This window comes from Cetorhinus maximus, chromosome 7, assembly GCF_964194155.1.
Source record: "Cetorhinus maximus chromosome 7, sCetMax3.hap1.1, whole genome shotgun sequence".
Lineage (NCBI taxonomy): Eukaryota > Metazoa > Chordata > Chondrichthyes > Lamniformes > Cetorhinidae > Cetorhinus > Cetorhinus maximus.
This window is the reverse complement of record NC_135885.1, coordinates 11,337,313-11,481,491: the sequence shown is the minus strand read 5'-3', so window position 1 is coordinate 11,481,491 and position 144,179 is coordinate 11,337,313. Positions and strand designations below refer to the sequence as shown.

At 45.5% G+C, this 144,179-nt stretch overlaps 1 long non-coding RNA gene across 2 annotated transcripts; it reads left to right on the top strand.

Moving 5' to 3' along the window:
• Nucleotides 1–61,537: 61,537 nt before the first annotated feature.
• Nucleotides 61,538–119,914, top strand: LOC144682396 (uncharacterized). 2 transcript variants are annotated; one of them, XR_013577022.1, is made up of 3 exons: nt 61,538–61,623; nt 85,851–86,085; nt 119,459–119,914. It is a non-coding gene; the product is annotated as an uncharacterized LOC144682396 (long non-coding RNA). The 2 variants fall into 2 exon arrangements; XR_013577021.1 differs by lacking the exon at nt 119,459–119,914 and adding an exon at nt 118,721–118,989.
• The last annotated feature ends 24,265 nt before the right edge of the window (nt 119,915–144,179 follow it).

Here is a 144,179-nt window from a genome sequence, read left to right as displayed (position 1 = left end):
CATTGGAGGCAGCCCAGAGAAGGTTAATTAGGCTGATCCTGGGTATGGAGGGATTTTCTTATGAGAACAGGTTGAGTAGGATGGGCCTGTACTCATTGGAGTTTAGAAGAATGAGAGGTAACCTTATTGAAACATGTAAGATTCTTAGGGGGCTTGACAGGGTAGATGCTGAGAGATTGTTTCCCCTTGTGAGAGAGTCTAGGACCAGAGGGCATAATCTCAGAGTAAGGGGATGTCCATGTAAAACAGAGATGAGATGGAATTTCTTCTCTCAGAGGGTAGTCAATCTGTGGAATTCTTTCTGTAGAGGCTGGGTCATTAAGTATATTTCAGGCAGAGATAGATAGATTTTTAATCAGTAAGGGAATCAAGGGTTATGGGGAAAAGGCAGGAAAGTGGATTTGATGATTATCAGATCAGCCATGATCTCATTGAATGGCGGAGCAGACTGGATGGGCCGAATGGCCTACTTCTGCTCCTACGTCTTATGGTCTTTTGGTCTTATGCTTGATAGCCGACATGGACACGATGGGCTGAAGGGCCTGATTCTGTGCTGTATAAGTCTATGGGCAACATTTTTGCCCCGTTTGGGGGGTGGGGAGGGGGGGGGGGGGAGGTGGTAGTGCGGGAGTGGGCGCCAGTGGGCGGCCTTCCAATCTGCGCCCCTGGTTGGTGGGGTGGGGGCGGGGGGGTCGCAGCCATTTTATGTGGGCAGGCCAATTAGACCCCGCCCAGCGTGACATCTGCCAGGAAGTGCTATGCGCTCCCTGTGCGGACGAGGGGGAGGGGGTGTTTCCCTCAGCCGGGAGTGTGCTCTTTTGGGCATGTGCTCGAAATAGCGCACAGATCTCCCTGAGGCTAAGTGCAGCCTCAGGGAGATCGGCTGCGATTTAAAACTTTTAATAAACATGTTTAAATTTTTTTCCCTGCCATGTCCCCTCATGTGACACTGTCACATGAGGTGGGACATGTCCATAAGTTTTAGTGAAACCTTTTTTAAAAATTTAAAAACCCTCATGAAACCTCATCCCGCCCGTGGATGAGGTTTAATGCTTTTTCCGAGGTATGCCTGGTCTCCCAGCCTGCCCGCCAACCCTAAGGCTGGACGGGCAGATCCATCACTGAGGTTCATTTGTTTTTTAATGGCCGTTGACAGTTCGGCGGATACGCGGCCGAATCGGCTGCGCGATCGCCGAACTGAAAACCTAAATGACGCGGGGTGACGTCGGGACACATGCCCGATGTATCCCCGCGTCATTTTACACGTTGGCGAGCGGGCCCCACGCCCGCTCACAGACTGGGAATAACCTGCCCTGTGACTCTAGGTCAGTTCCACGCTCAATATACCACTTTTTGAGGTTTTTAACTACACGCTCCCACACCTGAACCTGCCTCCCCTCGGCAGTCAAAATTCTGCTCATTAAATCGAATCTTCTCTCTCCGCAGACTCTAGCTGCCAGGCCTTCTGGGAATTTCCAGCGGTTTCTATCCGAATCTCGGATTTCCAGCAGCTGCAGTATTTTCCTGTCGTGGAGGTGGGAAATCAGCTTGCTTTGCCGAAACGACAGATTTCAAGGGGTTGATTTGTGCCTTTTTTTTTATGAGTGGGATTTTCTTTTTTCAGAAATGGGTAAGATAAATACTTGATTTATTTTCGTGAAATTTCAGGCAATCATCATCTCGTTTACCTATTATCACATCAAGCGGCTGACAGTACAAATCCATTAATCATATAAATATACAGCTCACAGAATGATCTGCATTTCACACTACTATTGCAGGGTTCACTGAGCCTCTATTCAATAATTTGGCACGATGTTGTCTCATGATATTTAGGAGGCAGGAGTGATTTTAACATTAAAGAGAAGTTAACCTTCGAAACTTCATGGTCTGGATTTTCCGGCATCCCCACCAAGGAACATTTTCAGCCATGGGTGCACAAAGACCATAAGACGTAGGAGCAGAAATTAGGCCATTCGGCCCATCGAGTCTGCTCCGTCATTCAATCATGGCTGATAAGTTTCTCAACCCCATTCTCCCGCCTTCCCCCCGTAACCTTTGATCCCCATACCAATCAAGAACCTATCTATCTCGGTCTTAAAATCTATCAGGCGCCCGGTCCAACTCCTTCCCACCCGCCCCTGACCTGTTCCGCAAAACACGGGGGGAGAGGTGGGTAAAACACCCACAAAGCCGCCCACCCTCACGCCTTTTGAAACCCTTAGCTGCTCAGTTAAGTGGCCATTAAGGGCCTCAATCCACCTCCACTGGCATAAAACACTGGACAGTGGCAGGGGGCCAGAGTGCAAAGGTGGCTTTGAAACATCTTCTTTGAAAAGGAGGGAAGGATTTGGGGTTGTGGGGGGTCGGAGGGGGTACCTTGTGTGCATCGGAGGCACCACCCCACCAAGATATCACCCCCCCACTCCTCAATTTGTTCCTCCCCATCTGCCCTCCAAAACCCCGGTGCCACCCTCACCCTCCCTCCTCCCTAGTCTCTTCAGTGCCTGTCCGCCCTTAAAAGCCCAGGACTCACCTACCTCCCATCATCATGATCTCCTTCATCCCAGGGGCCTCCTTGCCATCCCAGTAATGTCCACTACTGGGTTGTTGCTGAGACTGCTAGAGCTCCCGACCAATCAGATTGGCCAGAAGCTCTCGAGGGTCAGTCTTCCTGTCCACTGAGGGGAGGAAGTCTGATCCTCTGCCTGTTTAGCCCCTGGCCTAGGGTGTTATTGCTGGGGGGGGGGGGCGCAGCCTTTTCAAAAGTCGGCCGTGACTTTCCCTCCAGGGGAGTGCAAGCAGGTCCACCCCCCTGTGAAATCCAGTCCCAAAGGCAGCTTTAAATCGTAGAATGATCCTTCAAATTGTGTGCAGTTCTGACTAAATATCACCCCTTTCAGCAAGGGTGATGGCTCTGCCAAGAATCATGCTTTCTCTATGTATGATTTATGGGCAGGATCTTTAAGTCGGCGAGCAGGGGAGGGCGGGGCCAGCTCGCCGACGTGTAAAATGACGCCGGATGACGTCGGGCGGAACTCCCGATATCACCCCGCATCATTTCCATTTTCAGGTCAGTGGGGGCGCACCCAAATCAGCTGTGCGCCCGCCAACCTGTCAACGGCCAATTGAGGTCATTTAAAAAGTCATTAACATAATTTAAGGACCTGCCTGTCTAGCCTTAGGGTTGATGGGCAGGCCAGGAGACCTGGCGGGCTTAAGAAAAAGCTTGAAACCTCATCCACAGGCGGGATGATGTTTCATGAGTGTTTTTAAATATGTAATAAAGATTTGAGTTAAAGTGATGGACATGTCCCACCTCATGTGACAATGTCGCATGAGGGACCATGTCAGGGGAATTTTTTACACATTTGTCTTAAAAGTTTTAATTCCGAGCCGATCTCCCTGAGGCAGCACTTAGCCTCGGGGAGATCAGTGTGCTCTGTCACACGCATTCATGAAAGAGCGCACTCCTAGCTGAGGGAGTCCCCACCCGCCCACACAGGGAGCGCATTGCACTTCCTGGCCTTACTTGGCCCACCCAGGTAAAATGGCGGCACACCCGCTCCTGCACTTCCCCCACAATAGGGGGAAACTTTTTCCCTATATGTTGTTTGTATATGAATCCTATATGGGACCAGATCTTCCTATCAGCTGCTCCCGTTTAAGAACTTGAGATCATACAGTCCCCTGCACCATTCAATACAATTGTGGCTGGTCATCTGCCTCTCCTCCACTTGCATACCCGCTCACCATATCCCTTGATTCCCTGAGAGATCAACAATCTATCCCTCCCAGCCTTGAATATACTCAACGATGGAGCATCCACAACCCTCTGGGGTAGAAAGCTCTAAAGATTCACAACTCTCTGACTGAAGAAACACCCCACGGTTCAGTCTGAAATGATTTACCCCTTATCATGAGACAGTACCCCTGTGTTCCAGATTCCCCAGCTAGGGAAACAACCTCTCAGTGTCTACCCTACCAAGACCCTTCAGAATATTGCATATTTCAATGAGATCACCTCTTATTCTTCTAAACTCCATACAGAATAGGCCCAATTTACTCAGCCTCTCAGCATGGGACAACCCTCTCAACCCAGGAATCAATCTAGTGCACCTTTGTTGTACTGCCCCTCCAATGCAACTGTATCCTTTCTTAGATATAGAGACTTAACCTGCACACCGCGTTCATCAAAGCCCCATACAACTGTCGCATTTGCCGCCATGCCTTTGTACAACAGTCGGAAGTTGCTCCGCTCTCCCGTCAAAGTCACTGCACCGGAATGGGACCGGCTCTGTGGAAATTCCCGACCATAATGGGCTTTAGTTTGGTTTTGTTGACAAGCGTCCTTAACGTTTGTTAAAGGCCTGAATCAAAATGAATGTTAACCAAAACAAAATAAATGATATTGAGGGTGTGGTGGGGGTGGGGAAGGTATGATGTTAGCCCAATTTTCTGAGCTGGAATCCCGGGGGATCGATGGGATTTTGGTTTAGGTCAATATCGATCACCATTGAGATTAAAATCAAGGGGAGTGTAAAACTAGCGTTCCAGTCAAGCCCACCTGATTCCCAAAGGACGTGTTAGTATTAGGATTAGGGTGTGGATAAAATCTGCCCCCTATGTTTTATAATTGGTTCCATGAGAGGACCAAAGCCTTTCTCCCGGAACCGTGGGGCTCTCGATCTCATTTTCAACACTTAAAAACACGGGCAGCATTTACAGTTTGTCGGGCGGGCCTGACACAATCGCAGGCGGGCGCGGAGCCAATCGCCGCCAGCGATCAGGGCCGCACCGCCATTTTACGTGGGGGGGGGCCAATTAAGGCCCGCCCAGCGTCACGTCCGGTGGGAAGCGGGCGGGAAAGATTCCCTAAAATCGAGAGTGAGCTCTTTCACACATGTGCACGAAAGAGCGCACATCTCCCTGAGGTTAAGTGCTGCCTCAGGGAGATCGCCTCGACTTTTAAAAATATTAAAAATAGAGAAAAGAAAAATCCCTTACATGTCCCCTTCATGTGACAATGTTACATGAGTTGGGACATGTTCATAATTTACAGAATAACTATTACAATTTTTAAAACCCTACATGAAACTTCGTCCCGCCGCTGGATGAGGTTCCGTGTTTTCTCTATTTGCCGCCGGGGCTCCTGGCCGACCCGCCAACCTTAAGGTTGGATGGGCAGGTCCTTTAATTGGTTAATTGATCCTGTCAATGGCCTCAATTGGCCATTGACAGGTCGGCGGGCCCACAGCTGATTTTACTGCGCCCCCGCCTTCCTGAAAATTTAAATGGGGCAGGGTGATGTTGGGTGTTCCGCCCAATGTCACCCCGCATCATTTTATGCATCAGCGAGCGGGACCCGCCCCCCCCCACTCGCCAACGGCAAAATTCTGCCCCACCAAAACTTGCAAAAATTGATTTCCTACTAAATTCAGTGAGAAATCCTGTTACCAGAGGGTAGTTGGATGTGGAATTGGCCACAGGGAATATTACGGTGAGTAGCATAGATGCATTTAAGTGGAAGCTGGATAAAGATGAGGGAGAAAGGATTGGAAGTTTACGCTGGTAGGGTTAGATGAAGGGGAGTGGGAGGAGGTTCGTGTGGAGCATAAACAGTGGCAGAGACCAGTTGGTCCAAATGGCCTCTTCCTGTGCTGGGAATTCAGTGTAATACTCTGGAATTTGACTGTTGTTTATTTATAGAGGCATTGGGCAAGCAGCCCAACATCAGACGAAAAAGCACGGGAAGCCGGCAGGAAGTAAGCTGCTGCTCCTGGGGTTGCCACGCTGGTCGGGATGGCTTCCTGTCCTCGAGAACTGGCAGCCCAGCAAGAGGGGCAACAGCTCAGGAGACTAGGCAGTGCCACCAGGAACGGTGGTCGCTTCAGAGGCAGGGTGGAGATCTGCTTCATTCTGCTGGTAGGCAGAAAAAATATTAACAAAAGATTTGCATCCAAGTGGTGGAGGGGAAACCCCTTCAGGGAAATCACTGGGGCTATGGCAACTGCCTTTGCTGCCCACAGACCCATCTATGCTTTCAAAATTAACCCCCCCCAAAGACTGCCACTGGAAGGGTGCTTCCATTTAGCTGATAGCCTCCACACACAGTGGGAGGTTGATCCACCATCGGCAAAATACTGGCGGCCAGGTAAAACAATAAGGCCTTTACCAATCCAAATTGGCCTCTTTCTGGTCCAGTCCGATCCCATTCCCACCTTTGGTAAAATTTCCCAACTGCAGGGCATGGCTTTGGGAGCTGATCTTCCATGGCTCCCCACAACTTTACCGGCCCCCACCCACCTCTCCACCTTGTTCCCATCTCATGCAGGCCAGTAAAATTCTGTACCCAGAATCATAGATTAGTTACAGCACAGGAGGAGGCCATTCTGCCCATTTTGTCTGTGCTGTCTCTCTGGAAGAGAAGCTCAGCCAATTCCACTCCCCTGCCCTTTCCCCCTAGCTCTGCAAACTTTCTTTTCCTCTGCAGATAAGTTCCCTTTTGAAAGGAACCTGCTCTCTTAGGCAATGCATATCCAGCTGAGGCATAAAACAAGATTTTACTCATGTCGCCTTTGGCTCTTTTGTCAATCACCTTAAATTGATGTCCTCTGGCTCTCGCCCCTTCCGCCAATGGGGAGCAATTTCTCCCTCTCTACTCTGCCCAGACACCTCGTGATTTTAAAACCTCTATCAGGCCTCCTCTCAAGCATCTAATCTCTAAGGAAAACAGGCTCGACTTCTCCAACCTAACCTCATGACTGAAGTCCCTTACTCCTATTGAAAGAATATATTTGGAAGTCATAAGTCCAATAAAGCAGAGATGATTTTCCTCCTTCCAATATTATGTGACTGGCATTGAAAGAGATGATAAGCTATCTGTTATTTCTCAATCCTCATATTCCCAGTTGCCTGGCTTTTCTTCAAAGTAGAGAGTGGGCTCAACACTTTGAGCACAGCCTCCATCTCATTGAAGACATGCAGTCACGGAACTTTCTCCCAACGCAACAAATCCCCTTGCCGGTGATTTCATTTGCCCCGTGGCAGAGCCTTCAGGCAGTGAAGCATAAAAAACTGCTGCTCAGGACACAGCTGCTCCAGGTATACATCAGACCAACAATTCTCCTTGGTCTTGAGCTGGGCAGGACCAGAGAGGACTTTTGTCAAAACCAGGGCTAACCTGAAGGGAAAATCTCTGCTGGTCACCTTACATTGATGGCATCTTTAAGCATGAAGAAGGGAGAAAAATTGTTTTGTTTCCTCTCACATTGATTCTTGGGGTATGGGCATCAGCAGCAAGGTTGAAACGTTGGTGTTTATTGCGAGGCCAGTCATGTATAAAAGCAGGGAAGTGTTGCTGCAGCTAAACAGGGCCTTAGTTAGACCGCATCTGGAGTACTGTCGTCTCCTCACTTATAAAGGATATAATTGCATTAGAAGTAGTTCAGAGAAGGTTCACATATCTGATTCCTGTGACGAAAGGGTTATCTTACGAGAAAAGGTTGATTAGGTTAGGCCTATACCCATTACAGCTTAGAAGAAGAGGTGGTCGTATTGGAACCTACAAAATTCTGAGGGAACTTGGCAGTGTGGATGCTGAGAGGGTGTATCCCCTTGTGGGGGAATCCAGAACTAGGGGACACAATTTAAAAAGGAGGGATCTCCCTTTGAAGACTGAGGGTGGGATCATCCCAGATTTGCATTAAGTGCGATAGTGGGCGGGAAAAAAGACGCTTTACCCACTGGCCGCAATGGCGGCTTTTCCCGCCATATCACCCCATTCCCACCCCATTAATCACGCATTCCCAGGAAACATGGCATTTCGACAGCGGGCAGCCTCCAATTCGCCCACCACACCATCATCTCACTGCTTCCTCATGCCAGGCGTCATATGTAAAGTGTAGCCACGCACACAACTCTCTGTGCTTCCAGCCCAGGACTGCTGCAAAAAAGACATGGTCCCCAAAGGAAAGATGACTGAAGCCCCCTCTGCCCGCAGTTTATTGACGCATCCAGCCCACCACCCCACCCCGAGTTTAATGACATCTCCTGTGAGCACCTTTTGGATACAGTGGAGGCCCGCCATGATGTCCTCTACCTCTGCTCTGGCCACAGGAGGGGCAGCAACATTACCAATCCAGCATGGGAGGCAATGGCAGCAGTGGTTACCACCAAAGCCCTACAAAAGAGGACAGCCACCCAGTGTCGAAAAATGATGAATGATCTCCACTAATCCACCAGGGTAAGTCACTCTTCTCATCACTCTCAACTCATACACTCACAAACGTCATCACACATCCTCAAGGCCCTCACTCACTGCCGCTTCAAGGGACATCAACGTTCACTCTCTCACACACACCTTCATTGTCCTCATCCCGTCCTCATCCCATCCTTGAGACCACTCAGCACCCACACATATCAGGCATACTTATCATTTGGCCTGGCAGGCATCCTGCTTACACTCTCTCCATCTCTAGCTATGCAGGACAAGGTTTCACACAGCAACAGGGAGAGATCACAGACTGGTAGAGGAATGCCTGGAATCAAGATACTCATGGACTTTGAAAACAGAGTCATCCAGCTAGCCGGCGAGGATCTGGACCGGTCCTGTGCTGACGGTGAGGTCGGCGCTGCTCTACCAAGTGAGGATCCAGCAGTGCAACATCCATCAGACAACCATGCTGTGAGTGATGTGTCCTGTTTCACAGTCCCCTACCATGCACTAATTATCTCTCCTTGCTTCCGCAGGCACATCTGGGAAACAGCCAATGGAATCCAAGACCCAGGGCCTCCAATCAAGCTCCAAGGAAACTTCTGAAGAGGAAGCTGTAGGCAACTTCAACAAAGTCCCATCACAGCGCTCACCCACACCCTCCTCCACCGCAGAGAGACACACCTTGGTGGGACCTACCTTTACAGTAGCCTCGTGATTACAATCTGGTGAGCACATGCACTGTCTCATCCACAGCAGGCAGTGGCAAGGACTTCCCAGGTGTTTGGCACTCGGAGGACCGTTAGAGGCCAGAAATCTGCTGAGCCCAAGTCAAATGAGGAGCTTTTGGACTCAGTCATGTTTCAGTCGCTGCAGTTGCAAAGGCAAGCTCGGGAACATCAGGAAGGAATGTCCGCTGCACTCCTCAGATTGCAAGGCATGATGGAGGAGTCCGTCCACTTTCAGGCTAAGGTGATAGTGCCGGCACGCCAAAGCACTGAGGTCAACACTGGGAAAATGGCGGCCGCCATGGGGACCCTGGACCCGGACATTGCTCCTGCACTGCTGCATGGGCTGAACTCCACCGCCGATGCCATCGTTGACCTCCAACATGAGAGGGGAGGGGGCAGCTTGATCTCACTCCAGCTACCCCTTCTCCTCAAAGAGTCAGCCAGGGGCCCTTGGGTACCTACAGGGAGGCAAATAAGCAGTTGCACCCCCTAAGGTCATCCACCCAGGTGATTCTGGGAGTGTCTGGCCCATCCGAATCCTCTCTGCCTGTGACTCCAGCTCCACAGGCTAAGGAGGCTGCCAATGCCGCACAGCAGAATCCTGAAAGTAGATTGGTGCCCTTCAGGTCTCTGCCCTCCAGGGGACGCCCGTCAAGGTCATCACAGACAGGGCGTTGCAGGCAGCAGGCTGCCTCCACCTCCGCTGTGGATGTCGGGGGAGCACCAAGACATAATGGCAGTGTTAGGAAGATTAAGAAGATGTTGTTGCGCAGCCTGGGCACAGGTGTTAATCACTTGTACATAATATTTACTATTGTAAATAAGATCTCAACAATATCTCCTTGCCAATGCTCCTTGTTCTGATGAGCAGTGTTCATGTCAGTCAGATGTGAAGCTTTGGTTCCTGCACAAGATAAAGGCAGGTGTCTCAGTCCAGGGCCTCTTCCCTGTGCTTTGTGACCAAAGGGATGGTCCGGCCTCACACTCACTAGCCACATTACTGATGCCTGCACCTCGATGGTGCTTGTCATTGCTGCCAGAATGTCGTGGGCAGTTGTCACAGAGTTCCATCATTCTCTCTGTGTGCTCTCAGCGCCTTTGAGGTGGAGCTGGCTCCCATCTCTTCAGCATCGGTGACCGGTGACGATGTGCTCCTGAAGGGGCTGGGTGCTGAAGGCGGACAAAGGGTCAGGTACATTTAAAGTTTCACAGCTGCGTTTCTATGCTATGAACCTGATCACAGAACGCAAACAAGCTTCCCTCAGCCAGACAGGAGTCAGACATTCTCAGAGACTGTGTGAAGATCTATGAGGTGTCCTTACTGCATGTCGTCATCATCCTCCTGGAATCGAGTAACTATTAAGACATCCTCTTCATCTCCATGACAGGATTATTATCACAGAGGGTATTCATGCTGCCATCAGCCAGACTGGAGACCAGGAGGGAAAAAACAGTTCAGACCAGTATTCTTATTTCCCAGTTTTTATTGTTTTTTCCTTCTGGTGATGCAACGTGAGGGTCTATGGGGTCTCCTCACTGCATGTCATCATCATCCTCCAAACATTTAGCAGCTATCAGGGCCTCCCCAGTGTGCCTGCCTCATCTGGCCAGTTTGATGGGCTCATCGCTGTTATCGTCACCTTCATGGACCTCCTCACCCTCATCCCTGTCGACTTCCTGCTCATTGGAGGAGACCTCCAGCTCCTCCATCTCCTCCTCAGCCAGCTCCTCTCTCTGTTGCAGAGCCAGGTTGTAAAGGACGCAGCAGCGATGATGATGAGTGACACCCTCTGTGGACTATATTGCAGGGCTCCACCAGACCGGTCCAGGCACCGGAATCTAATCTTCAGCATCCCGATGGTTTGTTCCACCAAGTTGTAAGTTGCAGCATGAGCCTCATTATACGGTCGCTCCACTGCAGTCTGAGGCCGCTGGATGGGTGCCATCAGCCACATCCCCGGCTAGTAGCCCTTGTCCCCGAGGAGCCATCCCTGCAGCCCCTCTGGACCCTGGAAGATGTCAGGGATCTGTGAGCGACTGAGAATGTAGGAGTCGTGGACAATCTTAGGAACCGTGTGTAGACCTGCAGGATGCGTTTGTGTTGGTAGCACACCAGCTGCACATTCAGTGAGTGGAACCCCTTGCAGTTGACATAGTTGACTGCTTCTTGCCATTGAGATCTGAGCACTGTGAGTGCAGTTGCTGGCACCTGCACCTGTGGGAAACCTGAGATCTGGGCAAATCCAATTGCTCTTGCATCTTGACTTTCCTGGTCCCAAACGAAATGCACAAAGTTGTGTGCCCTCGTGAAGATGGCATCTGTGACCCCATGGATGCATTTGTGGGCGGAGGCTTGTGAGATCCCACATAGGTCACTTGTGCAGCCCAGGCATTAAATTTGAACGCTGCGGTCACTTTCATGGCCACTGGCAGTGAATGCCCTCCATGTCCCTGTGGCACCAATTCCTGTAGTAGCTGGCAGATGTGACTGACCAGTTCCCTAGGCAAGTGCAGTCTTTGGCGACACTGCTTCTTGGTCATCTGCAGGGATGAAAGGCAACATCTCCAGACCCTGGATCTAGCTAGGTGCCGAACAGTGGGGTCTCGCTGTGGCTCTTCAGCAACATGAGCAGGAGCCCCAGCCATCCCTTCTTCCTGAGGGTGCTGCTTCTCCCTCTGCCCAGCCAGGCGCCACCATCGCTCTCTTCTCCTTTGTCTCTGCTCTCTATACACCACGAGGCATACAGCTAGGTCATCAGGCTTCATGCTCCTGATGTACTCCTCCTGCAGGATGAGAGAGAGAGACACATGGGTTAGCTTGGGTGTTCTAAGAACCTGCATTGGTTAAGCCTGAAGGCCCCTTAATGCTTCCCAGAGAGTGCTGGCCACCACTTGGATGGCCAGAGTTTAGTGCGCTGTATGGCTGCCTGAAACCCCACCCACCTCCATCCCACTCCGCCTGACCGATTGGCGGCAGCTTTGCCCACTGGACTACATGCTGTGCTCTCAGCTCAGGCACAGGCATTCTCCTAACCCGCACTGCAAGGCTGCACTGTTAGCCTGAACCATGAGGGAGACTGGTCCAAACTGAGATGCTGACATTACAAGGGGCTGTGAGCGCCTCCACCAGTGACTGCTCCATGGACAAATTTAGCAAGGAGATTGTACAATGTGCCCAGTCGTCCACCTGTTCTGCAGTCCACTAAAACACTCATTAGTTTGCAGTCTGTGTCCGAGGGGTGAAAAGCTCTGGAGCACTTGGTGGTACTTTGATGCCTCTGCGTTGCTCGAGTGGGCAGATAAGCTAAAGGCCCGGCTCCAATCGTATCAATGTGGCTGTACCTGAACTGTCTCAGCTGTGGAGGAATGGTCACTTTACATAAGGTTTTCCTAAGGTGTGGCTGCTTCCCTCACCCGCCCCCTGCATGTGCTTGTCCACTGCCATCAACTGCAGGGCAGCCCTTGCACCCCACCCCCCAACTTGCCTCAACCGCAGTGTAGCCCCGCCCCACGCCCCACAATTCGCCTCAATCACAGTGCAGCCCTTGCCCCCCACCATCCCCACCAAGTCGCCTGAACCACAGGGAAGCCCTTGTGCACACACCACCCCCCCGTCACCTCAGCCACAGTGCAGCTCTTGCTCTCCCCCCAAAGTCACCTCAACCGCAGAGCAGCCTTTGCCCTGGCACCGCACTGTCAGCCAGCCGGGCAATAGCGACTTGCCTGTGCCCTCGTCTGAATGCACGGCGTCTCAACCTTGAAGTCCAGTGGGTGACCCTCGGTAGCGCTTTGCAACGTTACTGTGCACTGACCTCCAAGTTCCCCTCAAAGTTCAGCTCACCAGGTGCACGCCTTTTAAATGCTGTTGTGAAACGTGTTGGTGTGATTCATGCTCAGGTTGGGGGGATGATTCCGGCAAGCTGGGCTCATAATGATGTGCAGATGTATTACAATGAGGTTCCCGAAGTCCAATAGTGGAAAACGCGTGACAGACAGGAAGATAGCAAACTGGTTTCACGACGTCATTTTTTGGCCGATTTTTGGCCTTCTCGCCATATTGCCTGCTCACACCGCCAAACACGCCCGACGCCAATGGGCATGGAAAATTCCGCCCTGTGATGAGGAGATTTCTCCAGAGGGTCCTTAGCTTGTGGAATTATTTTCCCCACAGAGCAGTGGAGGCTGTGTCATTGGATATATTATTCCAGGCCAAGTTAGATTTTTGATCATCGAGCGAGTCAAGGGTCATAGGGGATGGACAGGAAAGTAGAGTTGAGACCACAATCAGATCAGTCATGATATTATCAAATGCCAGAGGCTCAAAGGGCTGAATGGCCTATTCATGCTCCTAATTCTTGTGTTCTTGTGCTTTTGCCCATCCCTAACTGCCCTTGAGAAGGTGGTGGTGAGCTGCCTTCTGGAACTGCTGCAGTCCATGTGGTGTAAGTATACACACAGTGCTGTTAGAAAGGCAGTTCCAGGTGTTTGAACCAGTGACAATGAATGAACAGCAGCTCAGGAGTGTTTCTACATGAACAGATAAACAAGCCCTCGATTTAGCGTCTCATCAGAAAGCGCACCCAAGTTCAACCTGGGTTCTGTATTCAACTTCTGGATAAGACTTGAATGCACAATATTCTGACTAAAAGACAAAAGGTTTTAATTTTCCAAAACTCCCTAGACTCAGGGAAGGTCCCATTAGATTGGAAGATAGCAAATGTAACTCCATTATTCAAACAGTGGGGAGAGACAGAAAGCGGGAAACAACAGGCCAGTTAGCTTAATATCTGTCATAGGGAAAATGTTAGAAGCTATTATTAAAGAAGCAATAGCAGGGGGGCACTTAGTTAAGCTCAAGGTAATCAGGCAGAATCAACATGGTTTTGTGAAGGAGAACTCATGTTTAATCAACCTATGGGAGTTCTTTGAGGAAGCAACATGTGCTGTGGATAAAGGGGAACCGATGGGTGTACTGAGTTAAATTTTGAGAAGGCATTTGATAAAATGTCACATCAAAGGTTATTGCGGCAAATAAAAGCTCATGGTCTAGGGGGTAACATATTGGCACGGATAGAAGATTGGCTAGCTAAAAGGAAGCAGGTAGTAGGGATAAATTGGTCTTTTTCAGGTTGGCAAGATGGAATGCCACAGGGATCAGTGCTGGGATCTCAACTGTTTACAATTTATATAAATGCATTGGATGAAAGGATAGTTGCCAAATTTGCTGATGACACAAAGATAGGTAGGAAAGTAAGTTGTGAAGAGGACATAAGGAAGCTACAAACAGATATAGATAGGTTAAGTGAGTGGGCAAAGATCTGGCAAATGGAATATAATGTGGAAAAATGTGAAATTGCCCTTTTTGGCAGGAAGGATAAAAGAGAAGCATATTATCTAAATGGTGAGAGATTGCAGAGCTCTGAGGTGCAGAGGGATCTGGGTATCCTAGTGCATGATTCACAAAAGCCTAGCAAGGAAGTACAGCTAGTATTTTGGGAAGTTCATAGAATGTTACCATCTATTGCGAGAGGAATTGAATACAAAAGTAGGGAGGTTATGCTTCAGTTGTACAGGGCACTACTGAAACCACATTTGGAGTACTGTGTACAGTATTAGTCACCTTATTTAAGGAATGATGTAAATGCGTTGGAAGCAGTTCAGAGGTTTACCAGACTAATACCTGGAATGGGTGGATTGTCTTATGAGGAAAGGTTAGACAGACTAGGCTTGTATCTGCTGGAGTTTAGAAGAGTAAGAGGCGACTTGATTGAAATATATAAGACCCTGAGGGGTCTTGACAGGGTGGATGTGGAGAGGATGCTCCCTCTTGTGGAGGAACTAGGGGTCACTGTTTAAAAATAAGGGGTTGCCCATTTAAAACAGAGATGAGGCAAAATTGTTTCACTCAGAGGGTTGTGAGTCTTTAGTCCTGAAAAGGTGATGGAAGCAGAGTCTTTCAATACTTGTAAGGCAGAGGTTGATAGATTTTTGGTAAACAAGTGGGTAATAAGTTATCGGGGGTAGGTGGGATGCAGATTTCAGATTACTATCAGATCAGCTGCGATCTTATTAAATGGTGGAGCAGGTTTTACGGGCTGAATGGCCTTACCCTGCTCCTTGTTTGTATGTTCACGAAAGACTGGTACTGGAGCACATGGCCCGGCAAGTTCCAATCTTCAGAACGTCAGCAGACCTGAGCTGTAACTGCAAGACCAGTTTTAAATACCAGGGATCAGTAACCCCCGGGGGAAACCTCCAAGATTCCTACACTGTGTTTAGTCATCCCTGCTGGAAACTGTGCTTTTGGATATCTCAGAAGATCCAATTCCCTTAAGACGCTCAGACCCAAATTTTAATGGAGCCCTTACAGCCACATTAGTGGGGTGGAGGAATAGGGGGTGGAGATAAACACCATGTTCCACTAAATTTAGCCATAGTCTGTGAGGGGCAGCAGGCATCTCTCCCTTTAGAGAGAGACAAGCGGCTTTGGCTTAAAGGCACCACTCTGCCCCGAGCATGGCTGAGCAGGGGTCTCTCCCACACTTACTGCCTGCCATGGGCATGTTGGAAGGAGGGGCAGGTTGATTGTCAATCTGCTTGGCTGCTTGATGAATGCTCCATCTGGTCAAAGGCTAAGGCCAGGGATGGGTGGGTTGTCTCATGAGGAAAGGTTGGACAGGGTAGGCTTGTATCCAATGGAGTTTAGAGGAGTAAGAGGTGACTTGGTCAAAACCTTTAAGATCCTCAGGGGTCTTGACAGAATGGATGTGGAAAGGATGATTCCTCTTATGGGAGAATTTAGAACTAGGGTTATGGTTTAAAAATAAGGGGTCGCTCATTTAAGACAGAGATAAGGAGAATTTTTTTTTTCTTTCAGAGGGTCATGAGTCTTTGAAACTCTCTTCCCCAAAAGGCAGTGGAAGCACGGTATTTGAATATTTTTAAGGCTGAGCTAGTTAGATTAACAAGGTGAAAGGTTACCTGGGGTAGGTGGGAGGTTACAATCAGGTCAGCCCTGATTTTTTTTGAATGGTGGAGCAGGCTTGAAGGGCCAAATGGCCTACTGCTGCTCATAGTTCATCTGTTTGTATGTTTGTCTTTGAAGCTGTAGCTTCTAGTCCAGAGGCAAGGGTGCTACCTACTGAGCTACAAGCCCTCCATGAACCATGTTCCCTCCAGGCCTAAGTCTTCCTTGTGGGGTCTGGAGGGAACAGTTTACTGCCAAGCTTTTTCAAAAATTCAAGCCAGGCAAGTCGACTCTGATTGGGGATTGGCATTGACATGGGGAATGGACCAGGGAATGGCTGTCCCCCAAGCTTTTGTTTAGTTGAAAAAGGCACAATGCATGGATGTGTTCTTTTTGTTTGAAAGGGACAGGGCCTTGTGTTTGGGTGTAGCTTCTAGCACATGCAAGTGAGCCACACTGTGAGCCTGGCTGATAATCTTAAATTGGTTGTTAATGTAATTCTTAGCACAATCGGAATTGTTTAGTAAATGCTGTCCAATTGTGGAACCATGTATAATGTTGAAATGTTTTAAAGATTTAACGGTAAGAAATGTTATGTTTCCAGAGTACTGATCACAGTTGGAAACATTAGGTGATTCAACAAAAAACATCATTGATATAAATAACTTCAAAATAAAGTTTTTGTGCAACTCTAGGTCTTTTTACATTGCGCAGCAAGTCATAGAACCATTAAATAAAACCAAAAACCAAACTGAATTCAATTCAGTAACATCCTGCTCAGAAGAGCCGGTTGCCCTTGGAACCCCGTGGAGAAGGCAGCAGGACCACAAGGGGGTAAGTTGCTGCCCCTCATTTTAACTGTTATCCCACCCCCCCACCCTGCCCATTCTGTACCAGGTACTTGTTGCAGGAGAGGTGCAGTTAAAAGCAGGACATCACTGTCTGGGCTCACACCTGGCGAATGGCCACTTAAACAGGGGACCTGAGGAAGTGTGTGAGTGAGAGTCTTCAGGAGAAGGAGATAAATGAAGGGGGAGAAACAGTTAATGACAACTACACACTATAGCAGTGCTTGGAGCCAATGCTTTATACTCTGGCTCCTGCATAATCAGCAAATTATTTTGCAATCATAGACTCTTCCCAGGCGATGCAACACTAGGGTTCTTCTGCACAGGACTATCAATTGTAACTGATGACAAACCACTTGAAAGTCTGATACTACACTGATTACATCTAGCAGTCAGGAAACCTGTGAAATCACTGATAACAAGAGAGCAAAAATGAGCTCAATCATATGAAAATTGCTATATTGAAATGAACACATCACAGACCCATAAAGTGATGCGCAACACAGGTAACCCATTGTGGGATGCAACTTGCAGTTTAAATTTCCTTCGTGCATCAGCTTGAAAAAGCGTGACTATTCAACTGTGGCAGGCATGAGAATCAATCTGCCCTCACCAACCACTCTCCGTTAGATGCCGCTAGGCAGTACCTAATTAATCCTAATCTAGTTTCCCAGTCACCAGCCTGAGTCGACTAACTCAGCAGAGAGCAAGGATTGAAGACGTCCACTCGGTAAAGGCCAGCATCGCACAGCAGTTACTCACTGAGTCTTTCGGAACTGATTCCACTTAATCTTCTATTGGCCAAAGAGCATGTCAGCTTGACACAACAGTCGCAGTTTGGCCCCATGGGTTCATAGCTCTGCTCCAGAACCTGGATGCATTCCAGTTAAGTACTGCGGGATAAAAGTAAAAATACTGCAGATGCTGGAAATCTGAAATTTAAAAAAAAAAACAGAAAATGCTGGAAAAACTCAGCAGGCCTGGCAGCATCTGTGGAGAGAGAGAAACAGTTAACGTTTTGCGTCTGTATGACTCTTCTTCAGAGCTAAAGGGAAGTAGAAACGTGATGGGTTTTATACCGTTTAAAAGGGGGTGGAGCAAAATGGAAGTAGGCCCCTTACCTTCCAAGTACTGAGGGAGTTCTGCATCTGAACTGCCATAAAATGGATGAACTAGTAAACCAAGGCTCTCTCTGTGTGCTCAAGTGGATGCGAATGATCCTAAAATGCTGTTTGAGAAATAGCTGGAGAGGTCTCCCAGTGTTCTGAACACCATTTACCCTGCCACACAAAAACATCTCAGCTGCTACTTATGGGAACTTGCTCCGCAGCAATTTATTCCCATGCTTATTTGCAAAGCGACACTTCAAAAGTGATCCACTGGCTGTAAAACCCGAGGACAACTCCAGGAAGTTCTTTCTTTAATGAATGAATCACAGCGTGCAGGCTGGGACCAATTTCCTCTTGGTTGCTATGGGATAATTCAAACATACCAGGTAGACTTCCTCTTGCTGATCCATGCTCTTGACAACATGAGTATCGTGTAATTGCATCCATTTACAGTTTGCCTGGCAATAACCTACGCGGGACAGACTGCCACTAGTTTTGGGTTCGATCGAAAGAATCTTTGAGCGAAATTTTCCGGTCTCGCCCACCAGCCAGGATTTTCCGGTCCTGCCAAAAGTCAATGGACCTCTGGCTGCCTTTCTAAGTTTTCCGCTCCTGCCCACGGTGGGTCACGACCGGAAAATCCCAGACTTTGGGCTGAATTTTACGGCAGCGGGATTTTACGTTCCCACTGAAGCCAATGGGGTTTAGAATGTCTCGCCGCATTTTACAGCCCCGTCCCCGCCGAAATGGGGCAGTAAAATTCTGCCCCTTGATTTATAGCTGCTTCTGTGCTGTTACTTACATCCTCTGCAGTGAAAACTGATGCAAAATAGCTGCTCAATTCATCTGCCATCTCCTTGTTTCCCATTATCAATTCTCCAGACTCACTTTCTTTAGGACCAATGCTCACTCTGCTAACCCATTTCTTTTTTAAAATATTTATAAAAACTTTTACTGCCTGTTTTTATGTTTCTGGCTAGCTTTCTTTCATACTCTAATTTTCCCCTCCTTATTAATTTTTTAGACATTCTTTGCTGTTCCTTATGTTTTGTCCAATCTTCTAGCATTCCATCCATCTTTGCACAATTATATGCTTTCTCTTTAAGTTTGACGCTATCTTTAAACTTTCTAGTTAACCACAGATTGTGTGTCGTTCCCTTGGGGGAGAATTTTCTCCCCGTCGGAGGGGGTTGGATGGGAGCAGGCGCGGGCGGGCGTGCAGCCGATCGCTGCCCGCGATTGACTGGGCGCTGCCATTTTATGTGGGCGGGCCAATTAAGGCGAGCGCTCCCTGTGCGGGCGGTGGGGGGGTAGTAGAGCTGCCTCAGGGAGATGAGTTTGATTTTTAAAAATTTTAATAAAGAAAAAAAAATGTAAGACACGTCCCCTCATGAGACAGTGTCACATGAGCTGGGACATGTCAATGAACTTTAATAAAAACTTTCATTCAATTTATAAACACTCCATGAAACCTCATCCCGCCTGTGGATGAGGTTCCATGAAAAATGCGAAGGCCGCCTGGGCTCTTCGCCTGCCCCACCGCCAACCTTAAGGTTGGACGGGCAACTCTGTTAATTAGTTTAATTGATATTTAACTGGCCTTAATAGGAGTTAGCCGACGCCCGTGTCCGCCCGCCGAACTGAAGACCTGAATGACACGCGGTGACATCAGGATGCGCACCCAATGTCACCGCGCGTCATTTTACACATCGGCAAGCGGGCCCTGCCCCCCTCTCGCCGACCCGAAGATTCTGGCCCTGGAGTTTTTCTTATTTGTTGGAATGTATCTATTCTGTGCATTCTGAAATATCCCCTTAAATAGTAGCCACTGCATCCCTATTGACCTATCCCTTAATCTAATTTGCCAATTTACTTTAGCCTTCACTCCTACTGACACTGTCATGGACAGATGCAATTGCGGCAAGCAGGTTGGTGAGGATGAGGTCAAGTATGTTTTTTCCTCTTGTTGGTTCCCTCACCGCCTGCTGCAGACGCAGTCTAGCAGCTATGCCCTTTAGGACTCAGCCAGCTTGGTCAGTAGTGGTGTGAGGCACTCTTGGTGATGGACATTGAAATTCCCCACCCAGAATAAGTTCAGTGCCCTTGTCACCCTCAGTGCTTCCTCCAAGTGGTGTTCAATGTGGAGGAATATTTCTTCCTCAGCTGAGGGGGGACGGTACGTGGTAATCAGCAGGGGGTTTCTTTTCCCATATTTCCCAGAGATGGTATTGAGGACTCCCAGGGAAACTCTCTCCCAACTGTATACCACTGTGCCACTACCTCTGCTGGGTCTGTCCTGCTGGTGGTGTCTTGGACATTATCTGTAAGGTATGATTCCATGAGGATGACTATATCAGGCTGTTGCTTGACTAGTCTGTGAGACAGCACTCCCAATTTTGGCACAAACGCCCAGATGTTAGTGAAGAGGACTTTGCAGGGTCAACAGGGCTCAGATAGCCATAGTCATTTCCGGTGCTTAAGTTGATCCTGAGTGACCCATCCGGTTTCACTCCTGATAGGCTTTGTAGCAGTTTGATACAACTGAGTAACATGCTAGTCAACCACGTTTCTGTGGGCCTGGAGTCACTAATGACCCCAGAGGGGCATAAGTGAACCAGATGGGGTTTTTTGACAATGGCTTCATGGTTATCATCAGACTTTAAATTCGAGGTTTTTACTGGGTTCAAATTCCACCATTTGCCATGATGGGGTTCAAATTTGGGTCCCTAGACCATTACCCTGGGTCTCTGGATTACTAGTCCAGTGACAACATCACTGCACCACCGCCTGCCCATTGCTTAACATTTGAAAGATCACTGATATTTTTCATTGAGGCAGTTTGTTTGCATGTCTTTGCAAAGATCTATTTGTTGCATTATGATGCCATTGCACTCTCTGTGAAATCATTTTAGTTTTATTGTCTTGAAGAAAGAAAACAACAAAGAATGTACTTGCACTTATGTTTCATTCCCTAGGGCATTCTGATGTACTTCACAGCCAATGAATTGCTTTTGAAGTGAAGTTAGAATCATAGAATGAAACACACAGGCCATTCAGCCCATCAAAACCCCTTAGACAGCATCTTCCAAACCCACAACCGCTACCATCTAGAAGGACAAGGGCAGAAAACATATGGGAACTCCACCTCCTGGAAGTTCCCCTCCAAGCCACTCACCATCCTGACTTGGAAATATATCGCCGTTCCTTCACTGTCCCTGGGTCAAAATCCTGGAACTCCCTCCCTAACAGCACCGTGGGTGTACCTACACCACGTGGACTGCAGCGGCTCAAGCAGGCAGCTCACCACCACCTTCTCAAGGGCAACTAGGGGATGGGCAATAAATGCTGGCCCAGCCAGCGAAGCCCACGTCCCGTGAATGAATTTTTAAAAATGCTTGTCTTGGCACTTTGAAAGAATTATCCATTTAGCCCCTACAAGTTTCTTTCTTTTCATATATTTATCCAATTCCCTTTGGTATTGAATCTGTTTCCACCATTCTTTCAGGCAGTGCCTTCCAGCTGGTAACGACTTGCTGTGGGGAAAGATTACTCCTCATCCCACCTTTGGTTGTTTTGTCAGTTATTTGAATTCTATATTCTCCCGTTCAACTCTTCAAAAGCAGTCATCATTTTGAGCACTTCCATTAATGCCCTCTTAACTATCCCTTCTTGAAGAAGAACAATCCCAGCTTCTCTGGTCACGTTCTTTTATAGGAAATTGTGACATTGTGACATATACACGGCAGTTTTCCACAGACAGCAGTGATATGAATGATCAGTTAATCCGATGATGTTTATTGAGGGGCGAATGTTGACCAGTAATCCTTGATCTTTGAATAACTTGAACGATCTTTTCCAGCCACAGCACCTTAACTTAGCATTACATCCCAAAGCTGGTAGCATAGATCGGTGGGCAATCACTTGTCAGCTATGCCAGTTTTATACTTGCCGCAAGTTAAAAAATCAAACCTGCCTCAGCCATTGCTAATGGGTAGCACACTCACCTCTGAGTCAGAAAGCTGTGGGTTCAAGTTCCGCTCCCAAGACTTGAGTGCAAAATCGAGGCTGGCACCACATTGCAGTACAGCGGGTATGCTACACTGGTGGGGGTCCTGCCTTTTGGATGAGACATGCTATGATCGGGATTAGAGGAGTGCGTGAATTATCAAGCCCCACAACTCCGCAGGCCATACCATTAATTTACCTGTTTAATTTTCACCAAAATTGTCAGTTGTGTACCTTTACCTCTAGTACCCAGAAGAAAAGGGACTCTTTTGACCAGGCTTCTTTCAGAAACTCAGGGTGATTAATTTATTTTAAAACAAAACTTCTTTTAACAAGTTGAATGCACTGGTTAACTGTAGTATTTATAGTTTTGATAAACGTAGGACTGTAGCTTTTAGAATAATTCTGTGTTGTCAGATCACATGATCTGTGTAAACCAATCAGTTAGTAGCATGGGGAGCCTCTTGGAGAGAGCTATTCTTTAGCTATAGAGCTTGATGCACACATGTAATTTATGCTGCTGTCTTGTATATAAAGTTCAATGTTTCCACCAAGAAAAGTTGCCTGGAAAATCAACTCTATAACAAACTGGCAACAAGGATGGGATCAGATCCAGTTCTGTCCCTCGCCCAGCGATTGTGAGTATAAGACCATATGATGTAAGAGCAGAAGTAGGCCATTCGGCCCATCGAGTCTGCTCTGCCATTCAATGAGATCGTGGCTGATCTGATAATTGTCAACTCCATTTTCCTGCCTTTTCCCCATAACCCTTGATTCCCTTACTGATTAAAAATCTGTCTATCTCAGCCCTGAATATACTTAATGACCCACCTACAACCCTCTGCGGTAAAGAAGTCCACAGATTCACTACGCTCTGAGAGAAGAAATTCCTCCTTAGCTCTGTCTTAAATGGACGACCCCTTACTCTGAGATTATGCCCTCTGGCCCTAGACTCTCCCAGAAGGTGAAACACCCTCTCAGCACCTACCCTATCAAGCCCTCTAAAAATCTTAAATGTTGCAATAATGTCACCTCTCATTCTTCTAAATTCCAAATTAAGCAAAAAGGAAAATACATCCACCAGGTATTCTGCACAGCTCAAAATGGAAGAAACAGAAGTGCTGTCGTTTTATGTTTTAAAAAAAGGACCCCGATCCAAAGGACTGAGAAATCTCCCGGAGGTACTCCCGACATTAAAAATACACGAGAAGTGCAGAGGCAAAAAAAAAAGATAATCTGTACTTATGTTGAAAAATAGGTGGCAACCCTACAGGCTCAGTAGGTTAGAGAAGCTGACACACACTAAGCGAGTAAGGGAAAAAAAAGCCTGAAGTGTTAGAAATAAAAAAAATGATTTCTGCAGAGTTGGCAGCTTGCAAGTTAAAAATAAAACTGCCCCGATCGGATCACAATGGGTCTCCCAAAGTGCGAGGTGTCCAACATCAAAATAACCGGCGGAGTTAAAAAAAAAGGGAAAGAACCTGCAGAATCACCCAGAAAAGGGAAAAGAAATCACTGCTGTGTTTTTTTTTTCCCCGAACAAGAACAAAGTTTTACAAAGTTTAAAAAAAAGGAAGGGCCACGATCACAGGGGACCTTGCCAAAACTCAAAAAGCACGGGAAGCGCAACACAGAAAAGCCAACAGCTGCAGAGTTAAAAGGTGATGACTGCCCTTAAAGCAGCAATGCATTGAAAGTGGTAAATACAAGAAAAATGGCTATGGACAGAAAATTAGAAGAGACCCCAGAGAGGGGAACAGCTCTGCTGAAGGCAACAGGGGACCCCAGAGAGAGGGCTTCTCTGCCAAAGTGAACAAGAGACCCCAGAGAGAGGGTAACTCCGCTAAGGGCAACAGGAGGCCCCAGAGGGAGGGCTTCCAGAGAGTAAACAGCTGAAAGAATAGTTGATTGTCCTTCAAGATCAAATGTAAAAGGAATGTGTAACCATTCAGCAACATGAAGGAATAAAGACCGTCTTAAACAGCGGAATGGAAGTACAGCGGAAGAAGCTTGAAGAGGGCTCAGGGGAAGCCCTGGTTATTGGAGAGGGCTCACAGGAAGCTATCGGAGTTGTATATAGCTGGATACAGCCAGGAGACAGGGGTTTGGAGAAACTCCAAGACAGGGCCAGCGCAGTGATGTCTAGCAAAGAGCTGCAGAATCAGCTGAATGAAGCTAAAGAGGCTTTGAAAGGAAGAGTCGTAGAACTTTCCAAGATGCGAGTGGATGAGTCATGAGTAGCTCAACTGTTGAACTAAGATCAGTTGAGATTTCACCTGAGAGAAGTCTGGTCAACAATGAAGTCAAAGTGAAGGCCGAGACTAAATTCTGTGCTAGAAAGAAGAAGACACGTAGGAAGAGGATGCAGATTTACTGATGAGGCATCATATTCGAACAAGACTAAGCCTGATACTTCCCAATTTGGAGGGGAAGGTGGAGAGAAAAGTCAAGGGAGCCAAAAAGTGATTCATGGTTTGCATTACCGTGAGGGTGAGAATTTACTGTTGGTGAAGCGATATATGTAAAGAATTTTGGTGGAGGGCCGAAGTGGTTTACCAGGTAAAGTAAGTTCTGTGACCGAACCATTGTTGTACCATGTAGAAGTGGAGAGCCGAATCACCCATAAGCACGTGAATCATTTAGGAAGAAGGGAGATACCCCAACAAAATGATGTTCCACCTATAACCATTGTTGAACCTGTGGTTCCTGTTGAAGTTGTCTCTCTCGGAGTGGACGACACTGAACTGCCTGTGCCTTATGAGATACCTGATGTTGATGCGGTTCCAGAGAATGTGGTTCCTGCAAAAGTTTCGGGAATCATGCAGCTACGATGTTCCACATAGATCAGGAAACCACCTGAAAGACTGAACTTATAATTTCATGTCCTGTGTAAAAAAGACCAATAGTTGCATTTGAAGTCAAGTTACAAAAAAAAAAATGAGCAAGTCAACAGATTTGCGTGTTCCTTCTTCTGCCTGTACAATAATCAATGTGCTTGTGGATGCCAAGAAACAGTCTACAAAATTGTGCATTTTAGAAGGTGCACGAGAGTTCTGTAAGCAACGGCAGCAGTATCACTCAAAGATCGATGATTTGATTGAAGAAACCTTCAAAAAGTGATTTCCTTCCTGGTTTCAAAGTTTGTGTTTGTACTGGAAGGTCTACTATCCAAATTGGCAAGATATGATGAAGGGACCTTCTTCTCCTCAATCCAGTCATTGCTGCGAAAGCTGCTGCAAAGTGCGTTGATGTACCGCAACCTGGAATGGACCCAGCAGACACCTACATCCCATTTGTACAGCAGAACCAGGACATACTTCAGAACAAGGTCAATGAGGAAATGTACATAGAAAATCTGCTTGATGTAAGAATCTGCCCTTGCAAGGCATACTAAGAAAGAGCACAAGGAATATTTTCTTGAGAGGGATTTGCACGGTGTTAAATGTTAACCTGGATTTCTGTACTGACCCCCTTCTGTCATATGTGCGGGGAAGCTCTCCGGTGACCTGTTTCCAGAACTGAGACCGTGTTCCATGAGTTAATGTTTTGGGTTTTGTATTTTTTCATGATGGTTTTCTGCAGACATTGAGCAGCCAGGAGCAAACTTGTGTGCAGCTGTCCTCACACGACTCCACAACAAAATGTACAGAAAAGTTAAAGGGGGAGAAATGTAATAATTATAGTTTTGATAAACATAGGACTCTAGCTTTAAGAATAATTCTGTGTTGTAAGATCATATGATCTGTTTAAACCAATCAGTTTGTAGCATGGGGAACCTCTTGGAGAGAGTTCTTTAGTTATAGAACTTGATGCACACATGTAGTTGCTGCTGCTGCCTTGTAAATAAAGTTCAATGTTTCCACCAAGAAAAGTTGCCTAGAAAATCAACTCTATAACATTAACACACAATTGTAATTGGGAAGCATAACTATCTATCTCTTCCTAAAGAATTCCCCCAACACACACACACACACACACTGAAAAACAAAGGACAAATAGAGTCTCTCTGCAGAGATAGGCTTTGGAGGGTGGGCATTATAAAATAAAGGATAAAGTCCGCAGGGTCTCAACGCTGTTGACCTGGAGTTCTTTCGTGTGAAGATGGGTCCTGGTGGATGCCTGGATGCCAATACTGGTCTCAGCTTTGCAGGTCCAAATGCAGACTAGTTACACTCAGATGAGGGTTCTCTAGCTACAGGTTGATAGCCACACACAATTTTAGGCAAGGTAGAGAGAGGGAGCCCGTCAAGGTAGCCTTCTTTCCTCAGCTTCTTCTCCAACAAGACTGCCTTCCAAACAAGCAGGTTCACAACTTTTTGTCTCTTTCCCATATGATTTCCAGCAAGCTATCAACCTTCCTTTTCCATTTTGTTCTCCGTCAATTAAAATGATTGCAGTTTAAAACAAACAGCTAGATCTTCCTCAAGTACCATGAAGGTCAGGTGATTTTTTTGAAGAGGCCTGCTTGTTGACAGATTCAAGGTGAAATGATGACCTTCCTTTCAAACAAAATCCCAGGTTAGCATCCAAGTGTCCAGATCATGCCAGGTCCTTCCATTTTGTAAAGAAAAACTCAGACTTAAGAGATATGATTCTAACAGACATTAAATCAAAGTAGGGTATTTGTTCTCAGGTGAACATAAATGATGGCAATATTTTGGAAAAGAACAATACCATTTTTCTCCCTGGTGACCTGACCAACATTTATCCCTCAACAAAAATCAGTAAAGCAGATAATCTGGTCATTATTGCATTGCTGTTTGTGGGAGCTTGCTGTGCGCCACTTGGCTGCCAGATTTCCTACATAAACAGTGACTACACTTCAAAAATGTACTTAATTGGCAGTAAATGCTTTTGGGCATCCAGAGGTTATGAAAGACACTATAAAAATGCAAATTCTCTCTTTTGAGTAGAAACACAACCGATCCTAAGAAATACCATACATTGTGCCTTCTTCCCATAGTTGCTTTACACTCACTCTTTCTCTCTCTCTCTTCCTCAGATAGACACAAAGGTCAACCAGCATAATTAAAATAACTTTAATTAGCCCAAGGAAGTGATTTCATTGAGTCAATCTTCTAGAAAGTGGGCGATGTATCAACCTGAAGAGTGAGTTTTTAGTAGTGAGAATGATAGCCAAACATTAGTAAATATTTAATTATCTTACCACTTTACATCTTAACATTACAACAGTGTGGTTTTACCTATTAGCAAAGAGGCCACATTTCCATCTGCCACATTAAAAAGGCAGAAAAACACAGCATAGAAATGTTAGCTCCTCTCTTGCCTCACAGTTACCAATTCACCTATTTAATTTAAAAGATTTTATAAAACTGGACCAACAAATGAAGACCTTGGTTATGAACAAAATACAATCCAGATCTCAGCCTTTCTTATGAATGACCCGATTCACACAACAAGTAAATTATGTAACATTTTGAAAAGTAGGCACGCGTTTTCAGTCAAGTACTGTAAGAAGATTTGTTGAAGGTTTCTGGTTGAAGGTTATGGCAGTTGATCATATTAATCCTACCACCAGCTGTAAAGCATTCTAACTGAATAGAAGAAAGGCATATTGGATCACTGAATTAAAAACAGAGAAAGGCTTGCATTTATATAGCATCTTTCATGACTACAGAACATCCTTGGTGCTGTACAGCCAATGAAGTAATTGTGGAGTGAAACAGTACAGAAGGAGACCACTTGGTCCATTGTGCCTGGGGAGGAACTACCCCATTAATCCCGTTCCTCTGTTTCTTCCTCATAGTCCTGTAATATATTTCCCTTCACGTATTTATGCAATTCTGTTTTGTATAATACTGTTGAATCAGCTTCTACTATTCTTTGAGGTGTTGAATTTCAAAACACAGCAAGAGTTTGACTCACTGATTATCAGAAGAGCACAGATTCTATAGCAGCATAACTAGGCTTTGTTGTGTCTGTTTTACAAGCGGAAACATGAGGTATGGAATCCAATTAAGGGTATCAATGTCCCAGGTCCAAACAGTATGAAAACAACTTCCAATGCCGTATTGGTTTAGCGCTTTGAGAGGTAAGCCCAACAGCAGCCTAAACCAATCAAAGTCCCTCTGGAAAGGCTATTAAGGGGTTTAAGCCTTCTTTCAAGACCTCCCATATTTGTCAAGAATTAGGCAGAGCCTAATTTTCCAGCTGTACAATGGGCCTAACCTGAAGCCTCTAAACTGGACATCATTGGTCAGGTAAGTGGCGCCATGGATAGCTGGCTCTTGTCCAGTCACCTTCAGGCTGCCTCCATCCTCCCAGGACCCATCAAAGGGTAGCTGCCACCCCTTCAACAGCCCAAAATTCATCTCCACTTCTCAAGGAGTGATTGGCACCTGCAGACTGCTAGACTTATTAAAATGAGGTCTGAGGCCCAATATTGATCGGGCCTAGGGCCTACCTGTTCTGATGCAGCAATCATTCACTGCACCCAGTTCAGAGGCCTAAGAATTTCTACCCACGTAACTCAACTGCAGAATCTTCTATGTTTGCAAATTCCAAATCCTTTATTCTTTCATGGGATATGGGCACCCGCTGGCCAGGCCAGCATTTGTTGGCCTTACCCTAATTGCCCTTAAATTGACTGGCTTGCTAGGCTATTTCAGAGGGCAGTTAAGAGCCAACCTACTGCTGTGGGTCTGGAGCCACATAGTAGGGATGGCGGATTCTGGATTTGAGCCAGATGGGTTTTTACAACAATCACCAATAGTTGTCATGGTCAAAATTATACTGAGACTAGCTTTATATTCCAGATTTATTAATTGAATTTAAATTCCACCAGCTGCTAAGGTGGGATTTAAACCTAGGCCATTAAAGCATTGAGCTGAATTACTAACTCAGCAACATTACCACTATGCCACCGCCTCACCCAGGCCTAAACAAACAGATGAGAGATTTAATAGAGGTTTTTAAAATTATGAGAACATTTAATAGAGCAAATAAGATTACATTGTTTCTGCTGGCTGTTGGGTCAGTAACTATAGGACACAGATTTAAGATTTTTGGAGGAAAGAGTCGGTGAATATGAGGAAAAGGGTTTTTTTTATGCAATGAGTTGTTATGATTTGGATTGTGCTGCCTGAAAAAGATAGATGGCAGCGAATTCATGAGACTATAAGATGTAGGAGCAGAAGTAGGCCATTTGGCCCATCGAGTCTGCTCCGCCATTCAATGAGATCATGGTTGATCTGATAACCCTCAACTCCACTTTCCTGCCTTTTCCCCATAACCCTTGATTCCCTTACTGATTAAAAATCTATCTATCTCAGCCTTGAATATACTTAACGACCCAGCCTCTACAGCCCTCTGCGGTAGAGAATTCCACAAATTTGCTACCCTCTGAGAGAAGAAATCCCTCCTCATCTCTGTTTTAAATGGGTGATCCCTTACTCTGAGACTATGCCCTCTGGTCCTAGACTCTCCCACAAGGGGAAACAACCTCTCAGCACCTACCCTGTCAAGCCTCCGAAAAATCTCACATGGTGCAATAAGGTCGCTTCTCATTCTTCTAAACTCCAATGAGCACAGGCCCAACCTACTCAACCTCTCCTCATAAAAAAATCCCTCCATTACCGAGATCAACCTAGTGAACCTTCTCTGGACTGCCTCCAATGCCAGTATATCTTTCCTTAGATAAGGGGACCAAAACTGTTCTGAGTATTCTAGGTGTGGTGGCACGACTCATGGGTAATGCGCGTTTATATCAAGCCCCACTCTTCCCCGAGCTGTGACAAATGTGAAAAAGTTTGATTAAACCACCAGATTGCCCCAATTCTACCTAACTGTTTAATTTAGGTTAACAGAATACGAGCACCATGTTTGTAAACTTAATGACCAGGATTTTCCCCTCGGCGATTTGGGGTGGGGCCCACTCGCTGAGGGGAAAATGACACAGGATGATGTCGGGAGGAACCCCCGACATCATCCCGGTCCATTTAAATCTTCAGGAAGGTGGGCGGACAGTGAAATCAGCTGTTCCCCCACCGACCTGTGAATGGCCAATTGAGGCCATTGACAGGCTAGTTAAAGTACTTAAAGACCTGCCTGTCCAAGCTTAAGGCTGGCGGGCAGGCCAGGAGCCCCAGCGGGCTCCAGATTATTCATGAAACTTCATCCACTGGCGGGATGAAGTTTCATGCCCGGTTTTTAGAAATTTAATAAACTTTATGTGTTTCTTATTAACATGTCCCATCATCTGGTGTGACATTGTCACATGAGGGGGACATGTTAATCATTTTAATATTTCTCTATTTTTTGACTTTTCTTACCTGTCAGTAATCTCCCTGAGACAGGACTTAGTCTCAGGGAGCAGCGCGCACTTTGACAGATGGGGATTCCCTCCACCCCCCGCACAGGAAGCACATAGCGCTTCCTGTCGGGCAGGCCGCTGGGCGGGCCTTAATTAGGCCGCCCACTGAAAATGGTAGCCGGCCCCATTTCGGTGGCAGAGTTCGGCAGCCTGCCCGCCACCGAGCCGGTGGGGCCTACCCGCCATCCGAGGGCAAAATTCTGCCCAATTAGTAAATAATTGTTTATTGAACAAACTGTCATTAACCTGTGGCAAAAGAAAGAAATATGAACTGTTCATTTCTAACTCTATAACCTAAACTTTACCCCTTCTTAAATCCCTGTCCACTCACGTACAAGACACAAAAGACACAGAAGGACATGGGCCAGGATTTTCCCATCGGCGAGCGAGGGGGGCGGGGCCCACTTGCAGGCACGTAAAATGACGCACGGTGACACGGGCGGAACTTCCGATGTCATCGCGCCCCATTTAAATTTTCAGGTAGGCGGGGGCTCAGCAAAGTCTGTGACCAGTTGAGGCCATTGACAGAGTCATTAAACTAATTAATGGACCTGCCTGTCCAACCTTAAAGTTGGCGGGCAGGCCGGGAGCCCCGGCGGGCATTAGAAAAAGCATAAAACCTCATCCACGGGCAGGATGAGGGTTCATGTAGGTTTTTAAAAATTTAATTAAAGTGTTTTTAAAAGTTAACAACATGTACCAACTCATGTGACAGTGTCACATGAGGGGACATGTAAGGGAATTTTTTTTTTCTCTGTTTTTAATATTTTTCAATGTGCAGCCGACCTCCCTGAGGCAGCATTTGGCCTCAGAGAGATGAGCGCGTTGTTTTGTGCGCATGCACGAAAGAGCACACTCCCAAGTTTAGGGATTTGCTGCCGCCCGCACAGGGAGCGCATAGCAGTTCCGTGTGGACGTCATGCTGGGTGGGCCTTAATTGGCCGGCCCACGTAAAATGGCGGCACACCCCCAATCGGATGTGCGCCTCCGCCCGATCGCTCTTCAACATCCCCCCCAATTCTGCCCGTGGATTTTAAGGGTGGGATAAAACAGTTCGATAGCACCAATTCCGGACTGCAGGATTTGATGGGTTGATTTTGATCGATGTCTTCCAAATTCCTTTCAGTTCTTGTTGATGACATGAAATGGTCCTCCAGCACTATCAGCATTTAGTTCATTGTTTGAGCACTTGCCTTTCAATGTCTCCAACAGTGATTTTCCCCTTTGCCATTTGACAAGGGCTTTCAGAGAGAGAGAGAGAGAGAGAGCAGGTAATAAAGTTATGAGAAGGAAAGCCAGCTGGCTATTATTGTGGAATTATTGGAATCTTCCACACACAGGAGAAAGAGGTTTTAGGTCTTGTTCCTTTCAGGCTAGGAACTATTCAACTGCCCTTCTCACACACAAAACCTGGTCACCTGGTCAGGAACCAATTAAAATGCTGTTGTTAAGCAGCTCCCTTGGTTCAGGACTCCTTTCTGGCACCATCCTGACTTTCGTGCCACACTCTGTCCCAGGAATGTAACATTGTATATATCTCTCATCCTGTTCCAGTGAACCTGCAGCCATTGTAATTTTAATCCACAGTATAACAGAAAATGAAAGGATATGTTCTTTACAACAGTCCAACAGAAATAAAAATATATGTTCCTTACCGTGGTCGAACAAATGCCTTGTATTGTTTTAGCAAGGCTTCTCTATTTTTATACACCAGTCCCTTTGAAATAAAGGCCAGCATTCCATTTGCCTTCCCTATTACCTGCTGAACTTATATGCTAGCTTTTTGTGATTCATGCACGAGGACCCCCTCTGCACTGCAACTTTCTGCAGTCTTTCTCCATTTACATAATATTCAACTCCTCTACTCTTCTTGCCAAAGTGCCTAGCCTCACATTTTCCCACCTTATATTCCATCTGCCAAGTTTTTGTCCACTCACGTAGCCTGTCTATATCCCTCTGTAGACACTTTGTGTCTTCCTCACCACTTGCCCTCCCACCTATTTTTGTGTCATCTGCAAACTTTGTGACAGTACATTCACTTCCCTCATCCAAGTCATTAATATATATTGTAAATAATTTGGCCCCAGCACTGATCCCTGTGGCAACCATTAGTTACAGGTTGCCATCCTGAAAATGCCCCCCATATCCCAACTCTCTATCTTCTATTTGTTAGCCAATCCTCTAACCATGCTAATATACTATCCCCAACACCATGGGCCCTTACATCATTAAGTAGCCTTATGTGCGGTACCTTATCGAAGGCCTTTTAGAAATCCAAATATATTACATTTACTGGTTCCCCTTTATCTATCCTGCTTGATACCTGCTCAAAGAATTCTAATAAATTTGTCAGGCATGATTTCCCCTTCATGAAGCCATGCTGACTCTGCTTGATTATATTACGCATTTCTAAATGCTCTGCTATTACATCCTTTATAATAGACTCTAACATTTTCCCAATGCAGATGTTAAGCCAACTGGCCTAGAGTTACTTGTTTTTTTGTCTCCCTTTTGGAATAAAGGTGTTAAATTGACAGTTTTCCAATCTTCTGGGGCTTATCCAGAATCTAAGGACTCTCGGAAGATTACGACCAGTGCATCCACTATTTCTGTAGCTACTTCCTTTAATATCCTAGGATACAAGCCATCAGGTCCAGGGGACTTTTTGGCCTTTAGCCCCATTAGTTTCCCTAGCACTTTTTCGCTAGCGATAGTTATTGTATTTATTTCCTCCAGCCCTTTTGCCCCTTGATTGTTTAGTATTTTTGGAATATCATTAGCATCTTTTACCATGAAGACTATGCAAGGTATTTATTCAACTCTTCTGCAATTTCCTGGTTCCCCATTATTATTTCCCCAGCCTCATTCTCTCAGGGGCCTATGTTCGCTTCAGCCTCTCTCTTCCTTTTTATATATTTAAAGAAGCTCTTGCTGTCCACTTTTATATTACTTGCTAGTTTACCCTCAAAGTTTATTTTCTTCCTCTTTATTATTTCTTTTGGTCATCTTTTGTTGGTTTTTAAAACTACTCCAATCCTCTGGCTTACCACTAATCTTTGCCATATTGTATGTTTTTTGTTCCAATTTGATACTATCCTTAACTCCCTTGGTTAACCATGGTTGGTTTATCCCCTTCCTATAATCGTTCTTGCTCACTGGGATATATCTTTGTTGTGAGTTATGAACTATTTTCTTAAACGTCTGCCATTGTTCATCAACCGTATTTTCTGCTAAACTCCTGTCCCAGCCCAGTCCAGCCAACTCTGCCCTCATTCCTTTGTAATTACCCTTATTTAAGTCTAGCACAGTTGTTTACGTCCCAAGTTTCTCACTCCCAAACTGAATACTAAATTCTACCATATCATGATCACTGTTTCATAGAGGATCTTTTACTCTGAGATCATTTATTAAACCTGCCTCATTACACATTACCAGATCCAAAATAGCTTGAACCCTGGTTAGACCCACAACATATTGTACAAGGAAACTGTCCCAAATTCAGTCTATGAATTCTTGCTCATGGCTAACTCTGCCAATTTGATTTTCCCAATCTACATGAAGATTAAAGTCACCGATGATTAGTGTATTGCCTTTTTTACATGCCCTCATTATCTCCTGAATTATCTCTGTCCAACAGTATAGCTACTGATAGGGGGCCTATAGACTACTCCCACCAATGTCTTCTTCCCCTTGTTATGTTTTACCTCCATCCATATGGATTCTACATCTTCCAACCCAAGATCATTTCTTGCTATCATACATATTCCATCTCTTACTAACAAAGCTACCTCACCACCCTTTTCTTCCTGCCTGTCCTTTCGAAATGTCACATACCCCTGAATATTTAGTTCCCAGCTTTAATCATCTTGTAACCATGTCTTCATCCTGGCTATAAGGTCATAACCATTAACCTCTATTTGTCCTGCTAATGCATTTATTTTGTTCCGAATACTACGTACGTTTAAGTAAAGAGCCATTAATTTTGCCTTTTTACCATATTTCCCCCTTTGACCCTATTTGCTGCTTTTCTTTATGTTTATACATTCTGCCCTTCCTATCCCACTCTGGATAACATTACCTAAATAGCTGCCCTGCAAAGCTGCCATATCCTCTTGCTTTGTAAGCGTACGTATCTCCTCTCCAGAAACCTCAGCCTCTCTATTTAGTTTAAAGCCCTCTCTACAGCCCTAGTTTTTCAATTCATAAGAACATAAGAAATAGGATCAGGAGTAGTCCATTCGGCCCCTCGAGCCTGCTTCACCATTCAATAAGATCTTGGCTGATCTGTTTGTGTTTCGAGTTCCACATTCCCATCTAACCCCGATAACCTTTGATTCCCTTGCCTAACAAGAATCTATCTACCTCTGCCTTAAAAATATTCAATGACCCCCACCTCCACCACCTTCTGAGGCAGAGAGTTCCAAAGTCACACATCCCTCTGAGAGAAAAAATGCTCCTTATTTCGATCCTAAAAGAATGACCCCTGATTTTAAGACAGTGTCCCCGAGCTCTGGACTCACCCACAAGAGGAAACATCCTTCCAACATCCACCTTGTCAAGGCCATTCAGGATCTTATATACTTCAATCAAATCACCCCTCACTCTTCTAAACTCCAGTGGAAATAAGCCCCGTCTGTCCAACCTTTCCTCATAAGACAACCCACTCATTCCAGGTATCAATCTAGTAAACCTCCTCTGACCCGCCTCCAATGCATTTTAATCATTCCTTAAATAAGGAGACCAAAACTACACATAGTATTCAAGGTGCAGTCTCACCAATGCCCTGTATAACTGAAGCATAACATCCTTACTTTTATGTTTAATCCCTTTCGTAATAAAGGATAGCATTCCATTAGCCTTCTTAATTACTTGCTGTACCTGCATAGTAACTTTTTATGACTCATGCACTAAAACAGCCAGATCCTTCTGCACCTCAGAATTATGCAGCCATTCTTCATTTAAGTAATGCTGCGCTTTTTTGTTCTTTCTGCCAAAGTAAACAACTTCACATTTTCCCGTCTTAAACTCCATTTTCCAGATGTTTTCCCACTCACTCAACCTATCCGTATCCATCTGCAACCTCCTCCTGTCCTCTTCACAACATACTTTCCTACCCATCTTTGTGTCATCTGAAAATTTAGCTAACATGTCTTCACTCCCCTCATCTAAGTCATTGATGTAAGTCGTAAAAAGTTGAGGCCCCAGCACAGACCCCTGTGGGACTCCACTCCATCCTGCCAATCTGAAAAAGACCCATTTATGCATACTCTCTGCTTTCTGCCAGCCAGTCAATCTTCTATCCCTGCTAATATGTTGCCCCTTACACCATTCACTTTTATTTTCCATAATAACCTTTGATACGGCACCTTATCAAATGCCTTCTGGGAATCCAAGTACAGCATGTCTACAGGCTTCCCTTTATCCACCACACAAGTTACTCCTTCAAATAAGCTCCAATAAACTGGTTAAGACAATTTGCCTTTCACAAAATCATGCTGACTCTTCCCGATTGCCTTGAGCTCTTCTAAGTGCCCAGTTATAACATCCCATAAACTTCCCCACAACAGAGGTCAAGCTAATTGGCCTATAGTTTCCTATTTTCTGCCTCCCTCTCTTCTTGAATAGAGGGGTTGATACTTTCCAGTCTGCTGGAACCTTTCCAGAATCTAGCGAATTTTGGAAAATTAACACCACCATTAACTACCTCATTGGCAATCTCTTTTAAGGCCCTAGGATGTAGTCCATTGGGACCCGGAGACTTGCCAGCCTGCAGCTCCATCAATTTGCTCAGTACCGTTTCCCTAGTGATTTCAGTTTCACCAAGTTCCTTTCTCCCGTTCACCTCCTGATTTGCAGCTATTACTGGAATGTTTTTTTGTATCCTCTATAGTGAACACAGAAGCAAAGTATTTGTTCATTTCTTCCACCATTTCATTATTATCTATTAATAACTCCCCGCTGTCACTCTCTAGAGGACCAACACTCACTTTACTTACTCTTTTCCTTTTTGACTACATGTAGAAACTCTTGTTATCCATTGTTACATTCCTAGCTAGTTTCCTTTCATACTCTAATTTCTTTCTCCTGGTTAACCTTTTAGTCATTCTCTGCCGTTCTTTATATTCTGCCCAATCACCTGTCCTGCCGCTCTTTTTTGCGGAGTTGTGTGCTTTTTCCTGAAGTTTGATACTTTCCTTAACATCTTTAGTTAACCACGGATGGTGGATCCTCCGCTTAGAATTTTTCTTTATAGTAGGAATATACTTACTCTGAAATATCCCCTTAAATGTCTGCCACTGATTCTCTATTGATCTATCCTCTAGCCTAGTTTCCCAGGACACTGATCCTAGCACGGTTCATGTGAAGCCCATCCTACCGGAGCGGTTCCCTTCTACCCCAGTACTGGTGCCAGTGCCCCATGAACTGAAGCCCATTCCTCCTACACCAATCTTTGAGCCACATATTTAGTTCCTTGAATTTATGTACCCTATGCCAGTTTGCCCATGGTTCAGGTAGTTTTCCTGAGATTACTACTTTGGAGGTTCTGTATTTTAATTTAGCTCTCAACTGTTAAAATTCTTTCAGAAGAACCTCCTTTCTAGTCCTATCAATGTCATTAGTACAAACATGGACAGTGACAACTGGAGCCCTTCCCTTCCACTCCAAGTTCTTCTCCAGCCCTGAGAAGATGCCCTTAACCCTGGCACCGGGCAGGCAACACAGCCTTCGGTACTCACACTCACAGCTGCAGAGAAGAGTATCTATCCCCCTTATTATACTGCCCTGTACCACTACTACATTCCTATTTCTTTTACTTTCCCCCACTTGAATGGCTCCCTGTACCGCGATGCAAACGTCAGTTCGCTCAATCTCCCTGCAGTCCCCGCTCTTGTCCACACAGCTTGCAAGAATCTCATAACTGTTGGGCAGTTACAGGGGCCGAGGCTCCTCGAATGCTACCCCCTGGGTCCCCATACCTGCCTTACCTGCAGTCACACCCTCCTGTCCCTGATCATAGACCAAATTTGAATGACCTAATCTGAGAGGTGTGGCTGCCTCCTGGAGCAAAGTGTCCAGGTAACTTTCCCCGTCCCTGATGTGGCGCAATGTCTGCAGCTCAGACTCCAGGTCCTTAACTCAGATCCGAATTTCCTCGAGCTGCAAACATTTACTACAGATGCGTTTGCTCTGGATCACCTTGGTGTCTAGCAGCACCCAAATGCTGCAGCAGCAACACATCACCCACCCTGTCATGTTATAGAACATAAGAACATAAGAACTAGGAGCAGGAGTAGGCAATTCAGCCCCTCTAGCCTGCCCCGCCATTCATTGCGACCATGGCTGATCTAATTTCGGCCTCAACTCCAATTTCCCGCCCTCTCCCCATAACCTTTCAACCCGTTACTAATTAACAATCTGACTGTCTCCTCCTTAAATTTATTCAGCGTCCCGGCATCCACTGCATTCTGAGGTAGTGAATTCCACAGATTCACAACCCTTTGAGAAAAGTAATTCCTCCTCATCTCTGATTTAAATCTACCACCCCTTAGCCCAAAACTATGGCCTCTTGTTCTAGAATGCCCCATAAGGGGAAACATCCTCTCCACGTCTACTTTGTCTATCCCCTTTAGCATCTTATATATCTCAATTAGATCTCCTCTCATCCTTCTAAACTCTAGCGAGTATAGGCCTAACCTGCTCAATCTCTCCTCATAAGACAAGCCCTGCATCTCTGGAATCAATCTAGTGAACCTCTTCTGAAACGCCTCCAGTGCAATTACATCATTCCTCAAGTAAGGGGACCAAAACTGTGCACAGTACTCCAGGTTCAATCTCACCAATGCCTTGTACAGTTGCAAGAACACTTCCCTATTTTTATACCCTATTCCTTTAGTAATAAATGCCAAAATTCCATTTGCCTTCCTTATTACCTGCTGTACCTGCATACTAGCTTTCAGCGATTCATGCACGAGGACACCCAGGTCCCTCTGCACTGAAGCACTCTGAAGTTTCTCTCCATTTAAATAATAAGTCGCCTTTTTATTCTTCTGACCAAAATGGATAACCTCACACTTATCCACGTTAAACTCCATCTGCCAAATTATGGCCCATTAACCTAGCCTGCCCGTATCCATTTGTAAATTTCTTATTTCTTCATTGCAACTTACTTTCAATTTATTTAATTTATTATTTAATTTATTAATTAATTACTCTCGTATCCCTGCTCTTTACACTTGAAGAATCCCCTACTCATTACACTTTATCGTAATTAATTTTTTTACACCAGTATCAGGCTTATACTTAATAAGAGAAAAAAAGACGAGAGACCTAAACACAAATTAAAGGCCTCACTTCCACTTTTACTTTAAAGGCTAGAAACATTCACCAATCCTGCTCACCAATCGGCTGTTTTCCCTGCACTTGCGTCACGTTGTGGTTTGTGATGTCACTCTGCCGCTGGTCCCACTGCGGGTAGGCCACTCGATCCACGCCTTTTATCCACTCCTGCTCACCTCTCGAATAGATTAAGCCTTAATCACTCACCAGATTCTCACCAATTAACCAGCTTCTTCTCCTGTAGCAGAGTAAGTATCAATCCCGGGAGGCTGAAAAAGTTTAAAGTTGAAAAATCAACCAAACACCTCTTTCCCTTCCTCCGCTTAACTCCCTGATGCGATCAGCTCCAGCACTCCATTGCAAGTTGCACTAAATTGGCTACTTATATATGCTCCAAATACAAAAGGCCTATCTGAATCATTTAATGAGGATCCACTTGCAGCTGATTCTTTATTCAGCTGCTCTTTCACTGGAACCCTTGAAAAAACCCTGCTAAAGGCTGGCAACGACATCATTTAAACTGCAGCTTTCAGTTTTAATGCCAACTGCAAACTACAAACTAAATTAGATTTGTACGAAATAAAAATAAAAAATTTATATTTCTTACCCAACAATGCACCCACGCGGTCCGAAGTTAAACTTATTTTGCTGGGTGGTAACGTTCAAAAGGAAACGGCTACAGACCTGAAGAGTAAAAAGTTGCCAGACTATGGGGATGGAGCATAGGTTAGGGAGAGCGGTTGTGAGGGAGAGGGATGAATGACTCTGATGAGATAGCTCTTTCAAGGATCCAATGAGCCAAATGTCCTCCTTCTGTAAGAAAAAGAGAAAAGTGACAATTGACAATATTACTTTGCTTGGGGTGCTGCTAATAAATGGAAGTCGGATGAAACCTTTAGCCACAAATTAGAGCTTTGTGTTCTATGAACAGATAATAGAACAGCATCTTCAGTTGTCAGAAGTAGTTGTCCATTTGGACTGGCCTATTCCTTTAGCTGGACACATCTTGATAGAAACAAGATACATCTCCATGGGGAGGTAGGAAAATAAACAGTTAATTCGAGAGCGGGCACAAGTATATTACTTTGAAAGGTTTACCCACGGGGTTATTTAGCGCTGTTTAGCTAAGTTGGGCAACAAAGTTTCTATATCTTAGCAATCGCGCCTTGTTTGTTTTATTTCTGCCCACTAATTTATGGCTATTTTTTTTTAACACCACTGGGAAGTTTTACAGCTTCAGTGCCTTTTAAAAGGCACTTTCTATCTAGAATCAATCCCCCACACCCTTTAAGAGTAAACAGTGTTTATTAACAGCTCATCACCTGTAAGTGGAAGTGAAGTGTGGTGCAAGGTTGGATGAACGGGACTGATTGCTCGCAGGTATGTGTAGGCCAGAGGTCAGCAAGGCGAGTATTAAACTGGACACCAATAAGATTAACCAAGGTTGGTTAACTGATTAAAACTGAAAGATTTTTTTTTCCCATTCTGCAGCTTGTGGTGGAATTGGACACTTGAACGCCTCAGTGTGAAACCACTTTCGAATGATTATGATTAGCTGCAGTCATCAAGCCATGTGAAAACTATTTACCACAAGAAAATGGAGCCAATTCCTTTACAATTAACTGTGAGTAGCTTCTTGATGACTTAGTGGCTAAGTGCATCTTCTGTGATGGTGCTTGAGCTGTACAAACCAGGAAACTCCCTGGATTCATAGAAAGGTGCAGCGCATCAGGAGGCCACTCGGCCCATCTTACCTGAGCTGAGTGCAGAACTAGCATTAGTATTTTACTGATATGGAAATTTCACTGCTATGGGAGGGCATCTTCCCTGCCACCCACCTCATTTCCCTGTGGATATGTCAGTCGGACACCCCAACGTTGGGGCGCCTAAAGAGCTTTGGCTCAAGGGTTTGCCCCCAGGGTCACTGATTAGTTGGCTAGTCTCAGTTGGGGTGGAAGTGTGGTCAGCATCAGTGACCCCGGGCAATTGAGGGCTAAAGTCATCTCGAGCTCCTGCTCCCGATCAGTACTGAGTGCTCTTCTCTGGGCAAGAATTGTATGTGTTGATGTTCATGGGAAGAGAATTGGGCTTGATTATGATGGCCCTGTGTGAAAGCATCCTGTTAAATGCTTTATGTCCCGGCTCATATTGTGAAGAACGGTCATTGCCATGGAATGCCAATTTGAGTTGCAATCTTCAGCAGAAAAAGAAAACAACTTCTCTCACCGGACTCCTTGCTAACTTCTCTCCACTCCACACGTGTCCTCAGGGTGTAGATTCTTTGTTGGACTATAATCTCCTGGGCGTTACTCAACTAGGGGGTGAATTTTAAGGGGCCAGTAGAAAAGTCGGCTGGCAGCTTGCCAACTTTAGAAAGGGCCGCCCTGCAGAGATAATACGCTGGGGGCAGCCTTATCAAAGTGAGAGTGGGACTTCTGCCCCTCAGGGACAGGGAGTCCCACCCTGGAGAGCTGGTGCACCAGGGGCACAATACCGACAGCTGCTGGGGCTGCAAGGGAATCCCGAGAAGCTATCCATGGATAGGGACTGAAAGGTAAGACTAGGGCTCTTGATAGGAGGCAGATCCTATCAAGGGAGGGAGGGGGCAGTGAGCTTGTTTGAGAGGCACAAAGGGGAAGGGATACCATCTTGGGTGTGGAGGCGGGGTTGCAGGGGCACTGGGGATCCAACCCCAAAGGAGACATCCCTGAGCTGGGCAAGTAGCAGTCTGACCACTTTCCTTCCGCCTTCCCTAGCCCATTGCATTATGGCAGAGGAAGCGGAAAGAGACCCTTAAGTGGCCTTTAATTGGCCTCAATAGGCCTAAGGGTGGGTAGGCTGGCTGACACCTAACCTGCCAACCACAATATGGAGGACAGCTTGGAGAAAGGCAGTGGGCTGGCCACACAGTTTATTTTATGTGCCCCTCTGCCTTCAAATAGGGCAGCAGGTGGGGGAGGGATGGCACAACATTCCACCCCTCACCCCCCCAGGCCTCTGCTGTGGCTTAGTGGGTAATACACTCAGCTCTGACTCACAGTGGGCTAGGTTCAAGTCCCAGCCCAGGGATTTGGGCATAAACATTAGGCCAGCTGTGGGAGCTACTGCCTTTCAGACAAGACCTTAAACCAAGGCCCTGCCTGATCTCTCAGGTAAAAGACCCCATGGTTTCCAGGTGCCTGATGCGAGTCTTATTTTAAATTCTTTTCATGAGGTGTAGACATCGCTGGTTAGGCCAACATTTTTATTGTCCATCCCTAATTGCCCTTGAGAAGGTGGTGGTGAGCTGCCTTCTTAGAAACATAGAAACATAGAAACTAGGAGCAGGAGTAGGCCATTCGGCCCTTCGAACCTGCTCCACCATTCATTATGATCATGGCTGATCACCCAACTCAATAGCCTGCTCCTGCTTTCTCCCCATACCCTTTGATCTCTTTCACCCCAAGAGCTATATCTAACTCCTCCTTGAAAGCATACAATGTTTTGGTCTCAACTATTTTCTGTGATAACAAATTCCACAGGCTCACCGTTCTCTGGGTGAAGAAATTTCTCCTCATCTCAGTCCTAAATGGTTTACCCCATATCCTCAGACTGTGACCCCTGGCTCTGGACTCCCCCACCATCGGGAACATCCTCCCTGCATCTACCCCATCTAGTCCTGTTAGAATTTTATAGGTTTCTATGAGATCCCCCCTCATTCTTCTGAACTCCAGTGAATATAATCCTAATTGACTCAATCCCTCCTCATATGTCAGTCCTGTCATCCCAGGAATCAGTCTGATAAACCTTTGCTGCACCCCCTCTAAAGCAAGTACATCCTTCCTCAGATAAGGAGACCAAAACTGCACACAATATTCCAGGTGTGGTCTCACCAAGGCCCTCTATATTGCAACAAGACATCCCTGTTCCTGCACTCGAATCCTCTGGCTATTAAGGCCAACATACCATTTGCCTTCTTTACCGCCTGCTGCACCTGCATGCTTACCTTCAGCGACTGGTGTACAAGGACACCCAGGTCTCGTTGCACATTCCCCTCTCTCAATTTATAGCCATTCAGGTAATAATCTGCCTTCCTGTTTTTGCTACCAAAATGGATAACCTCACATATATCTACATTATACTGCATCTGCCATGCATTTGCCCACTCACTCAGCTTGTCCAAATCATACTGAAGCATCTCTGCATCCTCCTCACAGCTCACCCTCCCACCCAGCTTTGTGTCATCTGCTTGAACCGCTGCAGTCCATGTGGTGTAGATACACCCACAGTGCTGTTAGGAAGGGAGTTCCAGGATTTTGACCCAGCAACAGTGAAGGAACGGCGATATGTTTCCAAGTCAGGATGGTGAATGACTTGGAGGGGAACTTCCCGGTGGTGGTGTTTCCAGGCTTCTGCTGCCCTTGTGGTGGTATCTAGGTGGTATCTAAGTGATGTATCGGTGGCAGAAGGTGCTATCGAAGGAGCCTTGGTGAGTTGCTCCAGTGCTTATAGAAGGTGGTGCACACTGCTGCCACTGTGAGCAGAATCATCCCAGATTTGCACTAAGTGCGGTAGCGGGCAGGTTAAACGACGTTTTACCCGTCGGCTGCAATGGCATTTTTTCATGCTGTATCATCTCAAACCCACCGCATTAGTTATGCATTCCCAGAAAACACGCTGTTTCCACGGTGGGAGGGCTCTCATTTGCCTATCATGCCATCACCTCACCATGTCGTCATGCCGAGCACCATATTTAAACTCCAGCCGCACACACACATTTCATTGCTTCCAGCCCAGGGTCGCTGCAGGGAAGATGTCCATGAAAGGCAAAAAGACTGCAACCCCCGGGTTTAGTGCCAGGTCATTGGAATGCCTTTTGGATGCCATGGAGGCCCATTGGGATGTCCTCCACCCCCAGTCTGACCACAGGATGGACAGCAATGTGAACGACCAGGCTTGGGAGGTGGTGGCAGTGGTGGTCAGTGCCAATGCTGCACTGAAGAGGTTAGTGATCCAATGCAGATAGAGGACAACCAATTTCATTTGTGCTGCCAGGGTAAGGCAACCATCTCATCACTCTAAGATCATCTCACTCACTGCCAGCTCAAGGTACATCACCACCCATTCTCACACACATCTCCACCTGGCCTCATCTCCTCTGGAGACTGCCTCCTCAGCCCTCACCATCTTGAGGCCACTTACACGGATCATCGGCATGTGCCCCCCACACATACCCTGGGGTACCCCCCTTCTCCAGTACAGCCCTCGCCCTGCAGTCTCTTCCCTTGCCTGAGGCCACTTCTTCCCCTTCCCCAAGCAAGGCCTAGCCCTGTAGCCATTGAAAAGCCACCCGCGTATGGCTGATCTGGTAGGTAGTGCCCCCCCCTAAAAGTGAAGTGGTGCTGTCTGTGAAGCCTGGCGCTGATGACTGCGAGTGCTGACCGAAGCAAGGTAGGTAAACAAACCTTGAAGTCCTGAGCTAAATGCAGCCATGTGCTGTTGTGAAACACGTCAGCATGTTTTCCCAACAATCCAGCAGGGTGGGGGACAATTCTGGTGGGCTGGCCTAATAATAATGCGCAGATGTATTCCAATGAGGCTCCCGATGCCCAATGACGGAAACACGACCCGCAATCGCCAGGCTGAGCGGGCGATCGCAAACTGGTTTCATGCAGTCGTGAAACCGATCACGCCCCATTGTGCGTTCACGCCACCGGGCACGCCCAACGCCATTGGGCACGGAAAATCCCGGTCCGTGTGTCGGCGGTGGAGGGCGTGAATGCTCGTGGGATGGGGTGCCAATCGAGTGAGCTGCCTTGTCCTGGATGGTGTTGAGCTTTTTGAGGGTTGTTGGAGATGCACTCATCCAGGCCATTGGGTTTGCTGCACCTTTCTCACTGATCCAGCACAGACCCAGGACCAAAGCATGCATCTTCTAAGCAGAATGGCCTTGTGGATCAGTCTGATGGATTGCCAGGAAAGCTTGCTTTCTGTGCCACATTTTCGCTCCACAGTAGGGCACTTTAAAATGGCTGCTGCAGGGCTTCCCGCCCTTTCCCCCATTTTGGCAGGCTTTTGGATTGGCAGGGATACTGCATTTGGGTCTTCCCAACTAACATTTCTATAAATGTGCCCGATATGTACTTGCTTAGTGTAGAATATGGATTATGAGATAGTGTTATGTGCTATGATGTAACATTGACATCAGCAGTCGTGTGCTAGAGACTGAGAAGATAAGATAGAATAGTTTGTGCAAGAGGGGGATATACTTCCCTAGAAGCTTAGAATCTACTATAGTGTAAATAAAGGAGTCTTTGAAGAAATCTACTGGAGTTCGACCGAAGTCACTCATAGTTAGTGGGAAACCTTCCCAACCCAGAACAGGTCACAAATTACCTGAAGAGAGATTCGCATACTATTCAAAGTGGAAACCAACACACAAATCATGGCACAACAGTGGCGGTGACACCAATCGAACAACAATTTGGTGCCACTGACAAAACACCCAGAGGGAGAAATCGAAAGAAGATTTCTATAAAGGAAGAATAAGAAGACTTGCCTTGGTGTGAGGCAAACTGACAAGTGGCAGTGTTGTCATTGCCCCTTCTTCAGCCATTTGCAAACCTTGAAGGTCCACAGGGAGGCCAGCATTGGGAATTGTGGAAAAAGTCATTCCTGAGGTATCGAGCAGCATTGGGTTTACATGCCAAAGATCTGAAGCACCAGGTTAGTACGTTCCTGTATGCAGTGGGGCCCATTGCTGACAATGTCTCCTGAGGCAGAGGTTGAAAAGACATGCGCACGCTTTGAAACCTCCATGAAAGCATTCGGTGCATACTTCAGCCCAAAACTGAACCTCATAATCAAGGCCAGGGGAATCCATTGAATTGTTCCTTGCAAACCTGTATAGGCTAGCCAGTTTATGTGGGTACGGTGCATTGAAAGATAAACTTATTCACAACTGCATTGTTGTCTGAGTCCAGGATGATAAGCTGTCAGATATATTGTAGACAAAAGATGACCTAACGCTCAAACAAGCTGTTCATTATGCTGTACAGGCTGAACTTATGGAGCAAAATCAGGCCTTAATCTGTGGAAATACGGAGTCTTCGGATGAGCCTGTTAGTTGGGTGCCCTAAAGCCAGCAGGCCCAGACACTCAAAAACCCGCCAAGGGTAAGAGTGGGAAACCCTGTGGCAGCCAATGCAATTTGCCCATGTTGTGGAGCAGCACAGAAGGTAAGACTGCGCGGCAGGAGGCACAGGGTGTTTCCAATGAGGAAAGACAGGATACTTCAAGCAGTTCTGTAAAAATAAATATGCAATTAAAGGAAGAAAGTAAGAGAATGTTTCTGAAAAGCAGGCAATTCAGGAAAGTGGGACTGAAGGAAGAATTGGGAATGCAGATTTCCCAGGAGAAGTAAAGGATCAAGAGCAGAAATCTTGGTCAGTTACTTTAGAAGTTAAAGGCTTTAAAACTTGATGCTGGAGCCAGTGTTACCGCTCTGGCCGGCCATTTGGAATGGCTCAAAGCAGCGGCCATCCAGTCATCGAGAATTGCAAGGCTCAGGTGGTAGAGGTTCTTCAAGTAAAAGATTAGATAACCGCCATCCTTAGCCAGAAAGGGCTAGAGATTCCAGAGACCCTCTACATCTTGCACAATCAAACCACACATTTACTGAGTAGAAAAACATGCATACAACTGGGTCTCCTGGCAATTGTAGACAACCTCCTGCAGCAGAATAGTCAGGTACCATCCAAGGAGGAATTTCCTAGGCTGGGTGATGGACTGATGGATTTCGATTGAGCAGCTGCCGTTGATGCTTATTCATTGAGTGGTGACTCATTATTTATTACAGAAGCACTATCCATTGGACCTAGGAGGAGATTGTAGATATCTCCATGCTTTTCGCAGACTGGCTAGGAGGCACAGAACTAGAAGGCACTGTTAACCATCTGCTAGAGAAGCTTCTAGACCTTTGTTGGCTTTTTCTTAGCAAAGGTTATGAGAAAAAGGCCATTGTAGCAACAGTTAATCCATTGGAAGATGAGGTCCTAGAGATTGGTCTACTCTTTGAATCTACTGTCAAAGTATATGAAGTCTCTGTTTCTGTTGTCTTTTTTGAGGATTCAGCTGTGTTTGATGTTGAAGAGCAGAATTCCTAACTTTGTCCCACTGAACTCACCATTGAGATGCATTGTCTATCGTTGGCTGACCTTACTGAACTGTCCAGGGGGAACAGAATTCTTAATTCCAAGTTGGATCAAACCACTAGAGCGAAGGTAGAGCCTATTAGTTTGTGTGAAAGTATATTGATGCCCACACTTAAATCTCATCAGCAAGTCATCCTTCCAAGTCACCCTTCAATGCGAAGCAATGGTCAAGTGTACAGAGCTTCTACAGCTGAAGAGTCCTAGACAGAAATTTCACCTACATCCTGCCCTAGAGTTTCATCCCATTGTTGAAGATACTATTGTCTTACCTTCTTATGCTGACACTGTCATCCCATTGCCTACAAGGGAGCAGCCTCATGCTGAAGCAAGTGTACAGTGTTACCACTACCTACAGAAAATGCAAATAGTTTCCTAAGTGTAATGGGGGAGTTGTATTTTCTTCATCTCCTGCAATGTCTGCATGATTTTTGTCATTCTTCTTCTCGTCTTCCAGGTTTATTCAAATCTCAGATACTAAATACTTATTTCGTCATCCATGCAGCAGTGAACAATACAGCTGTGAAATTCTTCATCAAAGTTGAAAATACTTCATCTTCCCAGGTGCTTTCCCAGTGTGCTAAGAGGATGGAGAAGATTCCAGAGAGAGTGCTAGTTTGTCTTCTTCCTGTTCAAGACAGTGTGATTGTCCAAGTCCTGCAGTCTTCTCTCTTGAGTCAATCTTTTATTGGAATGGATGTAAGTGCATTGGAGGTGGTTCAGAGGAGGTTTACTAGACTGATCGCTGGAATGAGCAAGTGGTCTTATGAGGATAGGTTGGACTGGCTGATCTTGTTTCTGGAAGGGGAAAGAAGGAGTTTAGAAGGGTGAGGAGTGACTTGATTGAAATATGTAAGATCCTAAATGACCTAGACAAGGTGGACTTGGAAAGGGTGTTTCCTCTTGAGGATGAATCCAGAACTAGCGGTCGCCCTTGTAGGACAGAGATGTGGAGAAATGTTTTCTCTCAGAGGATTGCGCGACTTTGGAACTCTCTACCTCAGAAGGTGGTGGAGGTGGGGGTCATTGAATATTTTGAAAGAAGAGGTAGATAGAATCTTGTTAGCCAAGGGAATCAAAGGTAGATGGGAATGTGGAATTCGAAACACAAACAGCTCAGCTACAATCTTATTGAATGGCGGAGCAGGCTCTCAAGGGGCCGAATGGCCTATTTCTGCTTCTATATCGCACGCCTGGATTTCCCTATGTAAAAAGTTTCATGATCCTTGCAGAGCAGTCGCTGCAGAGATCAGAGCCAAGTTACCAGTGGTCCTGGAAAGCTGCTATCCAGCTCCACTGAAGTCTTTGTCTTCCAGAGTAAAGACGAGCAACCACATACATCAGAATATTTTCCCAGAGAGCCGAGAACACTGAGGGAGATTGAAGCCCTTTATGACAGTAACTTGGAATGGCGGGTGGGGAGGGTTGATGGGTGGGAAGGGTTAGGAGGAGGATAAAACCTGTAACAGTACAGGAGGTTTACAGGAGTTCAAAGTATGTAAATAGTTTAAGAAAATACTTTAAGATCTTTATTAATTGGTTGAGATTATACTTGGGAGGAGATGTAGAATAATCGGTTAATAGTTATGGTAATGAGATAATGATGTGTACCATCTGCAACAGTGACATTATCAGTCATGTGCAAGAGATTGAGTAGAGAAGGTGTACTTACCTAGAAGCTTAGAATCTAGCAGCTCAACAGCATCTGTGGAGAGAAAAAAACAAAGTTAACGTGGACTCGAAATGTTAACTCAGTGTTTTTTCTCCCCACAGATGCCGTCAGACCTGCTGAGTTTTTCCAGCATTTTCTGTTTTTGTTTCAGATTTCCAGCATCCACTGCTTTTAGCTTAGAATCTATTATAGTCTAAATAAAGGAATTTTTTGATGAAACTCACTGGAGATAGACCTAAGTCACTCAGAAATTGTGGGAAACGTTCCCAATCCAGAACAAGCAACAAGTTACCAGAAGAGAGACACAAATATATTCAAAGTGGAAACCAAACTACAAACCACATAGAAACTGTTAACTTTCTTAACTTAAAAAATAAGGAAGAAGGAGTAGGGCATTCTGCCCTTCGAGCTTGCTCCATCATTCAACAGGATCATGACTGATCTTCAACCTCAACTTTTCCTTCTTGCACTATCTCCATATTCCTTGGTTCCCTTAATATCTGGACTGGGGCACCCCCATAAATAAGTCACTGAAAGCTCACATGCAGGTGCAGCAGGCAATTAGAAAGGCTAATATGTTAGCCTTTATCGCAAGAGGTTTTGAGTACAGAGGTAGCAAGGTTTTGCTTCAATTGTACGGATCATTGGTTAGAACTCACCTGGAGTACTGTGAGCAGTTTTGGTCCTCTTACCTCTGAGACTATATTATTATCATAGTGGGAGTGCAACAAAGGTTCACCAGGATGTTCCCAGGATGGCGGGACTGTCCTATGAAGAGAGATTGGGGAAAATGTGCCTGTATTCTCTACAGTTTCGAAGAATGAGAGGTGATCTCATTGAAACCTACAAAATACTTAAAGGGATAGACAGGGTAGATGCAGGTAAGATGTTTCCCCTGGTAGAGGGTTCTAGGATCAGGGGACACAATTTCAAAATATGGGGGGAAGGCACTTAGGACCAAGATGAGGAGAAATATTTTTACTCAGAGGGTTGTGAATCTTTGGAACTCTCAACCTCCATGGAAGCTCAGTCATTGAGTATGTTACAGCAGAGATTGACAGATTTCAAAATATTAATGACATAAAGGGATATGGGGGTAATGTGGCGAAAAAGGCACTGAAGTGGATGATCAATCATGGTCGTATTGAATGGGGGAGCATTTTCGATGGGCTGAATAGCCTACTCCTGCTTCTATGTTCCTATCCAAAAACTTGCAAGCTCTGTCTTGAATGTATGTAATGACTGAACATCCACAGATTAATGGGATAAAGGTTCACAGCCCTTTGAGTGAAGAACTTTGTTCTCATCTCAGTCCTAAATGGCCGACCCCTTATCCAGAGTCTGAGAATCCCCTAATTCTAGATTCCCCAGCCAGTGGAAACATACTTCCAGCATCTATCCTCTCAAGCCCCTTAGGAATTGCATATGTTTCAATTAGATCACCTCTCAGTCTTTTAAACTCCAGGGAATATAAGCCCAGTCTACTCAATCTTTCCTGATAGGACAATCCTCTTATCCCAGGAGCCGAGTGAACTTCCGTTGTACCCCATCTCAGGTAAGTACCTTCAGGTAAGGAGCCCAAAACTGTACACTGTACTCCAGGTGTGGCCTCACCAAGAGCCTATACAATTGTACTAAGACTTTACTCTAATCTCTTTGAAACAAAAACTAACATTTCATTTGTTTTTCTAATTGCTTTCTGTACCTGCATGTTAATGTTTCATGATTTGTGTACAGGGGCATCCAAATGCCTTTGAATTGCTATTATACAGTAAATGGCATAATCAACGGGCAGAGGGATCTGGGTGTACAGGTCCACAGGTCACTGAAAGTGGCAACGCGGGTGGATAAGGTAGTCAGGAAGGCATATGGCATGTTTGCCTTCATTGGCAGAGGTATTGAGTATAAAAGCTGGGAAGTCATGCTGCAGCTTATAGAACCTTGGTGAGGCCACACTTGGAATATTGCGTGCAAATCTGGTCGCCTCATTACCAGAAGACATATGGAGGCATTGGAGAGGGTGCAGAGGAGGCTTACCAGGATGCTGCCTGATCTGGAGGTTATTAGCTATGAGGAGAGGTTGGAGAAACTCGGATTGTTCTCACTAGAGCGACGGAGATTGAGGGGCGACTTTATAGAAGTTTACAAAATTATGAGTGGCATGGACAGAGTAGATAGTCAGAAGCTTTTTCCAAGGGTGGAAGAATCAATTACTAGGGGACATAGATTTAAGGTGAGAGGAGAAAACTTTAGAGGAGATTTGCGGGGCAAGTTATTTTACGCAGAGGGTAGTGAGTGTTTGGAATTCGCTGCCAGAGTTGCTGGTGGAAACAGGTACGATAGTGGTGTTTAAGAGGCAGCTTGACAAATACATGAATAGGATGGGAATAGAGGGATATGGACCCCGGAAGTGCAAAATGTTTTAGTTTGACAGGCAATATGATCGGCGCAGACTTGGAGGGCCGAAGGGCCTGTTCCTGTGCTGTACTTTTCTTTGTTCTTTGTTCTTTGTTCTTTGTACTTCTTCCAGATCAGATGGACGGTCACGGACCTGATCCATTAACTCTATTTCTCTCCCTCTCAGATGCTGTCTGACCTGCTGACCATTTCCAGCATTTCCTACCTTGTTTCAGATGCCCAGCAGGTGCAATATTTTGTTTTCATTCCCAATGGCTCGGACCTATGACCTTCAAGCTTTGGTCACTGCTGCTCTTAAGGACTGGAGATCTAGAAGCTGCTTCCAATCTGCCTAGCAACAGCAGTTAACCCTTAGTTAGCTCAGGATGCATCATTTAGACTTCACGGTCTGATAGGCAACTTCAAGGGGTGTCAGCTGTGGTTCAGTTCATAGCACCCTTGCCTTTGAATCAGAGGGTTGTGGGTTCACGTCCCACTCCTGAAAACCAAGAACTGTGGTTGTACTCGAAAGAGTTGCAATCTGTGACTGTTGATAACTCAAAAGAGTTTCAAGGTTGGTCCACCTACTCAGACTAATGCATTTGCATTAAATACTATTGTATACCTTTTGCTAAATATCACTATTTCCCTTGAGTCATAGGAGATTCTTCAGAATAACATTAATATCTGTCCTCAATCAATTGTAATTCACTGGCCATTGTTACATTCTCAAGGATCTTTACCTTTTTACAAAGTACTTACAACACAGAAACAGATTATTTGGCCCAAGTCGCCCATTCTGGTGTTTATACCCCACACGAGGCTCCTCCCAACTATCAGGCTTGCAGACGACAGGGTCGGGGTGGGGGATGGGAGGAGGGCGGATGGCCTGCCCTCTCTGGAAACAAAGCCTGCACGGGGCTGACTCGCTCGACGCCAGCCCATCCCACGGCCATAACGCGCTGCGGGTGGGCTAAATTGCCTGTCAGTGGGATAGGCAGTCCCGCCCTCGGGAGGTGCTGGCCAATCGGATTGGCCGGCAGCTCCAGCAGCACCAAGAGTGCAATAACGGGTGCTACCGGCACTGAGTGCAGGCCCAAGAAGAAGGCCCAATGGATCCCAGAGCAAGGTAAGTCCGGGGTATTGTCCCCACCCCTACTGAAAACACGTCCACCAGGGCAAATAAAATCCAGGCCATCTTCATCTAAACCCATTCGCATATCCTTTTATTTCTTTTTCCCTCATATACTCACCTAACTTCCTCTTAAGTGCAATACTGCCAATCGCTTCAACTAGGCCTTGTGGGAGCGAGATCCGCTTTCTCACCACTCTCCACGCTTAGAGGTTTCTCCTGGATCCCCCATTGAATTTACCGTCTTATTGAATATCTTATATTCATGGGCGTGAGCTCTGATCTCAACCAGAAGTGGAGCCACCCGCCCTACATCCCCAATTAAATATTGGGAAGACCGAAGCCATTGTTTTCAGGCCCTGCTCCAAGCTCCCATTCCCGAGCACAAATACAAAAGCAAAATGCTGCAGATGCTGGAAACCTGAAATAAAAGGAAAGTGCTGGGAATATCAGTCCCGGTGAAGGGCTGGGTGTAATCTTCTGCTCCCGGTGGTGGTGGTGAGCTTTGAGGTGGGTAGGTCACTGATTTAGGCAGGGGGTGGCATTTCCAAATCTCATCGCCTTCCTGCCTCCGCCAGAGTTAAGATCTGCGCGGGAAAGCCCCCTGGTCAACCTTCCCTCCCCGCTGCCAATTGAGGCCCTTAAGTGGCCAATTAATGACAAGTTGAGGGCCTAATCCCATCACCGCTGGTATTAACCCAGCTGCAGGTGGGCCTGTTGCCATGCAGCGGGCATTCTAGCTGGCAACCTATGGGCGGCTTGATCATAGGCAATTCGTGTCCACCGGGCTTCCAATTCCTGCCCTTGCTTCCAACCCCCTGCTCCCCTCTCCCTGTGACCCCCAACCCGAGAACACCACCCCCCCACCCCACTTGAACTGGGTCCTCTGCAATCCTGGATTCCAGGGGTGTTCTTCCAACTGCAGCCTCTGAGCATAAGAGTTGCCGGGCTCTGATTGGCCAACAGCTCTGTCCGGGTGTGACTTCTGCCGCCGCGGTCTTGATTCCTGGGGAAGGCCCACCGCTGACCTCGCCGCACTGCCTGATTGGCGTGCGGTTCGCTGGACGTTCCCTGGAGGAGACAGCGCAGGTTTCTCACTGGCTCTCGTCGGCAAGTGAGACCCTGACGGTCTCAACAAGATTCTGCCCATTAACTCTATCTCTCCACAGTTCCTACCTGACCTGCTGAGCAGCATGTTCTGCTTTTATTTATGTTCCCTAGCTACCGACTCCAGCCCTCTCCCTAGCAACAGTCTTGGGATTAAGCCAACGTAACCTTGGTATCACATTTGACCCCGAGATGAGCTTCTGACCTCATATTCATGCCATCATGAAGAATGCCTATTTCCACCTCTGTAACATCGCCCGGCTTCAACCTTGCCTCAGCTCCGCTGCTGCTGAAACCCTCTTGTCTTTGTGACCTCAAGACTCGACTGTTCCAATGCACTCCAGGCTAGTCTCTTGCATTCTACTCTCTGTAGACTTGAGGTCATCCAAAACTCTGCTTCCCCGTTTTAACCTGCAGCAAGTCATGTTCCCCTATCATCCCTGTGCTCGCTGTCCTACCCCGGCTCTGGCTCAAGCAGTGTCTTATTTTCAAATCCCTCCATAGCCTCACCCCTCCCTATCCCTGTTAACTCCCCCAGCCCCACAACCCTCTGAGATATCTGCACTCATTTAATTCTGGTCTCTTGTGCATTCCGATTATAATTATTATAATAAAATTATAAATATTCCTTTAGTTACTTAGATCCCAAGCTTCGGAATTACCTCCCTTCATCGCTCCACCCCTCTACCTCACTTTCCTCCTTGAAGACACTCTTTAAAACCTAACACTTTGACCAAGTTTTTTTTGGCCTTCTGACCTAATGTCTTATGTGGCTTGGTGTCATACTTTGTTGCTCCTGTGCTGTGCCTTGGGACGTTTCATTACCTTAAAGGTGCTATATAAATACATCACTATTGTTGTTGTCTTCCCTATTAAGCCCTTTCATAATCTTAAAGACCTCTATCAAGTCACCCCTCGGCCTATTCTGGAGAAAAAAAGTCCCAACCTTCAGGATCAGAACAAAAAAAATCTATTAGTATACTGTTACAAGAAAGCCTCAAATTTTGAATAACATTAAAGTGTTAGGAAGAAAGCTGCTTAAATCTGGATGATGTTATATTATTTAAAAGTCTGGCATTTCCTTATTACTCATATCTGATCATATCATGTTGGATGGTACAATGTCATTATAAATATTAGATCTAATGTAACACTAATGTTTGCAGCAATGACTTGTAATTACACTGAATTCCAACCTCTTGCACTGTTGCCCAGTGCCCAAACATATGTTTTCATTGATTACACCAAATGATGGGTACAGTACTGAGGGAGTGCTGTGGTGCCATCTTTTGGATGAGAGATTAAGCCATCAGTCTGTTGTGGTGGTTCAGACTAAAACAGCCCTGGCCAAAATTCATCCCTTAACCAATGAGTGCCAATTGAGTACCATCTAGTTTAATGATACCCAGTTCTATTTTCAGTCTCATCAGTTGATCCAAAGTGCATTTGCTACAGTAAGATCTGGATCAATTATCATTTCCTCTAGCTTAATTTTGATAAGACGAATCAATCCTCTTTGGCTGTTTTTGGCACCAATGCTCTTCTGTTCTTGCATCCATCAACCTCCTTGGCAACCACCTCAGACTGAATCAAGGGTTGCTGAGCATTGGCATACTCTATGCACCTGAGCTCAGCTTCCTTCTCCTGTTTGCTCGAATACACAACAACAACTTGTGTTTATTGTTTTTTCATTCTTTCATGGGAAATGAGCATCAAAGGCTGGGCCAGCATTTGTTACTCATCCCCAATTGCCCTTGAGAAGGTGGTGGTGAGTCACCTTTTTGAACAGCTGCAGCCCATGTGGTGTAGGTGCACCCTTAGTGTTGTTAGAGAGGGAGTTCCAGGATTTTGACCCAGCGACAGTGAAGGGATGGTGAAGTCAGTATGGTGAGTGGCTTGGAAGGGAATTTGCAGTTGGTGGTTTTCCCATGCATTTGCTGTGTTCGTTCTTCTAGGTTGTAGAGGTGGTAAGTTTGGAAGGTGCTGACGAAGGAGGCTTGACAAGTTGTCGCACTGTATCTTGCAGATGGTACATACTGCTGCCACTGTGCATCGGTGGCGGAGGGAGTGAATGTTTAAGGAGGTGAATGGGGTGCCAATCAAGATGGCTGCTTTGTCCTGGATGGCACCTTTAATGATATAAACCATCTGAAGTTCCTTCACAGAAGCATAATAAAGCAAAAATTAACACTGAGCCAAGTAAGGAGATGCAATTGCACAACCACATTGTTCCGCCACCATAACATTACTTGGGGGTTTATTTTAGTGAAAGGATGATATTGGGCGCTATGTGGGGCCTGTGTTAATAGATGCCTGTTTCAGTACATGAATAGAGGAATAGATGTTTATACTGACAGGTTGAGAATGAAGAAGGGTGGAAGGAGGCATGTGTGGAGCATAAACGCCAGCATGGACAGGTTGGGCTGAATGGCCTGTTTCTGTGCGGCAAGTAGTAATATGGTGTAGCTCAGGACAATTCAGCAATAAAACCAAAACTTTTTTTCAAACTCATAAAGGTGATAATAATGCTGTTGCTGTAACACAGTCGAAAAAATCAATTTCAACATTGGTTGTGAGTGGAAAACGTCTCCGCAGGATTAGATATTGATTTTAAGTATAAAAATAGATTATTACATAGTCAGGCACTACCTAACAAAAAAATTGGCAATCCCTTAAATAAATCTGACAGTGCATGATGACAAAATGAAGGTTTAGAAACCAAATTCTAATTTTTAGTGATTTCTAGACATTGCAAGATCAAAAACAAAGGATTGGACTCTACCCTGGGTGCGGTGTCCCTGCCCTTTGGTGTAAAAGTCAGGGGCAAGTTTACCCCCACTTGGGTGGCTCACCCCACAGTCATTTAATGGTCACCAGGCATTACTTGGCTTGAGCCGGGCCTTCCGCCCCCATCGAGTGGAGGTGGGGGGAAGGATGTCCCACCTCCAAGAGCTGCCAGCCTATCAAATGACCGGCAACTCTCTGGTCCCAGCAATGCCACCAGCAGAGGTGGGCACCTCTGGGACAGTAGCCAATCCCAACAGGGTATTCTTGATGGAGCCGGGTGAAAAGTAAAGTTGGAGGGGTCTCGCCGGGCATCACAGAGTTCGTTTTCCAGGCAACTTTTCTTGGTGGACACATTTAACTTTATTTTACAAGACAGCATCAGCGACAACATACGCACATCAAACTCTATGGCCAGGATCGTTCGTGGAGCGGGCAGCTGCGCACCCGACCCACTCGAGCATAAAATGACGCGCGATTATGTCAGGAGAACGTCCCGACGTCATCGCGCACTCACACGATATTCGGGTCAGCGGACGTGCATGGGACAGGGTGTTGTGTCTCTGCCTGAGGCTGTAACTCTTTCGAGTTATCAACAGTCACAGATTGTAACTCTTTCGAGTACATTCACAGTTCTTGGTTTCCGGGAGTGGGACATGAACCCACAACCTTCTGATTCAAAGGCGAGGGTGCTATGAACTGAGCCACAGCTGACACCTCGACATGCCTGGGAGTCAGGAGCGCGCCCGCCGACAATTAATAAGGCCATTAATGATCCAATCGAGTTAAATTTTTTGGTGCCCGTCCAACCATATGGTTAGGCAGGCGAAAAGGCCAGGTGGCCTTTTGCATTTTTTTACAAAACCTCATCCACGGGCGGGATGAGGTTTCGATCCGTCATTAAAAAAAAATTTCATTCTAATTTCTAATGTCTCTGCTCATGTGACAGGGTCACGTGAGGGGACATGTTTGTTAACATTTTAAAAATCTTTATTTTTTTTATTTTCAAAACTATTCATCTCCCTGAGGCAGCTCTGAGCCTCAGGGGGCTTTTCCAGCACGCACCCACGTGCAAGCACAAAGTTCTCGCTGACCCTCCTGCCCCCTCGCCCCACACAGGCAGCGATGAGCACTGCAGCACGCGATTCATGCTGGGCGGGCCTTAATTGCCCCGCCAGCATGAAATCGCAGTCCGGCCCTGATCGTGGGCAGCGGTCAGCTTCCCGACCTTCCCCGCCCACTCCCGCCAAGCCCGCCCGACGAGGGCAAAATTCTGCCCTATCACTAAAGAAGAAGTCTCCCCTAGAGGTTCCCCACGCTGCTAACTCATTAGTTTACACAGATCATGTGATTTTACAACACAGGATTATTCTTAAAGCTACAGTCTTAACATTTATCAGAACTAAAATTACTACATTCCTCCCCCTTTAACTTTTCTGTACATTCTGTATTTACAAGGGTGTTTATCTCATGATAGTACAATATTTACACAGGTCATAAAATTACAAGTTCTGTCTTTCAGGTGGTTTCCTGATTCGTGTGGAACATCATAGCTCCACAACTTCCGATTCTTTTGCAGGAACCACATTCTCTGGAACCACATTAACATCAGGAACCTCATTAGGCACAGGCAGTTCAGTGTTGTCCACTCCAGCAGAGATATCGGGCATCTCTATCCTTGGTTGAGCAACTTCAACAGGAACCACAAGTTCAGCAATGGTTACGGGTGGAACATCATTTTGCTGGGGCATCTGTCTTCTTCTTAAAGGATCCACATGCTTATGGGTGATCTGGCTCTCCACTTCCATGTGGTATGACAATGGTCCGGTCACCGAGCTTACTTTACCAAGTAACCACTTCGGTCCTCCACCGAAATTCTTTACATATACTGCTTCTCCAATAGTAAATTGTCGCTCATGGCTATGCAAATCATGAGTCACTTTTTGGTTCCCTTGACATTTCTCCACTTTCCACTCAAAATTGGGAAGCATCAGGCTTAGTCTTGTTCGAGGACTGCGCCTCATCAATAATCCTGTGGGTGTCGCACCTGTCGTAGGGTGAGGGATTGTTCTGTAGTGAAATAGGAAACGGGCAAGTTTAGTTTTCAATGATTCACCTGTCAATATTTTATTCCCGCCTTAAAAGTTTGTACTGCTCTTTCTGCCAGACCGTTAGGTGACGGATGGTATGGTGCAGTCTTCATTTCTTCAGGTTGCAGAATGGCTACACACTCCTTTTTCATCCTGTTGCAATCCGTGGACTCTCCAGGCTCTTTCTGAAGTGCCTTGCCTTGTTCCTTTTCCAACTCAGGAACTCATCCTGCTACCTTTTGAAATCTCACTGGCCAATCAAGGTTCGTTTCCCTCAACCAATTTCAACCGCGAAGGTTTGGTCCTCTCCTTCTAACACCATCACTGGCAGTTGTGCTGTTTGGTGCCTATAGTGAACTGTCACTCCGGTGATACCTTTTGCCTGGATTTCTTCGCCTGTGTACCTTTTCAACTTGGCAGATGTCTGTTCCAAATTTAACTGTTTAGAGCACCTCTATTTAAATACCTGAAAGTGTGTTCTGCTATTACAGTGGTACAAGCACCTGTGTCTACTTCCATTTTTAAGGATTTATCCTTCGCTTGCACTGTGATAATAATTGGCTCTGTCTTTCCAATTTTCATGTTGGGTAAGGAATAAATGTCAGAATTGGTTGTTTCTGGCTCTTCCACATTATACACTTCATTGGACTTCAGTTGTTGCCTGGGAGCCTGTTTAAATCTCGCTTTGCAATGTTTCAATATGTGTCCACTTCTGTGACAAAAATAACACTCCACCTTTTTAAATTGCCAATCGTTAGGAGAATGACCGTTTCCATGTCAATAAAAATTAGTTTTCAATTTTGCCGTTAAGCTGTTTCCTCTAAATTTTCGGTTAGCGGGGGGGCTGTTTCCCGCTTTGCAGCGGAGTCCCACCTTTTCGCGTCACTTTCGGCTGACTGTTCCCGCCCAAATAGGAAAACGGCGCCCTTTTGCGCACCTTGAATTGTTTGTGCATCCCTTACAGCGCTTTCCCATCACAAGTGCTACTTCTAACGCTTTCTTAAAACCAAGATCCATTTCAGCCAGCAATCTGCGCCGAATAGCATCCTCTTGCACGCCACATACCGAACGAGCCCTGAGTGTGTTATTCAGGGTTTCACGGAAATCACAATATTCCATCAATTGTTTTAATTTTGTCACGTAGGTAGCAATGGTCTCTCCCGGGGCTCTATTCCGTGAATTAAACCTAAACCTCTGCATTGTGACTGAGGGCTTGGGTTGGAAATGTCCCCTAACGAGGTCTTCTAATTCACTGAAAGTCTTTGAATCTGGGGCACTGCGAGGTGTCAAGCTTCAAATTAAACTGTAGGTCTTGCTCCAACAAATACTCAGGAGAATTGCTCTCTACTTTTCCTCCCCTGTGATTTTGTTGGCTTGAAAGAAGAACGCAAGACGTTCTATATATTGAGACCAGTCATCTGTGGCTGGTTCAAAAGGATTGATTCTACCCAACTGTGGCATCTCGGATGACTATATCTTCCTTTCTTTTTAATTATCTTAGATATTCACTATCGCTGGGCGAGGGCCTGTACTGGATCTAATTTATCCTCATCGCCAGTTTGTTATAGAATTGATTTTCCAGGTAACTTTTCTTGGTGGACACATTTAACTTTATGTACAAGACACCAGCAGCAACAACATGCGTGCATCAAATTCTATAACTAAAGAAGGACTCTCCCCTAGACGTTCCCCATGCTGCTAACTCATTGGTTTATACAGATCATGTGATCTTACAACACAGGGCTATTCTTAAAGCTACAATCCTAACATTTATCAAAACTATAATTACTATACAGGGTTAGGCCTGCAGGTGTGAGTGAAGGGGCGCTGAGCTAGGCAAAGCAGGATGGGAGGGAAAACAGGGGTGGGAAGACCTTGCGGTCACCTCCAAAGGGCACTGAAGGTGGTGGGAGGAGGGCCTGAATGGCCATTAATTGGCCTCTTAAGGGCCTCAATTGGCCCACAGATGGGCAGGCCTTCCGATGGCTCCCTTGCCACTAGTAGAATTGATGTGTGGTGGGTGGGTAGTCGTCCGCAATGATGCCCATGTCATGGCACCCGGTTTTATGGCCCCATCCCCAATCTTCCAATCCCCCACCCCCCACCGGTCCCTTGCGGGGGAGAGGAATGCGTAAAATGTTAGCTAATACTTCATGTAGTGTTTAGCACTGTAACTCTAGTCTCTAGCACCTTGTCCTCCACTACCACCCCATCCCCCTCACCCTCCTCCAACCTGTCACAAACTTCAGCTTCCTAAACACCCTAAGCTCTGGAATTCCCTTCCAGAACCCCCTCGCCTCAACACCTCTCTCTCTCTCTCCCTCCCACCTCCTTTAAGACACTTTTTACGACTTACGTCTTCAACTGGGGTCGCTAGGGCTGGAGTAGGTTCCAGAGAAAGGGTCAAGGAGAGACTTGTGCATGAGGATGAGAATTTTAAAAATCAAGGTATTGCCAGCCCCAAACATTATGGAGGGCACAAGATGGTTGGTCCCTAATTGACATAACCAAAAGTGTGTTGGGAAAGCGCAGCTAGCATGCTACTGGGGGAGGGGTGAAGTAGATTACTGCATGAAATTGGTCCATCTAACCCTGAATGTGGCACTCAAAAATCTGGAATGGGTGCTTCTAGTCATTTTTTGTTGTTCTTTCATGGATGTAGGCATTGCTGGCTAGGCCCAGCATTTATTGCCCATGCCTAATTGGGAAGGTGGTGGTGAGCCGCCTTCTTGAACCGCTGCAGCCCATGTGGTGTAGGCACACCCACAGTGCTGTTAGAGAGGGATTTCCAGGCATCCTAAAATTCCATTCATTCTTCTGCAAAAATCTCCAATTAATACCAATAATTGGAGAATAAATACCACAGCTGTCAGGAATATCAAAAGCCATATCTGATTAACAGCGCGCTCAGAATTATTTCAGAACCCACCAAACTGAATCCCACACAGAGCGAGGAGACACATGACCAGTGGATCTATATTTGGTAAAAGCAAAATACTGTGGATGCTGGAAATCAGAGCAGAAAATGCTCGAAACACTCAGCAGGTCTGACAGCATCTGTGGAGAGAGAAACAGGGTTAATGTTTCGAGCCCATATGACCCTTCTTCAGAGCTAAAGAGAAGTAGAAATGTGATGGAATTTATACTGTTTAAGTTGTGGGGGGAAGGGTGGTGGGTGGAGCAGGTAAAGCAGGATAGAGGGTTAGTGATAGGTGGGGCTAAGGAGAGACTGGCCAAGATGTCATGGACACAAGACAAAGTGAGTGATAGTGGTAGGGATGAAGACTGAAGAAGGTGCTGATGGTGGGCATAAAGGTAAGAAAGCAGAATGTGTTAATAGCAGAATTAGGGTCAGTGCTCTGTGGAAGAACAACATAGAGCAAGTGATGGATGTCCCTTTTCAGGGGGAGGCGGTGAGGGAAAAAGCGTAAAAAAAGGGACTTAAAAAGGTATGTTTGGTACTTTAGCCAATGATGGGTGAGTAAATCCCCCCCAGGGGACACCAGGCTGCTGACTCCGTGGGAAAGAAAAAAGCGATTGTTAATCCTGTGGGCGTCAAACAAATCACATGTGTTTAATTATTTTGGATTTTTTTAACCATCTTATGGCTAATAAATTGTGGATGGCAGAGTCGGGGCCACAAGGCACGGATGAGAGAGGAAAACGTTCACACGCAGTGCAGTTCCCTCAGGCGTTTTACAAGCATTTGTAAGTATTTTGTTTCTGAATTAATTTCAACCCGGCTCATGAATCGCGGTGAAAGTATCTTGTTCTGTTACAAATAGCTGGATGCTTATGATCAAAGTTTCCTTTATATATCCAGTTCTGACTAAGGGGTTATTACACTTGTAAGGCTAATAGCTAGGCAGAAGAATCAAGAACAAGAAGGCACCGACTAAGGATGAATGGCTTAGGAAGCAATGGTGGCATGAGGAGAAACTTTTTTTTTACATTGAGAGTGGTTAGAATCAGGAATGCACTGCCTGAGAGCGTGGTGGAGACAGGTTCAATTGTGGCTTTTCAAAAGGGAGTAAGATAATCATCTGAATAGAAACAAATTTGCTGGGGAAAAGGCAAGGGAACAGGGCTAGCAGGGTTGTTCTTGCAGAGGCAGCATGAACATGATGGGCCAAGTGGCCTCCTTCTGTGCTTATAACCATTCTATAGGCTGAATCTTTTTGGACACGGGGCCTCCCTTCCTGCAATTCGAAATGGAACACGTCCCCCGCCGACTCCGAGTGCCCCTCAGCCATTTCACGCTCGAATGACTGTCAAGTGGCCAGAGGGCTTTCGCCCCTCACTCAGGAGGAAGTTTCGCCTTAGAGAGCTGCCGGCCAATCTGGTTGGTGGGCGGCTCTCCAGTCCCTGCAGCAACAGCACTGCGGTGGACAGAGGAGGAAGTTCAGGAAGACATCGGAGCCAAGGTCCGGGGAGCAGAGGACCAGGTAAGTTCAAGGGGTCCCAGGGCAGGGAGGTTAGGTAAAGCTGGGGAGGGAGCGCAAAGGGGCGGGATCAAGGTCTCAGGGGAGAGGGTGGGAAGGGAGGTAGGGAGGTCCAAAGGCCACCAGGCCTTAATGGGGGAGTGGGGGTGGCGCCCAAATTCAGCAGGGGGCTTCTGATAGAGGCACAGCGCCCCCCCCACCCCTTTCATGCCCGAGATGTAACTCAGTTCTTTTTCTGGCTTCCCCCACGGGTGTTCAATCCTCCCGCCAACCTAGAAATGGAGGCCGGGCAGGAAATGGCCACTTAAGGGCCTCAGCTGGAGCAAGCGTGGGCCTCCCGACCGAGGCCTATCCCGCCCCAGCGTAAAACCACTCAGCCTGGCTGAGGCGGGGCGGGAACCCAGAGTGAATCCAGCCCCTTCAATTTCACGCTCCCCACCCCCACCCCAACCCGGCCTTAAAAACCCGCCGGTGGATTGAGGGGGGTGGGGGGTAAAATTCTGACCTACGATTCGAGATGCTGACTGACCTGCTGTGTGCTTCAAGCTTTTATTCAATGAACCTAAACTCTATCCACAGTTTTAAAATTACTCCTCAATCTCGCTTGTATACTGTGTTCATCCCAGGCACATCAGCGTCCGATACATACGACAGAAAAAAATTGTCCGTGTCTCATAACCCCCTCACCTGTCTCTCTTAGCACACTGTGATAAATGCCAGACTTTTAGCATTGATCCTTGGACTATGGATGTCGTCGGCAAAGCTGACATTTATTACCCTCCCCTCCGGAACCTGGGGATTTTCTTTCCTCTTTATTCACCTGTTCTTGTGATCGCGGGTTTGGAAGGTGCTGGTGAAGGGGCCTTGAGGTGTTGCTGTGATGGTAGACCATGAGAAAATAAACATATCATTAGCAAACGGGTCGATTTATATATCAGTAGGGTATCAGAATCAGAATCAGAAAATGTTCTTCCATGACAACAGCAACAGCCTGCATTTATATAGTGCCTTTAACATACCCTAATGGCTCCTTCTTTGGCTCAGCGCAGAGTCATTGTCTGAAGCACCTTGGTTAGTTCATCATTAAAGGTATTTATATAAAAGCAAGTTGTCGCTGGTGTGATCGTAGATGTCCTGGTATTTACCAGCTGCCAGTTTTTTGATCCTCGCAACCATGGCAACGCAAATGAATCATTTCAATTACTAAAGGCTGCAAAAAGTCATCGCAGAAAGATCAGAAATTATTTGTGCCGTTTTGGAGAAATGACCGGTTCTTTTGTTCAACAGTCTTTCATCCCCTGTGTTTCCCTTTCAGTGAGATTGGTTTAATCATCCATTTTAAAGGTTAATAGACAATTTAAAGGTTAAGAAGAACACGGGGGAGGTGAGGAGAATGTTATTTTTTTTTTAACACAGCAAGTTGTGATCTGGAATGCGCTGCCTGAAGGAGAGGTGGAAGCTGATTCAATAGTAACTAATAGTAACAGGAAATTGGATAAATATTTGAAAGGGAAAGGGTGGTGAGATGGTGGGGAAAGATCAGCAGAATGGGACGAACTGAATAGCTCTTTCAGAGGGCCAGCGCCCAACACAATGGGCTGAATGGCCTCCTTCTGTGCCATACGATTCCAAGTGTAGCTAGATTGCTGAAGACACTTCTCCAGTTTTTTAACTTTGAATCAAAAATATTCTGATGAATTTGTTTCGATACTTCCCCCCAGGTGAGGGGTGTCAGTAGATATGGCAAAGCAACCTCTCATTGCTCCTTTGATTTCCAACAGCCCCTGGTCATGGTCATTTCTTTGTGCCTTTTTCTTGGTTCCTCTTTGACCCTCTGGACCCATTTTGAAGTCTTCCCGTCTTCCTCCCAGCCCTCCATTTAATTCTGCAAGGCTTGTACAGGGGCATTTTCATTCAGCAAAAGTATTATAAGGGTTATGGAACAAAAGCAAAAAGGTGGAGTTAAGATGCAGCAGATCAGCCGTGATCTCACTGAATAGAGAACAGAGTCAAATATTGCAAAATCTGAGCAATCTGAGACTGACCTTTCTCTGTAATCTCCTCCAACCCCATAACCCTCCAAGATATCTGTGTTTATCTAACTTTGGATTCTTGAATCCCCAATTTTAATTGCCCCAACAGTGGTGAAAATAATAAATATTCTGAATGTATCGCTTCCTCCAAGTAATCACAAGGGAAGATCTCAAGGAAAATCAATGACTTCACGATGAACGACATATAAGTCCGAGAAAGACAAAATGGTCTCAAGACACATAACTCTCCAAGGATAGATATCTCCACTGGAAATTCAACCGGACAGCCTTATTAGGACACCTTTACTACCCAGGCTACAGCGGCTCAAGATGCTCTTCAGTGACCCGCCAAGCCACCTTCAACAGCATCTTTCAAACCCATGACCTCTAACACAAGGACAGCAGGCGCAAGACAACACCATCGCCTGCAAGTTCAAACCTCCAAGCCACACACCATCCTGACTTGGTACTCTATTGAAGAGAGCATATACTCATTTTACCCAGTGCAATATACAACTGGCTGAATGTCCTCCTCCTATACGCTCCTATTCTTTCTATTTAGCTCAGTTTCAATTTGCTTGTTGATCCGCCTTAAGGTAGTTTTGTTTTGCTGTGCTATTAAAAGTGGGATTATCCTGGCTTGTACTAAATAGAGGAATAAATACACATACTCTGTCAGCAGGAGAACTCAGAATAATAAATATTCTGAATGTATCGCTTCCTCCAAATAATCACAAGGGAAGATCTCAAGGAAAATCAATGACTTCACAATGAACGACATAGAAGTCCGAGAAAGACAAAATGGGCTCAAGACATATAACTCTCCAAGGATAGATATCTCCACTGGAAATTCAACTGAACAGCCTTATTAGAACACCTTTGCTACCCAGGCTACAGCAGCTCAAGAGGCTCTTCAACGACCCGCCAAGCCACCTTCAACAGCATCTTTCAAACCCATGACCTCTAACACCTAGAAGGACAAGGACAGCAGGCACAAGACAACGCCATCGCCTGCAAGTTCAAACCTCCAAGCCACACACCATCCTGACTTGGTACTATATTGCCGCTCACTACCATCTTCATTTACATATGAATTAGGAGCAGGAGTAGGCCACTTGGCCCCTCGAGCCTGCTCCGTCATTCAATAAGAACATGGCTGATCTGAATGTAACCTCAGCCCCACATTCTTACCTACCCCTAATAACCTTTCTCTCCTTTGTTAATCAAGAATCTATCTAGCTCTGTCTTAAAAAATACTCAGAGACTCTGTTTCCACTGCCTTTTAAGGGAGAGAGTTCCAAAGACTCACTACCCTCTGAGAGGAAACATTTCTCCTCATCTCTGCCTTAAATGAGTGACCCCTTATTTTTAAACAGTGACCCCCTAGTTCTAGATTCTCCCACAAGAGGAAGCATCCTTTCCATATTCACCTGATCAAGACCCCTCAGGATCTTAAAGATTTCAATTAAGTTGCCTCTTACTCTTCTAAATTCCAGTAGATACAAGCCTAACCTGTCTAGCCCTTCCTCAAAGGACAACCCGCCCATTCCTGGTATTAGTCTAGCAAACCTTCTCTGAATGGCTTCTAACCACACTTACATCTTTCTTTAAATAAGGAGACCAGAACTGTACACAATACTCCAGATGTGGTCTCACCATTGCCCTGTACAACTGAAGCATAACCTCCTTACTTTTGTAAGCAACTCCCCTCACAATAAATGATAACATTCTATTAGCTTTCCTAATTACCTGCTGTACCTGCAAACTATCCTTTTGTGATTCAGGCACTAGGACCCCCAGATCCCTCTGAATCTCAGAGCTCTGCAATCTCTCACTATTTAGATAATAAGCTACTTTTTCATCCTCCCTGCCAAAATGAAAGATTTCACATTTGCCCACATTATTAGGGCTGCGGGCTGACAAATCTCCAGGTCCGGATGGACTTCATCCTAAGGTCTTGAAAGAAGTGGTTAGTCAGATCACTGATCCACTGGTTTTAATGTTCCAAAATCCCCTAGATTCCTACCTATCTTTGTGATGTCAGCACATTTAGCAACCATTCTTCGGTCCCCTCATCCGAATGATTTATATAAATCGTAAAAAGTTGAGGCCTAAGCACTAATCCCTGTGGCACACCACTCGTCACATCCTGTCAAGTGGAAAAAAATCAATTTATGTCAACTCTCTGCCTCCTGTCAGCTCGCCAATCTTCTATCCATGCCAATACGTTACCCCCTACACCATGAGCTTTTATTTTCTGCCATACCCTTTGATGTGGCACTATACCAAATGCCTTTTGGAAATCTAAGTAGAGTATATCCCACCAGTTCCTCTTTATCCACAGCACATGTGACTCCTTCAAAGAACTCCAATAAATTGGTTAAACATGATTTCCCTTTCACAAAACCATGTTGACTCTGCCTGATTGCCTTGAACTTATCTAAGTGCCTCGCTATAGCTTATTTAATAATAGCTTCTAACATTTTCCCCAGGACAGATATAGGGAAAAATGTCCCCCCACCGCCCCCCCCACCACATCCCGTTGGGGGGAAGTGCGGGGGCAGGTGCAGGCGGGCGCGGGTGGGCGTGTCCCCGATTGTGGGCGCGCCTCCATTTTACGTGGGCGGGCCAATTAAGGCCCGCCCATCTTGACATCCGCTCTGAAGCGCTATGCGCTCCCTGTGCGGGCGGGGGGGTGATTACCCTGGCTAAGTGCTGCCTCGGGGAGATGGTCTCCGATTTAAAACTTTAAATAAAGAGGTTTAAAAAATTTCCCTGCCATGTCCCCTCATGTGACACTGTCACATGAGTTGGGACATGTCCATAACTTTTGTTGAAAAATGTGATTAAAATTTAAATACCCTCATGAAACCTCATCCCGCCCGTCGATGAGGTTTGATGCTTTTTCTGAAGCCCGCCAGGGCTCCCGGCCTGCCCGCCATCCTTAAGGCTGGACGGGCAGATCCATTAATGACCTTAATTATTTTTTCAACGGCTTCAATAGGCCATTGATAGGTCGGCGGGCGCGCAGCTGATTCGGCTGCGCCCCCGCCAACGTGAAAATGGAAATGACGCGGGTTGAGGTCAGGAGTTCCACCCAACATCATCCCACGGCATTTTACGCGTCGGCGAGCATGCCCCGTCCCCACTCGCCGACCGGAATATCCTGCCCATAAGGTTAACAGGCCTACAGGCTCCTGTTTTCTACCTCCCTCCCTTTTTGAATATAGGAGTTAAGTTTGCTATTTTCCAATCTAATGGAACCTTCCCCGAATCTAGGGAATTTTGGAAAATTAAAACCAGTGCATCAACTATCTCACTTCTTTCAAGGCCTTCGGTGAGGTCCACCTAGACCTGGAGATTTGTCATCCCTCAACCCCAGCAATTTGCTCAGGGCCTGGTGATTGTAATTTTCCTGAGTTCCTCCCTCCCTTCTATTTCTTGATTTACAGCTATTTCCGGGATGTTACTTGTGTCCTCTATAGTGAAGACCGAAGCAAAATACCTGTTTAATTCACCCATTCCCCAGACACACTCTCTATAGCACCAATGCTCACTTTGTTAACTCTTTTTTAATTAAATATTTACAGCATTTATTCCAACCACATTATTGCAGATCTAGAGTCACACATAAGCCAGCAGATTTCCTTCTCTAGAGGTCAGTAGTGAACCAGATAGGTTTTTATAACAATTGTTTCATGGTTATCATTACACTTAATTCCAGATGTATTGAATTCAAACTCTACCATCTGCTCTGGTGGGGTTTGAACCTGGGTCCCCAGAGCATTATCCTTGGTTTCTGATTTACCAGTCTTTTACTAGTCCAGTGACTATACCACTATGCCACCTCCCCTCCTTTCCACTATTAGCTAGATTTCTCTCATACTCTAATTTTTCCTTCCTTATTAATCTTTTTGTCATTGTTTGCTGTTCTTTATATTCTTTCCTGGGATATAGGTATCGCTGGCTGGGCCAACATTTATTGCCCATCCTTAGTTGCCCTTTAGAAGGCGGTGATGAGCTGTCTTCTTGAACCGCTGCAGTCTATGTGGTGTAGGTACACCCACCGTGCTGTTCGGGAGGGAGTTCCATGATTTTGACCCAGCAATAGTGAAGGAACCGCAACATATTTCCAAGTCAGGATGGTGAGTGACTTGGAGGAGAACTTCTAGGTGGTGATATTCCCATGTTTCTGCCACCCTTGTCCTTCTAGATGGTAGCGGTCGTGGGTTTGGAAGGTGCTGTATGAATAAAGTCAAAGAGACAGATGATTTATGTTGTGTCTTGAAGCCTACTGTGCGGGAAACACAGCAGCCAATTTACACACAAGAAGATCCCATGAACAGCAATGTGATAAAGGCTAGGTAATCTCTTTTAGTTATTGTAAGTTTCAATGGTTCAATTGTTCTATGTTTGATTATGTAAGTCTGGCAACTGATCTATGCTCAATGTATGTGAATGGTTAAGCCTGGGTGTTGACTCAGAGAAAACTAAACAGACAACGCAGGAGCTACTAGAAGCTGAACTAGAATCATGGGGTAGACATTTTAAAGCATTGTATAAATAAAGTTCCTGCACACTTAGAAACTCGTGTAATACTGCAATACTCAGTTAGATTTAAAAGAAACAACAGACTGGTGAAGCACAAGGGTTATTGCACATCAAATATTGACCAGGACACCGGAGAAAGCACTCCTGCTATCCTTGAAACAGTGGCATGAGGTCTTGTAAATCTAACTGAGTGGGCAGACAAGGCCGCAGTTTGGCGTCTCACGTAGTATTCCACGGTCTGCTTAGATTTTGTCCCTGGAGTGCAATTTGAATCCACAGCCTATTGACTCAGCGATGAACGTGCTGCCAACTGAGCCATAGCTGAAAGCTAGACTGTGTCCCTTTAACATTTACAAATAAGTGGTGAATTTGCACTCTCTCATTTATAATTCGTAAGTGGGATTTGTAAATGTATTTGTAAGACACCAGTTACTTGGCTCAGTGGTGCAGTAGATTAGATACTTACTTCAAATCATAAACTCCCGGCGTTTAACTCCACTGACATAATCATTTGAGTATATTACAGTAATAGAACACTGCATACATATCTGTCAATCAAACGGGTCACCGTTAAGAAGAAATTTGCAAACAGCTTGTGAGCTACTTGAATTTAGTCCACCAGCAGTGTCGCTATTATTATAACTAATGCCAAGTTACAGGAACTGGCATTAAAACCGTCACAGCAATTTAATTCTCAAAATATAGCAAAAACTGGTTGCATCGGGAGTAGCTTGAGCTGCAAATTTAAGTTGTCACACTGACTAGTGCACATTCCACTTCAGGATTAAAAAAAAGGGAAAGTATTTACATGAACCATGACTGAATAGTTTTATGTCAATTTTTTTCCCTCTGGGTCTAATGATTATTTTAATGAATTGGCCTTACGTTTAGATAATGCTTTTAACATAGAAGAAAATGCTCACACGTGCATTATCAGACAAAATTTGACACATCAAGCCACCCAAAGAGGTATTAAGGACTGAGGACCAAAGGTTTGATCGAGGAGGAAGGAGTGATTCAAAGGAGGAGAGATTGGGAGAAAGACTGGTAGTTTTCGGGAGGAAATTCTGGTGCCTCTGGCCCAGGTAATCGAAGGCACAGTTGCAAATATGGTAGAGTAATGAAAATGGACAATTCACAAGGGTCCAGATTGGAGGAGCGCACAGACTTCAGGGGATTCTAGGGCTGGTGGAGGTTATGGAGACAAACAGGGCGAGGCCATGGAGGGATGAGAATTTTGAAATCAAACATTGCAAGACCGGGGGCCAAGGTAGGCCGGAGAGTAGAGGGATGATGGATGAACGGGATTTGTGTAAGGTGGAAGATGGGAGGCCAGACATTATTACTGATGTCAATGAAGAACTCCACGCAGGCCACAGAGGCAGCAGGCCAAGGCACTGCCTTCCCTCAGGGAACCAATGCAAGTCTGCGTAGTGAGGCAGTGCTACGGGAATTAATTTATCCCCATAGGGATGCTAACAATGAGCCAAATTAAGTTAGAAAATGTCCTGTTGCATATCACTGGCATCCTTCAACTTGATGAGAACAAAACAAAACATTTTCCTTAAGATTGTACAGCAAGGACAAGAATAATGAGTGGACAGTGACGGCTTCCACACACAGCTTAATCATTCCCCTTGGCAACCCTTCACATCCTTCCTTCCTTTGGAACTTCTCTATCAGGCCGTACTTTCCATTTATGCTAATATCTATGATATATCTTAGGGACCAGTCTTAACAGTTGGGGAAGGATGAGTTGGCAGAATTGCATGGGAAAACATAAGTAGTGGCAGATAGAACCCACTATTATTACCAGTCAAACGAAAACAAGTAAATCACAGCTGCTAAGTAGAAAAACTAGAGCAGGATGTGTTGACGCTCTATGGCTGTTGTTAAGGTAGACTCAAATGCAAGGGGGGAGTTGTTAACTGGTAATTAACACTGCTTAGCAGAAAGTGTCAATAATTCCATCTTGCATTTCATACTCTAGTGCACACCTAAAAGATTATTGCGTTTTGGGATATATGAGTGGCTAGCAAGGCCAGCTATGTTTTGGATATGTCTAGTTGCCCTTGAGAAGCAGGTGTTGAGCTGTCTTCTTGAACCCCTGCAGATGGTGTGGCGAAGTTACTCTCACTGATAGTTGAGTTCCTGGATTTCAAAGCAGCTATGAAGGAACGATACATTTCCAATTCCAGATGTTTTGTGAATTGGAGGGGAACTTGCAGATGGCGGTGTTCCCATGCATCTGCTGGCCTGTTCATTCTGGTTGGGGAAGAGTGCAAGTATGATATTAAAGAAGTGTTGGTGAATTGCTGCAGTGCACCCTGTAGATAGTACACACTGCTGCCACAGTGCACCAGTGTAGAGAGAGTCAATGTTTAATTAATTATCTATTGCTAGTGGAAGTACGTGTGCCACTAGATCTGAGGATTAATACCAAATTCTGGGTTCTAGGCTGTTTTTGGAAGGAGTGAAAGGTGGAGAATCTGAGCAGTTTAGCTCTGTGTCCAACCCATGCTACCTCCAAGCATAGATTCCCCATCTGGGAGCACAGGATGGTGAAGTGTGGCATTTCTTCTTTGGTTATTTTTCGGCGCAAGATGATGGTTTCATTATCATTGTAATGATGGCTGCAGTGTTCAATGGTTTAATTGTTCTATGTTTGATTATGCAAGTCTGTTAATCGTCATGCTCACTGTGCTTGATTGGTTAAGCCTGTGTGTGGATTTAGAGAAAAGTAAACAAAATTGTTGAAAGAGCTGGAAGCCTGAGGGCAGTTAAGAGCTAACCACATTACTGTGGGTCTGGAGTCAAATGTTAGCTAGATTTAGTAAAGATGGCTTCCCTAAAGGACATTAGTGAGCCAGATGGGATTTTATGACAATCATAGTTTAATGATCAGCTTTCAGCTCCAGATTTTTTTAATTTAAATTCCATCAGCTACTGTGGTGGGACTTGATCCCATGTCCATTAGGAGCTTTAGCCCAGTCCTCTGTCACCAGCTCTCCCTCTCTCTGGTGAATGGAACTGATCTCATGACAGTCTTTAAAAAAACAGCACCAGATGTCTTTTGCTGGTCTGACCAACTAGCCCTCAGGTTTCATCAAAAGAGATAATCTAGTCAGTGTTTCACTGTTATTTGTGAGATCCTGCCATGTGAATATTGGCTGGCTCCCTTTCCACTATAGCAACGAATCGCGTTCAGAAACACTCGTTGGCTATGTGTGGCTTTGAAACAACTTGAACCAATGAAAGGTATCATATTAATGCAAATCCTCTCTGTGGATTCTAAAGAATGTGATATGAAATGAGAAAGAGCTACTGATTAATTGAACATACAACTTCCATTGATCCTATACCGTCCACTCTATTGTAAACGCTACCCTCCTTGTTTATGAATGAACATTGTCAAAGGTTACAGAAACAGAAAATGCTGGAAAATCTCAGCAGGTCTGACAGCATCTGTGGAGAGAGACAAACAAAAGTTAACGTTTTGAGTCCGTTATTCTCCCTCCACAGAGGCTGTCAGACCTGCTAAGCTTTTCCAGCATTTATTGTTTTTGTTTCAGGTTTCCAGCATCCGCAGTATTATGCTTTTATGTTGTCAAAAGCTGTTTGGTTACTAAAAGGTAATCAAGCCAAAGTATCCGCTTAACGTTCTTGTCTACCACAACTTCCTCATGCAACAAGTTATGTTGTATAAACCAGACTGCCCTTTTCTGAAATAGCATTTAGCCATCAATGCTTGAAAAGCCTACGTCATCTAGGAAGGTTCTCAAAATCCTTTACTCTTTTGCAATTGTTCAATAGCTGCTTTCACTCCTCCAATTCTGCTCTCAGCAGCAGTGAAATAAATGATCGGTTCTGGCTGGTATGAATGCTTCACATCTTTATCCTTCCCTTACTGTCAAGTCTGGTACCTCTTCATTCAATCATGTCTGTCATCGCTCTCTTTTTTTTTTATTTCTCTCGAGAAATTTTGCTGTTTGCACCTTGATACCTCGATCATTCCGGTGCACTGGAAACCAAATTTATCTCCACTTAGAGCTTTTCTAGACCCACGGCCATGGTTACTAGACGGTAGTTTCTTGCAAAGAATCGACCGCCTGTGTCTTCCTGTCTTTTCTTCTGGTGCCTCATCAAAGTCGTCCGTCATAACTTGTGTGAATGTTTCTTTTACTCATCCTCTGAGAAGGAGATCATTTGTGGTTGCATGCAATGCCTCATCACACTTTGCAAAAGCACTCTAACACGCTTCATATAGGATGAATTATGAACACTAGAAGCCAGTCGGCGTAGAGCAAGTTTCCACAAAGAGGTGAATGATCAGTTGGCCTAGATTTGATGCTTTGATCTAGATTTGGTGCTTTGGCCTAGATTTGGCGCTTTGGCCTAGATTTGGTGCTTTGGCCTAGATTTGGTGCTTTGGCCTAGATTTGGCACTTTGGCCTAGATTTGGTGCTTTGGCCTAGATTTGGCGCTTTGGCCCTGATTAGGTGCTTTGCTGAAGGAAATGTTGAAGGAGCAATGTGGATTGGGCAGCAGGATCTTTGGATAGTGTACTGGATCGCTAACCTTTATCTATATCATCAGACAGATAATGCCTCTGTTTAATGTCTCATCCAATGATGTAGGACCATCTCAACCCTTAGACCTCTCTGAATAACATTGTGAATTGGTACTGAGTTAAGGAAGTTTAATGTTTTAAGGCTCTTGCCATTGAGCAACTGACTTGACACTGTCCAAACTTATATCACACAGAGAACGTTGACCATTTTATCATAGAATCATTGAACCTTGTAGCACAGAAGGAGGCCATTCAACCCATCATTCCTATGCCAGCTCTTTTAAAGAGCTATCCAATTACTCCCACTTCTCTGCTCTTTCCTCACAATGCTGCATTTTTTTCTTTATTAAGTTGATTTTCTCTTTTAAAGTTACTGTTGAACCTGCTACTGCCACCCCTTAAGGTAATGCATTCCAGACCATAAAAAAAACACTTTGGGAGGAATCGTCCCAGATTTTCACCAAGTGTGGTAGCAGGAAGGAAAAAGGACGTTTTACCCGCTGGCCACAATGGCAGTTTCTCGCGCCGTTTCGTCCCATCCCCGCCTCATGCAACCACTGGAACATGCTGTCTCGCTGCCGGGCGGTCTCCAATTTGCCCGACAAGCCGTTACTTCGCCAGTTCCTCAGGCAGGCTGCCATGTTTACACTGCAGCTGAATGCATGCTTCTCAATGTTTGCAGCCCAGGAGGGCACCTGTGCAGACATGGCCCCAAAAGCTGAGAAGAGTGCAGCCCCTCCCCAATTTAGTGATGCATCCCCGGGGCACCTTCTGGACACAGAGTGAAGGCCCGCCGCTATGTCCTCTACCCCTGCTCCAGCCGCAGGAGGCCCATCAGTCTCGCCACCCTGGCTTGGGAGAGGGTGGCAGAGGTGGTCAGTGCCAATGCTGCACACAAGAGGTCAACCATCCAGTGCAGAAAGAGAATGAATGATCTCATTCCTGCCGCCAGGGTAAGGCAACCATCTCAGCACTCTTATCTCACACACTCACAAGCCCATCACACATTCACTGGCATCTCACTCACTGCCAGCTCGAGGGACATTGCCATTCACTCTCTCACACATACCCTCACATCACCATCTGGCCTCATCTCCTCTGGAGGCTGTCCCCTCAACCCTCATCATCTTCAGGCCACTGGCACAAATCAACATGTACCCCCACACACACACCCTGAGATACTCTGCTTCCCAAGTACAGCCCTCGCCTGAGGCCACTTCTCCCCCTTCCCCAAGCAAGCCCTAGGCCCTGCAGCCATTGAAAAGCCTCCCCTGTCTGGTAGGTAGAAAACTGCCTGTAAGTAACCCCCCCCCAACCCACCTAAAAGTGATGTGGTGCTGTCTGTGAAGCCTGGCGAGGATGACAGTGAGTCCTGCCCGAAGCAAGGTAGGCAAACAAACCACAAAGTCCTGTGCATAGTGCAGCTCGCCAGGAGCACATCACTTCTATTCAAGTGTGAAACGTCAATGTCCCCAGGAGATCCAGCGTGGAGTAGAGGGGGGATGATTCTGGTAAATGGGCTTATAATTAGATACAGTTGTGTTAAAATGATGTTCCCAACGTGCAGTGGTGGGATATGCGGCCCGCCATTGGCGGGTGGAGCGGATGATCACAAACTGGTTTCACACTGGCATGAAACTGATTTTTGGCCTTCTCGCCATGTTGTCCACTCACGTCCACCATGACGTCCAACACCAACGAGGGGTGGAAAATTCTGACCTTCAAGTAAAATAAAATCTCCTCATGTCCCCTCTGGTTCTTATCCCCCATTGCTGTTAGTCAGACCTCGCTTTCCACAAGGTGACTACTATGTTCCCCATATTAAAACAGTGCATTTCAAAAGTACTCCATTGGCTATAAAGCACATTGGGACATCCTAGGATTGTGAAAGGTGCTTTATTGATGCAATTCATTATTTCCATAGCAATACATTATCTATCCATGGGCGAATTCTATTCATGCAGTGTTTTACCAAATGACTGCAGTAAATATGAAAATGGGCATACACGATAATTCTGGTGATGATTGAAAAGCTATTGACTCATAGGCCAGGGTTTTCCAGTCACCGGGTGGGCTCGGCGGGTCTAACGAGAGCGGCCGCCAAACGGACCGCCGCCCGCGATCAGGGCCCCGACCGCGATTTGACGCTGGCTGGCCAACTAACGGCCACCCAGCATGAAACGCCTGCTGCAGCGCTGCCGGGGGTGGAGCCGGGAGGAGCGCGAGCACTGAAGAAGGCACATGTACACAGGGGTGCGCGCAGTAAAAGCCCCCCGAGGCACAGAGCCACCTCAGGCAGCGGAAGGCGTTTATCAATAAAAATAAAGAATTTAAAAATAATGAAAACGTGTCCCCTCACGTGACCCTGTCACGTGAGCTGGGGACATGTAAAATATGAGTGCAAAAAGTTTTTATTGTTTTTAAATCACTGGACAAAAGCTCATTCCGCCCGTGGGTGAGGTTTTGCCAAAAGCACAAAAGGCCGCTTGGTCTATTCCCCCGCCAGGCAGTGAAAAATTCCTATCAATTAGTTGATTAAGGGCCTTATTAGGCCGCTTAATTGTCGGCGGGCGCGCTGTTGATTCCCGCCATACCCGCCGACCGAAATATCGTGCGAGTGCGCGGTGACATCGGGACGCTCGCCCGACATCATCGCACGTCATTTTTACGCTTGTTTGGGTCGGGCACATGCACGCCCAACGAGCCAGAAATTCTGCCCATAGTCATCGTGGCGCAGAAGAAGGTCATTCAGCCCATTTGATCCACAGCAGGTAGGCACAAATTTATAAGCATATTTAACATTCAGAAAGCCGCTGCTAAAGGTTAGGACTTTGTGTTCTCTTGTAGTTCAAAGAGAATGGTTCTTTCACTCAAGAGTGATACCTATAACTCACTAATGCCTTCAGCTCTGTGAGCTATTTAGCTTTCACACTACTGAAAGAACACCTACAGTTCACTGTCAGTGGGGCCATACTTCATACTTAAGGCAAATAATGAGCTATTCATTAACTAATCGAATCACTACTATTTCTACTTGAATTCCATATATAAAGTACTGCCAACCATTGGCATAAATAAAGAATTGTTAATTAAATTAGCTTTTTTAAACTTTTTTCTAAATACATAATGTAGTCTCACCAGGGGTTCTTAGATAGCATCTTCACGACTGCTACCATCTAGAAGGACAAGGACAGCAAATAGATGGGAACACCGCCACCTGGGCGTTCCCCTCCAAAGTCACTCACCATCCTGACTTGGAAATATATCACCGTTCCTTCACTGTCGCTGGGCCAAAATCCTGGAACTCCCTCCCTAACAGCACTGTGGGTATACCTACACCACATGGACTGCAGCGGTTCAAGAAGGCAGCTCACCACCACCTTCTCAAGGGCAATTAGGGATGGGCAACCAATGCTGGCCTAGCCAGCGACACCCGCACCCCATGAATATTTTTTTTTTTTTAAAAGCTTTTTGTGATCTACCTAAGCAAAGCTGTAGTTGCTTTTGTTAGCAGCTAGAGTTGAAAAAAGCCAGCATCCAGTTTCTGTTTTGGTCTGGTAAGAGTTGGGCGTTTAAAAAATACAATAGCAGTAATAATTGATCACTTTAGGCCCAAGGCCTGATTCATGATTTTCCTTTGCTGTGTGAAAACCCCACGTGACTTTATTACGAGGCAGAAAAGTCCACTGCTTCACACAGCAATCTCGCCATTACCATATGAAAGGAGGGAACAGCACCATTTTTAGTCAGCATTACTAATTCACCAGTTATAGCTTTCGGGCACTTGACAGTTCCTGGCTTGGATGATGTTCTTTTTTTTCACACTGCCAAGGAAACCCGGCCTTCTATTCCTAGGTTTATAAATAATGCACCAGAGCTTTAAAGTTTTTATTCATCAGCATGTGGCAGGAAAGGGGATTGGAGACTCGAGCTCCGAGACATCAGGGCCTTGTGCTAACAGTCACAGAGGAAGAAGCTGTAACTCGCTGGCGCTCAGTGTTCAAGGCATCTTTTAGCAGGAATAATACGCGCTGTCGCTGCCATTGCTGAGGCCACAATTCACTTTCTGAATTGGTGTTACTTTAAAATGCAGCCAGCTTCATTCTTCAGCCTCAGCAACCCCGTGTCCCATGTACGACAGCTGTGGAACGGTGGGAAAGTACTTTTAAGACCATAAGACCATAAGACATAGGAGCAGAAATTAGGCCATTCGGCCCATCGAGTCTGCTCCGCCATTCAATCATGGCTGATAAGTTTCTCAACCCCATTCTCCCGCCTTCTCCCCGTAACCTTTGATCCCCATACCAATCAAGAACCTATCTATCTCAGTCTTAAATACACTCAATGATCTGGCCTCCACAGCCTTCTGTGGCAATGAATTCCATAGATTCACCACTCTCTGGCTAAAGAAGTTTCTCCTCATCTCTGTTCTAAAAGGTCTTCCCTTTACTCTGAGGCTGTGCCCTCAGGTCCTAGTCTCTCCTACTAATGGAAACATCCTCCCCACGTCCACTCTATCCAGGCCTTTCAGTATTCTGTAAGATTCAATCAGATCTCCCCTCATCCTTCTAAACTCCATCGAGTATAGACCCAGAGTCCTCAAACGTTCCTCATATGTTAAGCCTTTCATTCCTGGGATCATTCTCGTAAACCTCCTCTGGACCCTCTCCAGGGCCAGAACATCCTTCCAGAGGTACGGGGCCAAAAATTGCTCACAATATTCTAAATGTGGTCTGACCAGAGCCTTATAAAGCCTCAGCAGCACATCCCTGCTTTTATATTCTAGTCCTCTCGAAATAAATGCCAACATTGCATTTGCCTTCCTAACTACCGACTCAACCTGCAAGTTAACCTTAAGAGAATTCTGGACTAGGACTCCCAAGTCCCTTTGCACTCCAGATTTATGAATTCTCTCCCCATTTAGAAAATAGTCTATGCCTCTATTCTTCCTACCAAAGTGTCCACACTTCCCCACGTTGTATTCCATCTGCCACTTCTTTGCCCATTCTCCTAACCTGTCCAAATCCTGCTGCAGCCTCCCCGCCTCCTCAATACTACCTGTCCCTCCACCTATCTTTGTATCATCTGCAAACTTAGCCAGGATGACCTCAGTTCCTTCATCTAGATCATTAATGTATAAAGTGAAAAGTTGTGGTCCCAACACTGACCCCTGCGGAACTCCACTAGTCACCTGCCGCCATCCTGAGAAGGACCCCCTTATCCCCACTCTCTGCCTCCTGCCAGACAGCCAATCTTCTATCCATGCTAGCACCTTGCCTCTAACACCATGGGCTCTTATCTTACTGAGCAGCCTCCTGTGCGGCACCTTGTCAAAGGCCTTCTGGAAGTCCAAGTAGATAATATCCATTGGCTCTCCTTTGTTCTACCTACTCGTTACCTCCTCAAAGAATTCTAACAGATTTGTCAGGCATGACCTCCACTTGATGAAACCATGCTGACTTTGCCCTATTTTACCATGCACTTCCAAGTATTCTGAAATCTCATCCTTAATAATGGACTCTAAAATCTTACCAACGACCGAGGTCAGGCTAATTGGCCTGCAATTTCCCGTCTTTTGCCTCACTCCTTTCTTAAACAGGGGGGTTACATTAGCGATTTTCCAGTCCTCTGGGACCTTCCCTGACTCGAGTGATTCCTAAAAGTTCACCACTAAGGTTTCCATTATCTCTTCAGCTATCTCCTTCAGAACTCTGGGGTGTAATCCATCTGGTCCAGGTGATTTATCCACCTTCAGACCTTTCAGTTTTCCCAGCACCTTCTCCTTGGTAATGGCCACCATACTCACCTCTGCCCCCCGACTCTCTTGAACTTTGGGGATGTTACTTGTGTCTCCACCGTGAAGACTGACGCAAAGTACCTATTCAGTTCCTCTGCCATTTCTTTGTTCCCCACTACTACTTCTCCAGCGTCATTTTCCAGCGGCCCAATGTCCACTTTTGCCTCTCTCTTACCCTTTATATATCTAAAAAAACTCTTGCAATCTTCTTTTATATTACTGGCTAGTTTACCCTCATATTTAATCTTCTCCATCCTTATTTCTTTTTTAGTTGTCTTTTGTTGGTCTTTGTAGGCTTCCCAATCCCCTAGTTTTCCACTGCTATTTGCCGCATTGTCTGCTTTCTCTTTAGCTTTTATGCTGTCCCTGACTTCCCTTGTCAGCCATGGTTGCCTCGTCCTCCCTCTAGTATGCTTCTTCTTCCTAGGGATGAATTTTTGCTGTGTCTCCCAAATTACTCCCAGAAACTCCTGCCATTGCTGTTCCACTGTCTTTCCTGCTAGGCTCATCTCCCAGTCAATTCTGGCCAGCTCCTCCCTCATGCCTCTGTAGTTCCCTTTATTCAACTGTAATACCGTTACATCTGATTCCAGCTTTTTCCTCTCAAATTACAGGGTAAATTCTATCATATTGTGGTCACTTCCTCCTAAGGGTTCCTTCACCTTAAGCTCCCTTATCAAATCTGCCTCATTACACATCACTAAATCTAGCCTGTTCCCTAGTGGGCTCCACCACAAGCTGCTCCAAAAAGCCATCTCGTAGACATTCCCCAAATTCCTTGGGATCCACTACCAACCTGATTTTCCCAGTCTACCTGCATATTGAAATCCCCCATGATCACTGTAACCTTGCCTTTCTTACACACCTTTTCTATCTCCTGGTGTATCTTGTGCCCCACATCCTGACTACTGTTCAGAGGCCTGTACATAACTCCCAATATTGGTTTTTTACCTTTGCGGTTCCTCAACTCTACCCACACAGATTCTACATCATCTGACCCTACATCATTTCTTGCTATTGATTTAATTTCATTTCTTACTAATAAAGCAACCCCACCCCCTCTGCCAACCTGCCTATCTTTTCGATAGGATGTATATCCTTGGATATTTAGCTCCGAGTCCTGATCCCCTTGCAGCCATGTCTCCGTGATGCCCACCATATTATACCTGCCAATTTCAATCTGCGCCACAAGCTCATTTACCTTATTTCCTATACTGCGTGCATTCAGATACAACACCTTCAGTCCTGTATTTCCCGTCCCCTTTCTCACTGTCGTCCCTTTATCTGATGTGCTTGAAGTTAGATTCCTAGCCCTTTCTAAACACTCTGTCCTATTTTGTGTTCTGGGGACTTTAATAGCCTCTCCTGGGCTCTCCTTTCTTTTCAGTTTTTTCATAATTTTCCATGAAGTTGAATCCAACCCCCCACACACTAACCTGCTGCTTTGTTTCCCATTAGTCATACTTCTTGGAGTTTTACCCTTCCCTCCCCCCCGACTTTCCAGTTTACAGTCCTGTTTACCACTCTATTTACCTTTTTCGATGGAACATTGGTCCCAGATCGGTTCAGGTGGAGACCGTCCCAACGGTACAGATCCCTCCTGTTCCAATACTGATGCCAGTGCCCCACGAAATGGAACCCCTCTTTCCCGCACCACTCCTTTAGCCACATATTTACTTCCCTCATTCTCGCGTCCCTATGCCAATTTGCACGTGGCTCAGGTAGTAATCCAGAGATTATAACCCTTGAGGACCTGTTCTTTAATTTAGTTCCTAGCTCCTGATAATCCCCAAACAGGTCCTCTTTCCTAGTCTTACCTATGTTATTTGTCCCGACGTGGACCACAACAACTGGATCCTCCCCCTCCCTCTCCAATATCCTTTCAAGCCAGTCAGAGATGTCCCTCACCCTGGCACTGGGCAGGCAACATACCATGCGGGACTCTCGATCTTGCTTACAAAGGATGCTATCAATTCCCCTAATTATAGAATCCCCTACAACTACCACTTGTTTTTTTGCTTCCCCCCTCTTGAATGGCCTCCTGTGCCATGGTGCCGTGGTCAGCTGGCTCATCCTCTCTACAGCCCTGTTCCTCATCCACACAGGGAGCAAGTACCTCGTACCTGTTGGACAAGGTCAAGAGCTGAGGCTCCTCTGTTCCTGAACACAGGATCCCTCTACCTGCCTCACTTGCAGTCACACCCTGCTGACCCTGATAACCCGGCAATCCAACAATCATATCTGGAATAGGTGTCTGTAAAAGCTGGCAGACATTCACATTCAAACATGCCCCAGAGGCAATCCTTGAATTTGAGCTAACTAGCAACACTCAGTTTGGTAAAACCTCCTCCAATGTAGCCATAGCTCCTCAGAGAACAAGTTTCTCATTATTCACTCTGAGTCATTTAGCTCACAAGATATTTCTACTGCACAGCCAACTAGAAAGCTGCACAAGTAAATAAGGCCATTAAAGAGAGCTAAGAAAATTTCGGCTTTCATAGACAAGAATCTAGAATATAAATACATACATGCTCACAAAGAAGCATATATGAAAACATATTGTAATGGTGATCTACATTAAACCGTAGGAAGACCATATTTGGAGTAGTGTGTGCAGTTTTGGGCTCCACACAATTACAAAGTAGAGACCCTCAAGAGCCCTGGAGTTTCCTTGTACTTATTAAGAATGTGTGACAGACTTGAACATGAAACGCAACAGTGTGTAATAAAAATTAAATGTTTGGCAGATGAGACATTCTTATAGATATACAAGCCAACAACCTGTGGCATCCCCCACAGTCTACTAATGAATAGAATTTATAAGTTACTACATACAAGTAGTAGTTGGGAGAAAATTCACAACCTCACTCCACAAAGCCACCTCGTGTCCAGAGCCTGCCATTACATCGTGACAGTTGACATTGCAAAACTGAATGGAAAATATTGACGCAGCAGGTGGGGATGGTAAATGCTGAGACAAAAGTACGACGAAAAGTCACAATGACAGGAGCAAGGTTTGCGAACAGAAACTGCTTGGCCTGTGGAAGATTTCTGACAGAATCGTAGATATACTATGCAATTTTCTGAAAACACTCAGCTGTACAATAAGATATTTTCCCCTGCCAAACGAGGATTATGTCTGGACAGCACTTCGAACTACATAACATGAAGTCAGGTACTTTGCTAAATTTTGTCACTGGTATTAGAAGCAATGGAGGCAAACTGAAGCAGCAAACTAGAATTGGCACACAATATGAAAGAGTTTTAGCTTAAATGTGATTTTTCCGAAGTGTACTAATGCTGTAAATAGGCCAAATGACAGCAGTGAAGTGACAGTCACTTACTAGCAAATCCCTTTGTTGTATCAAGAAAACCCACTGATGATTATGCACCGTATGTACATGCATAACTGCACTCTCGGATAACACAGGTATTCACAATCCTCTCCCCCTTGTTGAAGGCAGTTCACCATCACTTTTTAAAAGGGCAATTAGGGATGCGCGATAAATGCTGACCTTGTCAGTGACATCCACATCCCAAAAAAATGAATATAAAACTTTTGTTGCTGTGCCATGCAGATTTTGTTCAGGTCGACAGGAGGGGGTAGTGACGGATCCCAAGAACTGCCACCTTTTTCAGGATTTCCCCATCTGATAGCAAATTTGGAAACAAGGAGAAGTAAACAATAGAGAACATTAGGAGATAGCAGCTAGTGATTATTTTACTAGAATAGCAATCCCTCGGTCCCTCGAGTCTGGTCCGCCATTCAATAAGATCATGGTTAATCGGATTGTGGCCTCAACACCACATTCCTGCCTACCCCTGATAACCTTTCACCCCCTTATTACTTATTTAGAATCCATCTAGCTCTGCCTTAAAAATATTCAAAGACTCTGCTTCCACAACCTTATGAAAAAGAGAGTTCCAAAGACTCTCAACCCTCAGAGAAAAAAAAAATTCTCATCTCCGTCCTAAATGGGAAACCCCTTATTTTTAAACAGTGGCCCCTAGTGCTAGATTTACTGTAAGAGGAAACATCTTCTCCACCCTGTCAAGACCCCTCAGGATCTTATATGTTTCAATCAAGTCACCTCTCACTCTTCTAAACTCCAGTGGATACAAGCCTAGCCTGTCCAGCCTTTCCTCATAAGACAACCTGCCCAATCCAGGTATTAGTCTGATCAACCTTCTCTGAACTGCTCCCAATGTATTTAAATTCTTCCTTAAATAAGGAGACCATTACTGTACACAGTACTCCAGATGTGGTTACACCAATGCCTTGTACAACTGAAGCATAACCTCCCTACTTTTGTATTCAATTCCCCTCGAATAAATGATAACATTCTATTAGCTTTCCTAATTACCTGCTGTACCTGCATACTAACCTTTACCGATTGATGCACTAGGACACCCAGATCCCTCTGCATCTCAGAGCTCTGCAATCTCTTACCATTTAGATAATAAGCTTCTTTCTATTCATCCCGCCAAAATTGACAATTTCACACTTTCCCAAATTATACTCCACTTGCCAAATCTTTGCCCACTCACTTAACCTGTCTATATCCCTTTGTAGCCTCCTTGTGTCCTTTTCACATATCTTATCCTACCTATCTTTGTGTTGTCAGCAAAATTACAACCATACCATTTGTCTCTTCATCCAAGAAATTTACATAAATTGTAAAATGTTGAGGTCCCAGCACTGATCCCTGTGACACACCACTCGTTACATCTTGCCAACCAGAAAATGACTCATTTATGCCTACCCTCTGTTTCCTGTTAGCTAGCCAATCTTCTACCCATGCCAAAATGTTACTCCCTATGAGCTTTTATTTTCTGCAATTACCTTTGATGTGGCACCTTATCAAATGCCTTTTGGAAATCTAAGTATAGTACATCCACCGGTTCCCCTGTATCCACAGCACCTGTTACTTCTTCAAAGAGCTCCAATAAATTGATTAAACATGATTTCCCTTTCACAAAACCATGTTGATTCTGCCTGATTGCCCTGAATGTTTCCAAGTGTCCAGCTACAACAGCTTTAATAATAGCTTCTAACATTTTCCCTGTGACAGATGTTAATCTAAGTGGCCTGTAATTTCCTGCTTTCTCTCTCCCTCCCTTTTTGAATAAAGGAGTTACATTCATTACTTTCCAATCTAATGGAACCTTCCCCAAAGCTCGGGGATTTTAGAAAATTGAAATGAACACATCAGCTCTCTCGACAGAGGAGAGCACAGTTGACATTTCGAGTCCTCATGACCCTTCTAGTTCTGTTGAAGGGTCATGAGGACTCGAAATGTCAACTGTGCTCTCCTTCGCCGATGCTGCCAGACCTGCTGAGTTTTTCCAGATATTTCTGTTTCTGTTTTTGTTTTGGATTTCCAGCATCCGCTTTTTTGCTTTTACATCAGCTCTCTCACTAGCCATTCCTTTTAAGACCCTAGGATGAAGTCCATCAGGACCCGGGGGCTCGTCAGTCCACAACTCCAATATTTTTCTCAGTACCACTTCCCTGGTGATTGCAATTTTCCCTGAGTTCCTCCCTCCTTTCCATTTCTTAATTCACAGCTATTTCTGGAATGTTACTTGTATACTCTATAGTGAAGACCAATGCAAAATACCTGTTCAAAACCCCACCAGGGTAAACTGGAAAATTCGATTCGGTAAATCTGGTGATTTGTCAGCTGACACCTGATAAAGTGCCCACTAGATTGATGCAAAATCTCAGCTGATTCACAAACGTCCTTCAGCGACACCGTCCTTACCCAATCCAAACCTATAAGTGACTCCAGTCCTACAAATACACAGTTGACTACCAGTGGGCAATAAATGCAGCCTTGCCAGTGAAATCCGCATCTCAATAATGATATTTTACTTTTAAATATAGGTGACTCAATCTCTGCAAAAACTATTCAAAACACCTAGAGATGTTTGGGAGACAGCAGATCATAAGTGTACACCAAGCATTCAGCAGAGTGGAATGACAGTCAACCCCAGGAACGGGAGGTTACATTTCTGAAGAAAAGCCCCACTAAAACTGCAAAGCTGGTTAATGGCGAAGTAACCCAGTATTGGAAATTGTAAAAGGTTTTCCAAGGGTAAAGAGAGAAATTCGGATTCCACCAGTTGGCTGAGTGAGGATCTTAAGCAGACGAGTTAGAAGTTACAGCTAGGAGGAATCTTGCTGACGGTTAAACCAGGAGTGTGTGTTGAGGCAGAAATAGAAACGGGATCTTAAAAGGAACTGAATAAGTATTTCAAAAAAGGAAAATGTAGAATGCTATAGAGAAAGCAAACAGTTGAAAGTCTTCAAGATATTAAGGGGTGCAGATAGGCTCGATAGAGAGAAACTGCTTCCGCTCGCTGACTGGGGGGTCTAGGGCTAAGGGGCCGATTCTAAAAGTTAGAGCCAGGCCTTTCAGAAGTGAAATTAGGAAACATCTCTACACACAAAGGGTGGGAGGAGTTTGAAACAAAATCAAAATTCTGCAGATACTGAACATCTGGAACAAAAACAGAAAATGCTGTTTCTCGCTCTACAGACACTGCCTGACCTGTTGGTATTTCCATGATTAGAAGTTTGGAATTCCTTCCACAAATGGCAACTGATGCTGAACAATTGTTATAGACTCATTGATGTTTACAGCACAGAGGGAGGCCTTTCAGTCCATCGTGTCCATGCCAGTCAACAAAGATCTGGAGGCTATGGCAACGCAAGTGAATATCTGCTTGCACACGACAAGGGATGGAGCACATCCTGAGTGAGACACAGCCAAAGTGAGTGTGGGTATTGGCAATTTGGTGCACAGTGGGGACTCGGTGTGTTGGGGAAGAGGTGCTCTTTGCATTTTTTCCTTGCTATCCAACTACTTAAATCTTCAGAGCATAGTCTTGCCCTACTGCAGCAGTAGAGACCACAGGGGAGAGGAATGACTGGTAAGTAGTGGGTAAGGTCGGGTATGTATTTACTACTTTAATTGCTTATAGTTTAAGGTCTTTTTGTGGTTTGTAGTTTGTATATTCGATAGTAGTGAGGATCAGGAAAGAAGGGCCCTAGAGTAATTGATTTAAAAGGTTTAATTTAAATGGATAAGTCATGGCAGGAGAGCTCAAAGCCATGGTGTGCTCCTCGTGCTCCATGTGGGAAGCCGGGGACATTTCCAGTGACCAGCATGTGATTGCCTCTGACTCAGAAGATTGTCCCACTCCAGGGGCTTGAGCACAAAAGTCAAGGTTGACACTCCACAGTCCAGTACAGTACTGAGGGAGTGCTGCACTGTCACAGGCACAGTCTTTTGTATGAGCTGTTAAACTGGGGCTCTGTCTGCTCTTTCAGGTGAACATAAAAGCTCCCATGGCACTATTTCAAGGAAGAACTGGACAGTTCTCCCCGGTGTTCTGGCCAACATTTATCCCTCAATCAACATTGCAAACATGTGATCATTATCCCCTTGCTTTTGTGGGAGTTTGCTGTGAGCAAATTGGCTGCTGTGTTTCCTACATTACAACAGTGACTACACTTCAGAGGTACTTCATTGGCTGCAAAATGCTTCAGGACATCCAATGGTCATAAAAGGCACTCTGCAAAAGCAATTATTTCTTTCTTTTATCCGCCTATACCATTTCAAAATGGAGATCATAGCATTAACACTTTCATATCACTGACAAAAGAGACATGTTGTTGAAGCCTTTCATCTTGCACTCATCAGGACAGATGCAAGAATGCCAAATTTCAAAGGGGGCAACAATTTATACTGCATGAGAGAAGGGTACTGATTGGTTGACAAGTCAACTGATTGGTTGAGGTGTTGCCATGGAGAATGCACCAGGGAACTATTATCCCCCAAGCTTCAGTTTAATTCGAATATTTAATTGTTTAATTCCCTGGCCACAATCAGATTGGACATGATCTTATCAAATGGCGGATGAGGCTCGAGGGGCCTACTCCTGATCCTAATTCTGGTGTTATTGTGTTCTTGTGTTGGGTTTTTTTTGTGTTGTGTCTGGACATAAGGAAGTATAGAGTGACAAAAGGACATTTGGCCACCAAACCCATCTCCTTCCATGGGCCAAGGAGGAGACCAAAGACAGGTAAATCCTTCAAAAAAGAAAGAACATCCATTTGGACAGCTTCCTCCCTCTCAAAGACAATTGGTTACTTTCAAAGTGTTTTCACTGTTATTATCAAGTTGGGAGCAATAACCAAAGAGGGGTCCCGCAGACAGTAAAGAAGATAAATGATGGGTTAAACCTTCTTTAGGTTGAGGGGGAATTGTTGCTGAGAACATTTTGTCCAATCATCATGTGAGATCCTTTATATCCGCCTGATCAGGCAGGGAAAGCCTTGATTTAACAGGTTACCCCAAACACAGCACCTGTAAAAATGCAGCACTCTCTCAGCACTGCTTTTGCTGTCCTTGAGTCATGGAGTGAGCCTTAAAGCCACAACCTTTGCGCTCAGAGGCATGAGTCCTGCGTACTGAGTCAAGCTGTCAAACAAAACTAACTTGCATTTCTATAGCACCCTCCACAACCTTAACATGTCCCAACAAGGTGTACAACCGTTGAGGTACTTTGGGAGTCACTGTTGCAATAAAGAGAAACACTGCACCCAGTTTATGCATAGCAAGCTCCCATAAATAGCAATGACCAGGTAATCTGAGTCTTAGTGAAGTGGATTTAGGAGTGATCATTGGCCAGGATGTCGATGGACTTTCCTGTTCTTCATTAAATAGTGCTATGGGAAACTTTATGTTTACCTGAGAGGTCAAGACTGATATTTGACATATCATCTTAAAGACGGTCCCTCCAGTAACACAGCATTCCCTCAATATTGTGCTGAATGTCAGCCTGGATTTAGTTCTCAACTCTGTGGGGTCAGCTTTGAACCCACAACCTTCTGGCCCAGAAGAGACTGCTACTAACCGAGCCAAACCTGTTACCATGAGGGAGCTTGAAGTTCTTCCAAGACTCACAGAAATAATTAAGCGAGAATGCAATTTTTCAACCCAAGCTTTTCAATTCCCATTATCTGTAATGCATGGACAACTGATCCATCATGCCACTAACTCTGAATCCTGCGGTATATTCTATAATTTAATTCTGCGTTTATACTCTTTATCTTTGTTCTTAAATAGACAGTGGTTTGGCTTTTTGAAGGAACCAGTCAACATGCCGTTAACTATTTCTTCTGAGGGATGATTGTGCATATCTACTACTTCACGGCAATTAAAAAAAAATCTTGTAATCTCCACCTCACATTAAGGTTATTAACTTTTAATTCAGGACCTGAATTCCTGTGATCTGAGTCTCAGCTGAAGACCGAGTTCACATCTACATTATCCGTGCCTGTCATCCATCATTCTGCACAATCTTGTCTCCTGTCATAGCTTTTTCTGTGGTTCTTTGAAACTCCAAGCTATAGATAGATCCCACTGACACCTTTCTCACTCTTAACTCTCTCCATTGCCTCAGTACCATTTTGGAGGTGCTCAAAATTCTGCGCAATGGCCCAAATTTCCTGCCAATGTTTTAGTGTATCTGGGGCGGGACAGGAAATTGGCTTGGGGCATATGCTGCTGGGTTCCTACCAACTCCTGTTCTTCACCGACATTTCCCGATTCTGATGATATTTCATGAAGGAGGTCAACCTGCTTGATGTGTCTATTAGATACATTAAACTCCCATGAGGTAGCCTGGAGAGAGCTGCTGGCTTTAAAGTTCAGTATTGTGCTCACTCTTACAGCATCATGGAAATGTTGGCCCTGTGCCCAATGTTGCCTTCAGGTCAGATTCCAGCACTGTAAATGCATTGGAAGCAGTTCAGAGAAGGTTTACTAGAATGATGCACAGAATGGGCAGGTCATCTTATAAGGAAAGGTTGGACAAGCGAGGCTTGTATGCACTGTATTTTAGAAAAGTAAGAGGTGACTTGATTGAAACGTAGAAGATCCTGAGGAGTCTTGACAGGGTGGATGTGGAGGGGGATGTGTCACCTTGTTGGAGATTCCATAACAAGGGGTCACTGTTCAAAACTGAGGGGTCACTCATTTAAGACAGATATGAGGAGAATGTTCTTTCTCTCAGAGGGTTGTGCACCTTTGGAACTCTCTCCCTCAAAAGGCAATGGATGTCACGGTCTGCTGCCACCATATATGTTGAGGGTCACGATGTAGACCTCAAGGGATCTGTCTCTATGCTATCTATGCTAAGCAGGATATTGAGACTGATGAGGGTTCTGTTCAAACACAATTAGATGAAGTTTATTTCTAGCAACAACCATATACAGCTCTGCACAGGCCTTGATTTGCTTAGGTCCTAACAGTTACATAGGCTGATTACTTGACTACTTGCCTGACTCATAAGATATACATGAAGTCTTACTGATATAGAGTGACAGAGAGTGGTGAACACCTGCAGGAGAGATCACAGGCAATAGTGAACATCTAACATGGAGACTGTGCCTTTTATCCTCCAGTCTTACGCGCGGTGATGTCATAGTGCTGTCCACTATGCAGCTTCTTAAAGGTACATGTCGTTGTCTGCATTAGCATGCATACATCATCAAAGCAGTGGAAGCAGAGTCTTTGGTCAGGATTTTCCCTGAAATCGGCAAAGTCCGATATCTGGCAGGGAAATCGGTGTTTGACCCACCAATGGCAACAACGGAATTTCACCTCATGTCGTGCAGAACATTGTTAAAAAATAAGTCAGAGGCACCGGTTTTATGTTGGATTGCTGGCCGGACAGCTTCAGATCCGTCTGCCCCGCTGTGACCTCAGGCCTTCAGTAATCTGGGCGCCATATTTAAAGGTCGCCCCTGCACAGAGTTAGCACTCCCCAAGGGATAGGAAGCCACTGAGACCTGATGGCTGCCCCCAAATTTAGAGACGCCTCCCTCGAGTGCCTACTAGACGCAGTGGAGGCCTGTCACAATGCCCACAGCGGCCATCACCTCCCTGCTCTGGGTGAAGACCAGCAAGCAAGGTCATCAGTCCAGTATGGGAGGTGATTGTCGCTGTGGGCAGCGCCAACGCTCTCCAAATGAGGACACTCATCCAATGCCAAAAGAGGATGAATGATCTCCTCCGTTCTGCCAGAGTAAGTCACTCTTCTCATCACTCTCAACTCACACACTCTCAAATCCATCACACATCCACAGGGTTCTCACTCACTGCCAGTTCAAGGGACATCATTCATTCTCTCACACACACCTTCATCTGCCCTGCGGATCATGTCCTCATCCCATCCATGGCACCACTCACCACCCACACATGCCAAGCATACTTACCATCTGGCCTGGCAGGCATCCTGCTTACACTCTCTCCATCTCTATTCATGCAGGACAAGCTGGCAAACAACAAAAGGGAGAGGTTGCAGACTGATGGAGGAATGCCTGAAATCAAGTTTCTGACAGGCTTTGAAAACAGAGCCATCCAGTTGGCCAGCGACAATCTGGACCAGTCCTGTGCTGATGGTGAGGTTGGCGGTGCTCAAACAAGTGAGGGTCCAGCGATGCAACATCCATCGAACAACCATGCTGTGAGTGATGTGTCTTGTTTCACAGGCCACTGCTGTGCACTAATTATCTTTTTTCTTTCGCAAGCACATGTAGGAATCAGCTGAGGGCGTCCACAAGCCAAGTCCTCGACTCCAGCCCCGAGGACACCATGGAAGAGGAGTCCACAGACATCGACATTGAAGTCCTGTCATGGCACTCACCTGCACCGTCCACCAGTGTAGAAACACAAACCCAGGGTAGCCTCAGGGTCACAATCTGGTGAGTACATCGCACTGTCTGATCCACAGTAGACTGTGGCAGGGACTTCCCAGGTTTCCGGCACTCGGAGGATGAGTGGAGACCAGGAATCTACTGAGTCCGAGCCAGATGAGGAGCCTCTGGGCTCGGTCATACCTCAGTTGCTGGGTGTAGGATTCCGTTGGCCTTCAGCCTAAGGTGATAGCGCCAGCATGCCAATGCACCGAGGTCAACACTGATAGGGTGGCGGCCGCCATGGGGACCTTGGTCCAGGACCTCGGTCCTGCACTGCTGCCGGAGCTGCACTCCATCACCAAGGCACTTGTTGGCATCAGTGTCAGGGCAAGAGGGTGGGTGGAACAACCTGCTCTCACTCCAGCTGCCCCTTCTTCTCAAGCAGTCACCCAGGGGACCTCGGGCATCCATGGGGAGGAGGATCAGCAGGTGCACACTCCGGGGCCATCCACCGAGGTGACTCAGGAGTGACCAGCCCATCTGAATCCCCTCTTCTTGTGACCCCAGCAGCTCCAGCTCCACAGGCCGAGGAGGCTGCCACTGCCGCACAGCAGGGCCCTGAAAGCAGGCCGGCAACTTCCAGGTCTCGACTCTCCAGAGGACGCCCATCAAGGTCATCACAGACAGGGCGTAGAGGTCAGCAGGCTGCCTCCACTTCCGCTGTGAGTATCGGGGATCCACCAAGACATAGCAGCAGGGTTAGAAAGGCCAAGGTGATGTAATTGTGGAGCTAATCACTTGTACATAACGTTGTCCATAGTAATTACATTCCCAAGAATGTCTCATTGTCTATGGCTCCTTGTTATGTTGAGCAGTGTTCATGTCAATCAGCTATGAAACCTTGTTTCCTGTACAAAATGAGGGCAGGGGGTGCAGCCCAGGGCCCCTCCCCTGTACAGTGTGTAACCTTCTGAGCACATGATTGTCCAGCTTCAAAGTCACTCTCCAGATCAGTGACTACTGCACCTCAATGTGCCTTGTGTTTGCTGCAAGAATCTCGCACCCAAGCATCACAGGCTTCCGCGATTTTCTCTACGACCGTATGAAATAGGAGCAGGAGTAGACCATTCGGCCCCTCAAGCCTGCTCCGCCATTTAATAAGATCAAAGCTGATCTGTTTGTGTTTTGAGTTCCACATTCCCATCTACCCCTGAGAACCTTTGTCTAACAAGAGTCTATCTACCATTGCCTTAAAAATACTCAACAGGCAGAATTTTTAGGTCAGTGGGCGGGCGCGCGCCCTTCCCGATCGGACGTGAAATTGTGCGAGGTGGGCGAGCATCCCACGTCATCCCGCGCTCGTGCGATATTTCGGTCGGTGGGCGCGCGCAAAAGTCAGAAGTGCGCCCAAGAAATCTCCCTGAGGCACAGAGCTGCCTCAGGGAGATTAGTTTGATTTTTAAAAATTTTAATAAAGAAAATAAAACAATTTAAGTCATGTCCCCTCATGTGACAGTGAGGGGACTCACCTGCTGATCCTCATCTCCATGGATGCCCGAGGGCCCCTGGGGTGCCTGCTTGAGAAGAAGGGGCAGCTCTCTGGGGTTCATCCTCTGCGTGTGGGGGAGGCCATTTTGCCCCTTGGTCTTGAGGGTGCTGCTCCTCCCTTTGACCAGCCATGCGTCCCTGTCGCATTCTTCTCTGTCTTCTCTCCTGCCTGTAAGCAATGAGGCAGAAAGCGAGATCACCAGGTTCCACTATTCCTGATGGTCTCCTCACTGCAGTATCAAAGAGAAAGATGCAAGAGTCAGCAATTGTCTCCTAAGGGCCACTCTTGGTCAAGTCATTGCCTGCGCTTGCCTCTCAAGGCCCCCTTATGCATGCTAGAGAGTCCTGACCACCACATGGACACATGATGGTTGACCAAAGCCCCACTCATCCCCACCCCACACGACATGACCACCAATCGGCTGCATCCTGAACTCTCAGATCAGGCGCAGGCATTGTCCTAACCTGCACTCCAAGGCTCCACGGTTTGCTTGGACCATGAGGGTCACTTTTTAATGTCCACATAAACATAATGCAAGAGGTTAGGAGCGCACCCCTCCATCAGTCTTCCATGGCCACGTTTCCCAAGGGGGTCCTCAGGCTTGCCCAGTCACACAATGGTTCTGCAGCACCATGGCACTCATTCGATTTTGAAGTCTTTCGCGCGATGGGTTAAAAGTAAAGGAGCAACCAGTGACACTCTCAGGAATTAGCGCTGCTTGAGTGGGTACACTTGCTTGACCAGCCTGACTCCAAGCGTGTCAATTGAGCTCAAGCTAGACGGTCTCAGCTGTCGAAGAATATGCAACTTTGATACATTTTTCCATTTGCCTAGCCTTTTTCTCCCCACCGCCACCCACCCCGATACCTTCAGTCTGTGCTGCCCTGACTCCCCCCGTGCACTGTTGCCCTTGCCCTAATGTTCCCTTCTCTCCAGCACTGTTGCCCTAGCCCTGGCACCACAAGCCAGCCACTAAATAAGCCACTTGGAGATTTGCCTGTACGACCACTTAATGGGCAGAGCCGCTTCCTTGCATTTGAATCCTCGCGAGCACTGTGCTAAGTTGCTGGCGTTTGGCCACAATAATGATATGCAAATGTATTCAGATTAAGTTCCCAATGTTCGCGGGTGGGAAATGCGGCCCACAATTGATGGGGGAGGGGGCAATCCCTTCCCAGGTTTTTGTTGCCAGGAAACGCCCCCTAGGGCCTTCTCGCAAGATTTTCCAATCTCGCCATCGAACACGCCCGTCCCGATCAGGCACGGAAAATCCCAGCCTTTGAATATTTTTTAAGGCAGAGGTAGATAGATTCTTAATAAGCAAGGGGGTGAAAGGTTATCGGGGGTGGGGGCTAGGCAGGAATGTGGAGTTAAGGTTACAATCAGATCAGCCATGACCTGACTGAGGGCGGAGCAGGCTCGAGGGGCCGAGTGGCCTACTCCTGCTCCTAGTTCGTATGTTTATATATTACATGGCAATGCTGCTGTCCTGCATGCCTGGGTATACACACCCAGATGTGCGGGTAAGGCCATGAGCGGGCAATGTGCCTCTGGTGTAAATGGGCACCCCTTTGTCTCCAACCTATCATTGTCCCCTTCTAGTCCTGATCCAATAGAGGTCTTTAAAATTATTAAAGGGTTTGATAGAGCAGGGACAGAGCATTTCCACTTAACATATGTTTCCCTCTTTCTTTCTCTCTTTCTTTCTCATACGAACATATGAACACACGAACATACGAAAAAAGAGCAGAAGTAGGCCATTCAGCCCCTCGAGCCTGCTCTGCCATTCAATAAGATCATGGCTGACCTGTTTGTGTTTTGAATTCCACATTCCATCCACCCCCCCCTATAGCTTTTCATTCTCTTGACTAACAAGAATCTATCTATTTCCACCTTAAAAATATTCATTGACTCGCCTCCACCCCCTTCTGAGACAGAGAGTTCCAAAGTCGCACAACCCTCTGAGAGAAAAAAGTTCTCCTCATCTCTGTCCTAAAAGGGTGACCCCTAATTTTAAAACAGTGCCCCCTAGCTCTGGACTCACCTACAAGAGGAAACTCTCTTTCCACACCCACCTTGTCAAGACCATTCAATCAAATCACCCCTTACTCTTCGAAACTCCAGTGGAAACGAGCCCAGTCTGTCCAACCTTTCCTCATAAGACAACCCACTCATTCCAGGTATCAACCTAGTAAACCTCCTCTCAACCCCTTCCAATGCATTGACTTCCTTCCTTAAATAAGGAGACCAGAACTGCACATAATTCGAGATGCGATCTCACCAATGTCCTGTAAGGGAAGCTAGGGGACATGAATATAAGAAAAGCAACAAGAAATCCAATGTGGAATTCAGAAGCAATTTTGTTATCCAGATAGTGGTGAGAATATGGAACTTGCTACTATAGGGAATGGTTAAGGTGAATAGTAGAGATACATTAAAAGGGAGGCTAGATAAACGTATGAGGGAGAAGGAAATAAATAATTTGTTTTATTGATAGAGTTAGAGGAACTATGGTCAGACAAGGCTTGAGAGAAGCATAAATGCTAGCATATGCTACAAACATACATAGGAACATACAAATGAGGGGCAGGAATAGGCCAATAGGTCCTCAAGCCTGATCCACCATTCAAGAAGATATTCTCCATCTGCCAAATTCTTGCTACAAAACCCATCTGTTTCTAATGTCCCTTAGGGAAGGAAATCTGTTGTCCTCACCTGCTCTGGCCTACTTGTGACTCCAGACTCACAGCAATGTGGGTGATTCTTAAGTGCCCTCTGAATTGGCCTAGCAAGCCACTCAGTTGTATCAAACCGCTAATAAGTCTATAAGTAATGTAACCGGACAGACCACCCAGCATCAACCTAGGCACCGGAAACGACAATGGCAAACTCAGCTATGTTGACCCTGCAAAGTCCTCATTACTAACATCTGGGGGCTAGTGCCAAAATTGGGAGAGCTGTCTCACAGAATAGACAAGCAATAGCCTGACATAATCATACTCATGGAATCATACTTTACAGATAATGTCCCAGACCATCATCACCATCCCTGGGTATGTTCTGTCCCACCGGAAGGACAGACCCAGCAGAGGAGGCGGCACAGTGGTATACAACCGGGAGGGAATTGCCCTGGGAGGCTTCAGCATCATCTCTGAACCCCATGAAGTCTCATGGCATCAGGTCAAACATGGGCAAGGAAACCTCCTGCTGTTTACCACGTACTGCCCCCCACCGGCCCTACCCCTCAGCTGATGAAACAGTACTGCTCCATATTGAACACCACTTGGAGGAAACACTGAGAGTGGCAAGGGTGCAAAATGTACTCTGTGTGGGGGACTTTAATGTCCATCACCAAGAGAGGTTCGGTAGCACCAGTACAGACTGAGCTGGCCGAGCCCTAATTGGCATAGCTGCTAGACTGGGTCTGCGGCAGGTGGTGAGGGGAATCAACAAGAAGGAAAAACATACTTGACCTAATCCTCACTAACCTTCCTGCTGCAGATGCATCTGTCCATGACAGAATCGGTAGGAGTGACCACTGCACAGTCCTTGTGGAGACGAAGTCCCACCTTCACATTGAGGATACCCCCCATCGTGTTGTGTGGCACTACCACCATGCTAAATGGGATAGATTTCGAACAGATCTAGCAAATCAAGACTAGGCATCCATGAGGCGCTGTGGGCCATCAGCAGCAGCAGAATTGTACTCAAACACAATTTGTAACCTCAAGGTCTGGCATATCCCCCACTCTACCCTTACCATCAAGCCAGGGGATCAACCTAGTTCAATGGAGAGTGCAGGAGGGCATGCCAGGAGCAGCACCAGGCATACCTAAAAATGAGGTGCCAACCTGGTGAAGCTATAACACAGGATAACTTGCATGCCAAACAGTATAAGCAGCAAGTGATAGACAGAGCTAAGCAATTCCATCGGCAATGGATAAGATCTAAGCCCTGCAGTCCTGCCACATCCAGTCGTGAATGGTGATGGGCAATTAATCAACTTACTGGAGGAGGAGGCTCCATAAATATCCCCATCTTCAATGATGGGTGAGCCCAGGACATCAGTGCAAAAGATAAGGCTGAAGCATTTGCAACAACCTTCAGCCAGAAGTGCCAAGTGGATGATCCATCTCAGCCTCCTGCAGAGGTCCTCAGCATCACAGATGCCAGTCTTCAGCCAATTCGATTCACTCCACGTAATATCAAGAAACGGCTGAAGGCACTGGATGCTGCAAAGGCTATGGGCCCTGACAATATTCCGGCAATAGCACTGAAGACTTGTGCTCCAGAACTTGCTGTGGCCCTAGCCAAGCTATTCCAGTACAGCTATAGCATTGACATATACCTGGCAATGCAGGGAATGGCCCAGGTATGGCCTGTACAGAAAATAACAGGACAAATCCAACCCTGCCAATTACCGCCCCATCAGTCTACTTTCAATCATCAGTAAAGTGATGGAAGGAGTCATAAACAATGCTATCATGCGAAACTTGCTTAGCAATAACCTGCTCACTGATGCTCAGTTTGGGATAACCTCGAAGTTCAGAGCTTGCAAAATGGGGCAGTTTACCAGTTAGGGCGGCAACCTGCAGCCAGGCACGGCACCAAAACCGCCGAAGCATCCGCGAAGCAGGAACCATTCCTAATTACCCAGAAATCCAATAAATATACCAGAAGCAATCAGACTGCACTCCTGAAGCTGAAATATTACCGATGTGGGGGTAACCACACTCCTAAGACATGTAGATTTAAGGAGGCCGAGTGCTATTACTGTCGCAAAAGGAGACATTTGGTAAAGCAGTGCAGAGCTAAGTCCAGACTGCCAAGTGACCAGACAGCAAAGTTGTTGGAAGTACATAACATGAAAGGGCCTGTAGCAGCTGACTCAGACATTTGATCGCTTTTTCATCTTAAGGCAGTCAAGGCAAACCCTATTACTGTCACACTCCATGTAAACGGGAAGCCTCTAGTTATGAATGTGGATACAGGTGTATCAGCCACGGTGATGGGTGAGCGCACATTTCAGTACATGGGAGAAGGTACCCAACCCTTGAGCCTGGAGAGAACGTCTGCCCAGTTGAAGACTTACACGGGAAAAGCAACAAAAGTAAAAGGCATCGCCATGGTACCTGTGAGCTATGGGCAGCAGTCAGCCCAGCTCCCAGTAATAATAGTGACTGGGGAAGGACCAAGCCCTCTGGGCTGTGATTGGCTAAAAGAAATCAAGTTAAATTGGTCCGAGATTTTTCAAGTGCGGGCAGGAGGATTGCTAGAATTGCTGAAAAAACGCGACTCTGTCTTCCGGAACGAATGAGGAAAATATCATTGTCTTGCAAGCCAAGATTTATGTTGATCCAGAGGCAGCTCCCTGACTTTTTAAGGAAAGATTGGTAGCATCTGCCTTAAGAGAAAAAGTGGATGCTGAGTTAAACAGGATGGAGGAGCTAGGCATCATACAGCCGGTTCAATTCTCGGAATGGGGCAACACCTACCGTCCCCGTAACTGAAATCGGATAAGGCCGTTTGGAATTGCGGTGATTATAAGCTAACAGTTAATCAGGCCGCTCAGTTGGATAAATACTCGATTCCAGGAATTGAAGACTTGTACACAAAGCTGGCAGGAGGTCAGTCTTAGACTAAGTCGGATACGAGCCACGTGTACCAGCCACTCGAGTTGAATAACACATCCCAGGGGTATGTCACAATAAACACACACAAAGGCCTTTCCCAGAACCCGTGCCTCCTTTTAGGCGTGTCTTCAGCATGTGCAATGTTTCAAAGGACAATGGAGAGTCCGCTACAGGGACTACCACAGGGCGTAGTATACCTTGACAATGTCCTCATAACTGAATCGACAGAGGCTGAGAATTTAGCAAATTTCGAGGAGGTATCAAAAAGATTTCAGGAAGCTGGAGTTTGCCTATAAAAAGGAGAAATGCACTTCCTAAGCCACTGAGGTTCCCTATCTGGTAAAGTGCCTGCCGTGTAAGTACAGGTGGAGTTTTCAAATCCGAAGACTAATGACAGTCCTTCCTTCTCTTACTGTAGTCTCCGATCATAAACCGCTTTTGGGCCTTTTCAAAGAAGGTGAGGCTGTCCCACCAATAACCTGGCAAGAAGTCAGTGATGAGCATTGATTCTGTTCACCTATGAATACACTTTCAAGCACCCACCTGGACACACGTAGCAAACGCGGATGCTCTTAGCCACCTACCCTTGCAAGAAAGCATCATTTATGCTCCTGTACCCCAAGAAATCAACCTTGCATTGAATGTCTTAGACATATCACCTGTCTGCATGAAGCAGATCAGGAACTGGACCAATCGAGATCCGTTTCTGTCCAACATGAGAGACCAGATACTGACAGGATGGTTAAGCGAGTCAGTCTCTGAGGAAATGAAACCATAGGAATTGAGTTGACAGGATGGCATCATACTCTGGGGAGCAAGAGTAGTCATTCCTGTACCATGCAGGGAACTGCTCCTAACCGAATTACACAGAGTTCATCCTGGCGTTTCTAAGATGAAAATGCTCGCTGGGAGTTACGTATGGTGGCCTGGTGTAGATGCAGATATCGTGAAGGTAGTCAAGCACTGTCAACAGTGCCAACTGCAACAAAAGTTGCCAGCTGCAGTCTCCCTACACCCTTGTGAATGGCCTGGCCAGCTATGGGTGCGGATCCATGTAGACCACATGGGTTCATTCCTAGGCACAATGGTTTTGCTTATAATCGATGCACTTTCAAAATGGATGGAGATTTTTGGGGTGAAATCACCTATGTGACATGTTACTACGGAAAGTTTACACCAACGCTCTTCGACTCACAGGTTGCCCAAAGTCATTGTATCAGACAATGGAGCCGTATTTACAAGTGCTGAATTTCAGCACTTCACCAGTCTAAATGGCATTAAACGCACCCGAATTGTGCCTTACCATCCGGCATCAAATGGACTAGCTGAGAGGGCTGTCCAAAGTTTCAAGTCAGAACTAAAAAAATTGTTGGGAGGAACCTTGGAAACCAAAATCTCTCGCTTCCTTCTTAGCGACCGCACGACTCCGCATGCAACAACGGGAGTTCCATCAGCAGAACTGCTTATGAAGCGCTGTCTCAGAATGAGACTGAGCCTCGTATTTCCAAGTTTTCCAGGGAAGGTAGAGAAGAATCAAGGTAATCAGAAAACACGCCACGTTTTGCGTAATAGAGCCCAAATATTTATGGTAGATGAAACCATATATGTAAGAAACTTCAGTAGCGGTCCGAGTTGGATCCCAGGGGTTATTGTCTGTGAGACAGGACCCCTTTCATACCAAGTAGACATGGAAGGCCGGATTGTTTGTAAACACATGGATCACCCGAGAAGCAGGGAGGCGTTTCCATAGGAATGTTATCGAACCCGTAAGCACCAAAGTACCTGATACACCTGTTACAGACATATAGCTGATGTCTCCGTTGAATCAAATAGTGATGAACTGCCTGTGCCAAAAGAGGCACCCGTTATCCCTGTTCCTATTAGTGTCAATCCTGTAGGAGAGCCTCAGGCTATAGAGTTATGCCGCTCTACCCAAAACAGAAAACCCCCTCCCATGAATGGATTAAAAAAAAACTATAATCACTTAAAATACTTTGGATAAAGACTTGGGGGAAGGTGTAAGGTAAGGGTCTGGCACATATACGGCTAATGTGGTTCTGAATGCAGAACCACCCATACAATGATGTAAGAGAGCACATTACCTGCACCCGGGGTCAGTCTAGTGTTGAACAGAGCTGTTAGTACCAGCAAACATGGAGATAGCTCCTAGCTTGTACCCATTACTGTATATTTGTATATAGTTTTAAGAGTTAATAAAGACTTACAGTTAACCTATATATGACCATGAAGACTTTTTCAGGCCTACCGAACTTTAACCAACTCCCTACAACAATAAGCACCCGAATAAAAAAACATTTTCAGGGTTTTGGGGAAAAGGCAGCCGTGTGATTCACCAAGTTGCTCTTGCAGACAGTTGGCCTGAATATGACAGGCCGATTGGCCATTTGAGTGCTGGAACTATTCTGTAATTCCATGAAGCCCTCATCCATGCTTTTGTTACCTCCAGGCTTGACTGATTCAGTGCTCTCATGGCCGGCCTCCCATCTTCTACCCTCCAAACACTTGAGCCAATGCAAATCTCTGCTTCCCGTGGCCTAACTCACACCAAATCCCACTCGCCCATCGCCTCAGTGTGTGCGACTTATGTTGGCTGCTGGTTGTGGAATATCTCAATTTTAAAATTCACATTGTAGGGTTTAAATACCTCCATGGTCCTGCATCACCATATTACTGTAACTTCCTCAAGTACTACAGCCTTCCAAGAATTCTGCAACCCTCCAATCTGCCTTCTGCAACATCCCCAATTGCTTTGCTCCGCCATTGGTGAAGCTATGGTGTCAGCTACCTAGGCCCTAAGCTCTAGAACCGCCTCACCCAACGCCTTCCCTTACCACTTATCTTCTCTTTTATGACACTAAACTAGAAAGAAAGAGAGAAGGAGGGAAAGAGGGAAAGGGAGAAAGAAAGAAAGAGAATGAATGAGAGAAAGAAAGAATGAATGAGAGAAAGAAAGAGAGAATTAATGAGAGAAGGAAAGAGAAAGAAAGAGAGGCTGAATGAGAGACAGAAAGAGAGACAGAAAGAGAGACAGAAAGAGAGAAAAGGGGTTGCCCTTTTAGGATTGGGAAGAGGAGAGATTTTTTCTCTCAGAGGGTTGTGTGACCTTTGGAACTCTGCCTCAGAAGGTGGTGGAGGTGGGGTCATTGAATATTTTTAAGGCGGAGGTGGAAAGATTCTTGTTAGGCAAGGAAATCAAAGGTTATCGGGGTAGATGGGAATGTGGAATTCGAAACACAAACAGATCAGCCACGAACTTTTTGAATGGCAAGCAGGCTCGGGCCGAATTGCCTACCCCTGCTCTTATTTCGTATGTTCATATGTTTGTATGAGAAAGAAAGGGAGAAATAAATAAATAAAATTTATGCAGGTTGACGACCTCTAGACAGGGCTTTACAGCCAATGAAGGATTTTAAGTATAGTCACTGTTATAAGGATAATAAGCAACTATAAAGAAAAGAGATAGTAATTAATAATAATAGAAGCCACAATACAATGTTCCTGTTGGCCGTCAGGCACAGTTTCCACATCAATAAGAAAGTCCAGCTCATTCTGAGGCAACAAGAGTTTAATTATGGGGCTAAACATTTACTTCTTTCTTTTTCTTATTTTCCCTTGAGGCAACATCTTCCATACCATCAAAATGCCTCATTGTCCCACAGCCATCAACACTTTAACATTCAAATTGTGTAACAGATATACATCTCCAACAATACATCAGCAGCACTGAGCAGCTCCAGACTAGCTGCGTTCTGCCTGCTTGATAAATAAGAGATTGCAAATGGAAGGGAAATGATATAAGCCTGAGGCAGCCCACTCACTAGTGCCTTCCAATTTGAGGCAATACTTCATTGCCATTAAACTCCATGGGCTGATGATGAAGTTGAGGCCCAACTGCTGCAAGGAACATTGGATTCCTGGATGTAAGAACATCAAGGATCATTCAGTTCACCTTCTACCATCCCGGTTGTCATATGCCACAATGATAATGGAATCGTTGCCTATTGTGATCAATCTATCAATTAGTCTACAACAGACCCGAACATAATGGGGGAAACCTCCAATAGTGGAGCATTTTGGGAACCATACGTCCAGAGTCACCTGTTCCTCCGCTTGCCACACATCATTTCTCAAATTACTCACAGAACGTAAAGGGATTTATCATTCCATTCTGGAAGGACGTGCCAATAGTAACCACTTAGAAAGTCTCAACCATAACGATAGTTCAACAGAATTCACCTTTCAAGGTGACTCAAGTTGTACCATATTGTTTCAAGTATACACTACCCTGAGTTGGAACAATATCACTGTTCCTTGACTATCACTGGGTCAAATTCTGGAACTCTCTCCCTGTCAGCGCTACAGGTATACCTAGACCTTATTGATGCAGTGGTCAGCGAAGCCACTCACACCCTTCTTCTCAAGGGCAATAAGGGATGGGCAATAATGCCTTGCCAGTGACACCCACATCCCATGAATGAATAAATTTGTGGGGCCAAGGAAGGACACTCAGGGCACACCTGAGGTAACCGTACAGGCTCGGGAGGCGAATGCTATTGTAGCAGTTGTTTCTCAGCCACTTTGGGACAGATGGGAGTGGAACTCTGAGACTGGGATACTGTGGAAGTGAAAGACAGATGAAAGGAGATTGAAGAGGGTGATAGCATTGACCACATCAAAGGAAGCTGAGAGGTTGAGAATAACAAGGGGAAGTAACATGTAGAGATTGCAGATTCAGGACCAAGAAGTTATTGAAATAATGATTCCTTTCATGCCTCATGGAAATTCTCAGAATAGATTGAACCCAATATCAATATTGAAGATGTGATTTTGTATGTTTTAAAGTTGGTCCAGTCTCTTTTATGAATGGAAGATGGCCCTTACTAGCTTCAAGACTAATTGCCCACTGTGCCTCCATCTATTTAATGTAGCATGTCCAGCTCTGAAGTTGAATCACTTGAGTAGGCAGCCAAAACATTGACACCCAGCTCTGATTCTCCAGATGGGACTTGCGATGCCAGGGCTCCCCGTCAGAAGTAGAAAATCATTATATCGCTTGATTTAAAGTTCATGATGGATAGACAAAAGCAAATATTAATGCCAATTTGCAAGCAGTTTGTGAAAGAGAGAAGGGAGGGAAAGGGAGAGAAGCGGGCTGAAAGAGGAAGCTGCTGAAAAGGCCCAGATTGAGGGAGATGAGACATTGAATGCTGAACACCTGGTAGTTATAGTGTTAGATGTGATGTTTCCCATAATCATGTTTACTAAACAGTTTGACTTGCATGAATTTGCTGTAAGATTTGAACCAATTTTAGCTGATAGAAGCAGCACTTAATTGCAGCCTAGACCATGCCTTTAGTGTGACATAAGCATGTCAACCATGGTCACATAGCCTGACAATGTCTCCCATCTATCGGAAGCCTTAAACAATGCACTTAATCTTTATGGCTGACTGTAATTTTTCACCTGATCGAATTGATTCCTGTGTGTGTTAGCAGCATACTAATAGGTTAACATGTCCATCACAATTCCCCCGTGTACTTTCTTTTTAATTGGTATGTTAATTAGTGGAGAGACTCAAGAAGCTGAAATTGTTCTTCTTCAATCTGAGAATGTTAAGAGGAGAAATTTCAGAACTGTTCAAAATTATGAAAAGTTTTGACAAAGTAAAGAGACTAGCAAGGAGGTCAGTAACGTTATGACAAAGATTTATGGTAACGTTAAAAAAAAATGCCCAGAGAAGCTGATGAGGTGATCATTTTTAATGCAGTGAATTGCGATCTGGAATGTCTTGTCTGGCTGAGGGTTGGAAGCAGATTCAATTGTAACTTTCAAAAGGCAATTGGACATATACTTGAAAAAAAATGGTGGGCTGTGGGGAATGAACAGGAGAGAGCCAGCACAAGCCCAATAGCTTTTATTTTTATTTTACTTAGTTCTGTTGAAGAGTCATACGGACTCAAAACGTTAACTGTATTCCTCTCTGCAGATGCTGCCAAACCTGCTGGGTTTTTCCAGGTATTTTTATTTTGGATTTCCAGCATCTTCAGTTTTTTGCTTTTAACCCAATAGCTTCCTTCTGAGGTATGTGATTTGTTTTATTCATTGGATATGGGCATCACTGGCTAGGCCAACATTTATTGCCCATTGCAAACTGCCCTTGCCTAGAGGGTTGCTATGGGTCTGGTGTCACATGTAAGCCAGAACAGGTAAGGACAGCAGATTTCCTTCCCTAAAGGACACTAGTGAACCTGGTTTTTCCTTACAACAATCAACAATGGTCATCATCAGACTTTTAATTCCAGATTTTTATTGAATTCAAATTCTTGTGGCAGGAATTGAACCTGGGTCCCTAGAGCATTACCCTGGGTCGCTGGTCCAGTGACAATACCACTGCACCACCACCTACCCCTAAGACACCACCACCTACCCCCTTTTTGACAGAATGCTGGATAATTAAATCATGGTGATACTGAGTGAGGGTTAAGAGAACTCCCCTGCTCTTCAACAACACAGTGCCAAGGAATATATTCATCCACCTGAGAGATTTAACTTCTCATCCAAAAGACAGGCACCCAATTATTAAAATCGGAGAATGTCCAAGAGGTCAAACTTTGAACTTTAAGGTGCAAATACTCCTGCAAGTCAAAACAGATTTGAGACAAAATTGTAACAAGAGGAGTGGATTTCATCTGTGATGCTACATTGTATATTGTTTACAGGGGCGCTGTCCCTGGGGTCCTGGTCATTATTTACCCTTCAAGAAACATCACTGAAACAGATTGCCTGGTTATTATCACATTGCTATTGTTGTAATGTGCCTTTAAGGGATAGGAGCATGCTATCACTAGAAAGGAAGTGTGTCATGCGATCCAGTTTAGTGTTACTGCTGCTTTTAAGCAGGGCACACGCGGGGAGCTCTGAAGCCTTCAAAATTTTATACCTCTGTTTAAATCTTCCCACGTGCCTTGTTTTAATAAATGAACCCACAGCATGTTTACCCAAACCCTTATGAGTGATTGGTGCCTTTATGTCATCATAAGACACAGCTGTGCACAAATTGGCTGCCACAGTTTCCTACATTACAGCAGTGACTACATCTCAAAAAAGTTCTTCATTGGCTGTCAAAAGCTTTTGGATGTCCTGAGGTCATGGAAGGTGCAATTTAAGTGAGAGTGTTCGTATCTGTTCTTGTGATTGGATTACTTATTCATCTTCATACTGGCATACACAAGATTTTTTGACAGGAGTCATTTGTCATGGAATGCTTGTCAAATAATGTGATGAAAATCTGATTTTGGGAGCCTAATCCAATCAGGTTCATAATGCACTCCTTTGTACTCATATGCAGTCAGTCATCATGTCAGGGTACCTTAAATAAAACAGAGAATGCTGAAATCACACAGCATCTGTGGAGAAACATTTTATGTTGATATACTTTCTGTCCGATTGAGTTCTTCCAGCGCCTTCTGTTTTTATTTCAAATTTCCAGCATCCAGGGTATTTGGCCTTTGTGTTGATGTCAAGCCGCATTGGAACCAGTAGTAAACTTGGACTATAAGTCCTGCCGGATTCCCACAAGAAGATAGTAATCGGTTTCCCTTTGCACATGTGAAGTCGAAATGAAGCTGGTCTTTAAGGTGATTGAAGCAGGGTTAAAAAGCAGGGACACGGCTGCTCAGATGCAGGGTGGAATCTTGTGCCTTCCCCCATAGCAGGTTTGGTGGCGGGGTGGGGGGGGGGAGGAAGGGAGTGCGGGGTGGAGGGGGGGGAGGAACATATAATTAGTTGGAAGAGTGGTTGGACCCCATTATCCTCCAGCCTCCATCCCAATTAAGTCCAGGGTGGGAAGTCCTTCCTGTCCCGTTGTCAATTGACACCCTTAAATAGGCAATTAATGGCCTCATCCCATCACCGCTGTATTAACCCAGTGACGGGTTGGGGGGGAAGAGGGTTTGCCATGCAGGGATCACAGCAAGAAAACCCTGGCTTGTTTGCTTGTGGGGGTGGGGGCGGGGGCGGGGGTGTCCTCACTCAAAGGCCTGATCGGGGAACCCAGCACTGGGAAGAGGCTGGCCTGGCACTGGAAAGAGAACCATCCTATTGCCCTATTGTTGCAGACCTCTCCCACCCTTTCCTGTGACCTCCCAGCCCGCAACCTCACTCCTGCTATCACTCAACATTGGCCAGGGTCCCTCCTCAATCTGGAGGCTCGTATGGGTGTCATTCTGGGCAGCAGCCACCACCTCCCCAGTGGCACTGCTGAGTACAAAGGAACTGCCAGCCTCTGATTGGCTGGTATCTCTCAGTGGGCTGGGCTTCCACCTATGGGGTCCTTGATCTGGCCTGAAAAGTGCCTGACTTGCACAAGATGTGGCGCGTATCCCCGAAAAGAGGAGATGCAAGGGTCTCACCGGCTCTTCAGTTGGCGGTTAAGACCCCCATGGCCTCCACAAGCCTCCACCCTAGTCTCTATTTTGATGTCATATATCGCACCTTTATATTGATATGATATTTTGCTTTTATGATACTATGGAGGCATTTGAGACTGCAGAGGGCAAGCATGTTGTAGGAAAGGTGAGTCTTACTGCAGCTTTCAGAGCAAACAGTCTCTTTTACAGCAAACAGAATCTATTTACAAGGCAGGCAACAAACAAAATCCATGTTAGGGCAAACAGCAAACAGAATCTATTTACACAGCAAACAATAAACAGAGTCCATTTTATTGTGAACAACATGGGGGTCTATTTAAGCAGTCGCCCAATAAAACAGGATTTTAAAAAATATTCATTCACAGCATGTGGACTTCGCTGGCTGGGCCAGCATTTATTGTCCATCCCTAGTTGCCCTTAAGCAATTGGGCAATTAATGCAGTGAGCGGAGGATAATTTACATAAAGCTAATTATGTACTAATTAAAATCAACTCCATCACTCCCAGAGGTGGGGCATCTGGGTGTGATTGATGGGGGAGTATTCCAATCATCTTTATTCAGGCTGGGCCTTATGGTGTGACTATATACATCCATTTAGAACAAGCAAACTCAAAATTGTGATATAAATATAGGCACCTTGAAAACACTTCCAGAATATACATGCCTATGACAGTTAAAGTAATCAGCCTTAAGCTTTGGTTCCACAGAGTTCTTTGAAGTCCCATCAGAAAATGTACATCTTACCTCCCGAACTGGAGTGTGAATTTTTCTGACATTTTTCTCGGACTGTGGGGTTATGCTGTAGAGGCCACCTTTATCATTCCTTCCTTGAGAAGGTGTCAGTGAGCCAACATGAGATAAAGAAACAGCAAAAGCAAAGGCTTGTTGTAAATAATTTTTGGGCCTCTTTCAGTGGGCAAGCCAAAAAAAAAAGAAGAAATTTGCATTTATACAGCACCCTTCACATCGTAAAACATCACAAAGTGCTTCACAGGGAACGTTAACAGACAACATTTAGCACTGAAGCACACGTTAGGGCAGGTGAGGTAGGTTTTAAGGACCGTCTTGGAGGAAGAAAGAGAGGTAGAGAGGAAGAGATGTTTGAAGAGGGAATTTCATAGTCTAGGGCTTAAAGGCCACCCATCCTGGAGCAATGAAAATCAAGGATGCTCAAGAGGCTAGAACTGGAGGAAGGCAGGTATCTTGGAGGGTTTTAGGGCTGGAGGGGATTACAGAGCTGGAGAGAGGGGAGAGGCCATAGGTGGATTTGAAAAACATGGATGAAGATTTTAAATTTGAGCCATTCCTGGACCGGGAGCCACAGGCAGTGAGCACACAGGTGATGAGTGAATGGGACCTGTTGCATGATGGAATATGAGCAGATTGAATCTTGATTCCAACTACATGCTAACCTCAACCAGAACAATGTTTAGGAGGATTATGTGACCTTAGTGTACCCAGTGTAGACAGGGGGCAGTGGGGACAGGGATGGTAGAGGGTGGTGAAATCGGCCAGGATCAATTGGTCAGTGCTAAGCAAACCACTGATAAGTAAGATGTCACTTGTTCATGTTGTTCTTTCCAGAGTGCTTACCCTTGTCCTGCTATTATCACATTCTGCTTTCTATCCTTAATGCCACCATCAGCACCTCCTTTAGCCAGTACCTCTACAATTAACACCCCTTTGTCCCTTTGTTCATGACATCTCTCCTTTGCCTCCACCTATTGCTGGCCTTGTATCCAGCTCCACCCCTCTTAAACAGTATAAATTTCATCACATTTTTACTTCTCTTTACCTTTAAAGAAGAGTCATACGGACTCGAAACGCTAACTCTGTTTCTCTCTCCACATATGCTGTTAGACCTGCTGAGTTTTTCCAGCATTTTCTGTTTTTGTTACTGATAAGCAAGATGTTGGGTTGTCTTGAACAGATCCCATTTCTGATCAGGGGAGGAGGAACTGTAGTCTGGACAGGATGAGATGTGTAAGGGAAAAAAAAATACTGACTCAGTAATGAAAAATGGTGACATCAACTATAAAACCTATCCTGGGAAAAATGAAGTTCTATATTTATCTGCTTCATTGGGAATCAATAAATCACTTTGTTTCTTTGTGTATCTTCATAGTCTCAAAATAACGTGCATTTCTCAGCTTGACTTACAGTTCCTGCATGCCTTGTGGCTTTACTGTTTATGACACAAGCTCCAACAACTTGGCTTCGGTCTGCATAGCTACCTGCAAGACTGAAAAGTGAAAGCTGTAAAGATGCATGGGTTTGGAGGTTGGTAGTTTCACTTGATGTTGTTCCAGCTCTGCAGCCTGGATTGGAATCGGGCCTAGGGTTTACGGGATCAAGGTTGTTCGCACTGCTTGTTCTAATGGTTCTATGTGAGTCTCAGTTCATTTTGGGCCCATGCAGTGAGATTGATTTAGATTTTAACATTTGCATCCCTGGATGGAATTTTATGGTACCCCGTACCGGCCGGATTTTCCAGTCCCGCTGAAGTCAATGGACTTGTGAACGGCTCACCACATCTTACAGTCCCGCCCCTGCCACAACAGGGCCAGAAAACTCTGCTCCTTGTGTTCAATTCCCGCCATGGCTTTGCCTGTCCCCTCTCTGTGAGTCCCTTCAGCCCTACCTCTGAGATTCCTACGTTCCTCCAATTCTGGCCTCTTGTATATTCCAGATTCCCTTCGGCCCACCATTGCTGGCCCTTAAAGGGACAACTGGTTGCTGCTAAAATAATGGCCTTGAATGGGGCAAGGAATAGCATTCCCCTCCCCAGCCTGGTCGATCACAGGCCTCCCCCCCCCACTCCCCACCCCCGCTCTATACAGATTATCATAGCTCATCATCATCCTGTCAACCCTGTGCTGCAGCACCGACTATCCAAGACCCCAGACTGGAGAGTTGGCTAGTTCTACACAGGAATCAGCTGATTTCCAGGCCCCCTTATCGAAGGCAGAATTTAACGGGTGCTGGGTGTAGTACAAGGGTCTGGTACATACAGGGTTAATGTGGGACTGAGCACAGTACCACCCACACAGTGACGTTAGAAGGCACATGATCTAGACCTAGAGCCTGTGTGGTGTTGTCCAGAGACATGTTAAGACCTAAGATGGAAATAGCTCCATGCCTGTACTCTCTACTGCATATTTGTATATTGTTGCAAGTAGTTAATAAAGACTTGCTGTTAACATACCGAAGACTACAAAGGCTTCTTCAACAGACACATTCTGCAGCCAACACCATCCCAACATGGTGGCAGTTTGGGATTAAAAACCCTCATCCTCACAGAAATGCTGAAAGACTAAGGAAAATGACATCTTCAATGGGCTCTGAGTTGAAAGATGCTTGCAACTGGAGCTATAGACGCTGAGAAAATTTGCCGGAAAAGGCTTCAGAGAGAAGAGCCTGGAAGCTAAGGGAAGAGGTTTTCTGCAGCAGAAGACTCCACTCAACCTCCCTTGGAAGTCCAGCATCAACACACAGAGCTCATAACCTGCAAGGGTGAGCCAAATCCTCTTCACTTCCAGGCTGCAGCCAGTGCTGTGAAGCCCTTTTACTCATTCAGTCAGAAGTGCTGTTTGAATGAAACCCATTGCTAATCCGGATTCCCCAACTCCAAGCCTCCACTGGTGGCCTCTGAGTGGAACAGTGAAAAAAAAACCATAGTGATAATTATCTTACTCAACTCTTGGGAACCTTGCGACCTTGCAAATTGAAAAAGTCCAGGTAAGGATGGCAGATTTCCTTCCCTAAAGGATATTAGTGAACCAGATGGGTTTTTACAACAATTGGCAATGGTCATCAGACCTTGAACAGCAAGCCTGTGGTTCATTCGGGTGTCTCGCTATTTGCGCTGCTGGATCGCTGATTGAATTGAGTCCAACGGACCCACCCAGCCATTGTTGAAACTTCTTCTTCCCAAGGCGTGCCACCACCATTTTGTGAAGCCCGCCGAAACTGGCAAGCATGGGGGGATCCATTGTTCTGCAGTGATTGGCGATGCCCATCTTGGAAGCCTGTAAGCTCTTAAAGCTGTGCCCACACTTTTAAAGGTCTTCATCCTGGGTCAAAAACCCAACTCACCAGTTCGGTTTGGCCCGACCTCAGGGCCAAATCCGACAGGACATTTAGCATCTTTGAGAAGTGACTTTTCACATTACTTGGGTACATCATGCATCAGTAAAAAAAAAAATCAAAGGAAGAACAGACTAATTTTAAAAAATTCATTCATGGGATGCGGGCATCATTGGCTAGGCCAGCATTTATTGCCCATCCCTAATTTTTTAAGGAGTCAATCACATTGCTGTGGGTCTGGAGTCACATGTAGGCCAGACCAAGTAAGGACGGCAGATTTCCTTCCCTAAAAGGATATTCGTGAACCCAATGGGTTTTTACAACAATTGGCAATGGTCATCAGGCTTCTTCAATTCCAGATTTTTATTGAATTCTCATTTCACCGTCTGCCATGGTGGGATTCGCACCCGGGTCCCCAGAGCATTACCCCGGGCCTCTGGAATACCAGTCCAGTGAAAATCACATTGTCTTAATGCGAGGCCAAAACCAGCCACGGGGAACCGTTAACAGCCTTTGATGAATATTTCAATCTTCAAGCTGATGGGGAGTTCAGAGCTTAAGGAGAAGCATTAAAAAAAACCCCAGTAAAATGATGAGAAGGTAAAAAGACAACATCCCAACAAATCACATGAGGCGCATAACTCTCCGGAAGCCCCAGTAATATATCTTTATGGGAAGCCTGGGTCAGAAGTCCTAAATTATTCCCTTTTTGAATACATGGCCCAGAAGGAAAAAGTGGTAAAGAATGGGAAATAAGAATACTGGTCCAAACTGGTTTTGTATACCTTAAAATGGAACACCAGTAAATACCGGGAAATAAGACGACTGGTCCGAACTGTTTTGTCCTTCCGGGGGACACATTTCCAGACCTGTACCAGAAGCCGGTAGTGAATTTACAAGATAAGAGCCCGGCACCAGTCGGAACAAGAAAAAGCAGAAATACAGTCAGAAAATGTTCGCATAAAAACTGAGCTGAAGTATAGCCAGGCATGACAACAGCCAAGAAAGGCACTCACAGATCTCATTCCCTTGAAAGATTCTTTGACGAACCAAGACATGCCCCTGGAAAAACACAAGAAGTTGGGAAAGACGTCAAATACTGCTTCAGGAAAATACTATGTTGGAGCTATCAGCAATGACAAAGCGAAACATTAAAATTCAGAGTGAGAAGACAAGCGCTGATGAATAAAATAAACATTGACAGAGCAGCTAGTTGTCCTACAGGATCAGATTCAAAAACAGTCCATTAGCCATCAGCAACATGACGGAACAAAGAATACCTTGAGCAGCAGACAGAACGGCAGAACAAGCTCAATGAGACTCTAAATTACAAGAAAACTCACGGTGAAGTGCTTAAGCTTCGCAATGAAAAGGAGAAGCTGTTTGAAGGCATAGTGGTATTGGTCATTAGTACTAATAATCCAGAGACCCAGGGTAAAGCTCTGGGGACTCAGGTTTGAATCCCACCACAGCAGATGGTGGAATTTAAATCCAATAAAAATCTGCAGTTAAAAGTCTAATGATAACCTTGAAACCATTGCCGATTGTTGTAAAAACCCACCTGGTTCACTAATGCCCTTTAGGGAAGGAAATCTGCTGTCCTTGCCTGGCCTACATGTGACCCCAGACCCACAGCAAATGTGGCTGGCTCTTAAATGCCCTCTGAACAAGGGCAATTAGGGACGGGCAATAAATGCTGGCCTTACCAGTGACATCCTATGAATGAATTAACAAAAAAGCATGCTACAAGGATCCCTCAGGTCTGAGTTCCTCCCTCAGGAGAATTGAAACAAAATGAATTTAATGCCATTCTGAAAGAACTGATGACCCAGCCTTCTGAGAAGGCTCAGGGATGAGCACTATTCCAGGGGGAAGCCGTGAGATACAAGAAAGAGACTGCAGAGCTGGAGGAAACAGTTGCACCTTTGGAAGGAACCTTGGAAAAACATTACATTCCCGAAGAGGTGAAAATCAAGAACATAGAGTGGCAAGTGAAGGTAGAAGTTCTCACTAAAGAGGGTGAGGTTTTTCAAAAACAATTGGCAGAAGCACCAGAGTGTGCACTTGAAAGGTAGCCCAGAGGAATTAAGCTCTGCCATGGGAAAGGAAACAATCAGCAGAGAGAATACAATATGAGGCAGCAAACGAACCTTTCAGCTGATGTACATCATCCATAACCAGCCTTTCTCCTGAGCAAGGATGCCTGCATTGCCCTGGACCTCCTCCAGACAGCAATGGATGTAAAGACTACTGCTGTCGTTAGCCAGGCAAAACAGCCTGGTTCTGAGCGCTCCAATACTAACGAGTATTCAGACACAGAATTCACCATCAATCACTCTTCTATCTTTGTGAAGCAAGCTTGTCCATTATTATTCCAGGTCCTGCAAAGTCCCCAGTGGTCAGACTAAACTACCGTCCACAAGGTTACCATGGTCTGAGAAGCCTCTACCTCCAACTATGTTAATGGTACAGCTGCTCACCATGGCAACCACCGTGCACACACAGCAGCTTCCAGCCAACCACAGGGGATGCTGGAACTTGGTAGCAGTCTATCGCCATCGACAACAAAACATAGAGGTGGGCATACCACTCAACCTTCTTCTCACCGCAGGAACACCCTTCCGCAGCCTCAGAGGGCTCCCGGATGGCCCACATGGAAAAGAAGAAGAAAAAACAACGGCAAGGAGATGAATACCATGTTCTCCGCCTCACAGAAACGATCGAGAGTAACAGCAACCGTCCATCGTCTCAACAGCCGAACTAACCAGGCGTAGTTCAACATAAGGCAATGGAAGAAAAGAATGAAGCCGTACCCAAATGCCAGGCCCACCTCGAAGCCAACAACAAGAACCAGAACCAACAGAGCCCACAGCTCTCTCGACAGAATGGTGAACGAGATGTGGATGGGCCGGAACCTCTAACTTCAAGGACCTGAAGGGGGGAGATCAGGCAGCGAGAATGCTGTTAATGTTGATACTGTAATAGCAGTAATGCTTGAATAGCATTAAGGTTGCAACAATAAGGTAAATGCACAAGTCTTATGACAATGTGAGACTTGAGTTGAACTAAAGTAACTCTATATCCATGGGCTAAAGACTTAGTGGGAGATGTGGTTGAGTGGTCTGTACATACAGGGTTAAGGTGGGACTGAATGCAGTACCACCAACACAATGATGTTAGAAGGCATATGACTCAGAGCTGGAGACAGTGTGGTATTGGCCAGAGGAGTGTTAAAACCTAGGATGGAGGTAGCTCCATGCCTGTACCCTTTACTGTACATTTGTATATAATGACAATTAAAGACTTGCTGTTAAGATACAGAAGGGTAGAAAGACTTCTTTAGCAGCCATGTTGTGCAACACATACCATCCCGACAGTGGCATTTCCTCACCCGGGAGGAAGTCCCGCTTCAGAGAGCTGCCGGCCATTCTGATTGATCAGCAGCTCTGTAGTCCCAGCAGCACCAATGCCAGAGGTGGCCTGTGCTAGAACTAAAAGCAGTCCCAGAAGTTTAAGTGCCGGAACCAGGGAGTGTCATGGCGGGGATGGGAGGGGAGAGCGAGGGGGGAACGGAGAACCGAGGAGCCAGACCTTGGTGGGGGAGGGTTCCGATTGGAGAAGGGGGTCCACAAGAGAGAAGACCCCCTTCCCACCCAAGGCCTGAGCAGGGTTTTCCTGCCGGTCATCCCCCCCACCAACCCTTGACCTTCACCTTTCAACCTTAATATTAAAGGTGGGAGGAAGCGTCCCTGAGTGGCCATTAATTGCCAACCCCCCTTCCCCCAACTCCCTAAAATTACAGACAGCTCAGCGGCGGCCAGGTGGGTGGTGGGAAGGGCCCCCGGTGAATTTTTACAGGCCCACCCCGCCTGCAAACCCACCAGTGGGGGCCTGTAAAATTCTGCCCCAAGTATTGGGATTATGGGTTTTCCATGTGCAGCTTTTCCTATCATGTAGATGAGACCTGGGCCTCAAAAATTGCTGTTATGTCAAGACAGGGGAAAATATTCAAGCGATGGACATGCCCCATTCATTCACTGTACATTATGCAACCAGTATTAAAATAAACCCTTATGGTCCTTCCTCACGCAACCCCCCCCCCCATCACAGCAACTCAATGGTCATTGAATGATCTCAGGTGCCGCCACTATTACCTTATCTCGAAAACTACTCCAGGTATCAATCTGTCCCTTGTGTGAAGAATTGATGGGAGTTGAATCAAGCAGGCTCCCTTAAGGCCTTATCTCCTCATTTTCCTGTGTGAAATCCATCTGGGAGGTTATAAGCACTCAAGATGCAAAAGCTGGGCAAGGTGCAAAACCATGGGCAGGGTTGGTAGCCCCCCTCATTTCTGGGTTGGAAGGCGGTGGCTTAAAGACCCATTCCAGAGAGTTGAGCAGGTAATCTGGCCTGACACTCCAGGGAATTACCAAGGGAATGCTGCACCTCCACAGGTGCTGCTTTTCAGGTGAGATTTTAAAGCGAGGCCTTATCTGCCCTTTCAGGTGGATATAAAACACCCCCAAGGTGCTGTTTAAAGAAGAGAAGGGGAGTGCCGGCCAGCACTTATGGTTGAGTGAGCTTGCTGCATGCAGATTGGCTGCTGCACTTCCCAAATACAAGACTGGCCACTCTTCTAAAGCATTTAGTCAGCGATGAGGTGTCTTTGAGCGTCTTGAGGTCATGGAGAGGGCACTATAAAGTTCTATCTTTTTGAAAGAGGAAAATTTGCTCCTTTGCCCTATTTGTTTCTCTTCTTTACTCTCCAGCAGATGTCTGAGCACGCAGCACATAAAATCCATTACACCCACTTCGGAACATCTCTCCGAGTTCCTGGCAATATCCAGGTCTTGCTGTGAGTGTGTGTGTGTGGCTGATGTTTAAACAACCACTGCATATTGAGCAACTGTTTTGCTGCCTAAGCAAAATCATGCAACGCACATACAAAATTCCCAAGTGCAAGATGAATAACAAGCACTTTTCAATATTGCATTACTTCTTCCCCTGTCTTGGAGTTATTGATTTCTGTTTATTAATCCAATTCCCTGGCAGTGCACACCTTTAATTTAAATCCAGTCTGAGCTCACAAGGAGGGATTGCCTCGATGTGTGCATGCCCTGATTTTATTCTTTGTCGTCAGGTGCACAGAACTACACCTGTTTTTGCCCTTTGAACAAAAATAGGAATGAACGTGTGAGTGAGAAATTCCAGTGAAGTTCAGGAGCACATGATGAACGATTGAAGAAAAGAAAAGAAGGACTTGCATTTATATAGTGCCTTTCTGTGGTAACTGGATGTATAGTCACTCCCTCCTGTCAAGCACAGGTCCTGTGATATACTTCAGGGGCTCTGACCAGTGAGCTCTTAGCACAGGCAATCTGCAGGGGGAGGGCTTTTCTAATGAGCAATCTGGCAGGATGTGCAAGCGCTGAAAACGTCTCTGTAATAAAGTTTAACTGTTTCTTGATGAAACCAGTCTGCTCCGTAGAGACACCACAATTGGCAACGAGGGTAAAATCAACTTTGACTCTGCACCTCGCACTGTTACTGTGAAAGGTCATTGTCAACCAAAGCCCTTGGTCACGGTGCAGAGGTTCAGGTTCAATTAAAAAAATAGAGCCCTGGGTGAGGCAATTCCACGCTACGTGGCAAATTTGAGGAAGCTAACAGAACACTTCATGTTGGGTACGACTCTGAGCGACTCGGAGCTCAGAGATTGTTTAGCGTGTGGTGTGAAAGAGGACACTATTCAGAAAAGATTATTGTCCGAAGTGAATCTGGATTTCAAGGAGGCGCTACAGATAGCGCTGGCCATGGAAAGCGCTGTGAGAGATTCAGGGTGTACAAAATGGTGCTGTCCTCCACATTGGACGGGAAACCTCAGCCGAAAGAGGCGCGAAAAAGTGAGACTCTGCCAAGAAGCGGGAAACAGCCCCCACTAGCTGAAGAATAAAGAAAAATAACTTAGCAGCAAAATCAAAGAATAATGTTCATAGAGGCGGAAACAATCAATCTTTTAGCGATTGGCAGTTTAAAAAAATCGAATGCTACTATTGTCACAGAAATGGACATATAATGAGGCAATGCAAGGAAAGATTCAGGCAGAGGCTTGTAAACAAAAGAAGAAGCCCGATGAAATAGACAATGTAGAAGAGCCTGAAACAACAAATTCAGACATTTATTTGTTGTTTAATCTGAAAGTTGTAAAGACAGAACCAATATTTGTCAACAGTGAAAGTAAATGGCAAACCTATTAGAATGGAAGTGGTCATGTGAGCTTCCACTACAGTCATTTGAGAACATATCTTCAGATATTTAAATGATGGTGAACATCAATTAAGTTGAGAAGAAACAGCGGCCAAACTAAAAACATATATGGGTGAAGACATTCAATGTAAAAGGCATAAGCAGAGTAACTGTCGATTATGGAAGCCAATCGGCAAAGCTACCCATGATGGTGGCAGCAGGTGAAGGGCCAAGACTCCTGGGGCGAAATTGGTTAAAGGAGATTAAGTTAGAATGAAATTTTCCAGTTGAGAGCAAGTGGGCTACCAGAGCTACTTAGAAAGTACACCACCGCCTTCAAGGACGAACTGGGGGAAATCCAGGGCCTACAGGACAAGATTCATGTGTACCCGGAAGCAACCCCTCTTTTCATGAAGGTGAGACCGGTACCATATGCCCTGCGAGAAAAAGTTGACATTGAACTGAACAGACTAGAGAATCTGGATGTTATGTAATCTGTTCAGTTCTCAGAAAGGGCATCACCCATAGCCCCATCCTTAAACCAGACAGAAGTGTCCAAATTTGTGGAGATTACAAACTGACGGTCAATGAAGTTGTTAAGCTAGATAGGCACCCCATTCCAAAAATCGAAGACCTGTATGCCAAGCTGGCAGGAGGGACAATGTACACAAAGCTTGACATGAGTCATGCTTATCAGCAACTAGAGTTGGATAATGCCTCCAGGGAATTTGCCACAATTAATACCCACGAAGGGTACCAATATATACAATTGCCTTTTGGTGCCTCCTCCGCTAATGCTATCTTTCAGAGAATAATGGAAAGCTTACTGCAGGGACTGCCCCGCATTGTAGTCTATTTAGACAATGTATTGGTGACAGGATTCACTGAAAAAGAGCATTTGGCAAATTTAGAAGAAGTCTTAAAATGTTTCTTGCAAGCTGGCAAGCGTTTAATAAAAGAAAAGAGCACGTTCCAAGCAAGGGAGGTAATCTACTTGAGTCATGGGGTAGATTCGTAGGGTCTCCACCTGGTTGAGGAGAAAGTGAGGGCCATAAGAGAGGCGCCTGCGCCAGAAAGCACCTCAGATCTCAAATCACGCCTAGGAATGATCAACTATTATGGGTGGTTCTTACCCAATTTGTCTACAGTGCTGCCCCCCCTGCATTCTCTACTCAAAAAGAACCAATGTTGGTCTTAGGAGGTGCCCCAGAAGAAGCTTTCAGAAAGGTGAAACAATTGTTGCACTCGTCCAATCTATTAGTGCATTATGACCAGACGGAAGAATTGGTGCTGACATGTGACACATCTCCCTACGGAGTGGGAGCAGTGCTCTCTCATCGGATGGACGATGACCAGTAGGTTATGTATCAAGAACGCTCAGCACAGCGGAAAAGGGATACTCACAGATAGAAAAAGAAGGCCTGTCAATCATCTTTGATGTCAAGAAATTTCGCTAATATGTACACAGCTGCCATTTTACAATTGTTTCAGACCACAAACCATTGCTAGGATTGTTTAGTGAGGACAAGGCTATGCCACCCATAGCCTCAGCAAAAATACGATGGCCTTTAATTCTGGCAGCATTCGAATACACTTTCGTACACAGGCCTGGCAATCAAATCGCAAACGCCAATGCCCTTAGTCGTTTGCCTTTACAAGAAAATGATAAGCATGTCCCAGTTCCACAGGAACTTGTTAAATTTCTTAGACTCCTCACTGGTATCTGCTCGACAGATCAGAGAGTGGACAAGTCGGGACCCAGTCCTATCTAAGGTACGAGAACAAGTGCGACATGGTTGGTCACAGGAGCCCGTATCTGATTAAATGAAACCGTACTTCAACAGAAGACATGAAATAACCAGCCAGGATGGCATCTTATTGTGAGGAGCACGAGTGATAGTTTCTCCAAAGGAAAGGGAGCCACTTTTAATTAAACTACACAGCGCCCATCCAGGAATTTCCCGAATGAAGACCATAACACGCAGCTATCGATGGTGGCTTGGGATGGATGGCAAAACAGACAGTTTAGTGAAATACTGTGGGCAATGTCAGCAACTGCAGAAGTTGCCAGTGACAGCTCCATTACACCCATGGGAGTGGCCAGGTAGACCCTGGGTGTGGTTACACATTGACTACATTGGACCTTTCCTGAGAACAATGTTTCTGCTCATTGTCGATGCCCATTCAAAATGGTTGTGTGTATATGAGATGAAGTCACCAATATCGGGCGCTACAATTGAGAAACTACATCAGAGTTTTGCCATTCACGGACTGCCAGGAGTAGTCGTTTCCGTTAATTGCACGGCATCTTCGAGAGCTGAGTTTCAACGGTTTATCAGCCTCAACGGTATCACTCGTGAAAATTGCACCGTGCCACCCTTCCTCAAACGGACTGGCCGAAAGGATGGTTCAAATTTTCAAGGCAGGCATGAAAAAGCTAACCAAGTTGGCACGCCTTCTTTTTCATTACAGGACCACCCCTCACACAACAACAGGTGTCACCCTTATGGAGTTATTGTTGAAACACCGTCTCTAGACGAGATTGAGCTTAATAATGCCGACTTTAGAGGGTAAGGTGGAAAGGATTCAGGAAAGCCAGAAAACTAGACACAAATGGCATAGTTGCGAGAGGAAATTTACCGTGGGAGAGCTGGTATACCTGATAAGTTTCGGGGAAGGACCAAAGTGGTTGCCGAGTGAAATAAGTGCGGTGACTGGACCTCTATCTTACCACGTGAAGGTGGAAGGTCAGATCATTTGTAAACATGTGGACCATTTAAGGAAGTGAGAGACAAATCACCAAGATTTGGTTCCGCTAGTGATCATGACCGGGTCTGCGTTTCCTGTTGAGGATAATCAACCCAGGGCTGAAATGTCTGATGTTCCTGTAAGAGTTGAGGATACAGAACTGCAAGGGCCCACAAATGCACCTGATGTCCAGGCGACTCCAGAAAAGGAGGTTCCTGACCAAGAATCTGAAGTTGTGGAGCTGCGACATTCCACATGTACCAAGAAAACCACCTGAAAGACTGAAATTGTAAATTCCTTACCCAGTGTAAACATCATGTTGTCTTGAAACATATGTACTTGTAACTATAATATGTATCGTCGAGTTAAAGAGAAAGGAATGTAGTAACTATAGTTTTATTTAGTGTTTAATGTACCTTTAAGAATAATATTTGTTAAGGAAGATCACATGATCTGTAGTAACCAATAGGAGAGTAGCTCGGGCTACCTCAGCAGTCAGTGTAGAGGTAGAGTTGGAGTTGAAAGCACACGTGTAGTTGCTGCTGAGTATATTGTAAATAAACTTAATGTTTCCACCCAAGAAGTGTCTGCAGATCAACTCCATCATTAATAGAACAACTCAGCTACCCTACAACAGTAGTGTAGTGGTAATGTCATTGGATTAGAATCTAGTGGCCCAGGCTAATCCTCTAGGAATGTGGGTTCAAATTCCACCATGGTGGAGCTTAACTTCAATTAATAAATCTGGAGTATGAAACTGGTCTTGTTAATGGTGACCATGACAACCATTGTTCATTGTTGCCCTTGGTTCACTGTTGCCCTTTAGGGAAGGAAATCTGCCATCCTTACCCAGTCTGGCCTACATGTGGCTCCGCAGCAATGAAACGGCCTGATAAGTTACTCATTCCAAGGGCAATTAGGAATGGGCAGCAAATGCTGGCCTTGCCAGCAATGCCCACCCAACCCATGAAAAAATTAAGAACAAATATAAATGCAAATTCTTTCTCTCCTTTTGCTAAAGAAACAGATTTTTCCTCACATTGCCTTGAGGGATTGTTTTGCTTTCAGCAATGATCAACACAAAGTACTCTTTCTCACACACACGCAGACACACACACACAAGCAAATTTAAAATCTATCTCCTTCAATGATAAAAAGGAGCAATCTATTGGTGGAGAAGTTTGACAGATGGACATTAGCTATTAAATTTCATATTTATACCATTGAGCTTTCTTTTTGTATTATACAATGGTGAAAAGATTAGGCAGTTTTGAGGTAAAATAGATTTTGATGTTATAATTGCTTAGTTTGCAGCTGCAATTCATCCCAATCTCTACCTCAGAAGAACTTCCCCAGAGCATCAGCCTGAGTCTTATATTTCCTGATATCAGCCACCATCAATGTCAGTTTTGATGAGTTTGCTAAGTTAGTGAGGTTAGGCCCTTAGCAACTCAGGCCTTCAAGTTACACTGAGAGGTGATACAATCTTAGCACTTCACCCATTTGTCTAAAATTCCTCCCTTTGCTATCATTGTAAAGGTTTTAAATCTATTTGCAGTTTAAAAATGCCGAAGTTCTTTTGGAAGCCCTGCCAGTCTCTGGCCATAAATTCAAGGGGAGCCCTACAGAAAAGCTCATGGAAAACAGCAACAATCTGGTTTTTGTTTTTGGGGATTCCCGTGAAGCCCAGTAGGGCCTGGAGCATCCATCTGCCCCTTAATTTGAGCACCCATGTGTTATTATCTCAGCTGATGTTACTACTGGACAGGTCAGATCCCTGGGTAGAACCTGGCTTGACAGATCCTAACTTTTATTTTTTGTTTAGAAACGTGGAGGGCGGTTATTGAAGAGAGTCACAGGAGTCAGCTGATGAGCCTTTAACAAAATAATAAAATATTTATTAAACAAGAAAAAGATGAACTAGATTACACTACTCCTTCACCCACAACCGTACCTTTACAGATATATACAGATTTGTAAGAATAACACAAGTTACAAGATTTATTTTATATTCTAATGTTCACAGTAAGTATACAGTCCATAGGCAAGTTGTGGTCTTCACCTGCCACCCACTCTCAGAAACTCAGCCGTGCCAACAGCACACCACTGCTTCACATGCCCATAGTAAGGAGTCACGAACCTTTGGCTGTCTCCTCAGATCTTCTGGCTTCTCACAGGCCCACTTTGCCTTGATTCTGCTCCCCGCAGCCTTCACTCTTTAATTTGGAGCCTTTCCCTCTGCTTCCACTTCCACTGAACAGGACATGTTCCCAATTCCTGTTCTTATTCCTTGACTTGACTTCCTGAGATTTTCTTTTGTCCCCACTCCCTGGTTTCTGGGACTTTCTTTTGTTCTTTTGAGGAATCTGCTCTCTGCAATTCCCTCTCCTGTCCATCTTTCTCACCCTATGGTATCCACAGACCAACCAAACTCAAACTGCTTTCTGTTTCTCTCTAGTCTTTCTGTGTGGGCCTCCTGTTGCTAGGCAACAGCCCAGTTATTTCTACTTTGTCTTAACTTTCCTAAACCACTTCAAGAGTCGTAAACCTTATTAAAAATGCAGGGAAACAAACAAAGCTTCAGATTTGCTGTCTTCACCTCACAGAGAAAATTCTAAATGAAACTAGGCCCAAGTGTCACCCTTTTAACTCACAAGTAAAAAAAAAATGTAAATTAAACTTAAAGCTATATCTTCTTCCTAATATCCACAAATACAAATACATCTTACTTAAAACCATCCATATTTCCTGACACATATTATAGGGTGTGGGGTTGAGGGCTGGCACTCCCATGCCTTCAGCTTAAAGCCACCTAGCCTAAACCCAAAAGCTGGTATTCTTGGCATAAATTGAACCCACCACAGAGAGGAGAGAGAGGAGGTTGGTGGCTGCTGCCCCCTGAAGGTGAGGTGGGAATTTTATTTAAGGAGGTTTACTCCCTTGTAAGGGGAATTGTGAGAGTCTCTTTCATTATGTTTCTGAGGAGGGGTGCAGGGTACCAACCATCCCCCTGCATGGCACCACTCCATTCAACCTCTTATGCTGGAGCTGCAGGTGTCCCAGATGTATCACTGAAGCTCCAAAGTCCTCCTCTTGATCTACTTCTCCACATAGGCTCAAAGGCCTTCCCCAGGGTCAGTGGCAGCAGCCATGAGCTTTTGGGTGCAAATCATTTAAGCCACTGGCCCAAGTAACTGAGAGGGGGTTCGTACTTGAAGTGGGGACCCAGTCATAATGCCATGATGACTGTGGGTCAATTGGCATCATTGGTGCCAACCTGCTTTCTTCTTTTCAAAGGAACCTGGGTTATTGGTGCCAGCTACACATCAGGCTTCCAATGATATCTGTATTATTTGCACCCCCTTCTCCATTCTCCCCATCCCCTCGCATAATATTATCTGTAATGCCTCCCAAGTCAGGTGTTAGCTGTGGTTCAGTGGGTAGTACTTCTGCCTCTGAATCAGAAGGTTGTGGGTTCAAGTCCCACTCAAAGAGTCAAGCATGAAATTTTAGACAGACACTGCAGGAGTGTGCACTATCAGAGGTGCCATCTTTTGGATGAGACATTAAGGACATAAAAAATTCCATGACACTATTTCAAAGACGAACAGAGGAGTGATCCCTGCTATCTTGGCCAATATATGTTTGTCAATCAGCATCACAAAAAGCACATTACCAAGTTGCTATGTTACAAAAGTGAGGCTTTATAGGATTGTCAATATTTGGACCCTGTCTTTAATTTAGGGTAAAATGGAGGAATGAAGGCGGTCATGTGACCTGTTCTGAATTCTGCTCACAACAAGCCTTAGTGGTTTGTTAAAGGTTAAAGGGGTCCCAGGGTGATTTACTGAGAATAAGGTGCAAGATGTTCGCACTTGGAAACAGTGGTCTGAGCAGCTGGGTTGATGGTGGTAAACTATTAGGCCTGAATTTTCGCTCCTGAGTCAGGAGCTCAGAGTCGGGAGAATTCCTAGCTTTGCAAACCCAACTCTTAAAAAACTGCCCTGAAAGTTCTGATTTTCATTCTGAGGGGTGCGGAGCGTATTAGGAGTTGAGCCTGCCATCCCTGGAAACAGTTTGCAGGCAGCACCAGGTGTGGAGGCTGGCTGGGTGACCGGCATTTTGTCAAAAGAACAATAACACAAAAAACAGCCCTCTAACCCTCATCTCTTCACCCCCAAACATGCTCCATGCCAAATCTATGCCAACTGATTCCATCTCATGCCCCTCACCCACTCCCCCCATGGCCCCCATACCCTCTATTAACCCATGCCCCAACCACCCCAAGGACAATTTATAACCCCTCTGCCAACTTAGTGCCAACTCATGCCCTCATGGACCATCCTTTGCCCTTACACCCTCTATGACAACTTACACAATATCCACCATGGGGAGTGGGGTGGGGGTGGGGGTGAGGGAACTTCAGGAGCCATGCAGAGAGGAAATAAAATAAAGTTCTAAGTTTCTATTGATAAATTCACTATTTAAGAAAAAACACTCATTGATAATGAACCCATTCATTACATTTAAATTCCTTCAGCTACTTAATCCCTTATAACAATAAGCATTTGTATTCACAGACCCACATTAAATACGTTATAAGTACTTAAAACTGTCAACAAACTGTGAACCCACTGTGACAATGATAGGTTGTGAAATTAATTGTTACTTTAAAGGCCAGGAGATTTAAATCCACTGACAACTTGACAGTTCCCTTGACAGCTTAACAGTTCCAATGAGCTTAACAGTTTGATTGAGTTTATCCATTTTTTATGCACATTCATGTCTAATTTTAATTTTAACAATCCCAAATGGCACTTGACCTCTCCCAAAGGGCATCTTACCTCTCCAAAAGTGCACCTTACCTCTCCCCCAAAGATGTCCTTGGCCATATCCAAAAGGGTACGCTACCTCTCCCAAAGTGTACCTATCTCTGCAAGTAACTCCATAAACTTAAGACCTGCTTCCACCAGTTCTCATGAGCACAAGTCATATTTACCACAAGCTCCTTATGAAAATCAGTCCTGACTGAAGGCAGCTGCAATTTTACATGAGCAGCTGTCTCCATGAAACTCGTCTGTCCAAAATGCAAGCCACCCCCATTTGCACCCCCCACTGCGAAAATGGTGGGGGTGGGTGTGGGTGCGGTGAGTTTGGGGGCAGGACTTCCAGATTTGGACATCTGGCACCATTTTTGCTACAATGGAGAGCCTCTCTTCCTATGTGAACATTTAGGCCTTAGTCTCCAAGCCCCATAACCAAGAGGTGTTAGGAATGTTAATTTTTGTAATACTTTAAACTGTCCATTTAATTCCAAGATAGAATAGCCTTTGGAGTATGGAGGATAGCTAATTATCACTTCTACCTGAAAACAAGGACCATATGATTCACATTGCCATGAAATGGGCTTTGAGAGGGGAAGAATCCATAGGAAGCCATTGTAGGTTTCCCTAAAATTATCACTGAACCTCACAGACTGGGTCGGTCTGCAAGAATCTGAGAGAGAGAGAGAGCAGGGCTTATAGAGGCAGCAAGGCTGTATTGTTCATCATGGGAGTTCATCACATTTGGATTGAAGAAAGCAAGGTCATAAGAGCTGGAGTGAAGCTGGAAGATTCGCCTAGCTTTGGATATAGGTCCAGGGTAACCCACACCATGAAAGTCAGTTTGGGTATTGGAAGTTGTCCAGCTGGAAAAGGGAAAAGGAGCTAAGTATCACTTTGGACTGGTTCCTGGAGAATGAAGTGTCTACTTGGGGAAACAGGGTAAAGTATAACTATAGAGGGAGATTTTATATGTTAAATAGGGGAATATTTTTCTATAGTTTGGAATATAAATTGCCACTGAAATAGTGTTTCATCAAATTTGCTTTTAATTTGTGTGTTACAGTAAAAGTCTTAAAACTCAAAATCCTGTTGTGTGATCCTTTTAGACATTCGCTGGAAGTTCGAATTTCTTTTTAAAAGTTATCGGACTCTATGGGGATTGTAACAATTATCAGATTGTTGTTTGTGTGTGCAAATTGGCTGCTGTGTTTCCTACATTACAACAGTGACTACACTTCACAGTACACACTACACTAGATTGGCTATAAAGTGCTTTGCAATGCCTGGCAGCCATAAAAAGGACCATGATAATACAATTATTTCTTTCTCTGAAAGATATCCACCCCTGAAATATTGGTTCCAATTTTAACCATCCTTCCTTGCCTGAACTAAACCAGTTTACCCCTTCTCAGATCCTGATCTCAACTTGCTACTTGGAGTACGAGAGCAGGACAACCATCCACGTTGGCCTTGCCTTATTGAAAGACGCAGATCGGGGCCCGATGATATAATCAGGACCCAAAGTGCAATTTTAACCCAAGGCCTGAGCAGTCAAGTGGGGGGAGCAGTGACGGGTTGCCCCTCAGCCTGGACCTGTCAGAAGGGGGGACACGAGACTTAGACAACTAAGCCTATCATTTCTTTTTTTTGGCATTCTTGTGGGCCAGGAGGCCTTGGACCTCACTTCACACCATCCCTCCATCACACAATCCCCAGAGTCTCCATGCCTTCCCGCTGCACAACATCAACCCAGTCAGGTCGCCCAGGCCTCCACATTCCCTGGACGTCTTGGGTGTGTCACCTGCTTTGGGGAACACATGCCCTCTCCCTGCAATTCCCCCTGTAAAATAGTCAAGCCCATTTTCTGCTCCCTGGGCAGATACTGGTTGCCCAGCTGAATGTTTGCAGAATCCTTTTGTTTTGATATCAGATTTCCAGCTTCCACAGGTTTTTTTTTTGGCTTCCTATTATTCCACAACAAACAAAGAGAGATTTTCATCCTATCGGACTGATCCAGATTTAAAACCTAGCTCTGAGTGATGGAGGAATCGAATGCCGCGCATGTTTTCCATATCCTCACCAAAGTGCACGCTAACGTCAAACACTCTGAAATCAGAACCCCATTTGTACCTGCATGCAAAAAAATAACTATTTAGACTTTCAAATGCAAGGCATGGTAGGTTTGACACATATAATAATGTAGCAGGTAAATGACACACCAATAATCCCCACTTCATGCAATCACTTTGCTTGACTAGCATAGTTAAGGGATTAAAAACCGTGGTATGCACTATTCAGAGACTACTGTAGAAAACTCAACCTTGCAAATACAGCGGGAGTTACTTTGACAAATCGAATAGAGATATCTGAATGAAATTTCTAGTTGAGAGAGCAGAGAAAAGGCCTAATGACATGGAATGTACAGCACAGAAACAGGGCATCCAGTTCAAATGGTCAATGCTGGTGTTTATGCGTCACAGAATGCTCCTCCCACTCGATTTCATTTCACCCTTATCAGCTTCACCTTCCATTCCTTTCTGGGAGGTGTCAGCTGTGGCTCAGTTCATAGCACCCTCACCTTTGAATCAGAGGGTTGTGGGTTCATGTCCCACTCCTGGAAACCAAGAACTGTGAATGTACTTGAAAGAGTTACATGTGATCTGTTGATAACTCGAAAGAGTTACATCTTCTTAATTTGAGGTGTCAGCTGTGGCTCAGTTCATAGAACCCTTGCCTTTGAATCAGAGGGTTGTGGGTTCACGTCCCACTCCCGGAAACCAAGAACTGTGATTGTACTCGAAAGAGTTGCAATCTGTGACTGTTGATAACTCGAAAGAGTTTCCATTCCTTTCTCCCTCATATGTTTATCTAGCTTCCTCTGAGGTGCACCCGTGCTTTTTGCCTTATCTACCCCTTGTGGTAGCAGGTTCCACATTCTAACTCCTGGGTGCAGGGGTTTCTCCAGAGTTCTCTACTGGGCGCATCAGTAACAATCTTAGACTGATGGCTGCGAGTTCGGGTCTCCGCAAAATAAGGCGGTGAAGAATGGAACGGGCACCTAACCTTCACACGCTTTATACGCTTTTATCTACAGAGATATACATTACAAACAGTCAGCTGCAACAACCACAGTTTCAGTCTGCTCTTATTTATAGGAGCCCATGTGAGTGCCCAGTTAATACCCACCACCTGAATGCAATTAAATATTCAATTAATATACAATTAACATCCGCCCCCATAAATGAAAACATTTTTTGTCCTTCTCCATGATTAAACCCTTACATAATCTTAATGACCTCCATCAAGTAGTTAGCACATTGTGGCTGGTGCTCCTCACCACTGGAGCATCCGTCTCAGTAGAGTTGGGGGGGAAAAGATTTTCTGCATTGTGCTGGCCCTGTGGCCAACGATCTATTAATAATATGAGGCTCGAGTGCACCTTGCAAGACTCAGCCTCTCAATGTTTGAACCTCTGAAGTCTTCTCTGCTTTCTAGAACAGCAGTTTGCATTTATATAGCACCTTTAACACAGTGAAACATCTCTAGGTGCTTCGCAGGAGAGACTGTCAAACTAAAGTTGACACCAAGCCACAAGTCATTGCTGTAATTTAAGGAAATGCAGCAGCCAATTTGTGGAGTTTTCCACCAACAGCAGTGTGATAATGGGCAGGTAGTAAGTTTTTGTGATATTGCCGATTATTATTGTTCTTCTCATTAGGAGTTGTTAGAGTATAGAATCACATTAGGCAGGGTTTTCTGGATGGTAAGCTCTGCCTCCTGAAGAGTTGGCAGGGAACACATCGCGGCTGATAGCGGCTGCCCCGTTGCCATTCAATGCTTGGCGGGGCGCTAATTGCCAAAGGTTGAGACTCCCGTCCCCACCTGGGGAGGAAGTTCTGCCTCAGAGAGCTGCCGGCCAATCTAATTCTGCAGTCCCAGCGGCGCCAGGTTTCAGCAGCGGCCACTGCTGGGACCACAGATTGTCCCCGAAGAAGAGGGACTAATGGAGGCCGGACTGAAGGTAAGCCCGGGGTTTCAGCAGGGCCTAGCTTGCAAGGCCCAGCGAGGGAGACGAAGGGCGCAGGGTCATTTGGGAGGCCATGTGGAGATGAAAAGGTGGGAGTATGACCATAGAGGAAGGCCTCTGATAGGCTCCTACCCCCCGGCTTCTTGCCTGACACCAGTTTGCTCAATAAAAGGTATAGGGCTACCCACCTGGCGTGGGCCTCCACTCTGCCATGGGTAAATTAACCAGTAACGGGCCACCTAAAGGTCTCAATAGGCCCAAGAGCAGGCCGCCAGACACCTCTACCGACCCACCACCACCCCACCCCCGTAAAATGAGAGACAGGTCAGGGGAGGGAAGATAGTTGGCAGGCAGGCCACGGGATGCATTTTGCAAGCCCCCACCACCCCACAATTCACACCCACCAGCAGGGAACAGTCAAATTCCACTCAAAGGATTATAGAGTGGTTGCAGCATAGAAGAAGGTAATTCCGTCCTTTGCATCTGTGCTAACTCACTTCAAGAGCAACCCAACTAATCCCACTCACCCACCTTTTCCCCATAGCCCTGTGAATGTTTTCTCTTTCAGGTGCTTATAAAACTTGATTAAAAACATGATTGGAGCTGCCTTCCCCATAATCTCAGGCCATGCAAAGCCCAGAGCCCCATGTGCTTTTATAATTACTCTCTCAGCCTGTCCTGTCACATTCAATGATTGGTGCACATATACCCCCAGGATCCCCTGTTTCTGAGCACCCTTTAGAATTGTACCCTTATTTCATGTTGCCTCTCCTCATTCTTCCTATCAAAATGCATCACTTCATTCTTCTCAGCATTGAGTTTCCTCTGTCACGTGCCTGTCCATCCCACCAGCCTGTCTATATCCTTTCACGGTGATAGTTGTCAAGGATGTTATGTACGGTTTGGTGCTACTAAATAATGCATGGGTGGTCTGTGTGCAGCAAAAAACTGGTGGACAACCCCAGTGCAAGCCCAGGAGGAACTTGGCCCATAAAGCAGTTGAGGGCCTAAGGTCACTTTGACCACTGCTGATAGACATTAAATGTGGAGGTCTTCCTGAGTGCTGCAATTCTGTCATGGCCTTCCTGCCATGCTTTAAAACAAAGAGGCAGCAAATTAACGTCTTTTGCAGTTCCTGGAGGTGGGCTCATTGAATAGTGCATTCAGCAGTGAGCAAGGTAACCTCTGAGCTCAACAACAAACTCAACCACTACAATGCAGGTCTAAAAAGCTCAGATCCAAGATAGACTAGGCTGCAATTTTGGGGCATCTGTGAAGTCATTGGCACTCAAAGGTTAACACTGGCACTCAATTTTAAAAAAAAACTCTTTCATGGGATGTGGGCATCGCTGGCAAGGCCAACATTTGTTGCCCATCCCTAATCGTCCTTGAACCAAGTGGCTTGCCTCACCATTTGAGAGGGCGGTTAAGAGTCAAACACATTGCTGTGGGTCTCGAGTCACATGTAGGCCAGACCCGGTAAGGATGGAAGGTTAAAAGCAAAAAAACTGCGGATGCTGGAAATCCAAAACAAAAACAGGTAAGGATGTTGCAGGTAAGGATGGAAGGTTCCCTTCCCTGAAGGACTTGAATGAACCAGGTGGGTTTTTGCAACAACTGACAATAGTTTCATGGGCACCATTACTTATCAAGCTTGTCAATTATAATATTCCATTACTATAGCAAACTTTCTCTTACCATGCAGCGCCTGTAATTGACCAGACTTTTCGAAGACCTACACTCGACCCAGCCCTTGCTTTCAAATTCAACCTTGTCAAGTTGTCCTTTCCAGCTTACTTGGCCCTTAAGGGGCAATCCATTAGAGAGTGCCTCTTCTAAATGGTAAGTTGTTTCAATGACAATGCTTGGCCCATATGATCTGCTGGGCTGGTTTCAATTGCCCTCGGAAGTAAGACAGGAATTTTCCAAAATATTTTTTCCTATGTTGACCCTGGGTTCTTCCCCCCCTAGTTTGCCTCATCCACAAGATTGCATTTGCTGTGGCTGTGGACAGAGAGTGGGAGGTTGAGGGGAGGGGAGTTGAAAGTATCTAGACAAGAGGGTCCAGCCATCAGTCATTGTGGGACAGTTCAATGGACTAGTCAGTCCTTGCTCATCATTTTCCTATATATGTTCTGCAGCCAGATTCATTTGAGTTTACACTAGAGAGGTAACTGAATCTGAATTCAGACACCCAATCTGGGCGATGTTAGGCCAATCCGACTTTAAAAATAAATAAATGCAAACTATGCCAAATATGAGATTTTTTTGGTTTTGACCTGGCCTATCACTTTAAAGCATTCTGGTCGGAATGAAATATGCCTCTCTGCACCTGAGTTTGCCTTAATATACTGAACGTTAGCTGTCATCGTGGTAGAAATGGATGAATGGCTAAACAAGTACCATCTCTAACTAAAACCATGGCAACAGTAGCAGGAGTCAGGATTCTTTTGAAGTTTAGAAACATAAATTGTCATCTGGCAGTCAAATGAGGGTGGGAAAGGTATTTGTCTTCTGGGATGTTTAGCTTACATTGTAGATCCCTGGCAATCTAATGGTGAAAAAGCCCAGATATTATCATTAGTGACACTCGGGCCTAAACACTCGCTCGGTTTGTGTGACACTGATTCATCTGATATTTGCACACAGCATTCAACCTGTCTATTGTATTGTAATTTTATTTTATGGATATATATTTACATGGGGCGGGAGTTTCCGGCCCCATCTGCTGCCAGGGTTTCCTGGACCCGCTGAAAGTCACAGCTTTTGGCCGGGATGCCGAATTGCCCGCAGTGGGTCCCACCAGGGTGGGGCCGGAATACCTCGGACATTGTCTTTAATACAGAATAATGGCTGAACAACTCCTGTAGCAATTAAGGCTAAACCAGAGGAGTAGGTCAGAATTGATTTAAACTATGCATTCAGGGATCTTATCTTCTATCAACATGACACTCCTGTGTGAAGTCATAGCTCAGGAAGGACAATGATGAGAAATAAAGATTTCTGAGATAATGTTGTGGTAATTTTACTGGATAAATAATCTAGAAGCCTCGACTAATGACCTGGGGACAAGAGTCCAAATCACAGTAGGTGGAGACTGTCCATCTCAAACCTTGCTTTCCTCTCCAAGGTCCTTGAACGCGCTGCCTCCTTCTAAACCCATGTCCATCTTTCCTGGAGCTCCCTGTTCAATTCCCTTCAATCGGTTTGCCGCCCCTGCCACAGAACCGAAACAGATCTCATCAAAATTGCAAATGGCATCCTATGTGACTGTGACAAAGATAATCTTTCCCTCCTTGTCCTTTTCCACCTGCCTACAGCCTTTTCCACCTGCCTGCAGCCTTTGACACAGTTGACCACACCGTCCTCCAACGTCGTTCCCCTGTCGTCCATCTGGGTGGAGCTGCTCTCACCTGCTTCCACTCTTACCTATCGAATGGTAGCTGGTGAATCACGTGCTATGGCTATTCTTCCTTCTCCTGCAGTGTTACCTCCGGTGTTCCCCAAGGATCTATCCTTGGCAAAAACAAAAATACCTGGAAAAACTCAGCAGGTCTGACAGCATCTGCGGAGAGGAACACAAGTTAACGTTTCGAGTCCGTATGACTCTTTTATCCTTGGCCCCTCCTACATGATGCCACTTGGTGGTATTATCTGAAAAAGAGCGTATGTTTTCGAACCTGCAACTGTCTTTTAATTATCTTGTCTGACATCCAGTAGTGGGTGAGAAGAAATTCCTCCAATTAAGTATTGGGAAGATGAAAGCTATTGTCTACAAAATCCATTTCCTAACTACTAGCTCCATTCCTCTCCCTGGTAAATGTCTGAGCTTGGATCAAACTGTTTGCAACCTTGGTGCCATATTTGACTCCGAGACGAGGCTTCCTATGTACCATCACTAAGACCACCGTTTTCACCTCTTAACATTACCTGATTTCACCTGCTCATCTGCTGCTCAAATCCTCATTCATGCCTTTGTTACCTCTAGACTTGACTATTCAAATGCAATCTTGGCTGGTCTACCCGCTGTAAACCTAGGGTCATCCTAAACTCTGCAGCCTGTGTCTTTACTTGCACCTAGTCCCGTTCACCTATCACCCCTAAGTTTGCTGATCTACATTGGCTCCCAGTGAGGCAATGCCTCAATTTTAATATTCTCATCCTCATTTTCAGTTCCCCCATGGTTTCGCCCCTTCCTACTTTTGCAATCTTCTTCAGCCACACAACACTCCAAGATACCTGCGTTCCTCTGAGTCTAGCTTCTTGAGCATCCCTGGTTTCAATTATTCCACAATTGGAGGCTGTACCTTCAGCTGCCAAGGCCCTAAACTCCGGAAAACCTTCTCTGAAGCTCTCTGCCTCTCTACCTCTGTCTCCTCCTTTAAGGTTCTCCTTACAACCTACATCTTTGATCAAACTGTTGGTCAGTTGCCCCAATATCTCCTTATGTGCTCGGTGACAAATGTTTCTTGATAATGCTTCTGTGAAGCACTTCAGGGCATTACATTATGCTAAAGGGACTATATAAAAACAATTTGCTGTTGTTCAGTACGCAGTGATGACCATGAAACCACTGGACTATTGTAAACATCTATCTGGTTCACTTATGTCCATTAAGGAAGGAAATCAGCCATACATGCCATGTTTGAAATGTCTGCAACTCCAGGCCCACAGTAATGCGATTAATCCTTAACTGACTTCTGAAATGGCTTAACAAGCCACTCAGTTGTATTCAAGAAGGTGACTCCTCCTCTAGGGAAATTAGGGAAGGACAGTAAATGTTGGCCTGGTCAGCAACACCCTCACTATCTGAATGAATGAATAAACAATTCAAGCTCAGCCAGAATCAAACATGGTGCTTATTATTGAGAATTGCTGACATTATTATTATTCTGATTTTTAAAATGAGGGATACGTATAAAATGCTCATTTAAGGAGTCTAGCTACCATCAAGGAGAGGTACCATGAACAGCTCGGACATACATTCACTCGCAAATCCAGAGAGTTTGCCTCTAGTGTTCACAAAGCTGTTATTTAAAGAAAAAGGACTATCAAACTCTGCCTTTGAAATAATAACAATTTGAACCTCAAACGAACACTCCAAGAACCTACACGTTTTTTTTATCCTTTCATGGGATGTGGGCAAGACCAGCGTTTGTTGTCCATCTCTGATTGCTCTTGAGCTGAGTGGCTTGATAGGCCCTTATGGAGGGCAGTTAAGAATCAACCACATTGCTGTGGGTCTGGAGTCACATGTGGGCCAGACCAGGATGGCAGATTTCCTTCCCTAAAGGACATTACCGAACCAGATGGGTTTTTAACAACAATCTATGATGGTTGCCATTGTCACCCTTACTGAGACTAGTTTCATATTCCAGATTTATTAATTGAAGTTAAGTTCCACCAGCTGCAATAGTAGGATTTTAACCCATGTCTGTAGAGCATTAGCCTGGGCCTCTGAATCACTAGTCCAGTGACATTACCACTACACCACCATCTCCCCAAATGGTGATACATTAGTATCACCAATAGTAATTTCTAGATTTAGACCCCATATAGCCCATTGTGCTTGTGAGGTGACATTTGAGGTCTGATTGTGACTCAGGGCATGACTGTGGATGCCGGAGCAAGAGGTAGACTCATTTTCCGATTCTGTGTGAAGCAGGGAAAGGCTTGAAATTCCCATGCAGGCCTCATTTCAATGTCAGAGGCAAGCCTCCCTCCAAAACTGGTTGGATATCAATACCTAGCCAGGAGACAAGAGAGAGAGACACATGACCACTGGCTGGGAATCCACTGATGTGTCCTCTGGAGCTGAGGTAAGTGGTTGTGGGGGGCGGGGGGTGGAGGTGTCAGGAGTGCATCAAGGTCATGGGAAGGGGGGTTAAGCCTGATGCATGGGAAGGCCTGAGGCCTTCTTATGGAATCCGGGGGAAATTCCTGTTCCTCCTGGCCCACAAGAAAGCTATTAAAAAAAAAATAAACAAGCTTTCCTGGGTGTCTTCCGGAACCCATCCCCATTTACTTTGGCAGTGGCTGAGATTTGTTAGGTAAGGAGGATGGGGTGGCTGGGGAGATAATGGGTTAAAATCAGGGCTTTGAACACTGATGAAGAGTGCTGAGCTTGTTGCTATTTTGCCCTGGTGATTCGAATGGAATGATTGCTTGGCTTGAAGCCAATGCTTGGCAGCTTGAAGATGAAAGTGCATCCTTTTCCCTCAGTGGAATAGTGATGTGGTATGTCTGTTTGCCGCTATATGTGGTGAGGAAAATTGGCTGGTAAGATTGTCTCATTAATGAATTAAAATCGTTGGACCTTCACAGTTGATCTTGAAGCCAAGATCCTGATTATTTTCCATAGCAGGCTGCCCAATGTGATATCAAGAAGGTGCCTGCCAATTAATGTTCCTTTGCCAAGGCTTCTTTGGCAGCAAATCTCATACATGTGACCTCTACTACCTAAAAGGACAAAGACAGCAGGTGCATGAGAGCTCTCCACTTCCATGTTCCTCATGATGAATCATTGGAATTCCCTATCACAAAAAGCTGTGGGTGTTAAGTCGTTGAGTACATTTACGATAGGCTTGAATAGATTTCTTTGATACTGAGGGCATTTAAGAGATATGGGAATAGAGCTGTGGTAATATACTTTTAAGAAGAATGTTATAATGGAAGATCATATGATCTTAGTATCCAATAGCAAAATAGCGTACGGGCTACCTCTGTAGTCACTAGTTAGTAGCAGCAGTATGTAGAGACAGTCAGAAGTGTAAGCACATGTTTGGGTTGCTGCTAGGCACCTTTGTAAGTAAGTACAGTTTCTACCTATGAAGCGTCTGCTACTCAACTCAATCATTAGTACCAAATCAGCCACCCCTTGCATCAAGCGTGCGAACAGGATCTAGCAAACTGGTGACTAGGATCGATGAAAAGTGAGAAGGCAAGTTGGGGTAGAAGATCAGCCTTAATCTTGTTGAATGGCAGAGCAGGCTCGAGGAGCCAAATGACCCACTCCATCTGCTATTTCTTAAGTTCTCAACGGATCACGCATTATCTTGTCGCCGTTCCTTCGTTGCTGTTGGGTCCGAATTCTGAAACTCACAACAGCACTGAGGGACTATCTTCACCACACGGACTGCGGTCATTTCAAGGAGAAAGCCCATCACTACCTTTTCAAGGGCAACTACGGATGGGCCATAGGAATAAGTGGATCCAACACTTTAAGCCCATCTGAGTAATTAAGATTCTTTAAGTTAGGAATCATCCAAATTGCTTTCCATTGAACATTTTCCAAGACCACTGACCATCTGAAGGGTCCAGAAGGGCTGTAGTATCCCAGATGGAATCTAATTAATGGCCATGAAAGGAAAAAAAATGCCATAAATCTAACAATGTCCTGTTTTGGGGAGGCATTTAACACCAGAAGCCACATAAAACCAGGTAAAACACCACACGGTCAGACCACATTATACAGGCTAAACCTACAAACATAATTTATTACAATAATAAAGTGTACATGGAAACAAAGAAAAACAATGCAAACACATGGAGAGAACATAGAGTTTGATCAGTTTAAATGAATTTCATACCTATCTAAACAGTAAATTATTCAAACGTTGTTCCTTAATAAAATAAACTGGAAGACTTTCTAGATGAATCTGACTGATCCTACCACATGGAATCCAGTGATTCCTCTAACAGAAAGTAAACAGCCTACATAGTAAAGGCCAGACCTGAACTATTATTGAACTGGGCCCAAAACACAATCGTCTGCTCCTGTGTGTGTCTGTCTATGTGTGTCTGTGTGTCTGCTTGTGTGTGTGTCTGTTTGTGCTCATTTTATACCTGCCTGCCTTTTGTTCCTGTACAATCAATAGCCTCATTGATGCTCACTGTCTTACCTGACCCAGAAGGAATGGACAATTGGGTTTGAGATTGGGCAGTACTTGTAGACCTATCAAGACAAGAACTGGTGGGAGAGCTCAGAACAAAATGAGGAAGGTTAAAAAATAAAATTGCTGATTCTACATTTGGAAACGTAAACATTTGGAATCCACCTCACCAGAGGAAGGCAAGTTACGAAAATCCATTGTCACTCTGCATCTGTTTCTAAAATTATTCTGTAGTCTGTTTTGAGTTGAATACTAGTGACAGCATTACTTGTAAGCAATGATTCTCATATCAATTACATCGATATCAATGAAGAGTGGAGACAATAGGATTCAAGTTCATTCAGTTGTTCTGTTCCTGAAAGAGGAAATACAATGTTGAATAGTAAAGTGAAAATCATTGGCAATTGGATAAAGAAGATCAGCTCTTCTGATATAATTTCAATTTCCTTGTCTCTCCATAAGTAAATATCAGGATACTCAAACACCATCGATTTTTTAATCCTGGTAACATGGTTTCTTTTTGGCTGAACTATTTCTTGTCTTATTCATTGAATGATGGGGCGATATTGGACATTGAAGTCTTTAGCTGCTCAAAGCCAGATAAAGATCTCCCCTAAAGTCAGAAAGTGACCATTTTATGAAGCTAGAGGGCAGTCTGTACCTCTCAATGTGAAGCAATGAGAAATCATAGGGCTCTCACTTAGACTGTACATGCATGGAAATGAAAATAAAAGTCTTGAGAGATGGATTAGAGAAGTGTTGGATTACACAGAGGAAGAAAATCCAAAGCTAATACTGCTCTCGGCTTGGCAAAGCACATATTTACTCTGGTGAGATGCATCACGCAGCAGTGAGTGTTGCTAGTCTGTGACTCTCAAACTTTGGCTGTGTGGTGCAGTCAGGCTCCAGGGGACCAGGCATTGTAAACATATTGCCCAGTAGATTACAAGGAACAAAGTCTGTCAGCTCTTGTCTTGAAATGATCAAATGGGCTTGCCCAGGAGAGGTGTGCAAGACAGCAGGGCAAGCTGTAAGTGCGACAAAGGACACTTTCCACTTCTGCTCTTTCTCCTTTTCCTGCAAGTGCTGCGATGCAATTTCCAAGGCTAAAATCCAGCCTTCCAATGGGATTGCACGGACGTTTGTACTTGTCTTCCTGCATATGTGCTTTCTCCAGGAACACTGGCAAGCGCATGTGCGCAGGGTCAAAGGTGAGGACAAGGGCTGGGCACAGCTGTGAATGATCCCAAGGCAGAATAACCCGCCAACAGCCAGTGTCTAGGTTCGCGCACAAAAGGCCGGCCAACCGGGTGAGTCTAGCAAAGGCCACCAATCCCTGTGAAGTCACAGAGCATCTACAGTCAAAACCTTAAGATTAGAAGGAGGAGGTTGAAAGGAATTGAAAAGGTTGTGCTGTCATAGGGATGGTTATTGCTGTCAGGAAACCCTCTCCATGGGCAACAGAATAAGGGTGCAACACCCAGCCCACACCATGGCTTCCAGATTTTTAACCATTTGAATTTAAATCCCATCAGCTGCTGTAGCACTTGAACCCATGACCCCAGAGCATTAACCAGGACCCCTGGGAAGTGACATTACCATTATACCACCATCACCCCCTGGCAGTCCATGTGGAGTAAAAAGACTGTTTCCATTGGCAGAGGTGTTGATCACCCAGAGGACACAGGCTTAAGGCGATTGGTGAAAAAAATCGGAGATGACATGAGCAAACATTATTTTACGCAGCAAGTTGTTATGATGTGAAAGGGTGGTGGAAGTAGGTTCAATGGCAATTTTCAAAGGGCAAATAGTGTTCGGTTCACTCAGGGAATCTGAATTGCTGTGGCAGCATGCCATGCTGCAGTCTGGCGCTATGGACAATGATAGTAGAGGCTCCAACATTCTTTCCAACACATGGCTGACCAGGAATCTCTCCCGCTCTCACTGCCTGCCATTGCCATGTGCTGGATGGGTTTGCAGATTGATACTCAACCTGCTTGGCCACATTATGAATGCCCCTTCCTTGGTCATTGGGCCCTGGGTGTGGGACTCAAGCGCCAAGCTTCTGGCTCAGAGGCAGGGATGCTACCCACTGCACCACAAGGACCTCCTAAACGGATGCAAATTTGAAGGAGAAACATATGCACAGCCAGCGATGAGAAAAGAACAGTGGGAATAGTGGGACTATTCGGACAGATCAACACGGTTGTGATGGGTCAGGTGGCCTCCTTTTGTGTTACATCAACCATAGAAACAGGTCTTTTGGCCCAACTGGTCCAAGCCAGCATTTTAAAAGACTTGCGTTTGTACAGTACGCTAACACACTTCACAACCTCTCCTTAGAGAAGAGAAGGGGAACTGTTGTCCCCCAGGCTTTTGTTTAACACAAAAAAGGCACAATTCCGGGACATTTTCCTTTTTCCTGCAAAAGGCTAAATGCTTTACAGTCAGTTAATACTGGTGAAATGTAACAGCAATTGCCCTCCACCCGCCCTACTTCGGTTCGGTCCACCAGCATAGCCTTCTACAAAATGCAGTTGCTGAAAATCTAAAATAAAAACAGAAACACTCTGAAGGTCTGGCAGCATCTGTGGAGAGAGAAACATCGGCCAGGACTTTTCCTGGAAAAACTCAGCAGGTCTGGCAGCATCGGCGGAGAAGAAAAGAGTTGACGTTTCGAGTCGAAACGTCAACTCTTTTCTTCTCCGCCGATGCTGCCAGACCTGCTGAGTTTTTCCAGGTAATTCTGTTTTTGTTTTGGATTTCCAGCATCCGCAGTTTTTTGTTTTTATTTTTTGTTTTTAGGCCAGGACTTTTCCGTTGGGTTTATGAACTCCAGCATCAGGTTCAAATGTGGGTTAGAAGACCACACAGTGTAGGAAAGACTGCCTTGTGGTGCAGCCAGTTAATGGGCCAGAGGGCAGGCTCACTGTCCAAATAAGGATGGTGGGTGGGCCCTCGAAGCTCCAATCAGCTTGAAAGCAGCGGCAGGTTGCCATGGCACAGGTAGGGAGAGCTTGCTTCAAAATGGAGGCTGCCTTTCTCCAACTTTTCTAAAAATTAAATTAAAAATGATCTTTGCAGCCAGACCACGATATTGGGGGTTGGACGCTGTGGTTTGGGGGAGAACCGATCTACAGAGTGGCCTGCGCCTGCCTTGAGGGAAGGAGGGAAGGCCTCTAAATCTGCCTGGAGTGTTTCCCCATTCCGTCTGCCGCTGGGAGGCTGCCCCCAGGCAGCTAAACTGGCCCCCACTGACTCCAGGAGCCTTGTGGTTGACTGTAAAATCCCTTTTGGCCTCCTTCAATTAGCTACTGGTGGCCGGTAACAAGCTTAATCGGCTAATCACCGCGTGTGGGCAGGTAGCCTTGCTGCCCCTCACCTCCCCAATCTCTCCTTCGTGAAAATGGCCTGGAGGCAGGATGGAGTGGGCACCTTTCACTAGAACTGGAGAAAGTTAGCGATGTAACACATTTTTAAACGGAACCTTTTATTCCTTCCTCCCTCATGCACTTAATAACTTCAATGCGTTAAACTGGTCACCTTAACCGCTCCATGTGGTAGTGAGATCCACATTCTCACCACACTGGGTAAAGAGGTTTCTCCTGAATTCCCTATTGCATTTAAGAGCGACAGCTAACATTGATGACCCCTTGTTTGGGCGCTCCCACCAGGACCTGTTCTTTCCTCGTGGATGCTATAAACTCCTGGAAAGAACGGTTTGATGAGATTCTCTCTCCTCGCTGATGTGGGGTTTTCACAGGAGCTCATAGCCTCTGAGGCAGTTAATTCACCAGGACTTTCCGATGCACATTGATCAAATTCAAATAGATGAATATTTTTCCTATGGGCACTGTGTTACTGTATAAAAGCTGATCGTTCATTCACACCTGGTTCTTTGTGTCTCAGGTATCAGTCTCTGGCCATTAGGCCGTGTGTAAACTTAGGAGAATATAAGACTGCCTATTGGTTATAGGACAACCAGTGAAAGCGATGAAAGAGCTGATAACAATGCGCCAGTATCTTCTTTACTTATTCATTCTTTCGTGGGATGTGGGCATCGTTGGCAGAGCATTTGTTGCCCATCCCTAATTGCCCTGGAACTGACTGGTTTGCCACACCGTTTCAGAGGGCAGTTAATTAAGAGTCAACCACATTGCTGTGGCTCTGAAGTCAAATGTAGGCCAGACCAGGTAAGGACGTAAAAATTTCCTTCTCTGAAGGACTTTAGTGAACGAGATGGGTTTTTGCGACAATCGACAATGGTTCCATAGTCACCATTATGGGGACTGGCTTTTTAATTATGCTTTGACAGCATGGCTCTTTCTCAGCAAAAGCAAGCATTTAGGGACAGGCTGAGAATGAAATCATAAAACGTTGACAGGACAGAATGAGGTTTTTTGGCCCATCGTGCCTGTGCTGGCCCTCTTCAACAGCAGCTTTGCTAGTTCCGACCCCACTCTTTCCCCGTAGCCAGCAGTTTTTTTTTCGCTCCCGGTGATTGAATCTGCCTGCACGACACTCTCACAATCGAAATCTTAACCACTCACAGCATAAAAAAGCTCTTCCTCATGTTGCCATTCCTTATTTTCCCCAATCACCTTAAACCTGTGTCCTCTGGCCCTTGAAGATTCCACCAATGGGGACAGCTTCTCCCCATCTACTCTGTCCAGGCCTCTCATGATTTTGAACACCTCTATCAAATCTCCTCTCCACTAAGAAGAGGTTGTGAAATGTTTTAATCTTTTTTATTGCTGGCTAAGCCAGCATTTATCACCTATCCCTCATTGCCCTTGTTCAGAGAGCATTTTAAGAGTCAACCACATTGCTGTGGTCCTGCAGTCACATGTAGGCCAGACCAGGTAAGGACAGCAGATTTCCTTTCCTAAAGGGCATTAGTGAACTAGATGGGGTTTTTACAGCAATGGTTATCATCAGACTTTTAACTTCAGGTGTTTTTTTGAATTTAAACTTCACCATCTGCTGTGGTGGGATTCAAACCTGGGCCCCCAGAGCATTACCCTAAGTCTCTGGAATATGAGTCAGTGACAATACCACTATACCACCACCTCCCAGTGCTGCACTACATAAACATAAGTCTTTTTTTAAACACCAGCTTGGACCAGTTGGGCCAAATGACCTGCCTCTATGCTGAAGGTTCTATATATGATCAGTAACTTGATTATCTAACAGCAGGGGAAATGCAAAGTGTTTAGTGGACATTTTTGATAAGCGGGATGGGACATTGTGCGGTGAAGTCATGAACCAGGAGGTTTGTTGACAACATTAAACAGTCAATGATGAGGCATGATTTCAGATTGTTTTCCAGTCTGATTTCACCATTAGTTTAAGGTGGATGAACCCTATTGAATTTCAAAACCAGAGCATAAAATTAAACCAAAATTTAACCATATCCTGTGTGATAGTGATATCATAAGGAGGATTCAGATCTTGATCTTGTATAAATAGGTTACACACAAACGGACTGATGCTAAAAATGTAACGTTGTGCAGTATTATGTATTCCTGTTAGACTTGATCCGTTGTCTTTTGATGCTATGAACTAGGAAAAGGAACTACGATCAGGACCAGCTACATCAATGATGGCAGAACTGATATTACTATCCCTAGCCTCTCGCACTCTTAAGGTCCTGTATGACAGTTACCCCTCAATTATCATCAGCACAAAACAGATTATCTAGTCGCTTGCCTCCTCACTATTTATGGGATCTTGATGTGCACAAATTACTTATATGACTAAACTTTAAAGGTACTTCATCAAATGTGAAGAATTCTGGGCCTCAGCCTCTCCCCTCAGATCTTTCTCCTCAATCCCCCTACCCACAATTTATCCCCCTCAATCCCGCCGTCACAATCTCTCCCCCACAATCTCCCCCCCCACCCCCAGCAATCTCTCGCCCACAATCTCTCCCCTATAACCTCTTCCTCAGAATCTCTCCCCTATAATCTCTCCCTCAAAATCTCATGACACCAGAGATCCTGCTGGAGGAGATCTAGAAGATGAGGATTGTCCTTTACGCAAAAAAAAGGTGTAACAAGCTTGGAGTGCAGGGCTGGTTTCTTGTAAGAAACAGTAACATTTATTTATAGACTCCAGATGAAGCTACATGCTTGTTCCAAAACCAAGGTTAAAAAACTCCACTCCTAAGATTTCCTGTGCATAGGGCTGATTCGTTTGTACAGTCACATGACCCCCATAACAGTAAGAAATGGTTTAACTTACAATTACTACATTCCTCCCTCTTTATTTTTGCTTTATCCTCTTACTTACAAAAATATCTTAGCCCATATTATGTACAATTAGATTATACAGTCCATACCATTATAAATTTAGTCTTTGAGAAGGATTTCGGATTCAGGTAGATTTCCCCCACAACATCAACACTTTGGGCAAGATTTTCAGCTTGACGTGCGGGCGCACGCCCGACACTCACGAGTGTGAAATAACGTGCGATGACATCGGGTGAGCGTCCCGACGTCATCACGTGCTCGCATGATATTTCGGTCAGCGAGCGCACGCGAGAGTCAGCAGCACGCCCGCTGACAATTAAGAGGGCTGTTAAGCCCATTAGTCAATTAATTAAATGTAATTTGTCGCTGCCTGTCCAACCTTAAGGTTGGCAGGGGCAGATAGGCCAGGCGGCCTTTGCATTTTTTTGCGAAACCTCTTCCATGGGTGATGGGCCGTTGCGCAGCTGCTCCCGGGCCCGGCAAGGAGGACGTCCTCCCCTTTAACATCTGGGCTACTGGTGAGCGGCTGCCTGTATTCCTTTTTATTGGTGTAGAGGTAGGGATCGTTTCCCACTTCACGGTAGCCTCCCTGGTCTTCGCACCACGCTTGGCGGCAGCTTCCCGCCCTGGCTGTAAAACAGCGCCATGTTGCACACTCTGTAAAGCCTGCGAGTCACTCTCAGTGCTCTCCGTTGCTGGCACTATTTCCATGCTGCACTTCAGGACTATATTAACTTCTAACGGCGCTGACTGGCGTTGTCGTTTACGCCGCCAACTAAACGATCTCGCAACATGTCAACAAGTGTCACCCAAGTCACAGTGCTCCATTAACTATCCTGACTTTGCGATGTATGTTGCGATCGACTCACCGGCCCTTACTTGAGAATCGAACTTGAATCTTTACATGATCACAGAGGGTTCAGGCTGAAAATGATGTCGATGTCAATGTCGACGAACTCGGTGAAGGATCTGGAATTTGGCGCATTCTGAGCCGTCGAACTCTGGATTAGGTTATACATTTTGCTCCTGCAGACACTCAGGACAATTGCCTCCTGTTTCTCCTCTGCCGTTATTTTGTTCGCTACAAAGCAGAAACCTAGGCCAGAATTTTCCGTTTGACGGGCGGGTGGGCCCGACCGACTGGGTGGTGGGTGGGCAGCCGATTGCCACCGCCGAAACGGGCCACGCCGCCATTTTCCGCAGGCGAGCCAATTAAGGCCCACCCCCAGCGGGTAAGCGACTCCCGTGGAAAACGGGAAAATAGTCGCGGGGGCGGCGGCCTCAGACTGCCGGTTCCAATGGGGAGCCGACAGTCTGTATAAAGAGTGGCCAGGCAGCCTGCTTGAGGGAGTGCACCATGGCCACTCGGGGAGAGAGGGAGGCAGCTGTGGTTCCACAGCAGCATGAGCAGGAGGAGGGGGGGGCAGGCTGCAGATGAGGCCAGCGGGG